This window comes from Triturus cristatus, chromosome 7, assembly GCF_964204655.1.
Source record: "Triturus cristatus chromosome 7, aTriCri1.1, whole genome shotgun sequence".
Classification (NCBI taxonomy): Eukaryota; Metazoa; Chordata; class Amphibia; order Caudata; family Salamandridae; genus Triturus; species Triturus cristatus.
In genome coordinates this window covers 683,073,432-683,217,610 of record NC_140590.1, presented here as the reverse complement: position 1 = coordinate 683,217,610, position 144,179 = coordinate 683,073,432, and positions in this window count along the sequence as shown.

The window sequence follows — 144,179 nt, the reverse complement described above, 5'->3', positions numbered from 1 at the left end:
TGGAACGCCTACATGTGGCGCAGGGCTTTACAACGTGACGCATCTCCCAGATGCGTCACGTTGTAAATACCCCGCACCATGGCGCAGGATTTGCGCCGCTGCTGCGTCACAAAAGTAACGCAACGGCGGCGCAAAAGTGGCGCAAGTGCAACATAAATCTGCCCCATATTCCTTTTGGGTAAAGCAAGCTACCCTTATCTTGTATTCTGGCCCAGACTATGAATTTTCTAAATGGAACCCGCATGCCTGTATCACTCGTGCATGGCACACTATCATCCTCAATACACACTCACATGTACAACCCATGAAATCTTGGTGTTCTGCGTTCCAGGTTCTTCATGAGCAGTGTGATTATAGATAAATAGGCCTGTAAGTGTGCATTCATGTCACACAAGTAAAAAGGATCTCACTATGATCCATCAAACAAGGTATGCTGTCTACGCCGTGCTCCCTGCATGAAACCTATGCCAGCGATGGTAGTCCACTGTCACTATCAGGGTATGCTTGGTGCGCCCCTACTAGTTCATGACAAGGTCCAGAACTTATCATCGTCAAAAACTCTGCCTAGGTCAATGTGCACATACAAGATTATTGTGTAGAGTAACCAAAAATCTAAAAACAGAATCACATGTACATGCAGTTTGGACATACAGGGCAAAAGACACGACAGTACATTCTGCTGGGAATTTTCTCTCCTAAAAGGCATATATATGTGTGTGTGTTTATATATATATATATATATATATATATATATATATATATATATATATATATATATATATATATATATTCGTCACCGAGGTGCCCCAGATTCAAGGACGCAAACTCCACGGGTGATGATTCTGCTGAACCTTTATTGAAAACCGGCACAAACATTCCCAATTCTTTTCAGTCCCTGACGCGTTTCATAGCCTGTCAGCAGCACGGATGATTTATAACTGAAATCGGACTGTATTCCTGAAGCCCACCGGAGGGTTCAAACACTGCACAATCAGAATTGAAGAAAATTACTTGGCAAATACACGGACCCCACTGATGGGAAAAATTTAACACTACAACTCCCAGCAGGCCACTCACCTGAGAGCGAATGCTAAAAGCGGAAATGAACGTTGAGTGTTTTCTTGTGTATGCCATCTTCCCCCTATGAAGAAGGAGCAGCCGCTCCGAAACGCGTCAGGGACTGAAAAGAATTGGGAATGTTTGTGCCGGTTTTCAATAAAGGTTCAGCAGAATCATCACCCGTGGAGTTTGCGTCCTTGAATCTGGGGCACCTCGGTGACGAATATATATATATATATATATATATATATATATATATATATATATATATATATATATATCCAAACTAACGTTGCCTGCTGTAAGGAGGCCCAACACAGGTGAGTTCAAAGTAAGCCTTCTTTAATAGTTGGAGAAAACAGTGTTCAAGCATCAAGCAGTGCCTCACAAGAAAATGTCCTGCCCAACGCGTTTCGTGATAATAATCACTTCCTCAGGGGCTGTGGGCAAATGCTGCGAAGAAGGAATCACGGTGATTTAAAAAGTATTTCTCCCGCCCTAGTAGGCGTGGCCAGCCCAGTGGCCTGCTGGTATTTGGAGTACAAACAGTGTTCATCCGAGTGGATAGCCGTGAAATACCTTCAGTCTGCGATGATTAAAATCCCCAGTGGGTCGTGGTTCACTACGAGTGCCTGTCATGTATGTGAGTTCCTCCAACGGCGACTCTCCCGTTCCAAAGCCACAGCACAGGTTGGTACCGCAGCGGAACTGCACAGGTGCAGCGGGGCACTCCTCGCGGCTCAGGCGGGGCCGCCACAAACATCCAAACTAACGTTGCCTGCTGTAAGGAGGCCCAACACAGGTGAGTTCAAAGTAAGCCTTCTCTAATAGTTGGAGAAAACAGTGTTCAAGCATCAAGCAGTGCCTCACAAGAAAATGTCCTGCCCAACGCGTTTCGTGATAATAATCACTTCCTCAGGGGCTGTGGGCAAATGCTGCGAAGAAGGAATCACGGTGATTTAAAAAGTATTTCTCCCGCCCTAGTAGGCGTGGCCAGCCCAGTGGCCTGCTGGTATTTGGAGTACAAACAGTGTTCATCCGAGTGGATAGCCGTGAAATACCTTCAGTCTGCGATGATTAAAATCCCCAGTGGGTCGTGGTTCACTACGAGTGCCTGTCATGTATGTGAGTTCCTCCAACGGCGACTCTCCCGTTCCAAAGCCACAGCACAGGTTGGTACCGCAGCGGAACTGCACAGGTGCAGCGGGGCACTCCTCGCGGCTCAGGCGGGGCCGCCACAAACATCCAAACTAACGTTGCCTGCTGTAAGGAGGCCCAACACAGGTGAGTTCAAAGTAAGCCTTCTCTAATAGTTGGAGAAAACAGTGTTCAAGCATCAAGCAGTGCCTCACAAGAAAATGTCCTGCCCAACGCATTTCGTGATAATAATCACTTCCTCAGGGGCTGTGGGCAAATGCTGCGAAGAAGGAATCACGGTGATTTAAAAAGTATTTCTCCCGCCCTAGTAGGCGTGGCCAGCCCAGTGGCCTGCTGGTATTTGGAGTACAAACAGTGTTCATCCGAGTGGATAGCCGTGAAATACCTTCAGTCTGCGATGATTAAAATCCCCAGTGGGTCGTGGTTCACTACGAGTGCCTGTCATGTATGTGAGTTCCTCCAACGGCGACTCTCCCGTTCCAAAGCCACAGCACAGGTTGGTACCGCAGCGGAACTGCACAGGTGCAGCGGGGCACTCCTCGCGGCTCAGGCGGGGCCGCCACAAACATCCAAACTAACGTTGCCTGCTGTAAGGAGGCCCAACACAGGTGAGTTCAAAGTAAGCCTTCTTTAATAGTTGGAGAAAACAGTGTTCAAGCATCAAGCAGTGCCTCACAAGAATATGTCCTGCCCAACGCGTTTCGTGATAATAATCACTTCCTCAGGGGCTGTGGGCAAATGCTGCGAAGAAGGAATCACGGTGATTTAAAAAGTATTTCTCCCGCCCTAGTAGGCGTGGCCAGCCCAGTGGCCTGCTGGTATTTGGAGTACAAACAGTGTTCATCCGAGTGGATAGCCGTGAAATACCTTCAGTCTGCGATGATTAAAATCCCCAGTGGGTCGTGGTTCACTACGAGTGCCTGTCATGTATGTGAGTTCCTCCAACGGCGACTCTCCCGTTCCAAAGCCACAGCACAGGTTGGTACCGCAGCGGAACTGCACAGGTGCAGCGGGGCACTCCTCGCGGCTCAGGCGGGGCCGCCACAAACATCCAAACTAACGTTGCCTGCTGTAAGGAGGCCCAACACAGGTGAGTTCAAAGTAAGCCTTCTTTAATAGTTGGAGAAAACAGTGTTCAAGCATCAAGCAGTGCCTCACAAGAAAATGTCCTGCCCAACGCGTTTCGTGATAATAATCACTTCCTCAGGGGCTGTGGGCAAATGCTGCGAAGAAGGAATCACGGTGATTTAAAAAGTATTTCTCCCGCCCTAGTAGGCGTGGCCAGCCCAGTGGCCTGCTGGTATTTGGAGTACAAACAGTGTTCATCCGAGTGGATAGCCGTGAAATACCTTCAGTCTGCGATGATTAAAATCCCCAGTGGGTCGTGGTTCACTACGAGTGCCTGTCATGTATGTGAGTTCCTCCAACGGCGACTCTCTCGTTCCAAAGCCACAGCACAGGTTGGTACCGCAGCGGAACTGCACAGGTGCAGCGGGGCACTCCTCGCGGCTCAGGCGGGGCCGCCACAAACATCCAAACTAACGTTGCCTGCTGTAAGGAGGCCCAACACAGGTGAGTTCAAAGTAAGCCTTCTTTAATAGTTGGAGAAAACAGTGTTCAAGCATCAAGCAGTGCCTCACAAGAAAATGTCCTGCCCAACGCGTTTCGTGATAATAATCACTTCCTCAGGGGCTGTGGGCAAATGCTGCGAAGAAGGAATCACGGTGATTTAAAAAGTATTTCTCCCGCCCTAGTAGGCGTGGCCAGCCCAGTGGCCTGCTGGTATTTGGAGTACAAACAGTGTTCATCCGAGTGGATAGCCGTGAAATACCTTCAGTCTGCGATGATTAAAATCCCCAGTGGGTCGTGGTTCACTACGAGTGCCTGTCATGTATGTGAGTTCCTCCAACGGCGACTCTCCCGTTCCAAAGCCACAGCACAGGTTGGTACCGCAGCGGAACTGCACAGGTGCAGCGGGGCACTCCTCGCGGCTCAGGCGGGGCCGCCACAAACATCCAAACTAACGTTGCCTGCTGTAAAGAGGCCCAACACAGGTGAGTTCAAAGTAAGCCTTCTTTAATAGTTGGAGAAAACAGTGTTCAAGCATCAAGCAGTGCCAAACAAGAAATTGTCCTGCCCAACGCGTTTCGTGATAATAATCACTTCCTCAGGGGCTGTGGGCAAATGCTGCGAAGAAGGAATCACGGTGATTTAAAAAGTATTTCTCCCGCCCTAGTAGGCGTGGCCAGCCCAGTGGCCTGCTGGTATTTGGAGTACAAACAGTGTTCATCCGAGTGGATAGCCGTGAAATACCTTCAGTCTGCGATGATTAAAATCCCCAGTGGGTCGTGGTTCACTACGAGTGCCTGTCATGTATGTGAGTTCCTCCAACGGCGACTCTCCCGTTCCAAAGCCACAGCACAGGTTGGTACTGCAGCGGAACTGCACAGGTGCAGCGGGGCACTCCTCGCGGCTCAGGCGGGGCCGCCACAAACATCCAAACTAACGTTGCCTGCTGTAAGGAGGCCCAACACAGGTGAGTTCAAAGTAAGCCTTCTCTAATAGTTGGAGAAAACAGTGTTCAAGCATCAAGCAGTGCCTCACAAGAAAATGTCCTGCCCAACGCGTTTCGTGATAATAATCACTTCCTCAGGGGCTGTGGGCAAATGCTGCGAAGAAGGAATCACGGTGATTTAAAAAGTATTTCTCCCGCCCTAGTAGGCGTGGCCAGCCCAGTGGCCTGCTGGTATTTGGAGTACAAACAGTGTTCATCCGAGTGGATAGCCGTGAAATACCTTCAGTCTGCGATGATTAAAATCCCCAGTGGGTCGTGGTTCACTACGAGTGCCTGTCATGTATGTGAGTTCCTCCAACGGCGACTCTCCCGTTCCAAAGCCACAGCACAGGTTGGTACCGCAGCGGAGCTGCACAGGTGCAGCGGGGCACTCCTCGCGGCTCAGGCGGGGCCGCCACAAACATCCAAACTAACGTTGCCTGCTGTAAGGAGGCCCAACACAGGTGAGTTCAAAGTAAGCCTTCTTTAATAGTTGGAGAAAACAGTGTTCAAGCATCAAGCAGTGCCTCACAAGAAAATGTCCTTCCCAACGCGTTTCGTGATAATAATCACTTCCTCAGGGGCTGTGGGCAAATGCTGCGAAGAAGGAATCACGGTGATTTAAAAAGTATTTCTCCTGCCCTAGTAGGCGTGGCCAGCCCAGTGGCCTGCTGGTATTTGGAGTACAAACAGTGTTCATCCGAGTGGATAGCCGTGAAATACCTTCAGTCTGCGATGATTAAAATCCCCAGTGGGTCGTGGTTCACTACGAGTGCCTGTCATGTATGTGAGTTCCTCCAACGGCGACTCTCCCGTTCCAAAGCCACAGCACAGGTTGGTACCACAGCGGAACTGCACAGGTGCAGCGGGGCACTCCTCGCGGCTCAGGCGGGGCCGCCACAAACATCCAAACTAACGTTGCCTGCTGTAAGGAGGCCCAACACAGGTGAGTTCAAAGTAAGCCTTCTTTAATAGTTGGAGAAAACAGTGTTCAAGCATCAAGCAGTGCCTCACAAGAAAATGTCCTGCCCAACGCGTTTCGTGATAATAATCACTTCCTCAGGGGCTGTGGGCAAATGCTGCGAAGAAGGAATCACGGTGATTTAAAAAGTATTTCTCCCGCCCTAGTAGGCGTGGCCAGCCCAGTGGCCTGCTGGTATTTGGAGTACAAACAGTGTTCATCCGAGTGGATAGCCGTGAAATACCTTCAGTCTGCGATGATTAAAATCCCCAGTGGGTCGTGGTTCACTACGAGTGCCTGTCATGTATGTGAGTTCCTCCAACGGCGACTCTCCCGTTCCAAAGCCACAGCACAGGTTGGTACCGCAGCGGAACTGCACAGGTGCAGCGGGGCACTCCTCGCGGCTCAGGCGGGGCCGCCACAAACATCCAAACTAACGTTGCCTGCTGTAAGGAGGCCCAACACAGGTGAGTTCAAAGTAAGCCTTCTCTAATAGTTGGAGAAAACAGTGTTCAAGCATCAAGCAGTGCCTCACAAGAAAATGTCCTGCCCAACGCGTTTCGTGATAATAATCACTTCCTCAGGGGCTGTGGGCAAATGCTGCGAAGAAGGAATCACGGTGATTTAAAAAGTATTTCTCCCGCCCTAGTAGGCGTGGCCAGCCCAGTGGCCTGCTGGTATTTGGAGTACAAACAGTGTTCATCCGAGTGGATAGCCGTGAAATACCTTCAGTCTGCGATGATTAAAATCCCCAGTGGGTCGTGGTTCACTACGAGTGCCTGTCATGTATGTGAGTTCCTCCAACGGCGACTCTCCCGTTCCAAAGCCACAGCACAGGTTGGTACCGCAGCGGAACTGCACAGGTGCAGCGGGGCACTCCTCGCGGCTCAGGCGGGGCCGCCACAAACATCCAAACTAACGTTGCCTGCTGTAAGGAGGCCCAACACAGGTGAGTTCAAAGTAAGCCTTCTTTAATAGTTGGAGAAAACAGTGTTCAAGCATCAAGCAGTGCCTCACAAGAAAATGTCCTGCCCAACGCGTTTCGTGATAATAATCACTTCCTCAGGGGCTGTGGGCAAATGCTGCGAAGAAGGAATCACGGTGATTTAAAAAGTATTTCTCCCGCCCTAGTAGGCGTGGCCAGCCCAGTGGCCTGCTGGTATTTGGAGTACAAACAGTGTTCATCCGAGTGGATAGCCGTGAAATACCTTCAGTCTGCGATGATTAAAATCCCCAGTGGGTCGTGGTTCACTACGAGTGCCTGTCATGTATGTGAGTTCCTCCAACGGCGACTCTCCCGTTCCAAAGCCACAGCACAGGTTGGTACCGCAGCGGAACTGCACAGGTGCAGCGGGGCACTCCTCGCGGCTCAGGCGGGGCCGCCACAAACATCCAAACTAACGTTGCCTGCTGTAAGGAGGCCCAACACAGGTGAGTTCAAAGTAAGCCTTCTTTAATAGTTGGAGAAAACAGTGTTCAAGCATCAAGCAGTGCCTCACAAGAAAATGTCCTGCCCAACGCGTTTCGTGATAATAATTACTTCCTCAGGGGCTGTGGGCAAATGCTGCGAAGAAGGAATCACGGTGATTTAAAAAGTATTTCTCCCGCCCTAGTAGGCGTGGCCAGCCCAGTGGCCTGCTGGTATTTGGAGTACAAACAGTGTTCATCCGAGTGGATAGCCGTGAAATACCTTCAGTCTGCGATGATTAAAATCCCCAGTGGGTCGTGGTTCACTACGAGTGCCTGTCATGTATGTGAGTTCCTCCAACGGCGACTCTCCCGTTCCAAAGCCACAGCACAGGTTGGTACCGCAGCGGAACTGCACAGGTGCAGCGGGGCACTCCTCGCGGCTCAGGCGGGGCCGCCACAAACATCCAAACTAAAGTTGCCTGCTGTAAGGAGGCCCAACACAGGTGAGTTCAAAGTAAGCCTTCTTTAATAGTTGGAGAAAACAGTGTTCAAGCATCAAGCAGTGCCTCACAAGAAAATGTCCTGCCCAACGCGTTTCGTGATAATAATCACTTCCTCAGGGGCTGTGAGCAAATGCTGCGAAGAAGGAATCACGGTGATTTAAAAAGTATTTCTCCCGCCCTAGTAGGCGTGGCCAGCCCAGTGGCCTGCTGGTATTTGGAGTACAAACAGTGTTCATCCGAGTGGATAGCCGTGAAATACCTTCAGTCTGCGATGATTAAAATCCCCAGTGGGTCGTGGTTCACTACGAGTGCCTGTCATGTATGTGAGTTCCTCCAACGGCGACTCTCCCGTTCCAAAGCCACAGCACAGGTTGGTACCGCAGCGGAACTGCACAGGTGCAGCGGGGCACTCCTCGCGGCTCAGGCGGGGCCGCCACAAACATCCAAACTAACGTTGCCTGCTGTAAGGAGGCCCAACACAGGTGAGTTCAAAGTAAGCCTTCTTTAATAGTTGGAGAAAACAGTGTTCAAGCATCAAGCAGTGCCTCACAAGAAAATGTCCTGCCCAACGCGTTTCGTGATAATAATCACTTCCTCAGGGGCTGTGGGCAAATGCTGCGAAGAAGGAATCACGGTGATTTAAAAAGTATTTCTCCCGCCCTAGTAGGCGTGGCCAGCCCAGTGGCCTGCTGGTATTTGGAGTACAAACAGTGTTCATCCGAGTGGATAGCCGTGAAATACCTTCAGTCTGCGATGATTAAAATCCCCAGTGGGTCGTGGTTCACTACGAGTGCCTGTCATGTATGTGAGTTCCTCCAACGGCGACTCTCCCGTTCCAAAGCCACAGCACAGGTTGGTACCGCAGCGGAACTGCACAGGTGCAGCGGGGCACTCCTCGCGGCTCAGGCGGGGCCGCCACAAACATCCAAACTAAAGTTGCCTGCTGTAAGGAGGCCCAACACAGGTGAGTTCAAAGTAAGCCTTCTTTAATAGTTGGAGAAAACAGTGTTCAAGCATCAAGCAGTGCCTCACAAGAAAATGTCCTGCCCAACGCGTTTCGTGATAATAATCACTTCCTCAGGGGCTGTGAGCAAATGCTGCGAAGAAGGAATAACGGTGATTTAAAAAGTATTTCTCCCGCCCTAGTAGGCGTGGCCAGCCCAGTGGCCTGCTGGTATTTGGAGTACAAACAGTGTTCATCCGAGTGGATAGCCGTGAAATACCTTCAGTCTGCGATGATTAAAATCCCCAGTGGGTCGTGGTTCACTACGAGTGCCTGTCATGTATGTGAGTTCCTCCAACGGCGACTCTCCCGTTCCAAAGCCACAGCACAGGTTGGTACCGCAGCGGAACTGCACAGGTGCAGCGGGGCACTCCTCGCGGCTCAGGCGGGGCCGCCACAAACATCCAAACTAACGTTGCCTGCTGTAAGGAGGCCCAACACAGGTGAGTTCAAAGTAAGCCTTCTTTAATAGTTGGAGAAAACAGTGTTCAAGCATCAAGCAGTGCCTCACAAGAAAATGTCCTGCCCAACGCGTTTCGTGATAATAATCACTTCCTCAGGGGCTGTGGGCAAATGCTGCGAAGAAGGAATCACGGTGATTTAAAAAGTATTTCTCCCGCCCTAGTAGGCGTGGCCAGCCCAGTGGCCTGCTGGTATTTGGAGTACAAACAGTGTTCATCCGAGTGGATAGCCGTGAAATACCTTCAGTCTGCGATGATTAAAATCCCCAGTGGGTCGTGGTTCACTACGAGTGCCTGTCATGTATGTGAGTTCCTCCAACGGCGACTCTCCCGTTCCAAAGCCACAGCACAGGTTGGTACCGCAGCGGAACTGCACAGGTGCAGCGGGGCACTCCTCGCGGCTCAGGCGGGGCCGCCACAAACATCCAAACTAAAGTTGCCTGCTGTAAGGAGGCCCAACACAGGTGAGTTCAAAGTAAGCCTTCTTTAATAGTTGGAGAAAACAGTGTTCAAGCATCAAGCAGTGCCTCACAAGAAAATGTCCTGCCCAACGCGTTTCGTGATAATAATCACTTCCTCAGGGGCTGTGAGCAAATGCTGCGAAGAAGGAATCACGGTGATTTAAAAAGTATTTCTCCCGCCCTAGTAGGCGTGGCCAGCCCAGTGGCCTGCTGGTATTTGGAGTACAAACAGTGTTCATCCGAGTGGATAGCCGTGAAATACCTTCAGTCTGCGATGATTAAAATCCCCAGTGGGTCGTGGTTCACTACGAGTGCCTGTCATGTATGTGAGTTCCTCCAACGGCGACTCTCCCGTTCCAAAGCCACAGCACAGGTTGGTACCGCAGCGGAACTGCACAGGTGCAGCGGGGCACTCCTCGCGGCTCAGGCGGGGCCGCCACAAACATCCAAACTAACGTTGCCTGCTGTAAGGAGGCCCAACACAGGTGAGTTCAAAGTAAGCCTTCTTTAATAGTTGGAGAAAACAGTGTTCAAGCATCAAGCAGTGCCTCACAAGAAAATGTCCTGCCCAACGCGTTTCGTGATAATAATCACTTCCTCAGGGGCTGTGGGCAAATGCTGCGAAGAAGGAATCACGGTGATTTAAAAAGTATTTCTCCCGCCCTAGTAGGCGTGGCCAGCCCAGTGGCCTGCTGGTATTTGGAGTACAAACAGTGTTCATCCGAGTGGATAGCCGTGAAATACCTTCAGTCTGCGATGATTAAAATCCCCAGTGGGTCGTGGTTCACTACGAGTGCCTGTCATGTATGTGAGTTCCTCCAACGGCGACTCTCCCGTTCCAAAGCCACAGCACAGGTTGGTACCGCAGCGGAACTGCACAGGTGCAGCGGGGCACTCCTCGCGGCTCAGGCGGGGCCGCCACAAACATCCAAACTAAAGTTGCCTGCTGTAAGGAGGCCCAACACAGGTGAGTTCAAAGTAAGCCTTCTTTAATAGTTGGAGAAAACAGTGTTCAAGCATCAAGCAGTGCCTCACAAGAAAATGTCCTGCCCAACGCGTTTCGTGATAATAATCACTTCCTCAGGGGCTGTGAGCAAATGCTGCGAAGAAGGAATCACGGTGATTTAAAAAGTATTGGGAATGTTTGTGCCGGTTTTCAATAAAGGTTCAGCAGAATCATCACCCGTGGAGTTTGCGTCCTTGAATCTGGGGCACCTCGGTGACGAATATATATATATATATATATATTCACTGAAAAAACCATAGGTTTCACACATGTTATAGTTAGCGGAAATTTTACTGATAAAAAACCAATGAAATTCCCCCATTATAGTTAGTGCAGGCAACTATAACTCACGCGACCGCAATCCTCTGCTGATGCTAATACTGTATTTAGACACTTATTTACCCATGTCTTCTTCCATACATTTGTAGCTATACATATATTACAAATATTTTTTTTTCATAAAGACACATATGTCTTCAGCAGAAGATTGCGGTCGCGTGAGTTATAGTTGCCTGCACTAACTATAACGGGGGAATTTCATTGGTTTTTTATCAGTAAAATTTCCTCTAACTATAACATCTGTGAAACCTATGTTTTTTTCAGTGAATTTGCAAGGTTTTTTAAATGCTAATTCCTAACTATAACGTGTGTGAAACCTATGGTTTTTTCAGTGAATTTGTACGTTTTTTTAAATGCTAAGTTACTTTACGCCATTCGTGGCGTGCGCGCCCACTTAACGCAGTTCGTTCCGTGCGCGCACGGTGCGCGAAGCGCACCGTGCGCGCACAGTGAGCACGCGGTGCGCTTCGCGCACCGCGCGCCCACTTTACGCAGTTAGTGCCGTGCACGCACGGTGGGCACGCGGTGCGCTACGCGCACCGCGTGCCCACGTTACGCTAGATGGGCCATGTACGCACGATGTGCTTCGCGCACCGTGCGCACATGGAGGACATATGATGCACTTCGTTTTTAAAGGTAATATTTTAATTTTTCGCAGTAGTTATAAGCCATGCACAAATGGTGCCCTTCGGGCACCATTTGCACACGGGGTGGAGAGAGTGTGGATAATTTTTTTTTAAAATATTTTATTTTTTAATATTTTCATTTTTTACTTAAGTGATAAGCCATGCACAATTGGTGACCTTCGGTCACCAATTGCACACGGGGTGGGGTTAGTGTGGATAATTTTTTTTTTTTATATATTTTTACCGTACGCGTACGGTAAGCGTAATCGGCGAAATTAGCGAAAACATAAAAATTCCGTTTTTGGCCTTGGGGGATCTTTGGGGACTCCCTCTACATGGCTATGTGTGTGGGAGCTGTCAAAACAGCCCCTTTAAATGTTTTTGTGCTTTGTTTGTTAATCATCTCTCTCAGTGCGAGAGAGAAAATGGTGGCCGCCGCTTCCTGGTTTCGGCCGATTCGAATGTTTACTAAGATCTAAGAGCCAATCATAATCGCGCTCGCGCACGCCACTGTACGCGTACGGTAAGCGTACCGTAAGCGCACCGTAAGCTGGCTCAGATATATATATTGATTTAAAGGCTATTTTCTCAGAATCTACTGAACAGATTTACACCAAACCTACAAAATGCACTTCCTTGACCTGAGGACTACCTCTCTGCCAAATTTCTAGTAATTCTGTTCAGCCGTTCGGGCTGTAGCCCTGTCTAAAGGTCCTATGGAAAAATGCATGGGAAAAACGCGTTTTGGGACCCCCCTTTTATCTCAGCCCCCGCTTGACGAATCCCCCCGAGACTTTCAGGGTAGGAGCGGAGCGTAGCGCCCCACCTATTTTGAAAAATTCGCGAGGATTCGTCGACCGGCGCCAAAGTTATTCAAAATAGAATGTTGCGGATTTCCTATGGAAACGTGGTCCTAACTATAACTACCTACTGGCGACCGCCAGTAGGTAATATATATATATATATATATATATATATATATATATATATATATATATATATATATATATATATATATATATATATATATATGTATATATATATTCACTTACAAAAACCATAGGTTTCACACATGTTATAGTTAGCTGGACATTTCACTCGTAAAAAACCAATGAAATTCCCCCGTTATAGTTAGTTCAGATAACTATAACTCGCACGCCCGCTCTCCACTGCTCATGACGTCACATATTACATCACTCATGACATGGTCAGTGGCATCACTCATGACATCACTGATGACATCATCCTTGTGATAGAGTGGCGGTCGCGCGAGTTATAGTTATCTGAACTAACTATAACGGGGGAATTTCATTGGTTTTTTACGAGTTTAATGTCCAGCTAACTATAACATGTGTGAAACCTATGGTTTTTTAAGTGAATTTGCAAGGTTTTTTAAATGCTAATTCCTAACTATAACGTGTGTGAAACCTATGGTTTTTTAAGTGAATTTGTACGTTTTTTTAAATGCTAAGTTATGTATTTATTACATTTTTTTTTCTTCAAGGTTTTTCACCGTGCGCGCACCGTGCGCGCACCGTGCGCTGCACGCACGGTGCACGAGCTTTTGGCGCACGGGGCCCTGCACGCGCCGTGCACGCCGTGCGCGCACCCTCGTGATTTTTTTCAAAAATAATAAAATGTTTTTTTCACCCTTGGCGGTCCTTCTGTGACCCCCTGATAAAGGCTAGGGGGTCAGGAACTCTCTTCCCTGCCCTCTTTTCACGTTTTCCACCTTTTTTCCACCTTTCCTTTTCAGTGCGACAGACAAAATGGCGGCCGACACTTCCTGATTTCGACCGATTCGAATGTTTACTGACATCTATCAACCAATCAGAATTTCGCTCGCGCACGGCACCGTGCGCGCACGGTGCGCGCATATAGATATTTATATGCTTTTAAATGCTATTTTCTCAGGAAATAATGAACAGATTGACAACAGACCTGCAAAAGGCACTTCCCTGACCTGAGGACTACCTCTCTGCCAAATTTCAAGTAATTCTGTTCAGCCGTTCGGGCTGTACCTTCGACTAAAGGTCCTATGGAAAAATGCATGGGGAAAACGTGTTTTGGGACCCCCCTTTTTTCTCGGCCCCCCCTTGACTAATCACCCCGAGACTTTCAGGGTAGGAGCTGAGCGGAGCGCCCCATTAGTTTTGAAAATTTCGCAAGGATTCGTCAACCGGCGCCAAAGTTATTCAAAATAGAATTTTGAGATTTCCTATGGAAACACGATCCTAACTATAACTATCTACTGGCGACTGCCAGTAGATTATATATAGATATATATATATATATATATATATATATATATATATATATATATATATATATATATATATATATATATATATCAAAAAGGAAAACCTATTTTTAAGAACCCAGCCTATGACTGTGTTTATTTCACTATTTGTTATTTTTGGAAATGTTCAATTGAAAAAAAAGAGAGAAGTTTCAGAATCACCAGATTTGTGCCTACAGTTTCCCGAAATAGCATGTAAACAATGGTGGGCACCCAATATGGAAACCACCGCAAAAAAAACAATGGATTCAGGATTACAGTGATAGTGTGTTGAGTTACTGTTAAGGGGCAGAAAATAATGGCGTTTCAAATGTGTTAAGCTAGCAGAGAAAAAAATCAGGCAGATAGTGGCAGGTGCTTGGATGTGGCAGGTGCCCCCTTGTTGAGGGATTATTTTTGCAAGTGCCCAGTAGGTTTTCAAGCGCAAACACTAGAGTTATACTCAATGACAGATGCTTTAGAATCAAATAGTTCTATTGTATATTCACAGCTGCATCACTGCCCATATATATGCAGTGCTTAATTGTAACAGGATAAGTGCTGGTGCACAAAGTTTTGCTCAGAAGCCCGCAACCAGTGCTAGCAAATGTTGAGGGTGATGAATACCAAGGCTGAATAGGCTTGTTTCCACCTCATGTGTCTTTAATCCTCCATCATACACTCCCTGCTTCTTTGTCTCATTCTTGCTGGTATCTGCTTCCTCTCTTTGTCACAATTTTTTTCTATCTTCTTCTTTACCCTTCTTTCCTCTTTTGTGTTTTTGTTTCTCTTTCTCTGGGTCAGAGTATGATGAGGAAAATAAGTGCCAGTTCCATAAATGACGTGCCTGTGAGCCCCAACTTAGCTGACCTTTGCATCAATGGAAAACTAGTCTTACCACCGCAAATGACTGTTCGCAGAAGCAAGTGAACTTACACCATGTAGCCCCTGTACCCTGCTCTTAGCCCTCTGCTCCCAGGCAAAATCTAAAGCTCCTTTTCCTCCACCTACCACCACACAAGTGCATTAGAAGGAGACGTTTCCCACTATGAATAATTTCTCTGCTGTACCCTGCACTCTTATCATCCCTTCAAAGAGCACCACCTGAAGCCATACCTTGCCTCCATCAAACCTTCATATCACCCCGTTCCCACAGAGACCATCAGTGGTGGTTGGCACAAATTGGATGTGGTGGGCGGGGAGGGGGGGTGTAAGGGGGTAAATAAAAATAAAATGTCACATACCTCCTCGCCGCGTCTTCCTCGTTGCATCTCTCCTCATCACTCCGCTCTGGAACAGGAAGCACCCAGGCTCCCCTGAGCCAATCACAATGTAGCAATGCAGCGTTGCGATTGGTCTGAGGGCTGTGGTTCGGCGCTCAGCCAAGGAATGGGAGCCTGGGTATGTTTTCTACTCAGGCTGTAATGTATCCTGGGTAGAGAACATCCTAAGTGTGCATGAATGTTTGGCTGGTCCGAGACGGTTGGCCAAACCACTCCTCCTCAGCTCTGTCAGTTGAGCAGCCCCGCCCCACCTGCAAAGCTGCACCAACAGGAAAAAATAAAATGGTAAGAACATTGAGTTACTAGCATTTACTTTTTCCTTACACTGCTGAAACGCAGTGGGGCAAAGCTCCTCCACCTTAGAGGAAAGGCCGCCCCTGCTAGCCTAGATAAAACAGAAGGCATTATGGAAGAAACAGCGGAATCAGCATGTCTATCTGCAACTGAGTTAGGAAACACACTGAATTGGTGGGTATAGTAAACAGACACATGCTGATGAGAAACATATGTGCGTACCTATCAACATATTTGAGTATTAGAAATAGGTGTGGATAGGAACCAACAAACTTCAGTTATAATGTATTGCCTGTGTATAGATTATGAGTATGAAGACTTAAATATGAACTAAGTGGGTGGGTATAGGACAAAAATTAGTTACAAAGAAATGCCTGTGACCGTATATAGTAAGGACATGGCATAAGCAATTATGTGGTGAGGAGTCAGTCATGTGCCACATTTGCCATTATTCTGACATGCACTTGTGGGTTGGCTCATTGTAATATGGGGTATTGACACATTAGATTATGAGTGAACATCTAATGGTATAGAGTATAGGAATCAGGCATTCCATATTATGGCTATAACGTCTCACACACATATCTGATGAAATTACTGAGAATGCACACTTGAGAAAGTCTGTCTAGGGCAGCACATTCAATCTGGCTTCTGCATTACATCAGATTCAAGGGCTGAAAAAGTAGGCATCTATCATGTGATAATCTGGAGGCCATAAATGGAAGTCTTATACAGTGGGAGGAGAGTTTAGGTTTTGAAAGTTGGAGTTCAGTAGTGTTACTCATGATTACCTTTTCAAAGAGATCAAAATTCTTATGACATGTAGCAAATTAGCCTCTTATACATGGTCACCCCAGATTTTTCAAAGTTTTTCTGGACCTTATGTTTGCTGACTTTAATCAGTGTGTGCACTTTACCATTGCTATGCTGTAGTTATGTATCTGTGATTCACTTCTAAAACAGATGCTGTGATCCAGCGTTTTCTGGGCCCACTTGCTTACCATTGCTCCTGTGGAGGACCTTTCTATCCGCCTGAGAGGTGATGAGAGTTAGCATCAACAGTCAATTACATTTCAGTTAACAGTGCAACCCATTTAGCTACATAATGAGGACAAGGAATTGAAAGAGAAGTTCCAAAAGGTTTCTTACAAGTTAATAATCAAATTCAAATAAAGAACACCCATCACCATGCTATAAAGATACAAAATGGCAACAGGGATCCCCAGATGCTGAAAGAAATTAAGACAAATTTATATCAGACAGGCAAGCAGTTCTGTAACTGCTATGCAGAACAACAACATTAAAATTTGATGCTCAGAGAATAATCTAAAGTTCTGTCTCCTATAGATTAAACTAGAATTCAGAATCCAGAGGATAGTTTGAAGAAAAGTAGTTCTAACAATCAAGGACACTTCATAAAGGAAGTCTGGTCAGGACAAAAGAAATCAAAATAGCAAGCGTTAGCATCTCAGAAGCTCGGTCAAGAGACTTCGATGGGTCAAGTGTTTAAGTGTCTGCTTGAGCTACACTTAAGCAAAAATTAGGAAAAGCATCGGGGTATGAAACCTCTTAAAGTCCATTAAGCTAGAAATGTCTCAAGGAAGGAGGGAATCGAGGAAAGGTGTCTGCAAAGGGGTCAGATCAGCATCAAGGAAGAGATCTCGAGGGAACCTGTGTAGAGGCAGGAAGGGGTCTGGTCTCTAGTCTAAGGGGAGCGGTATATTAGAATGGGTAAAGTCCATTTGGAGACATCCCCTCGATCACTCTATCAGGGGTTTATTGAAATCCATAAATCATCATGTTGCAGACTGCAACAACTCCAATTTGTCCCACACTGGACATGGCAATGACATCTTTCTCCCAAACACACATGGGTTGTAACTTTTGGACAATAGTTCATTCAGTTGTGTACCTTTCGTCAAGGCCCTTTTCTCAGGCTCTTGTTCCCCCTGTCTCTAGTATAGTAACATATCTATTCTAAACTAACAATGAATGTAAATACCTGCAAGAAATGTCAAGTTAGCAGAAAAAATTATATCAGCTTTATGCAGCATGGTGAAATACAGGCCTATTCATGTTAAGTTTAGTATTAACTTCAATGTTGCATATTTCATATGTATGTGCACCTTTAAACACAAATGAATACATGTTTCTGATGTATTAAGTTTCATATTACCTGTAATATCCACCAAATCATAATAATACTCAATAATAACTATGATTGAGAACTGCATTAAATCAAATATATAGAATATTATTGCACACATTGCATTAATTGATTGTCATTTCTAGCGAGGTTACATTCTACATATGTAAGGAAGTGTTTATTCATAGTGTTCAATTGTTACATGTTATTTATGTGAAGTAGCACACACATTAAGAAAGTCACATTTCATTTCTACAGTGAATATGTTTTCTACTAAGTGAGGATGGTTCTTTATTAATCATACTAAATCAAGTAAAACATTGTATAGGTAAGTTCTCTAATTCTACAGTGAAGGCACTTATTAATATATGACAAGTGCAACGTTTACATTTATTCACGAAACCTTACATGCATCGTGTGCTAAATGCACTTTCATACCATGTGTTTCTTAAGTGTCCGTGAAATTTGTTATGTGTAAAGGGTGGGCAATCTTTGCGCTGCACCAGCTGTTCATTGGAACTACCTATTTGGCCTATTTAGCTTCCCTAAAAGTCCACTGAAAATAATGCCTTAATTGGACCTATGGCATGGAAAATTAAATACAATATGTAGGCTGCAATGTTTATTACACCAGCAACATATGTGACAAAAATGTATATCTGCCAGGAACACCTTTGTGCTCTGGCTCGGCTGTAGCTTAAATGAGACTTGGCAGGGACAATATCTTTGTCATGTAGGAAAAGTCCTATAGAGTGTTTTGTAAGCCCACAGGACAGGATACCAATATAGTAAATTAAGCATATATAAAACAGCAGAAACTCAGCCTCAAACCATATATGAATCTCCCACTCCTCTGTGATGTCTGTCAGCCCAGTTTGATAACACCAGTAAAATATAAGTGTATTAATCAAGACATAACTGATGGGCTGTTCTTATAATAGCGAGGGCTTTGAAAAAGCCAAAGAACCTGCCTTCCGCATTCAATCATTTGAAATATCATGGCTCATTCAAGAGGAGGGTCAGTCTTGTTTCCTCTTAAGCACATGTGCAGTAAAGTGGCAGAAAGGTGACATGGCAGCACCACTCAAGAATCTGTTATGAAATAAATAAATAGACTGCAGGTCTGCATCTTTGAGGGCGCGGGGAATGAACTAATCCACCAGCTTCACACTGAAAGCCTGTTCCATTTCATTCAGCCATTTGTATCTATTGCATCTGTTGACAACCAGGATGAAATTACATTTTGTAACGTTGCTCTGTCGAATTCTGGTGCATTGTGCAGAGGGTTTGAGATTGACACAGTTTAAACTTTCACTAGCAGGGAAAAGATATGTGTTATAGCCAAAGCTGCCAACTTTGTAACTGGGGAACCAGGTTTGAGTCTCTGTGTTGGCTCAACACCCTATGATTTTGGGCACATCACATATTTTGCCAGATGAAGTAATCTTCATTGGCCTGTCGGAGGACTTAACATCCACCAGGCCGAGCCTTCTCTGCTTGGCAAATTTAGATATGACTGTGAAGCTGGCGGTCATTTCTAAAGCATTGACGGGAACCACTGTATAGTTTGGCTCCATCAACATGACAAAGCACTGCACCAAACTGTTTTCTTTTTTATTTTCAAAAAGAAAATCCTGAACCAGGATTTTCTTTTTGAAAATTAAACAGAAAATGCTCCCCTTACCATGGGAGTCCTCCCTTATGGCAAGAGGAGCATTCAGCAGTTTTTACAGCACCCTACTGCCAGGGTTTTACTGGAGGTGACAGGAAATTAGGTGGACGGAATTAGAGGTCTGCCTCCGAAGGCTCTTACTCTGCAGGTTCGTCGGAGGGGTTTAATCATGGTGGAGACGGGTAGGCTGACCATTATCTTGGTGGTACGTATACTCTGTCATTTTGAGATGCAGTGGACATACTGCCAAGATGTCTACACTAGGCCTCCCAAATCTCCCCATGCCTAACAAAAGTTAATCTGACCTTTTGTAATGTAGCTGGTGCTCATGTAAAGTGCTCCAATGCCAATCTCAAGTATAAAACAAAATAAACCTAGCAGGGCATTGGATCATGCTTAAGTAGGATTTTAGAGTATGAAAATAGAGATGGGTGAGACACTGAAGGCTCCACCCAGGCTGAATTCAGATGCCTGGCTCTGCCTCTACTCGACGTCCTCTTAGACCATTGTGCCCAATGTTAGGTGAGTTTTGATGTCGCTTCTGTCTGCCATCCATGTTCTAAACCCATACTTCAAAAATTAAAGATGAACATTAAAGAGATTGTAAGTATTAACCTTTGATGTAAAACAAGCTAGAGAAATATTTAACCCATGTAGAAGGTAAATTGCACAATGTGAAGTATGAAATCGGGATTAATCCCAGTTTACCCGCTTGACCGAATTGTGTGATCCTATTCAAATACTTATTTCACTGTACCTGCTTTTTCTTCATTATTCCATATAAGGGCAATTTGAATTACATTTGTTGTAGATGTTTGCTGTACCAATCTCATGTTTGATTTAATTGACTATAATTTTGTTCAATAAGTACAGAAATCTAGACCACATATAGGGTGTACATGACAACTGACTTGACTCTTGGTTCACTAATGTGATTGTCGTCGGGGGGACTATGAATTATTCTAAATCATGTTAAAACTATCACTTAACTAAATGCCTCTTAATGGAGTGATATCATTTGATGTAATAGGGTCAAATCTTCCGCATGTTGAATAAATAAAATTTTGAAGAGACTTTATCATATTTTTACAAGATGTTTGATGCATGATTTACATGACAAACAGTTTCAAGGCTGGTCTCATGCCTGAGCTTTTAGAACCAAGCCAGACCATTGGCTCAGTTCTGGCTTGGCTCTCCATACACATTTGTTGGCTTGTCGACCTCTATTGGAAATAAGAGATATACTACAATTAACCAAGACAACAATTGTAACCTGTGCCAGTCAACAAATTATATTTTTAATGCATTGTTGTCTATGTAATCGCTTGTTAGACCTGACATCTTTTGATGTGTTTTCCACTGACTTTTTCCCTTTTCGCCTCCTGCTTTGATTAAGTGCTGAACTTCATTTTTGCTGGCTTTGGGAATCTGTGTACTTTTTCACTGCTGATCAGGGCTAAAGTGCATGTGCTGTGGGCCTAAAATACAATGGCATTTAGTTTCTCCACGGTTGGCATATTTTATTTGCTGATAAGTCCCTAGTACAGTGCAATACATGTGACTAGGGCACTCAAATGCTAATAGTGGGCCTGCAGCGCTGATTGAATCACCCACATGAGTAGCCCTTCAAACCTGTCTCAGGCTTGCCACTACATAGACTGTGTGTGAAGTTCTAAACTGCCATTTCACCCTGGCAAGTTCATCTACTTGCCAGGCCCAAACCTTCCCTGTTATTACATATACATCACCAATACGAATGTCCCTAGGTAGCCCAGTGGGCAGGGTGCAGTGTATTTAAAAAGGTAGGACATTTACTTTGGAGTTTTACATGTCCTGGTAAAAGTGCTTAATTTGCAAAAGATTAAGTGCCAGGACCCTTCTTGGAAGGGTACTGCAACCTGCACCACCCATACCATGCCAGTGCTGCAATTGACAGTACCAAGATAACACCTAAGCATTGACATACTGCAAGTTTGATAATTCAGATGATTTCCGGCCACACAAATCAATAATAATGGCATGAGAGGCTGGTATTATTCGTTTCCAATGTATATTGACATAGTAAATATGGTTTCTGTGCTCATCTCAAAATTATAAAAGACAACGCCACCATGTGGTGGGCTGTCACTAGAGCTGGTGCTGACAATTCATTTATTTATCTGAAAAGTTTTATAAAGCGCGAACATGACCCATATAGGTATCAGAGCACTGTACAAAGGATTGTCCTAGGCATGAGGTAAAAGCATGAGTACAGTACAAAATGGAACATAAGAAGTACCTGCAAAATAACAAGGTCATAGGGGAGCACGGGGAAGGTGAAATATTAAAGGTGATCCAAGGTATCAGCCCACCTAGTGGGAGCTGTAAAGTTCCAGCAAAGCAGCACATCAAAAGGACACGTGATGAGAAACATAGCACACTTTGAACAAAAGGTATAAAAGACTGTTGAACAGGAGATGGAACTAGATTAAAGATGGCATTAGGGCTATTGCTGATGATGGTCCTTTAGGAGTAGCCATTTGACATGTTTTTTGAATGAGGGAGTCGGTGGGTTGGAACTGATCTCGAGAGGAAGAGCGTTCCAAATTCTTGGAGCAAGACTAGAGAAGGCCCGATTGTATGTTCTTTTCATATTGAATGTAGGAGGTTTCAATAGAAGTGTTTTAGAGCTTCTTAAGTTCCGACTCTCGCCAGATAGCTCAAGTATTTTTGCCAGTTAAACAAGGGTGTTGTAATTAATAGCTTTGTGTATCAGGCAAGCTATCTTGAAATGGATCCTTGCTTCAATGGATAGCAGTTAAGTTGAATTAGGTCAGGTGTGATATGTTTATGTTTTCTGGAGCCCGTGATGAGTCTGGCAGAAGTGTTCTGAGTGGCTCTTAGCGGTGCAAATCTAGCATTAGGTAGCCCAGCTTGGATCACCAAACCATTTTCCAAATGTGAGATAACTAGGGATTTGACTGCTGACTGGATGTCCCCAGGTGGCAAGAATGGCTTGATTTTCCTTAGAGTGTTGAGCTGATGATTGACTTCTCTAATAGTGGCACAGATGTGTTCTTGCATATTCAGGTATTTGTCCAGGGTAATACCTAAAGATCTAGCAGAGTCAACAACATGAGGGGTGTAGTTAAGTGCTGTAATTTGCTTGATCCAGTCTTGAGTAGGAGCCAAGTGGTTGCGTTGGGCAATCATAAGGAATTCTGTTTTGAGGGTATTTAACAACAGATGATTATGAGTTAGTCATTGTTGAGTTTTTAGGAGTGCACCATTTGGAGTTTTTATGTCATCTGGAGAGGAAATCTTAAAATACAGTTGAGTGTCATCAGCATACATATGGTATTGAATGTTAGAGCAGTTCAGAATATCGGAGAGAGGTTCCATGAAGAGGTTGAAAAGTGTGGACAAAAGTACCAAACCTTGAGGTACTCTAATAGTGTCCGGGGTACTAGCAGCAAGGGATTGGTTAACTTTGATTCTTTGGGTACGGTTATGTAAGAAAGAGGCAAACCTATTTAAAGACAGGGTCCAATAACCCCATCCTATATTGATGAAGAACAATCAAGTTTTCATGTTTGATGGTGTCAAATGCTGAGGACAAGTCAAGAAGGATCAGAAGACATGGAACATTTTCGTCAAGAGATCTCACTGTGTCATCAACAATGTGAGTTAGAGCTGTTTCTGTACTGTGCCCCGCTCTGGAACCCGACTGGTAGAGGTCAAAGAGCTGAAATTTCTTAATGTGATTGCAGTGCTGGGTATGAACGAATTTTTTGAGCAATTTAGCTAAAGTCAGGATGCTGGTGATTGGACGGAAATTGTTAGGATCTGCTAAGTTGGCATTAGTCTTCTTTGGGATGGGAGTGACTTGCCCCAGCTTGATGCAATCGGGACTCCTCCCCTGCAAGATAGATTCATGAGTGATCCAGGCCCAAAGTGGAAGAATGGCCGAATTGAGATCTTTGAGAAGCTTAGCAGGTAGAGGATCGCTGAAGAGATTGGAGGGTTTTAAAGATGCCAAAGAATGGAGTAACTCTGCATCATCTGGGAGCAGAAAAGAATTCCAAGAAGCATTGTTTTAGGAGTGCAAACTGTGGGGTAGGAAGGTGCACTCGCTGCCGGAGGATACCGAAGATGCAAGGGAGCTTAGAGACCCCAAGTTTGGTGTGGCACCTTGCAGTTCAAGTTCAATTTTTCTTGATTTTTCATAGAAGTGAGCTGAGATGTCCTCCTCACTGGGGCAGGAGATACTGAGTGCTGAGATAAGATTAGTAGAGTGGTTAACTCTGCATCATGTGGGAGCAGAAAAGAATTCCAAGAAGCATTGTTTTAGGAGTGCAAACTGTAGGGTAGGAAGGTGCACTCGCTGCCGGAGGATACCGAAGATGCAAGGGAGCTTAGAGACCCCAAGTTTGGTGTGGCACGTTGCAGTTCAAGTTCAAGTTTTCTTGACTTTTCATAGAAGTGAGCTGAGATGTCCTCCTCACTGGGGCAGGAGATCCTGAGTGCTGAGATAAGATTAGTAGAGTGGTTAACTTGTTGTATGATGATTTCAAACAAATTCTTGGGTCTGTTTTTAGCGCTGTCAAGCTGAGCCCTGAAATGATCTGTTTTAGCACTGCAAAGCTGTTTGTTGTATGCGCTTCTCATCATTTTGGGAGCCATTGAACCAGGGTTTGAATTGTTAAATCGGAATCCTTTTAGGTTGCTTTGGAGCAATAGAGTCGAAAATACTTGTCATAGAGTTGATGTAATGATCCGTAAGGCCATCCAGGATGGTCATGTTAGGGGTGGCTGAAGAAGATTCTTGCTAATGGTAGTTAGATTACTGGTGTTGAAGTCTCTCAGATTGCGAACCAGCTGTTTGGTTTTCAGCTGTAGTCCTAGTCCAAGATTTGAAAGGAAATTTGGTGATGATTCGACCTATCACAGGGTCTATTGTCATCAAGATGTATGATGTTGTCTCTAGCTATGATAAGGTCAAGGGTAGCCCCCTTGTTGTGGGTGGGTCCATTGCAGGCCTGGAAGATGTTGAGGTCGGAGAGTAAAGTCTTATAGGAGCATACTAAGGGATCATTTGTGTCGTTCCAGTGAAGGTTAAAATCCCCAAGGAAGATATGGCTAGGATGATGGTCCAAGCAAGAGGAAATGGACTCCATAGTTTGCTCTGTGAAGAGCAGATTATCACAAGGTGGAGCACACAAACAATCTTGCCATTGTTCCAGATTTCGGTGACTTGGTGCTCACAGGAGGGCATGATATCATTTTGAGCCTGTTTTAAAATGAGGCTGTAACGATCGGTGCAAGCAACCCCCCCCCCTCAGCCCTCAGGTTCAACAGGTCTATTGCATCTGATAATGTCATAATAGGGAGGGATTAAGATGTCGAGCATTGGGGAGTCATTGAGCCAAGTTTCCGTTAGGATCAGGAGGTCAAATTCTTGAATGATGAGTTCAGAGATATTTGTTGTGTGTTTCACTGCTCATCTGCAGTTGAGAAGCATCGATTTGATATGTGAGTTGGTAGTAACCACTTTTAGGAGAGACATAGTGATCTGAAGTAGGTTATCCCTATTCACAGATCTAAGGTTAACACTTGGTTCTCTACCAGGGTCAGAGGAGATAGTTGGGATCTTGATTAGTGAGTCAGACGAGACACACCAAGAGCCATTGTACGATAGAAGAAGTGGGAGCGTGTCATCATCTGACAACTGGGGCCTGGAATGGTGGTTAGGAAGAGGCCGAGTTATCCAGAGTGGGCTATGTGGGTTAGTGAAAGGAGCCATTCAGGAGCCTTTCATCCCCACAGTGTTTAACACTTGATCAGACCCAAAGGAGGGAGAGAGTTTGCAAAACGTTTCCATCTTCAAGGAGAAATGTAAGAGGATATGCAGGTTTTCCTTATCAGTAAGGAGATCCTGCTTGAGGTCAGCCTTTTCTCCTCAAAGAAAGGGAAGCTATCATAACCAGCGTCTGACCCAGAATAAGATAATGGATGGGGCCCCTTAGGAAGAGGGGAGTTGGATGGTATAAAATATCCCTCACAAAAGTTCAGTCATATTTTCTACTAAGGGGGGAGGATAAGCTTTGAGTTCATCATGACTCGGTGTAAGTGGTTGAAGAGAAAACCCTTGATGCGGATTGGTGCAGGGCAAGGTGAGTTTATCCTGTAAGATGGAGGAAAGAATAGGAGAGGAGAAAGGCAGATGAGGGTTAACAGGTGAGGTACTGGGGAAAGAAATTGGGTGCAGAGTAGGAGAAGCACTTGGATTGGTATTATGGGTGCTTTGAGTTAGATAATCTGGGATATCAGGGTTAGGTTTGTATGTGATACATTCATCATCCGTGTCGGAGATGTAACAGACCGGTTCATAGGGAGTGAAGGAGAGGTGGAGGGGGAGGAAACAAAGTGGGAGGGAACAGAAGGTTCAGTAGTTGTGGGGTGATTAATGTGATGTAGACTAGCAGGATTAGAGTTATTAAGTGTATTTTTAATCCCCATAAAGATTATGTCAAAGCATTTAAGATTCAGGTCGGAGGCTTGAATAAGGATATTACCATTATTGTTGAGAGATATGGCCAGATCAGCATTGTGGACTGGAGAAGGTAATATGATAGTTCAGAAACTATGGGGGGATTGCACAGAGGTTTGGACCAAAGCCTAGCAGTTAAGGCTCTTCTCCACTGGGTTTTTCTGGTCGTGTAGAAAATAAGGTCTGTAACAACCATACCCTTTGACGAGTAAAAATAGGTATCAGAGATGAGGGTTTCAGGACAACGTTTGAGAAGATTGTGTTTAAAGGTCTTTGCCGCTTTCTTCAAGAGGTTGGAGGGGTAGACAATCTTGAAAGCATTCAGGCCTACCTGTGCCAGGAAGTCAGAGGAGAGAGTAATAGGTTGAGCCAAGGGGAGGATAGCGAGCAGAATAAAAGGGGTGGGGAAAGATCATGGCTAGATATTGTTAAGGCCACCATAAGAGAATTGCAGAAAACCAATTTTAGGGGTGCACTATTCCATTCTTGGGTTCGAAGTTCGACAGAGCAATGCGCAAGGATGCACTTGCTAGTTGTTGAGATGAAACCAGAGGTTAATGAAATATTATTCTCCTAGATGAAAGCAGTGACTTATTGCAGCCAGACTATTCCAAGGTTGCCACTCCTAAGGTAGAGCAGGAAAGAAGTTCTACCTTTCTTTTTCTGCCTAAGCTATTTGGGCTTGAATCAGTAGTTATTTGTCTATTAATGAGATCAGCAGCTCTCATCACCAAAAACACTAGGAAGAAAATTACTAGGAAGTAGCGATCTCCAATGAGCCCAAAAGAGTTCAAAGAAATACAAACAACACACAGAGCAGTCGGGAACCCAAGTGCCAGGGCAGAAGACACCCAGATACAGAAATAAGCTCCTCCCTGAGCGCGGGCAAAAGCCAAGGCAGCAGTTGGTCAGCAAAGGTCAGGTGCCGGTGCCCAGCACCGGAAACCACCAGGAAAAATTAAGCACTGCCTGGTAGTGACAAACTGCTAAATTCATTTTTCACTACTGCAAGGCCTATCTACCCCATAGGTTAGCATTGGAGCTTCCTTGTAACACTTTACAAGTGTAACTTCCAATTGGGAACACAATAGGAAAAGTACGTTTCGTATCTCTGGACTCCCAATTTAAAAGCATATATTTTATTGAAGTTGTTTTTAAATTGCAGGTCTGTAAATGCCACTTTTAGAAAGTGAGCATTTTCTTATTTTAACCATTCTGTGCCTCTGCTTATCTTTGGAATACACGTCTGGGTTGGGTGACAACTGGGCTTTGTGCATTCCCTCTAAACAGTCACACACAAAGGGCGCTGCATATCATGATGGCCCATCACGAGGGCTGATGTGTCTTTTTGAGCTACAGTGAGAGGGAGGGGCTAACTCTTGCACCTCAATAGGGCTGTGCCTGTCCCCACACAAAGAGTTGCATACCTGCCTGTAGTGTGTCTGGGGGCAGAGAATTGCAGGGTCTTGCACACTACAAAGACCTTTCTTTGTAGTCTCCCTACTTCAAAGGCTAAAAGGTTTATGAGTACAAGACCTCCAACACATATACTAAGGACACATCTGGAACTGAGGACATTCTACCAGGAAGAAGAGCTGTTGTGTTGCAGGGAGAGACTGCTACTTTGCTGCTTGCTTTGCTGTATTGGCCTGCTGCTTCTTGCCTGGGAGTGAGTGGACTGGACTTGACTCTCTACATCCTGCATCTCTAAAGGTTCTCCAAGGGCTTGTTGGGTTTGCCTCCTGTTTATGAAGTCTCAGGGATTTCAAAGACTTCACCAGCCACTTGCTTCCAGCACCTGGGCTCCTCTGCTGTGAGTCCTGCTCTGCCAAGTGGTGCCAAATCCAATCCTGGTCCCTCAAAAGGGAGTGTTTGGTGCTGCAACCCAAGAAACCAACGCATCAACACCAAAGCGTTGTTCAGAACTGGTGCATTCCCTGTGATATCGATGAATCATCGCTGCCTGCACCACAGCTGTGGACATCGCTTGCCAACTGGGTGATGCAATGACCTTGACTTACAACACAGCCCCGACATTGCCAAAGTTGCACCCCCGAATCACAGCTTTTGTGTGACTCTAAGACACTGCATCATCGATGTCTGCAATGCACCATCCCCAACTCCGATGCATTCGCAGTCCTGCAAGACTTCACGCCAATGCATCACCTACAGACCAGCAGTTCAATGTCAACACCTTGGACTGATGAATGGAGCTCTTGATATCGCCACATCAACGACATTGTCCTGCTTTGGACCCAACACAACGCCTTCGCAACACCTTCGACAGCGATGCATCCCCTCCGTTTTTCAATTCATTGTACCCGAGCTTCGACACATTCAAGGTACTATCAGCAGGTCTGCACGATTCCTTTACCTGGCCCGTGCTCCACTAATGTCAGACTGAACTTTTGGATTTGCCATTGTCAAGCGTGACCAGATAGTCCCAGTAGGAGCTATTGATTTCTAAACACTGCATTTTGATTTAATCTTGCAAAGTACATACCTGGAATTTTGTATGTTTTTTTTGTCATTTTGGTCTTGTATTACTCAAATAAATATTGGGTATTTTTCTAAACTGGTGTTAAGTACTTTTGTGGGTTTTTTCACTGTGTTACTGTGTGTGTGTATCTGTGTGTGCACGGACAAATCATTTACACATTCCCTCTTTAGTTTAGCCTGACTGCTCTGTGTCAAGCTACCAGAGGAAGTGCTCAGATAAACTTTTAGTGTCTATTACACTTACCCTAACTAGGATTGTGTTTCCTCCTTGGACCGGGTATATACCTCTGCCAACCAGAAGCCGAATTTCCAAAGCCACTCAAATATTGTTCACCTGAAAATCAGCTGTTATGCATGAACTCTACAGGCACATTCATGAGCTGGCCACTAAAATGCAGTGGTAACATTGGCTCCGGTATTAAACTGTTTCCGGGTAGTATTACCAACCCGTTTACTACTCATATGCAGTTTGAAGCTGGCATGGGAAATAATTTTTGGTTCCCTGAATAACCACCGTCTTAACTGTGCTTTTCTGAAACCTTTTCCACTCCAAATGTTCACTTGCTTGTATCTGGCATGTAGATGGTATTATCAGGTGCAGTTTCTGCACTCAGTATATTAGAGGTGGGCGAGTCACTGAAAGCTCGAGCCAGACTTGAGCGTAAAGCCTGGCTCTGGTGCAGGCCGAGGTCTAATTGGAACATTGAGCCCATAATAAGCTGAGCTTTCACGTGGCTTCTGCCTGCCACCCTCAGTCTACCAGGATGTGGGGATAAAGTCAGAGCTGCTAACTTTGGAACTGGGGATCCAGGTTTGGGTCTCTGCATCGGCTCAACAACCTGTGAGTCTAGGCAAATCACACCAGGCCCAATTTACTGTTCAGCTGACGGGTTACTCTGTCACAAACATCACATTGAATATAATGCACTTGTAATACTGAGGATGCAACATCTGTCACATTTGTGACTAAGTAGCCGTTCACCCAAATTCTAACTCAGGCTTTTAATCTCCTCAGTGCCTAAAAAACAAGCATTGGCATAGCCAATAGGTCTCGCTTTTGGGACCTTATAAGTGTTTAGCCATGCAACAGTTGCATAACTAAATACTTATAAGGTCCCAAAAGCGAGACCTATTGGCTATGCCAAGCGGCCGCGAAAGTGAAAGTAATCGCGGTAAAGCGCGCGCCCGTGCACATGCACTGTAGCTCTAGGCTGGCCTGGTAGCACTTTTTGGAGCCCTCTCAATAAGTCTCGCCAGACCAGCGCATGCGCTGGGTCAGGCGAGACCTAAAAAGGATTACAAGTCAAACGCAAACTGCATAATGAAGAAGTTGGGCCAAGCGAAAATCTACAATTGCATGTGCGTAAAATGTGATTTCAGTTCACACAAGCCCAGGTGGGATGCATGAAGAGAAGCAGAAGAGCTCAATTCCAAATCTGAGGAAGGTGAAAGTGGGTGGACAGAAAAGGACAGGTGATGGATAACGAACGATGAAAAACGGAATCAGGGTCATATTTAACACCCGCTAATTACTACATCTATGCTACACTACTCTTCTATGCTAGAGGTAATTTATAGGTGCACAATTGGCACCAGCTATCAGCATTGGCATTGTAGTCTTAGTCTTAATGTTCTCATAGGGTAAAGAACCCACAACAAATCCCTAAAATCTTAGATTTTTGGAGCCCCTGACTCTCCATGCTTCTCTCTCATTCAACACCTTGCAGTCTCCCCAAGGCAAATCGGACTACTCTTTTCATCTATGTCTGCACAGCGCCAAGATACTCCTTCAGAGCGATAGTCACGCTTTAGAAATTCCAGATACAATACAACATGAATACTATCCTAAATGACATGCAGTATTGAATTTCGATGGTGGATTGTGACTTCGATTCCAATTCACAAATGTTTCCATGTGCACCTGGCATAAAATGACTAAGAAATTAGAAATGTATTTGATGTACAAGCATGACATGCCCAGGACACACTTCACTTATTAGACATTGTTAAAAAGATGTTATCAGTACAAAAACATCAACATCCCAGATACCATGCTCGTTGCACAAAACGTAGGAATGTAATATTGCCATTTTATTAATGTTTGGCTGTTTTCCTCTATCTTGGACAAAGAGCACTTTGAGAATCAAAGGAACCATTTGATACACTTCCATCAACTCAACGAACATACCTTCTGTGGGTTTTGCTTCTGTTGCTAGTGTTGACTGATCCTTTCTGCACTTCAATTCTGTATCTGCAGATAATTTTCAAATATTCTGCCTATTGACCTACTTTTTGCACTTATCCTTTTTAACCTGCGCAATGCAACAGTACAAAGCTGATCTATCCCGTTTTCAGCTTTGTAAATTTTGTACATGGACCAAATTAGCTTGTTTTCTAGGGGCAGAATATATAGGTTTGTGAATCAGACATGTGAAAGTAGTATAGTTCACAGAGTGAAGGCTGTCATGCAGGATTGGTCATAAAATAACAAGTTACTATGTCACCAACTGGCAAATCATTAATCTCTTCTTTCTGAAAACACTCCTCAGAAGTTGTAAAATAATTTTATTTTTGAAAAAGCACCCGCTTAAGCAAAGCCAAATGATCTTAGCTTACCCAATGCTTTTATTGATTATTGTTTTTTAATTATTGGAAGGTGAAAATAAAACTAAAATGATCACCAGTGTAGCCCGATGAACGTGTGGTTGCTGGCAAAATAGGACACATGGTGAGTGGGGTCTCAGGGAAATATATATTACCCGCCCACCAATGTCATTCATTACATAGGACCTAATTTGACAATTACACCAAGAGGACTCTAGTGTGGATGAGGAGACTAGAAATATAATGCAAGACTAACAGAGCATTATTTAAAGTTACATCCATCCCAGAAAGACCGCTCCCTCTGTTATTTTCCCAGCAACTACACATTCTCGGCTGTAATCTTGGAACGGATAAAAGCCATACAAGACAGCCAGTGTGTGTGTGTATGTGTCATCAAGCATGCATTATAACGCACCTGTTACCAAGCATGAATCATGACGCACCAGTGGCCATTTTGGTTGTTTTACTTTACCGTTCCAAATTTTTAAATACGCATTGGAAAAGACAATATGTTGGCAAACACTTTATAAAGAAAGAAAAGGTAATTTGGCTTTGCTAGCGCGTTATTCTTTTCTTGTAACTTCTGAGGAATAAAACTGTTGAAAGTTGTAGAAATAGTTATGTGGCAAGATTCAAACAAGACTCCACTAGACGAGTCTCCTGTAATCTCAAACAAAGGGTAAAAGAGGCTTTGTTAATGTCACCATAGTTTAGGATGTTGGTAACTGGCAGACCACAAGATATACATGTATAGATAGTTACATCCACAATACGGTTTGGGCTTATATCAGTGCCGACAGTCAAGCCGTTTAGCCCCTGCATAAAACCAGCTGCACAGACAGCTGAAAAGTGTTCTCTAATAGCCCTTTCCTGTATGTGTCTTTGTGCATGCCTAGTGTGTGTGTGATGACAATAGATCTAGCCAGCACAAAACCTTTAAAAGAAAGAGGGAGTGGGTGAGGGAGAAAAAAAACACACACCCATTGTTAAACTCTCACATTTTGATTGAAACCTTTGGTGTGTCTGCTTTTAGAAAAGAATACAAAGATTCTAAGCTAAAAAAAAAAATGGTCCGAGTAAATCTTAGACGGGGTACCAGGTACAGAGCACCATCGGACTATCAACAGCCCATCGAAGGCTAGCCGTCAATTTCTTGGTCATCTGTGGCTATCTGTTCTGGGATTACCTCTAGCCTCTAAAATCAACTCAAGTTAATTTAATACTCCACAACAAAACATGCATTCTGAACAATTAATTCCAGAATATGTCACTTTTCATGTCCCCAAGGCATTCACCTGAGCCCAGAGTTGTAAATATGTATTCTACTCGTGTATTTTGTTTTTTGGTAACGTAAAAGTATGTAAATCTCCTTATGTTACGTACTTGGTTCTATTGCAAAGCGCTCTGACACCATTGGGTATAATAAATAAATGACAATCAGTCACACCATTCTAACGTCAAGTAGCTTAAATTGGCTTCGCGTTGATGCAAAGGACACCTTTAAAACACGATGCCTAGTCTGACTGCAACTACGCTGTTTAATGAAGAGGCAGGAAGGGAAAGCGATGTCCTTCTGGCATTGTGAACTAATTCCAGCAATATATGCACAAAAACGAGGTAATAATTCACACAAATTGCATACTGGAGAGTGTGCCTGTTGTGAGGCTGCACTAATGCCTCCAAGTACACTAGTTCTGCCACCATCATAGGATTGAAAACTCTGGGGCCACATCCATCACCCCCAAAACCCCTCACGCATTAACGTAAACATGCTAGCCACGAAGAACAAGCCCGGCGGAGCGTGGCGCGCGTGCTTGGCGGGGGTGGGGGAGCGCATTCCAGGCGGGGGAGCGGACCCTTTGAAGTGCGATGCCAAACGGATTGCATGGCGGCACGATGCGCGTGATTGTGCGCGTGCTCGCCATGCAATCCGCTTTTCGGAGCACTTTTAAATGCCCCTTACTATAGTCTCGCTTCGCGATCGCTTACGTGATAGCAAGGCGAGACCTAAAAAATGAATGCCACCTTATGTAATGTAACTGGTGGTCACTCATGAAAGCACTTCAATACCTTCAGCTCAAATTTGCATTACATAAAAACTGTTGAAAAATGCAGAAAGAGGTCAAAACAAAGCATTAGCATATAAAGGACAGACAGATACCAATTTAGTGGCTGATTTGTACAAAGTCAATCTAGAAACCCTGGATAAAATGTCGCTTCTTCACTTAAATTGTGGGATCTTAGGTAAATATTTTATTTCAACGAAACTATATTTTCTTTAATAAGTATGTATGACAGCACTTTCAAACTTGTGAGTTCAGAATACCTGCTATACAAAATCTATTGAGTTTGGTTGAATAAAGTGTAATTTTGCTCTATAATATACTGGGCCACTGCAGGGTTCACATGGCAACCTTACCTCTCCAGAGTGGGGACGGAGGCAGGAATGGTTTTATGTTTATGTTTAAAAACTTTTAAAAAGTACTTTTCAGTGCAGTGCTATATTGTGACATATTGATGTCAAAGCTTCACACATCTTAAAGAAACACACTTTTTTTTAATTCATAGAAACCTTATCAAATTTTACGTGATAAGTCTTTATCATTTACATAGCACATATGTTCAGGGCTCGGGTCATACATGGGCTCTAAGAGCCAAGCTAAACCCTTGGCTCGACCCTGGCTGACTCACCCTGCTGATTTGTTGGCTCGCCCAAGTCTACAGAAAATGTTGAAATCACGCTGGGGGGGTGAAAAGACAATTAAATTCACCATTCTGCACAAGTCCTATTGAGGCCACATGAGAAACACGAAGATACAGGAGTCTGCCCAAACCGGCTGGAGTGCGGTGCGGTCCGTTTCCAAGCTCACTGGGCTCGGCGTTTTTACAATGCAATTAATCCTCCCTCAAATAAACGCACTTATTAAAATTCCATTACACCGACAGCTCAGGAATAAACTCTGCTACAAATGATCCAATTTCTTTTTAACTAGTCTGTTCACGGTAATTGATTTTGGCTTTTATGTCACTGACTGGCAAATGTTAGCGTCACCTCCGTAACTACTTAATTTAAAACAATTGCCCTGTTTCGCAGCCATTTACAGTGCGCGGGGACTGAAGTGTGCTGGCCGATTAACCTGCCACGCCGATTCCAGTTTAGTGCATTTCAATCTGCGCATGGTTAGGGAAATTAAGTAGTATAGCTTAACTCTTTGAGCGCCCAATTGTTTTACAAATTCATCTTGTTGATTTTAAATATATTTGTGTGCTGTGGCTTATAAAATGTGTGTGTGTGTCATTTTTTTCCCTTTATTACACATTGCACCGCGACCCTATCTAATGCATTGGTTTTCTTTATCTAGCAAATAACTTGGGTACACGTGGTTTATTGCGCTCTATAACATCGAAAACACATTTTTTTAACCTTAGTCTTCTATAGCTAAGATTGATATATGTCTCATAACTGCTTGCCAGTGCTTTCAGACAATACAAACATGCTGCAAGAATATATAACAAAAATTAGGAGAAATCATGAGCTACCAAACATTGTGACAACTAGAGAATACGCTTTCCAAGCTGCCGGGTTTGAGCATCCTCTTGTTTTGCTGCTCTCCATTCTAGCACACAGTGGGGCATATTAACAAGGGACGGCGATAAATATCGCAAAGCGCGCTTAGCGCTTGCATATTTATCGCCGGCTATCTCTGGAATTTATCGCCCGGTTTGCACGTTATTCACAACGCGCATCGCCGAGGCGATAAAAATTCCAGAGATAGTTGGGATATTGCCGTTTTCCATGGTGGAAAACGGCGATATCCTAGATGATAGGGCCTGTGGTCTTAGCCACAAAATCCACCCCCCATGTTAAGTATGCCTTAGTCAGGAATTTAGCAGACGTTAAATTCCTGCGTTAAGCAATAGCGGTCCGTGGAGGGAGTTCCGTGCGGCGGTGGGGCGGGGGGAAATGTAAACACCGGAATATGGATGAAAGAAGGTAAGTACACATTTAAATAAATAAAACAAATTCCTTTGCGCGCACTGCATCGCAAAATGCGATGCAGCGCGCGCAACAAAATTAGTTTTATTAATTTAAATGTGTACTTACCTCCGTTCATCCATACTCCGGTGTTTACATTTCCCCACCCTGCCCCTCCCCTGCCCTGCCTCACCGCCCCACGGAACTCCCTCCACGGACCGCTACTGGCGTTAAGGCATACTTAACGCGATTTTAAAAATCGCTACCCTCCCTTGTTAATATCGCGAAGCTGCCTTCGCGATATTTTCCCAAGGGAGTCTTGTCAGGCACGCCTCCTTTGCATCTCATTAGCGATGCGATCGGAGGCATGCTGCAAACGGGCGCTAAGTCAGCAAGACACGCGATAGCGTGTCTTTGCTGATAAGGCAATGAAATTATCACCGCTTTTCGCCCGAAAACGGATGCAAAAGCGGCGATAATTTCATATCGCCACCTTGTTAATATGCTCCAGTGTACTTTATATTCATGCCCTGGGTTTCATCTATATATTTCTGATTTATATGTTGTTCATCTGCAACAAGGGAATGAAAATAAAGTCTCAAAATTGTAAAGTAGGCCGCCCGGCTCTGATGTCATTTGTTAAGTCGAGTATGAAGGACTCCAAAGCAAGTTAGTGTTAGACAAGAAGCTTTTAATAGTTAATCTCCCAAACAACTAAAGCCAGCACGTGTTCACATATATTTGAAGTGTTGCTTCAGGAGGGCTAAAACGCACAAATAAATGGTTTCATATTGAAACAAGGGTCCAGGAAGAAGGTTCTGCTTAGAGACGTTAATGACATGGTTGGCAAAGGGCAAAAGTGTAATAACCTATGGGGGGGCATTCCAATTTGAGGTAGAGCTCCCAGTTTGATGGTGGTGTCCTTTGGTATGTTTGGCGCTTTGGCGAGGTTATACATAGAGTCTTATGAATTTTCGGAATGTTCAATTGGTATAAAATTGGCAGCCTTGAAATCTATCCTGCCAAGTGGTTCTTCCTACCCAAGCCTGGGTCCATCGAGCACTTTAATGGAAGTGTTTCATATTTTTCTATTCAACAAAAAGAAATGTCTTTGTAGAAAAGTAAGAACTTGTGTTGCCCTTTAGCGCTTGCTCAGCAACAAGGCAGCCGAGGGCACACGCAGGGGAACCCCAGTGCCGCTGCTTTGTAACAAAGCTCTTCCTCAGTTCCTTCGAGATCGCCTGAGCTGTGGCGGGGAGCTGAGATTTAAGGATGTGCGATTCCTCACCGGATAGACCCTCGCCCATTCTGTCAGCACCTCCTGAACAAGAATAGACCCTCTTTGTGTGATTTGGCTGGAACTCTGTTGCTCCTATCCTATTCTGTTTTGAATTAACATTGGTGTTCATTTCCGCCTCTTTCCTTTTGTAAAATGGATATGGGGTTCCGCTTCTGTTCTCCGGTTGCAGTGCACCATGGGACCCTGCTGGGATATGCAAATCATTTTGTCTTAGTTTGCTCCCGTGGTTTCCTTTCCTTAAATGCTTGGCTATAGGGGAATTCATACTGGGCTATTAGCAACTTGAAGACAAGAACGCAGCATGCACCGCCTGATTTTGCTTTATGCCGCTCAGTCTTTGCAGGTCATGACCTTACCACTGAAAGCACGTTCTGCCTTACAAATAGAGTTGTCCCTAGAAAGGTATACTGAAAGGTCATTTGACATGAATAAAAGGGGTTAAGTTCAATAATAGGCAAAAAAGATGATGGCATGTTTCTAGTATTAATGATTAATAACTACTATTCACAAACATACTGGCAATAACAGTTATATTTTTCCATTTCTGTTACATCAGAAATCTTTTCTCGGGTCATTCAAGGGTGAGACTGGATTTTCATGATTTTTTGGCGCCTCACTTAGCAACCAAATCCGGTGACTCTACACTCCTGTTGACAAGGACACTGGTTCAAGTCAAATATACATAAATGTGTGCACGGCTTGCCAATTGCTAAATGCTCTTCCGCTATAATGTGAGCATTCGGTGGCCATCAGGCATACAGTGATTGTGGCTCTGATTAGCCCCAGATCACAAGGACCCTGACTTCTCAATGCCTCTCATCGCTAGTCACCAGTCTCCTCAGTACTCGGTGACCATAAGAACAGAGAATCACCCGCCTTCAATAATTTGGGATGTTTGTCCCCAGCACTCAATATTTTATTACTCACTGATCCAGAACCTCATTAGTCCTATTTACTCTAATACCCTAAGAATGAGAAACACCCAGTGGCCATCAATCCTCAAAACAACATTCTTAAGAAGTGAGGAGTGAAGACAAAGAATGACCTTAAATCCACAAATGTTTCAGAGATCACCACAGTAATCCCAGATTGTTTTCTGACTCCTATGTTCAAAGGCTTTTAGCAATCAACTTCACTGAAGAAACATTTAATATTAGCTCACAATGATATGAAGTAGCTTCACGACAGAGAGGTCCATTGTTCAGTGGAACATACTTCCAGCCGTCCCCATTCTGCACTCAAAGTCTAATATCATTTGATGATGCAGCATCTCATCGCATCCATATTCTCCTCATTTGGCATTTGTTCAGGAATGAGTATGGCCAGAAAATGTAAAAGTACCCACAGACTACTGTCATAAATACTACTACTACTACTAATAATATAATAGTAATAGTAATCATTATTGTCATCACTTTCAATGCATTTTTGACCCCATGATGAATCAGGCATATAGGGAAGGGCCTTGTTACTCCCCGCACCTGGCCAACAACTGATTAGCGTCTTGCATTTGTACAGTACTCTTCCGCTTGCCCTTATATGACTCTAGGTGCTGATCTGATCAAGCATGCCACCTGCTTTGAAATTGAGGGCCTTATTTATGAGGCCTTGCAACAGTTTTGCACTGCTGTTGTGTCACTTTTTGTGACGCAACGGTGGAATAAAACTTGCGCCCTATTTACAAATTGATGTATCTAAGCCGATGAGTCACTTTGTAAACCCCTGTGCTAAATTATGCCTGCGTCAGTTATAATGTATGCAGGGGGGGGGCATTCCCATGCAAGTAAGCCTCCTAGAAGTGACGCAGTGAAATCTATGAGATTTCAGTGCGTCACTTCTAGGACGAAAATGCGTCAAAACCATATGCCTGCCTCATGGCAGGCGCAAGGTTGATGCAGTACTATATCCATAGCCCTCCCCTGCATTGCTGCAGTTGCGTCACGCTTCCGACACAACTCCAGCAATGCGGCATTTTTGCGCTGACAGATACGTCAGTAAAATTCACGTGACTGTCATTCTTTGCAACATGATGCGTCATACAGTAAATATGACGTAACCATCATGTCGCAAGGAGGGCGCAAAGAAAAGTGACGCATTGCTGTTTTCACGCAGCGATGCATCACTTTTCATAAATGAGGCCCGGAATCTGGCCTAACCACAAACTCCATGCACAGTAACTGCACAGCTAAGTTGGTCAAGCAGGATTCCTTCATGCATGTCCTTTCTATGAATCAGGAGCTGAAGGGCCGGAAGCTCCGCCTCTGGGCCGGAAGCTCCGCCTCCAGGCCGGAATTTCCGGCCCGAGTGCGGATGTAAAGTTAGTTGTCGGAAATCCATTCTGTGAATACCAAAAGTAGTAAGTGTATTCTGTGAATAACAAAAGTAGTAAGTGCATTCTGTGAATTCCAAAAGTAGTAAGTTTAGGATTTTGTCTTAAGTTAATTCTGTGAATCAGGCCCAGAATTTCCAAAAGTACTAATTTGAATATTCAAGACGCAGCTTGCTTTAAACTCTCTTAATTTTTGGAGGATCAGCAATGCCTCTACTGTGTCGATGAACAGCCCTTGTTTTTAATTGCAAACTGGTATAAAAAGAATCCAATTGCGTGTGGTCTGGCTGAAAATCAATCGATGATTCAACAGCAACTTAATTCAAAATGCATTTTAACAGGCAGACTTCAAGACAAATATTTCTGACTTTCATAGCTTCTACAGGAACAACATTCAACAGAATAATAAAAAGAAAAAAAAAACATAGGATATAGATCAGTTGTACGTCACTCTCTCTGTGAGAGATTTATGCACCAACACAAATTCAAATGTTAGAGAGTTTCACAAAGTGGGTGGAGAAATGTTGAGAACTGCAAGCGCATCTTATTAACGTTTGAGATTTGAACGTTTTCAAGAAGTAGTCAGAGACAAGTGACCCAAAAGCAGTGTCCACTTACAAACCAGCAAATTGCATGAAGAAAACTGCTCATTTACAGAAAAGGAGCTGTAACCTTTTCTAGATGATCAGGCTCAATTTTTCACCTTTTTTGACACTGTATTGGTTGGTTTTAGGACCGTGTGCATTTTACCAGTGGTGAACAGTAGCACTGTGCATGTACTTTCCCTCTAAATGATGTGATTTAAATACCAATTCTGGTATTTTACTGAACTCTGGTGGTCGTTTTCTATCAAGACAGTTAAATAGAGGCAGTTGAACAGAAAACAAAGTCCCTAAGCGGAAGCAGACAAGTCCTAGGGCTGATCTCTAGAGCCCACAAAGTACATACATATATAAGTATACACTAAAGTATATACACTAAAGTATATACAAGAGGTCTCGAATGCTCGACCTAAAAATAAAGCATACTGCATTTTAAAGTTACTGTGCATTTGTGTTAACATAAAACTTAAAAGCTATTTCATTTTGTAGGCCTGGCCTTTCCAGAATAGGCATAGGTGAGGTTAAAATCTTTATTTTCCACTTAGGTTTAGAAAAGTATTAGCAAATATTTCAAAGGTATCGCCAGCTTAGTTTTTAAAATCAGATTTTTGAAAATTTAAACAAAAAGATAACTTCTTACTTAAGGCTGCCTGAACCCGATTGGTCTTAAAACCAGTTCTACCAATCATCATCTTCCAGAATTGGAATACAAATCCTTGTCTGCCAGCCTTAAGAACTCTCTCAGACAACAATGACTTGCCTCAAGGTCTAGGAAAGGCCAATAAGTGTTACCTTGAGGAAATATGAATTTTATGATCAGTTATGTCCCCTATCGTAGACCCCAACGGCTCCATGTGCATGCTACAAGTACATGTATGTTCCCTCCAGTTCCAGTTATGAAGACGCAAATACATGTGCATCCACCGTCAACATGTCCTCTTTCAGATCCGCCATGAATGGGTCAGATATTCCATTCCTAAGTATGAAAGGCCACCGACTTTATGTGGTTCACTTTCCACATTTTACAGATTCAGGTGAGTAGGCCCTGAATTCTGCCATCAAGCCTTTTTCTGCCTTCTGCCTCTGAAAGCTCCAGTCCGAGCCCGCATCTGTACCCATGAACTTTGTCCTACTCCCTGCGCGGCTAACGGTGCCTGATCCGGCCGTTGCCTGCCAAAAACTGTATTTCACCTTCAAGATTATCTGCTCCGCTCCTCATCCGATGCATTCCTGTCTAGTAGTTTAGGTAAACATTCTTCCAGCTACCGAGCAAAGGGCCAGGCCTCACTGTCCTCATGCAAGTAATTCATAGCCCCTGTTACCATGGAAGATTCCTGCCCCCTCGCATCTCATGTAGACACTTAGACGCTTGTACACGCACTAACAGTCAGTATAGAATAGATTCCGTCCTAGAGACCTTTCCTTTTGGATAATACAGTTCTTTAAACATAAGATATTAGATATGATTTGGGATTAGGTTGACATGACCCCCCAGACTTCTGTCTCCACATGTAGAGCTAAATGTCAAGTTCCCTTCACCCTCTAGTTGCACGTCAATCACACGTCATGCGGCTGCGCGCGCATCTCTGCCAAATATTTCTGCTGACATTGCAGGATTCTCTTATGGATCCACCCACTTGTGACATCATGTTTAATGACGTTTCTAGTTACGCCTATATGTACGCCTTTTTTCATTACGTATGTGTATTATTATCTGTATTATCAGCTGTTACGCCTCCTGCATCTGTCTTAATGTAATGCTTTTCATATAAATATCTTTACTTGTCAATAATGTATTGCCTTCCCTTCCTGAACCCTCGTGGTGATGGAATTTGAAGCCTATGGTTCGAACTATAATTCCTTTGTAGAGGAATAAAGCCTTTCAGAACCTCTAATACCACGGATTCTGCCTCTTATTTTTACTGAGTTATTCTTACTAGACTTTACCGCATAAAAAATAGTACCGGTAATGAAATATTTACCACATAAATTGGCGCCCGAATAGGGACACTTTCTCATCTCACGCGCCGGAGGTGCGTTGCAGGCCCGGTCTCCTGCCACAGCTGAACGGACAAAAACGCGTACCTGCAGGATTTCCTGTATCTCCCTCCGGCCAAGCGGGGGCGACTGAGGCTGCGATCAACACCCAGACGAGGCGGTGAGAAGTGCGAAGTATCCCGACCAGAGCCTAGCTGAGAGAGCAAGATCCGAGGTATACAGAGGCCCACCAGGTTCCGAAGTTCCGAGTCCAGTCGAGTCGAGTCCAGTCCGGTCCAGTCCAGTTCAGTTCCGAGGCCTTCCGTTCCGTGCTACCCGGTGAGTACCGTTGCCGGGGAGGCATTTAGACGTGCACATAGGTTGTGCCGGTCAAGACGGGTTTGGGTACACAAATCCGGTCTGCACTGTTTCAGCAGTGTATCTGTACTGTTTAGCAGTATATCTAGTATGTCTTGCATATAATTCAGTATTATCTAGTGTTAGTATTATGTCAGTAACTAGTTTTCTATTAGTTATCATCGTTCGTTAACTGTTAAATGTTAAATGTTTTAATACGTTCTACATATTGTGGTGTGAATGATTGTTCATTATTGTGTTTATTGTATTAAGTGTGTTCAAGTAATAAGGTCTAAAAATGCCGCTCTTTTCAAAATTAAGACAGATCAAAACCAGAAAAGGGGTACTCGAAGAAGCTGTTCCCATTCCACCTAGGGACACTCCAGGGTACTTTATGTATCATAAGCATGGCCTAGATGCCGTGTTATTTCTTGATTTATGGGTGGACTACACCAAAGATTTACCAGAAAGTCAGAGATGGCCCGCAGCGGGGACCTGGGATGCAGATTGCATCATGAGAGTAGAAGAAGAATTATGGAAAAAGAAAGCCAGACAGTCACAGAAAGATGTCATTGAATTATGGCGTAAAGAATCATATAGACGTACAGAAAAAGCGCTCAGACAGGAAGAGAAAGGTAGGGAGAATTCGAATAAAGCCCGAGAAAATATATTAATTGAGGAAGGTACCCGAGTAAAAGCAGATCAAGTACATAGACAACGAAACACTCTTATGAATGGTATGTATCATCTTCTGGCCGAAGGGTTACCTCAGGCCACCCCGGAAATACCAAAAGACTTGACACCTCCATTACTCCCGATAAAAGCACATCCCAAAACAGCAAAAGATATTTTCCTTTCTTCCTATTTAGATGATGTAGCTCCTGAATATGCTAATGTTCCGCCACACACACCGCCCACCGATGGTGCTCAACGCCAAGATCATCCGTCTGTATCCCCGCAACAACAAACTCCTACGCACATTCCCACAGGTCCATCTGTTTCTACCGCTTTTCCTACATCGACAGTTTCTATCTTACATCCAACAAATCCTTTCGTGCCTAGCACCTCAGACGGTGCGACAGGAGGTACGACAGAAATTTTTGCCACGCCACCCCGAGGAAATAAATTATCCCTTAGAGATTTAGCATACGAACGTACACCCCAACTAGCAACTTCCGACATGTTTAAAGAGCATCTAGTGGATTGTAGATATGATCCTGTGCCCGGTAGACGGGACGGTATGCTGCTGTCATCACTACGTATACGACGAGCTTCAAGGTATTTAGCGACGCTACCAGGAATGGTGGCACATTTAGACAATATATATCACTTTGTCCAATCAGGGCGAGGCCCTGAAAGTATTGACGAAGCCATGGAATACCAGAAAGTGGATGTACAGAGACAACTGTTACGCTTCTTCATAAACTGTGTGATCAGAAACAGAGATAGGCCTGGGGTAGATCAGGAGGAAATGCAAGTACTTACCAGATGGGGCCAGAATATATCAGAAGGGAAACATGATAAACAGACATGTATAGTAGTTATGTGCCGTAAGATTCGCAAAGAAGTAGAACGAATACATACAGAAAGATTAGAGTCAGATCAACATGAATCAGAGGGAGAGGAGGACGAAATGCCTACAGGACAATTAGAAACGATGGCTTATGTAGGTAAAGGAAGATCTTTTAATAATACCAGATGCTTTAATGATCCGATACGTCCGATACGTCCAGAATGTAATAGACATTTTCAAGCCCCTATGTTAAATACAAGGTCTCCTGAACACCTATTCCAAGCCGCTGATAAATTACTCCGAGACCGAAGGGGGTACCATATGCTCGATTCCATGGATGAACAAGAATTAGCCAGGTCAGCAGTACAATGGGCTGACAGTCCCAGCAAATACAGTGATGATGCACTAGCACACACGTTTCTGAATCTTGCCCCAGACGAACAACGTTTAGCTGGTATATACATGATTCAACACCTCCTTATATTATATAAAAGCCAACACTCCGATCCTGGACCCCTACCTGACATATTGACAGAATTACTCACGAATAAATGGAGAGGTTCAGGTACTGATTTAATTAAAGAAATTCTAGAATTTCGAAACCAGTATATAGTTTTCGTATGCCCGGAACATGTTCCAGTTCCCACTATGGGAAGAAAAATGTATCACATAGATAGACAGAATCCGTTACGCGAAGTACACCCAATCAGAGGTGAAGATAATACCTTTAAACGCGTGTTTGTGTACACGCCTATAACTAAAATTGAATTATTAGAAATGAAGAAAGTAGTACCCAGCCATGACAAGGATCCAGCAGGTTTCCACCGTGAGATAAAAGACATGTTACTCATGGGAGAGTATACCTACCCCGACATTATGAAAATATTAAAAGTATTAATGCCTGCCGGTATTTACGAGAAACTCAAAGAAAAGGAATGGGAGGTGGGAGACCAAAAGATAGAATGGACAGCATTAGAAAACGAAGAAAAGGCCCGAGCTGCAGGATCAGGGCTTGGGGAAAAGACTACAGCACTACCAGGATTACTAGTGCAGGTACTGCCACGTTTATTAACTACGAAAAAGGAGGACTGGGGTGCAATCTCAGCCTGTAAACAAAAGCAAGATGAAGACACTAGTGATTTCTATTCCCGATTTGAAAAATGTTTTGGTATTAATAGTGGCATAAAAGCAAGTAGCGAGTCATACCCACATCTGTTTGTGACAAAATTAGTTGAAAATTCCCTACCACAAGTTAAGAATAGAGTATTGAAATTTGAGAGTACCTGGCAAGGTAACACCCCGTCACAGATGTTACAGATGTTACAATATCACCACAACAGAATTAGAGAAGAACAAGAACATGAACAAAGACGTATGAAAGACACGAAAATGAAAATGCTTGTGGCTCAGTCAGTTCCAGCTGATGGTCATAAAAAGGGTGATTCCGCAGGTCCGACGAAAGGGACATGCAACTATTGTAAACAACAAGGTCATTATATACACGATTGTCCAGTTCTGAAACATAATATCGCCACGGGTAGAACCCAGGAAAGACCACGTCCACCTAGACAGGATCAGAACCAATCACAAATCCCTCAGCACGCACAATCTAGGCCAGCTCCGCAACAGACAGCTCCGCAACAGGCCGTAGCAACACCACAAGCGCAGCCTATTGCTGCAACACAAGCAACGACACAACAGATGTACCAGTATGCACAAAATGACTATCCCGATTATCAGCGATACACATGAAATAGCCTAGAGAGGGAAGTTGGCTTACCCCTTATCGAGGTTCCTGTAGATCAAGAGGGACCTTATGTACATAGTGAACTATTAGGGGAAGACAGAAAGTTTTTACTTGATACAGGGGCAAGCAGAACAACTATACGACGCAGTGAAGTTCCAGGGGCACCCCTCTCAGGCTCACAGAATATTTCCCTTGGATTCTCAGGAAAGCCTATCATTAATGAAGTATCACAACCTCTTCCACTTACGGTTGGTCCATTGACACGAACCACAGATTTATTGCTTACTAAATCATGTCCAGAAAACTTGTTAGGTATAAAAACATTGAAAGCTCTAGGAGCTATAACATGTTGTTCTCCGGAAGGAGTACGATTATTTTTACGTGACTTCAAAGGTCACTACGTGTCCAGAGACATGGATCACCGGCTGCAGAATTTACCTACACATTTATGGGCGCAAGGCCCCACTGATGTTGGTTGCATGAACATTACACCATATCGAGTCACACTAAAAACAGGGGTAGTACTACCACGAATGCGACAATACAAGTTACCACCAGATGCTGTTGTGGCTTTACTGCAAATCATTGACGAGCTCATTGCACAAGGAGTGGTTGTGGAAACCGACTCCAATGTATGTAATTCCCCGATAATTCCGATTCTTAAAAGATCGGATCCAAAAGCACCACCAGTATATCGATTAGTTATTGATCTGCGCGAATTAAATAAATGTATTGTACCACAATACCCTGTGGTCCCAGATATCTCTTCATTATTAACAGCTATTGATTCAGAAGCAACGTTCTTTACTTTAATTGATCTCAAGAATGCCTTCTTTAGCGTCCCAATAGATCCGGAAAGTCAATATTTGTTCGGATTCGGTTTAAATGGCCGAAGTTTTAAATTCACACGCGCACCTCAAGGATTCACAGAAAGCCCCAGCATCTATAGCCAAGCACTGAAACGAGAACTTGACAGTATCCACATGCCAGTTAACACTGCCTTGCTTCAGTATGTCGATGATCTGCTGATCACCGCCCGAAGCGAACCTGAATGTGAAAAAGCGTCACTGACGGTTTTAAAATTTCTGGCCGACAAGGGGCACAAGGTATCCCCTTCTAAGCTGCAATTCTGTGTCCAGCAAGTTGTTTACCTTGGGCACTTGCTGTCCAAGGAGGGAAGACAGCTTACACCCGACCGCATCCAGTTAATTGCTAACATGCCACCACCCAAGACACAAAAGGAGGTGCGGGCTTTTATAGGTCTCACTTCATACTGTAGGCAGTGGATCCCTCAATATGCATTTCTAGCAAAACCACTCATTCAGTTGACAACACAGGAGGCAGCCACATCGACTGTCCTCCCTTGGACTCAAGAACATACACATGCCTTTGAAAGCTTAAAGAAAGCTTTATGCCAAGCACCTGTTTTAGCAACACCATGTTACAGTAAGCCTTTTACACTCTTTGTTACAGAACGCGAAGGTACTGCTTTGTCTGTACTCACTCAGGAACAAGCAGGATCACACAAACCATGTGCTTATTTTTCTAGTACATTAGATCTCGTAGCTCAGGCTCTTCCTGCGTGCCTGAAATCAGTGGCAGAAACAGCTTTAGCAATCAGACAAAGCGATGCCATAGTGTTAGGACATCAATTGACAGTACAAGTACCACACGCAGTAGAGGTTCTCTTGAACCGCACACAAACTCTACACTTGACTATAGCAAGACTCACCGGTTATGAATTAACATTGTTTCAGCCACACATAGAAATCAGACGCTGTAATACATTAAATCCTGCCACACTTTTGCCAGTAAACGGAACAGATCCATTAGCACATGATTGTATTGAAGTCATTACTATCACGACGAAACCCAGACAAGACTTGACAGATATCCCTTTATCAGATTCGGACCTAACATTGTATGTAGATGGTTCATGTATGAGAACAAGTACAGGAGAGTTAGTTGCCGCTTACGCAGTCACAACAGACACTGAAGTCATTGAAACAAATTGTATTAACACTTTGTCAGCTCAAGCAGCAGAGCTCATCGCTCTGACACAAGCCTGTATTCAAGCCAAAAATAAGAGAGTCAACATATACACAGATTCACGTTATGCATTCGGAGTCGTCCATGACTTCGGCGTACTGTGGCGAGAGAGAGGTTATTTAACTTCTCACGGTGCCCACATCCAACACGGACCCCTCATTCAAGCTCTATTAGACGCGATTCATCTACCTACTGCAATATCGATTATGAAATGCAAAGCCCATACAAAAGTTACCGATATCATTTCTCAGGGTAACGACCTAGCTGACAGAACAGCTAAACAGACTGCTCAGAATCAGACTCATACAACTGACACGACAAAGACAATAGTTCCGACACCAACACATTGCATGACAGTTAAGGATCCCGCCCTTGATGTAATTGACATACAGACACATGCTACACCAGAAGAAATAAAGAAATGGACTGAATTAGGAGGGATCCAAACGGATCAAGGATGGATGACGAAGGGAAAATCTATATGGTTTCTTCCCGACTCCATGGTTCAAGTCATCATTAACACAATACATAGTCCAGCGCACCTAGGAGAAAAAGCTATGCTAGACAGCATTCAACACATTTGGTTCAACAAGCACTTGCGAGCAGCAGCCAAACAGAAAGTACGTACCTGTATGATATGTTGTCAGTTTAATCCAGATAAAAGCATTCCCGTAGAGCAGGGTGGATTTCAACCTCCCGATCATGCTTTTGAAGTCCTCCAGATGGATTATATCCAGATGGAACGATGTCGAGGATTCAAATATGTTCTCGTAGTTGTTTGTGCTCTTTCCCGTTGGACAGAAGCCTACCCGGTTTCAGATTACACTGCCCCGACTACTGCCAAACAGCTAGTTCGAGAATTCTTCCCACGGTACGGTTTGCCACGTGTCGTGTACTCAGATAATGGCCAGCCATTCTCATCCGAACTAATGAAACACGTTTCACTTCTGTTAGGTTACCAATGGAAATTCCACTGTGTCCGACATCCCGAGGCAGCAGGTCTCGTGGAACGTCATAATCAAACCCTGAAAATTAGATTGTCCAAAATATGTAGAGAAAAAGGTGTCGATTGGATAGTAGCCTTACCAGTTGCGCTCTTTTACATGAGAATGGTAGCACATTCTCGAACAGGGCTATCCCCGTATGAGGTGATCTTCGGTAGACCACCAAATATGTGGGAGACGCCTATACCTCGTGAAATCACTGATGTTGACTGTAATATGCTCACAGATTACCTGGCTTCCTTGATGTCTGCACTACAATCTTGTCGTTCACAGGTAGCTGCAGCTTTTCCCGATAACACTGAGATAAAGCCCCATGACGTGGTTCCAGGTGACCTGGTTCTTGTAAGGAATTTCGACCGGAAGACCCAGCTGGAGCCCAGGTGGAAGTCGCCCAACTCGTCTTGCTGACAACAAGGACAGCCGTGAAGGTTGAGGGACGTAAAGGGTGGTTGCACTCGAGTCATATCAAGAAATTTTATGGACTACCGTCCGATGTGAACACTCAGCCCTGCATTCCCTCACAGACAGACTCAAAGCTCCCCTTGGTTGAAAGAACGGAGCATGAACTCTATAAACTGAAACTAAGGTCTAGCAAGTCAGACAATTTGATTGTTTAAGTCCTCTCCAAGGTGAATCGGTTGAATTTGTCTCTGACATGTATCCTCTAGACCGAAATAGAGAGAGAAACAGACAGATACAGCTTAGAAAACATGCGTACTGTAAATCACTTCGTAGTCATTGCATAGTGACATTATTAATTTTGTTTTTTCTAAGTCTTCTGATCATCATTTCTAGTGTATTGCTACATATGTATTACCCTATTTCTAAGCGTGCTTACAATGTTACTGCTGAACATTCTTTTAGCGAATTACCTCCGCATGAGTTGTCTTATAGATTTGCGCTGCGCAACAACACATTTATTAGTATGTTACATCATTCCCATCAGACCAGCAATGCTACCAATTGTTGGATATGTGGCCGACTCCCTCCCTATCAGAACTATAAGGGAGTTTTGCCTCTTTTTCCGTATCCGTTCACACACAATGGCTCCTGTGGAGCATGGTTTAGTTTGATTAATTCCCTAGATTCAAATTCCGTAGTTTATCAGGACAACTGGGTATGGGGAAACCTGAACCTAGTTTTGCTTAAAGTCTGCTACCCTAACAAGGAGGGACTTCCCAAAAGAACAGGAACTGATCTAGAAAATGAAGTATATGGATTAGGTAACTTTACACTTAACCTCATGATTCTGAATGTTGAATCCGAAGCTACACCAATCTTGCCCGCTATGTCAGTATTTCCAGTTAAAGGAGAATTATGTGTAAGAAAGAATGGTTCCATACACATGGGCCATAGTAAATGCACCACTGTAATAAAATTCAGTGATCAAGGCAAGTCTACATTTAGAGCTTCCCGTCATTCCTACTTCATATGTGGCCAGACTGCATATATACGTTTACCTCTAGATTGGGATGGTACCTGTTACATAGCATTCCTTCTGCCACCTGTTTTCCTAGCCCCTCCTGACTATCACAGAAATACCCATTTAGTACACAATAGACAGCAGAGAGATCTCCCGATTGTCGATTACACTGAAACGGCATGGGAGCAATACACAGATTTCAATAAAGGTTTCTTTCCCTATATAGGTACAGTCACTAATAGTAAGCTGATACGTAGATTAACTAGAACCCTTGAAGCAGTAGTGAATGAGACTACTTCCGCCCTAGGCAATTTAACAGAGGAGCAGTCTGCGATGCGGATTGTTGTGCTTCAAAATCGTCTTGTCCTTGACGTCATCCTGGCCGATAGGGGCGGAGCTTGTAGGGTCATCGGATCAAGTTGCTGTGTTTTCATACCAGAAAACTCGCCGTCAGTATATAAAGCCATAACTCGCCTTCATAAGATTATAAGCCAGATACACCAGAGTCCAGGCACCTGGACTTGGTCCGGTTGGTTCTGGAGCGTGTTGTCAGCCTGGGGATGGAGGATCCTATCCTTCCTAGGTATTGGCTTTCTCATACTATTCAGTTGCTGCTTATGTCTACAATGTGGGCCAGCGATTTGTGGTCTGTGTGCTACATCGTGTATCCCGCATCCAAGTTTTCGTTCAAGATCCCGGAAGAAGAAAGAAGAACAAATGATGCTATATGAACAGATTGATGGATTGATGAAGATCGATATCTCCTGAGGGTCCGTAGGGGACAAGGAGGGAATGAGGAAATATGAATTTTATGATCAGTTATGTCCCCTATCGTAGACCCCAACGGCTCCATGTGCATGCTACAAGTACATGTATGTTCCCTCCAGTTCCAGTTATGAAGACGCAAATACATGTGCGTCCACCGTCAACATGTCCTCTTTCAGATCCGCCATGAATGGGTCAGATATTCCATTCCTAAGTATGAAAGGCCACCGACTTTATGTGGTTCACTTTCCACATTTTACAGATTGAGTAGGCCCTGAATTCTGCCATCAAGCCTTTTTCTGCCTTCTGCCTCTGAAAGCTCCAGTCCGAGCCCGCATCTGTACCCATGAACTTTGTCCTACTCCCTGCGTGGCTAACGGTGCCTGATCCGGCCGTTGCCTGCCAAAAACTGTATTTCACCTTCAAGATTATCTGCTCCGCTCCTCATCCGATGCATTCCTGTCTAGTAGTTTAGGTAAACATTCTTCCAGCTACCGAGCAAAGGGCCAGGCCTCACTGTCCTCATGCAAGTAATTCATAGCCCCTGTTACCATGGAAGATTCCTGCCCCCTCGCATCTCATGTAGACACTTAGACGCTTGTACACGCACTAACAGTCAGTATAGAATAGATTCCGTCCTAGAGACCTTTCCTTTTGGATAATACAGTTCTTTAAACATAAGATATTAGATATGATTTGGGATTAGGTTGACATGACCCCCCAGACTTCTGTCTCCACATGTAGAGCTAAATGTCAAGTTCCCTTCACCCTCTAGTTGCACGTCAATCACACATCATGCGGCTGCGCGCGCATCTCTGCCAAATATTTCTGCTGACATTGCAGGATTCTCTTATGGATCCACCCACTTGTGACATCATGTTTAATGACGTTTCTAGTTACGCCTATATGTACGCCTTTTTTCATTACGTATGTGTATTATTATCTGTATTATCAGCTGTTACGCCTCCTGCATCTGTCTTAATGTAATGCTTTTCATATAAATATCTTTACTTGTCAATAATGTATTGCCTTCCCTTCCTGAACCCTCGTGGTGATGGAATTTGAAGCCTATGGTTCGAACTATAATTCCTTTGTAGAGGAATAAAGCCTTTCAGAACCTCTAATACCACGGATTCTGCCTCTTATTTTTACTGAGTTATTCTTACTAGACTTTACCGCATAAAAAATAGTACCGGTAATGAAATATTTACCACAACCTGCTGGCCACTTAGCAGTGATTAGCTATCTGGAAGTGAACAAGAACAGTTTGAAAAACAAAGGGCATCTTTAGCACTATCACTTTTGACTTGAAGATGGCTAGGGGGGCTTCTCCTATTCATCCCCAGGACCCTTCTAGATAACCCATCCCTAATCCCAGTAAGAGGTAAAACCAGTTCTGCCACCTATCACACTTCCAGAGTTCGAATATAAATCCATGGCTGGGAGAACGTCTAACCCTGACTCAGAGGACAATGGCTTTCTTCTGGGTCCAGGAAATATCAGTGGGTGTTATCTGCTGACCACTTTGCAGGGATTAGCTATATTGAACAGAACAGGTACAGTTGGCAGAACAAAAGTTAGTTTTAATACTACCTCTCTTCACTTGGAGATGCCAAGCAAGGCGTCTTCCATTTATTCCCACAACTCTTTTAGACAGTTAGGCTCCAGCCACTGGAGGGCTCCAGCCACTGGAGAAATGCAGGCTTTGATACTCCTGTGCAGTGAAGTCACCAAGAAGCTGAAGACAGGCTTGCTTGTTGACAGCTGTGCCGTGCCATCTCTAAAAATGGGCTATTGTATAATTTTATAGTAAGGCAAAGATTAAGTGCTTCTAAAAGAGGTGGGGACTGTGAAAAAATAATGTTAGGTTTGGGGGTAGAATTCCCCAAACTCTGGGTAGTTCACTAGATAAATCTGACATCTCCTTTACCACCTCCTCAGATCATTCATCTGAAGAAAAAGGCTCTGCTGGAGAAGAATCCTGACTTCTGGTTCCTACTAGAAGAAGACCTCATACAAAGAACCCTGAATCCTACAGGCATCCAGTGACTGGAACTGCTCCCGAAGAGTCACGTGGCTGGCCTCCTGTTTACCAGTTTCGGGGACACGAAAAGCAGAATTACTCCTGGCTCTAAAAGGGCACAGCTTAGTAAAGAGGACTAGACCCTACAGAAGACCTGACTGGAGAAAGACCTGATGCCCAGATGCCTGCCCTGACGAACCATGGGTTGCAGGGCTGATCAATATAAGCTTTCCCAGCAGTTGGAGACTTGGGGCATGATTTATATTTTGATAGTCAGACCATTCTCCCATCATGGGGATGAAGTAAATGACTCTGTTCCCATGGTGGAGGGATCACCCACCAAATGTATAAATGATCACCAAGCTGGCAGTCATCTGAATTGCATTGGCAGGAATTGCCATCATGGTGGTTCCTTTCAATGCATATCGCTATTTGGCACAAGTCTATGTAGGCATGATACAGCCCTGCAACAAACTGTTTTGTTTTTTAAAATAAAAAAATGTAATGCTCTGTAATGTGTACAGTTGGAATATTATTTGCATTTTACTCTCCTTCACTGCCAGGGTTTGCCTGGCAGTGACGAACAGTAAAAAAGTGGCTGTATGATCGCCATCCTGATGAGGTGAGCGGATGGACATATAGCCATTCGAGAGATTTAGCTATGGCAAAGATGGAATAGTCACTGCTGTAGCTAAACCTATGATCTGCCAACATATAAATCAGGCAGGCAGACCATTTTGTTGGCTGTATGTATACTTTGTTGCCATTGCGATGAAGTATACTTACCACCAACAGTATGGTATGTTATGCTATATTGATTTTTATAGCACACTAGTCAGCCGAAATGGTATCTTGCGGAACTCAAGAAGTGAGGAGGAGGCTCTGAGGTGTGAAGGGAGATTGTTCCATGTCTTGGGTGCAATGTAGGAGAATGAGCGACCTCCAGAATATGGGGAATATGCGCAAGTGACAGTGATGCAGAAGAAGGTGTCTGGTGGGCTGGTGAAAGTGTATGCGGCTGTTCAGGTATTCTGGTCCTGTGTTGTGTAGGGCTTTGTATGTGTGTCTGAAAAGTGAGAATTAGCGGCGCTTGTGAATGAAGAGCCGGTGAAGCTTCCCAAGGTATGTTGTGATGTTGGTGCGGTATGGGAGGTCGAGTGTGAGTCTTGCAGTGGTATGCTGGATGGTCTGGAGTCTGTGTAAGAGTTGTTTGGAGATTCAAGCATAAAAGGTATTTTTGTAGTCCAGCCTGCTGGTGATGAGTGCTTGTGTGACTTATTGATGAGTGCTTGTGTGACAGTCCATTTAGTTTTCTGAGGAAACCATTTAAGGATTTTTTACAGCACACGTAGGATGTGGAAGCTGGAGGTGCACACTGCATTGACTTGAGCTGTCATATTGAGCTTGTCGTTTAGGATGATCCCAAGATTTCTTTTTTTTATTTCTTTTTTTATTTTATTTTTTGTCCTCATTTGCCATTACCTCCGTCCACAAAAGAGACGCCAACCACCAAACATGTCTGCCTTGAAGTATTTTAGCGATCTGTCCTCCTTGATGACCTTTTCCGGGCAGAATTTATTTAATAGGCGGGAGACTAACCTCTTAAGTAGAAAACGAAGGAGCTCCAGTCAATGGTGTTCAACCTGACAGACCTGGGGAGGACTTCTGGCCATCAGTACCTGCTGCTTGCTGACCCGCGACAATCCCGCAAGTTTTCCGCTGCTGCATCCTGCTACCTGCTGACCCGCGACCTGCCCGCAAGCTGTCCGCTGCCCCTGCCGTTTTCCATCTCTGCAGGAGCAGCGAGGACTACAGCAACCAGGTGCCCTGGGGCAGGAGCCAATCAGCGAGACCGCGCCAGGTGGAGTACTTAAGGAAGCCAGACCTGCGGACGAGTGGGAGGACTTCTGGCCATCAGTACCTGCTGCTTGCTGACCCGCGACAATCCCGCAAGTTTTCCGCTGTTGCATCCTGCTACCTGCTGACCCGCGACCTGCCCGCAAGCTGTCCGCTGCCCCAGCCGTTTTCCATCTCTGCAGGAGCAGCGAGGACTACAGCAACCAGGTGCCCTGGGGCAGGAGCCAATCAGCGAGACCGCGCCAGATGGCGTACTTAAGGAAGCCAGACCTGCGGACGAGTGGGAGGACTTCTGGCCATCAGTACCTGCTGCTTGCTGACCCGCGACAATCCCGCAAGTTTTCCGCTGTTGCATCCTGCTACCTGCTGACCCGCGACCTGCCCGCAAGCTGTCCGCTGCCCCAGCCGTTTTCCATCTCTGCAGGAGCAGCGAGGACTACAGCAACCAGGTGCCCTGGGGCAGGAGCCAATCAGCGAGACCGCGCCAGGTGGCGTACTTAAGGAAGCCAGACCTGCGGACGAGTGGGAGGACTTCTTGCCATCAGTACCTGCTGCTTGCTGACCCGCGACAATCCCGCAAGTTTTCCGCTGCTGCATCCTGCTACCTGCTGACCCGCGACCTGCCCGCAAGCTGTCCGCTGCCCCTGCCGTTTTCCATCTCTGCAGGAGCAGCGAAGACTACAGCAACCAGGTGCCCTGGGGCAGGAGCCAATCAGCGAGACCGCGCCAGGTGGCGTACTTAAGGAAGCCAGACCTACCACCTCGCGGGACGCGCGCGAGCGGCGCCGGGCTGAGCCCGGGCAGAGGGCGGGCCATCTGTGGCCGTCCGGGGCAGGAGGAGGCAGGGCTGGGCCACCCCTCTTGCGCGCTACCTAGACCATCAAGGTACTGTGCCGTTTGTCTTATCCATCTTCCAACAAACAGTGTGACTGCCGCTTTCCATGCAGAGATAATCACTACCAAGGATTGAAATTATTACCTTGTCACTATACTGCTGTATTGGTTTATTCTATAATTATTGTTGGTATTGTTAACAACGTAAAATCCCATTTACTATCTGTGTATGGCCAAAAGGAAATCCATGGAGGGAGGTGGGGGCAGGTTTAACAAAAAGGGAAAAAAGGCCAAAAAAGCCACCCATGCGCCAGGCAATTGTGTGCTGGACAGGATCGAAGTTATTGTCGATGATTGTCAAGTCCTATTGGAGGAAACTAGGCCTTCATCTACTGTTGCGGGGGAACCAGCAGTAGATTCTTCTTTTAGCATCTGCAAGCGTAAGATTCCAAGTATGTTTAACAAAATTAGAAAAGCCCCATCTACAACACCTCCTCCCGCTATACCCAATGACCTCGAGCTCTGTCAAAAAGACAAGCAGGATATTTCGGATTCTATACTCAGTACTGAATCCCAATCCCTTATCACTCCACTTGAGCTCTCATGCTCTAATAGGTTTGCTATTTTGGAAGGCTTAGATGAGGAAATCCCTGCATGCCAAGATCCTGGTCCATTAGTCTCCAAAGCAGTTCAGACTCCCAGTCCCCAGGGAGTATCCCTGGAACAGAAAATTGACCAACTACTAAAAGAGATAGAACTGTTGAAAAATATAGTCATGGAACTGAGTAAGAGGGTCCCTTCAATTCCTATGCAGATGTCCATCCCAAGTAGCCCTGGTATTCCAATACCACTTGTACCCTCAATATCTGTTCAGCCTGGCCCTCTGCCAATCCCACACAGGGGGACCCACTTAGCTTGCAATACGACTGACCTTATTAGAAAGCCACCTTTGTCCCCTGTTAGTAGCAGTAAACCTTCGTATACGGACATTGTGAAATGTAAAAGAATCCATAATGAATTCCCTTCTATTCTAACTACATCTGAATCTGCTGGGCCCATAAGACCCAGCCACCAGGAGGCCCAGGTTCGTTTTAGAGGCAATACTGTATCGAATTCTATCTCAGGTGGCCCTTTGGCCAATCCAAACATAGCCTATATGGTTAAGGTACCTAGACTTACTACCATCCAATCCTACGAAAATGAGGACTCCATAAAGAATAAAGCCATACATTGGGTTAGGCATGTTAGGGGGTGTAGGTCAATAATCCATGATGATATCACTAAGGCTAGAAGAATCTCACTCCACAATAGCCAATTTGATTGTATTGAGCTTACATTTTCTAATACCATTCTGGCCGAAAACTTGGTCCTTTTGGAATACCGTACTTCAGCTCCAGACTATTCTCGTATTCAGATAAGGCGTACTCCACTCCGGGTTCTAAGAGGCCACGAGTCAGAGGGTAGAAATAGGGTTCTAAGCAACGATTCTAATTTGAATAGGGTAGACTGACTGGCCCGAGATTTATCCCTTGGTCATTCTGAGGAGTTGGAGTCTATCGCTGCCGATCATACCAACACACCACCTCAGAGCCCACCACCTCTTTCACTGTCCCCCTTGCCTTGCGAGATGCCCCTCTGCATCCAGGCAATTATAACTCCTGAAAATTCCATGCCATCTCTTAATTTTGTCTCATGGAACATTGCTGGGCTCCCCAAAAAACTCCTGATCCCAGATTGGCACGACTTCATCAGTACGTTTGACGTTTGTGTATTCCAGGAAACATGGAGCACAATCCCTCTACACAAATCAGGGTATACTACTTATTACCTACCGGCTTCAAGCTCAGGGAAAGGCCGCCCATCGGGTGGACTACTTGTGTGGGTAAATATTAAGAACAACTGGTTGGTAGAGACCCACAATAGTGTTTCCCCCGATCTTTTACATTTGACTATAAAAGGTTCACACGGCGGTCCCACCCTAGAACTATTCAACATCTATGCTAGAGGTACTGTGGGAGGACAGCCCTCCCAGACAGTCTCCGCCCTGGATCACGAATTAACTCTCATCGATCCCCACTCTAGTATTATCATTTGTGGTGACTTCAATTGCACATTTGAACCCCTAGCCCTGGAAGATCTATTGGGGACCAGCGAGTCTGATCTCAATTGGGGCATTCCGCCCCTTGAGCTTACTCCAATTAAGAAATGGTCACAAAGGGCAATTCAATTGAATGCCCTCACCCAAGAGTTTAATTTACGAGCAGTGAACGGTAGATCCAAATCTGACAAGGGCGGTGCCTTTACATTTAATAGGCTAACCACCCCATCTCGCATTGACTATATCCTTGTTGATATCTATTTATGGGGGAACATTGTGGACATGGTCGTCAAAAATACTATAAATAGCGACCATAACCCACTGTGCTTACAAATTAAAGATGTTTGGGTGATCCCGCATCATGAGAACAATCGACTTCCTTTGATGGCAACCAAAGAAGTATTATTGGCAGGATGCAATAGATGCCTCAAATGGCATGGGACCTCACAACACGAGGGGAAGCTCGCATCAATTAAAGAATTATTAGCCAGAAAACACACCGAGCTCTGTGAAGCCAGCAATATAATGGATGATCCCCAACTCATACCCTCTCTCTATCATGATACTATCAATAAGATAGGGGAATTTTTCATTCTGGGTGAGAATTCTCGCTGCAAGGTGGACCCCGTGCAAGGCTCTAACCCATGGTATTCCAAAGATTGTAGAAGGAACAGAGTGACCTTGTCAAAAGCCCTAAGGAAACAAGATAGCAATTTAATCAAAAGGGCGAGACGCGACTATTCCAGATCCTTGATAGTCGCCAAACGAAATTGGGAGGAAATGTACTGGCAGGAACTAAAAGAGGCAGCATTAAATCGAAACTCAACGGTTTTTTGGGACCTCCTTAATAGAGGCAAACGGGCCAAAATGGCAAGTATCCCAAACCATATAATGGAGCTTCAATGGTTTAACCATTTCTCTGCTATATATGCGGGAGATACTGTCTCTGCAGTCCCTGTGGCGGATGATTCGCCCCCTGCCGTAAAATTCCCAGCTGAGACTAACTTTGGGACCCAAGAAGTCATCCTGGCTATCAAAAGTATTGCGCCTGGTAAGGCGGCAGGCCCAGATGGCCTACCAGGTGATCTTCTTCTACACGATCCAATCCCCTGGGCTTCTTTTATTTCTGTTGTCATGAACGCTATAGCTAAGGGTTCTATAGTACCTGAGTCATGGAAAGCTGCAGTGGTGATTCCCATTTATAAAAAGGGCAATAGGGAGGACCCTGCCAACTATAGACCTATTAGTCTAATTGACGTGATACAGAAAGTGGTTGGCAGGGTTCTCCTTATGAGATTGAGGTGTTGGATTGAGAATAGGAATGTTTTATCGCATTTTCAAGCAGGTTTTAGACAAAAGGTAGGAACTATGGATCAAGTTTTTAGATTTTTTATGATATACTGGAAAGCGGTAATTTTAGGCAAAGGTACTTTATATTTAGCTTTTAAAGACTTAAAGTCTGCTTTCGATTTAATTCCCCGTCAAAGACTGTGGCAGGTTTTATTCAAATTAGGTGTCCCTCAAGAGATCCTTGCCTTTTTAAAGCTTCTCCATGAGAACAACCATGCTAACGTTAGATGGGGTGCTCAGGGCCAGCTCACAGGGAGTGTCGCGGTGAACAGGGGGGTTCGCCAGGGCTGTGTTTTAGCCCCCACCCTGGTCTCTTTATATATCAACGGGGTGGTGGATCTCCTCAGAGAGGTCTCAGGTGATGCTCCAGTCCTGGCTGGCGAAAAAGTTCCCACTCTCCTGTTCGCCGACGAAACTCTCCTGATTTCCAAAACCCCGGCTGGCCTACAAATTTTTTTAAATAGGTTTGATTCCTTTTGCAAGTCCCATGGTCTCATCATAAACACAGAGAAAACCAAATTAATGGTTATTAATCCTCCGAGACGTTTTAGATATGCCTTTAGTCTGGATGGCACACCGCTAGACATCGTGGATTCCTTCGACTATCTAGGCATACGCATTGTAAAAGGGATGAAGTGGAGCTCGCACCTGACCAAGATGCTCCTATGCCACAAGAGGGTATCTGGTGCCATTATTAGAGAACAACATCTCTCTACTAGCCGACCAGTGGCACTGGCCCTTGTGGTATATGAAGCACAGGCACTATCTAGCACTATGTATGGGGCAGAAATTTTGGGCTATGAAAATATCCATGACCTGGTCATGTCCGAGAACAAATTTATGAGGAATCTTATTTCTGTTCCCACTTCATCACCACTAAAACCCTTGTTTTATGATTTAGGCAGACACTCCATTCAGGACATTGCTCGCCTCCGACCTGTACTATTCTGGACAAGACTCCGACGGACACCTGAACTTTCCAAATATGCTGCAGGCTTAAGTGAACTTATATTAGCTTACACTGGGAGGAGGTTAAAATGGATCTCCCATGTTAAACAAACGCTGAGAACCATCGGTTATGATGACTGCTGGGAATCCCAGATACCCCCTTTGAAACAGGATCTTAAGAAGGCTTATTGGAGCTGGGTCAATGCAAGAGAGCTGAACAATGTAAAAATGGGGAAGTTGAGCGAAGCATTTTTTTAGCATAAGCCCCTTTGTAAATTGGAACCCTATCTTGACTTTATTCAAACTCCACTTGATAGATCTCTGTACGTGCGCTTCAGATTGGGGTCCTTTCCTCTTAACTGTGTTACTGCTGGCTGGAAGGGTTTCTCCACTATATCTGCTGGTTGCCCGAGTTGTACAGCACCCAGAGAGTCTATTCCTCACTTTTTATTTGCCTGTTTCCACTACAGAAGAGCAAGAGCCAAGTGGCTGAGGCCGATCTGCAGAATGCTCGGTAGTCGTGACTACCGCATTGTGCTACGCATTCTACAAACAGATACCTCGTCCCTCACTATTGTCTGTGGCATTGCCAAGTATCTGGGTTGTGCTTGGCTATTGCGGAAGAAAAAACTCGCCCTTCATATGCACTAAATTACCTATGTGGTCTGTTTTTATTACTTGATATTTATCCACTATATGAACTTTGGGTCTTCAGCTTCTTGTACCTTCCACATATTGTTTATATCTACTTTTATAGTCCTTTTAGATTTACCCATGACTGATCAATTCCTTTATTGTCTACCTGATCTTTTTTATATTACTGTATGTTGTGCTTTTATGATATTTTTTATCGAATAAAGCTTTACCTACCTTGACCTGGAAATACGTACGGGAGAGACCACTTCCCAAGGTCTTCTGGAGACTAGTTGGCATAATCATAGGACTCGGGGAAAAAAAACAAAAAAACCCGGTCGTCCTATCTCCAGTTTATTAACAGATCCCAAAAGGACAGATTTCTTTTACAACACGATCTGGCCAAGTCAGTCTTTGAGGTTTCATACAATGATGTTAACCAAGCTGCGTGTGATGGAGCTTTGGCTTCCACCCAAAATTTACATATTTGTCGTCTTGCCAAAATAATGGAGTAGAAAAGAAAAGACTTTGCCTGTCCGTTTACGTTTTCCTCCAATCCAAAAATTATTAGCGGAAGAGTAATGTTCAATTATATACTTAAAATCGAATCCAAGGTGTCCTTTACTTCTTCCCAAAACAGCCTAATGGCAGGACAATCCATAAACATGTGTGTGTCTGTAGCTGCCATCAGATTACACTTATTACATTTCTTCCCTGAAAGAAACTTGGAAAGCCTTAGGGGTGAAAGGTAGGCCCGATACAAAGTAAACAAATGATTGCGTCTTAACCAAGCTGGTTTAACTGTTTTATAAAGAAAAGAAAAGGATCTCATCCATAAGTCCTCTCACTGAAGGCCCAACTCATTTCCCCATAACTTGTCTGGCAAGGCAAAGTCCCCATCCGCCTCCTCCACCATACACCAATACCAGATTGCCACTTCTTTACCCCCTTCTTGCTTTTCTACCAGTTGTTGTTCGAACTGGCTATATTTCCCCGATTGAGGTCCTTTCCTATTTACTACTCGTGCCCAACTGTCCAACTGTATGTATTTAAACCTGGAGAAGGCCTTACCCACCTTTTCCCTCAGCACCTCCCAATCTTGTACCCTTTCATCCACCAATACCTCTCCCCATCTTAGGATCCCAGCGTCTTTTAACGGGATTGCTAAGCTGTCTTGCATACAAGGTGGGAGCCCAGGGGAATCCCACACCGGGGCAAAGTTGGAGTAATAGTGTAACCTGACTTTTTTTTTATCTGAACCCAATTTAATATGGCTGACTGCAAGGACTTTAATCTGACTTTTTTGAAGTATTTCATGTCTCCAAACTTGAAAAGAAATCCATCCGGTGGGATATCCACTCCCCCTAACATAGCCCTAAACATAACCCCCAAAGATGATATTGCGGGAGTTTTAAGAAGCATCCTGGAATAGGTCAGCTGAAATGCCCAGGAATAATATATCCCAAGATTTCTTGCGCGGAGTCCCATATAGAAGTCTTGTTGCCAAAGACCAGTACGTCCATCTTGTCGGAGTTGAGCTGCAGGCAGTTGGTTCACATCCAGTCTGCTACAATGGTCATGCATTTGGTGAAGTTGGTTTTGGAGGTGGTTATTTTGGTCATCAGAGAAAGGATGAGTTGGGTGTCATCGGCGTTGGAGATGATGGTGATGTCTTGAGATCAGATGATGTTGGTGAGAGGTATCGTGAATATGTTGAAAAGGGTGGCTAAGGCTAAGTGACGATCCCTGTGGGACTCCACATATTAATTTCTTGGTTTCTGATGTGAAGGGTGGCAGCTTGACCCTTTGAGTTCTTCTCATGATGAAGGAAAAAATCCATCTAAGAGCAGATCCTTGTATGCCAATCTTGTGGAGTCTTCTAAAAAGAGTGTTATGGGAGACAGTGTGGAAGGCAGCAGAGAGGTCGAGCAGGATAAGGGCAGCTGTTTCTCTCAGTACAGGATGATTCAAATATTATTGGTGTCCGCGATGAGTGTTGTTTTCCCTGCTGTGGTTCCTTGCGAATCCTGATTAAGTGTTATCTAGAAGAAGGTGAAGTTCGAGGTGGGTTGTGAGATGCTTGTTGATGGCCTTCTCAATTACTTTGGTTGGATAGGGAAGAAGGGAGATGGATCGGAAGTTGCTCAGTTGATTCGGGTCGACTATGGGCTTCTTGAGGAGGGCGTTGATTTCTATAAGTTTCCAGTCTTCTGTGAAAGTGTAAGACATGATGGAGGTGTTGATGATGTGGGTGAGGGTGGTCATGATTGGTGATTTTTCCAGGTTGTAGATGTGATGGAGGCATTGGTCCATAGGGCCCCCGAGTAAATGGTTAACATGATTGCCGCTGTGTCTTTTCTGGTGAGTGTTGTCCATTTGGTCAGGTGGCCTTCTTGGTTGGAGGTGGCTAGGTTAGCAACAAGTTCTCTGGGTTGCGTTGGTGTGTGAGGTTGCTGTAGATTTTTGTGATATAAATCAGACCCTCAGACTGAAAGTAAAACTATTCACCATGACTACATGCTTGGTGTATCCGACCTCCACTCCTTTGTGGTCAGTCTGAAATTGTACCTAGCCGTAGTCCAACAGACGTGGATAGTACTTGCCCTTTGCCTTAAAATTTAAAAAACTCATATCTCCAGTTACCCTTTACATATTTTGATGACTTGGTGTCTTTTTGCTCATTAAATATTGCTCTATTTGTCTATGGTGGTTTAGAAATGTTATTTTGTTGTGAGCTTAACTTTGAAATTATTAGCACTGCTTGAACTAAGCCTGCAGTTCTCTGGGGATTGCCTGTTTGTTACTTGTGCCAAAGCTACCAGGGTTTGAGCCCACATTCTCTCAGAACAGTGTTTTCATCTTACAAAAATGGGTTAATTGAGTTGTTGAGTTGACGGGACAGCCCCTCTCCAAACGTACTGAACCCATTTCGGACAAGACCAAATTATGCTTCAATTTTGCCTGGTCATAAAGTAATAATTTCTTCAAACTAGGCATACTTTATTTTTTGCAGTTTTATACAGTGTCAACTCGACCCGAAGGTATTGGAGTGGTTTATATGAGCACCGGGTACATTACACAAGAGCACATTAGTTTTTTTTAGGAATGGGCGAGTAAGTGATTTTCCCACAATCACACGATGTTGAGCCCACACAGAGACTTGAATCGGGTTACCCAGTTCCAAAGTCAGCAGCTCTGGCTGTTATGTCACAAGCTGTCATCGAGTTTGGAATCTTAGTGGTGCAAATTGAGGTAGTTTGCTTTAAAAAATCCAACTAGAGTTACAACCCATCCATTGATCTTGTGTTATCTTTTAGGAACTAGGTCAATTCAAACATTTCCTTATGATATTAGGCCTTACAAATGTTTCATCCTTGAGACTTACAACCTTCAGCTTAGACAAAATGCCCATTTTTTTTTAGATTAATAAACACTTGTAGATGCATTTTATGTCATTTGTAATTTACATGTTGTGAAAATCATAATTTGTGTCTGCCACCACCAAATACTTATTTTAGACACAGTTCCCAAAACACAGGAATTTCCTGCTGTGGGCAATTCCTGCCTTTAAAGTGAATATCTAACTAGCATGGAATTTACAAAGCACTTCTCTTGGGAATATAAGACAGTCAGTGATTCCCCAGATCAGTTTTGGAATTCTTCTTAAATACCACATTTCTCCATGGCTAGCCGTGTAAGAATGTGAAAATGCTACAAGTGTACAATTATGTATTTTAAAAGACTAGACAGAAGTGCATTTGTACTAGCAAGCTTTTTTCCCTTGAATCCAACCAATTTTTAATGTGTGTAGGATGCCCTTTGTGACAATATGTCAAGCTGCAGTAAACAAATAGCATTTTAGTGGTGCATTTTGTGACCAGCTTTATAGAAAGTTGAGCCTGAAGTAACATACACCCTAAATAACATTTGATTGTGGTTGTGCCCAGGGTGTCTCTGCATTCAGATTAAAATAATTATGTTCATGCAAATGAGTAGTCATTGCAACGTTCAGTTTTTTTTGTTCTCCTGCATAATGGTTGCATAAAACTTTTGGAACATTGAGCTGTTCAATTATTTGGCATTTAACAATGCTCTTGTTTTCAATTAAATGCTGCTACAAACGCCAGAAATCAATGCACACACAAAGTAATTAGGGACCTATTTACAAGGTGGTTTGCATCGTTCTTGCACCATGCAACATCATGCAAGAGTGATGCAAACCTTAAATCACTTTGCATGGCCATGAGTGGCTCCATAAATCTGGAAGGCAATGCAGCACAAATCACTGCGTTGCCTTACACTGCTCTTGGAAGGCATTCCATGGGCATTGCGTAGGTGTTCCCTTGAAACTCCCATGGTTTTTGATGCATTCCCAGATTAACCTAAACTGGTGAAACTGGGAATGCACCAAAAAGATATGCCTTCTTAGGAGAGGCATAACAAGGAGAAATATCTTTATTTCTCCTGGTTACTTCCTCTTGCTATTTATGCGTGTAGGAAGCTGGCTCTGTATATAGTGTACTAAAGTGAAGTACACTGTGCAGAGAGCCCAGTGAATCCCCAAAGTGTATACAGAGGTAAAAACACATAATTCCAATGCACTGTTTGTGGTAGTGTGGTCAGCCGTTAGGCTTATCAGAGGGTAGTGCTAAGCATTTTTTGTACTCACAGAAGCTATAAATGAGACACACACACAAGAATGAATCCGAGACCAATTCATAAAAATAATATTGATTTTTATGTAATTTGTGAGAACAAAAACACTGCTCTAAGGTGAGTACTTTCAGAGTTACAATTTTTGAAAGTTTGTAAAATATATCACTTTTGGGAGCAATTACGCACCATTGGAAACCATGGGGAAAAAGCAAAAAATGCATATAAAATAATGTAATGCATTAACGAAGTACATCTTTTCTTTTTAGGTTGATATCAGGACCAGGTTCAAAATTCCATTAGGTAAAGTTCGGGAACATCCCGGAATGGCTGGGAACAAAATGCTGAGTCTCTTGGGAGATGGTGCACAAAGACGAAGGGGGTCACTTGAAAGTACACTGCACGAGAGGACTTACAGGTACGTGCAATGGGACTCCTTTGAGGGAGGAGGTTGCACAGGCTTAGGGACCATGGGAGCACAGGTGTTTATTTGGTGCCAGGGCTAGTGGGGCCTGTTGCAGAGCAAACAGGTCAGCCGGGTGTCATGTGTCTTGAGGTTCTCGCAGTCAGAAGCAGGCAACTTGGAGAGATGATCTAGGGATAGCTGGGCCACTCAGGAAGTGAGACTCAGAGGTCTCGACGTCTCTCGACCACTCGGGAAGTGAGTCTTGGGTGTCTCGACGTCCCTCAATAGGTGCTTGCTTCTGGTTTTATTGGAGTTTGGAGTAGATTCTTTTTCTATGTGTTTGCTGTTGGGGGTCTGGTGTACTGGGTATTGGTACACCATAGCATTGGTGGGTCCTGGTGTCTCCAAACCTGGTGAGGAGACAGATCTGACCTTCCAGAGCTGCTGTATCTTTGCTTGCTTTGGTGCTGCATCGAAGTCATCAGGGACCAGGAAGTCACCAACCCGGACCTCATGGGATTGGTGCCTGCGGTGGTCAGGGGAGTGATACTTTCACTCCAAGGGAGCTTCTCTGTGATTTCTTGAATGCTGGAAGCGCTCCATGGTTCTTGGAGTCCTTTCAGGTTCAGGGCAACACAGAAGTTAGCAAATGTTGAATCCTTGAGGCAGCAGACAGGGTTTGACACATTTTCCTTCTGCAGCAGGGCTTCAGTTCTCGTCCAGCACGTCTTCTTTGTCCTGGTCTCTTGTCCATTCAATCTGATGTTCAGATCTTGGGTTGCCACCTAAATACTGAACTTATGGGTGTTGCAAGGGGAAACATGTAGAAGCCAATGGGGTACCTACCATTAGGGTGTCTACACCCTTTAATGACCACTTCCTGTGAGAAGGGGCACTACCCTAGCCCTGATAGGTTGGCTCTCCATCATCCTAAGATGGTTGAATTTCAGGAGAGGGTTTCACATCATCTGCCCATCTCTAGGGGTGGTGTAGGCTAAGTGGGGACCCTCCTCCTAATCTACCTAATTTACCTGCCTTCTTTCCCTCTAGGAATGGAACAGGAAAGAGGGCTTGGCTTCCCCCACTATCTAGAGGTTCCTGTGTTGGATTTCAAAGGCAGCATTGCCTTTAAAGCTTCCCGCCCAGGAAAGCCATCCTGTCCTGGAGGAGGTGTGATGCACCTCTGCCCAGAACAGACTTTGTCTCTGTCTTCTGAGAGATCTGGCTCTCACCCCATGAGGTCAGAAAAGTGTCTGGGGGTGGCAGACTGGCAAAAACAATTCAGAGACCACACCAGTGCTTGGTAGGTTTTCAGGGGACACTCCAAAAGGGTCTCCTGTGTGAATGTATTAATAAATTCAACACTGGCATCAGTGAGGATTTATTAAGACAAGATGTTTGGTACCAAACATCTTAGAAATCAGCGAAGCCATCATGGAGCTAGGAAACTCGTTTTGACAAGTATCCAGCCCATGTACACCTTATGGCTTCCCTGTGCACTTACAATATCTCAAAATAGACTGGACATTGTAGGAACATATCTGCTGATGTGGATATGCGCTAACTTAGGATATGGTGCACCCTGCCTTAGGGCTAAAGGCCTGCAGAAGCGGTGACTTACCTCTATCTTATGCAGTGTACTGGTGGCATGGCACAGGGCTGTGTGCCATGTCAACTCTTCAGATTTCTCTGCACCAAGGCACGCAGCCTCTAGTGGCAGAGTGCATAGCCTTGATGAGGGTCCCTGTAGCGGCGCAACCAGTGCTACCGCCTCAATGGACCCTCTTCAGTACCCATGCCCTAGGTACCAGGTGTGCCATTTACTAGGGACTTACAGGGTAACTGAAGTTGTCAACTGTGGTATAGTGTTTGGGCAAGAGATCTGGCAATGGAAACCTGGTTAGGAGGGAACCAGTGCACTTACAGTTCAATATCAGTTCAGGCAAAGAATGGGGGTGAACCATGCAAAAAGAGGCATTTTCCTACAGTGCTGCATTCTGCAGTCCACATAGAAAGAGGAACATGGCTCTCAGGATTGTTTATGCACAAGAAGGTGCTCTGTAATGCACAAAAGCAATCCTGCATTCAACACTGGAACCTTGCAAAATGGTACAAGGGTACCTACGTTGGCGCTAGGCTGCCAAAGGGCACCAACAGAGAGGAAAAGACAGCAATGTGCCGTATTGCCTTAAATACTGCGCATTCCTGCCCTTTCACAGTCACACAGAGCAGCAAGTAATTGATTTGCTGTGCTGCACTGCGTGACTATTTCATAAATTGGCCCCCTAGTATCTACCACGTGCTAATCTAGAATACTTCATTTGTATTGTGCTAATGACCATAAAAATGGATAACCAGAAATTATAAATGTTTTTAAAGTGAAGGAAACATAGACCCCTCCCCCCCCCCCCACCGCAAACATTATTTATCACACATCACCTATCAGTTAGACTCCAACTCCCTCTCTGCCTTATGGCAACATGATATTGTACTGCTTATTAAGGAGTCGTGTAATACCCCTGCTTACCTGATGCGAACCAGTGTTTTCGTTACATGCCTTTCTCTCTCAGCCTCTTCCTTTTCAGGGAAAACGCATATATTCTGCTTCCCATTGTGTTGCTATGGAACAGATTGAGGACTTTTTTAGAAATGTTTGATCCGTTTGAGCTAGAAACATTTTTTTGTTAAAATCTGTAGATTATGTAACATATGGTGAATTATGTGGCAAATGTGGCACTTCTATAAATATACAGAAAACGCTGCAAAATCACATAATTTCAATGGCCCTGGTCATACTATTCATTTGTTTCAGGCTCACCTAAAATTAACTTAAAGGTTAAATACTTACTTAGAATAAGTTTCTTTCGTTTAAAATGCAACCCCCGTGTAAACCCCATGCTACAAAATCCGCAAATCGTGGTGGTTTCATCTGAAACATTAGCACACGTTAATTACACAGCCCCATTTGTGGGGTATCGAACGCCTAGCAAGGTAATTCTGTAGGAAAACTTCCATCTGGTAACAGCGGCTTCTGGTAGTGTAAAGTAGCTACGAAATAGAAAGTTCCCGTTTAGCTCAAGCAACATAGGAAACAAAAGGCATTTGACAATTTGCTCATTCAAAAAATAAAACATTACTCAACTTGCTTTACATGAGTTAAGCAAGAGGTGCTGACATTTAAAAGCGCCCACCACAGGCTTCTGAGCACCTGCACTAATTATTTTACAAATTAACCACTGTTTAATATAGCGTTATGAGTAGACTAAAAGGTCTGACTGAGCAGGGTTGATACAAGTATCAGGGCATTGCTGTGATGTTCAAGAATACCTGAAATTGTTGGAAGTCAGAATGTTGCTGTGTTAAGAATAAGAAGGCATATACACTGGCTGGTGCTGTCACGTGAGTCTCATTGAATAGACCCTGCCTGACCTCGATCTGGCCTTACACTGGTAGCCAATTGCTCCCTTGGTAAAACGTGCTGTGAATCCATAGGTAACTATACAAATGTCTGTTTGTTCGTACCAATAGAAGTACTTCCTGGCATTGGATTGCCACTATGACACCTCAGATATAAAGGCACAAGATGTGCACACTGAGGTAGCCACAGCTCAATTAAATGTGTGGGACAGGCTGATGTACGCCCTATGAATGCAGACACTGTAATGCAAATTCCATACACTTGGCATTGCCGACCGAACCACTGCGATGCACATATCCAACTTCAATGCATTGTATACGGAAGAAACTTATTTTAAGTAATTATTCATTCTTTAAGGTCATTTTAGGCGAGCCTGAAACAAATGTATAGTATAACCAGGGCCATTGGAATTATACGATGTTGGGGCGTCTTCTGCATATTTATGGAAGTGCTACATTTGCCACATAATTCTTCATCGTCTACATAATGTACAGATTTTTTAAAAAAATGTTTCAAGCTCAAATAAATCAAAAATGTCTAAAAACGTGTAGTCTTTTCCAAAGGTAAACTGGTCACCTTCCTGTTGCTTATTGCTATGTTTGGGTGTGAAACTGGCACTAATGAGGTAATCATGATACCAGACATTGTTAAAAATTGCAAAATAATAAAACAGAGCTATGACAAAATGTGCTGCCATATACTGCCCACGTGTCCTCCCCAGCCGCATTATTCCAGTGGCCCTGGTTACTATTAGGCCTGGGCAAAAATTTCGTTCCGTTCGCGGAAATTGCGATAATTTGACATTTTTGCGTTCCGCGGAGAGCGCGAAAATGTCAAAAATTCCGGTTTCCGCAGCTTGGCGATAATTTGTTTCTTGCTCGCGCTGTAAAATAATACATTCTCGCGCGCGCGCGATCGCCTTACCTGAATCCCTGCGTTCGCCGACAAGTTTTCTTGATCCGGTCGCGTTCTCCATGAGATGTTGTATTGTTTTTAGCCATTTGCGCTGTCTCGCGACAGTTCGCGCCCGCAGTGACGTCATGCGTCGCGCGATCACGTCTTTCTTCTCGCGATCATGCACCGCGAGAACAACTCAAAACAAGATGGCCGTGCCCGCAAGCAACCACATGGGTAAGTTGGCGACCCGCAACCATGCAGAAAATCTCGCGAACATGCCGGAAAAAAACTTCCGCATCTTCGCGATATTTCTGCTTGTTTGCGATAATTTTAAACATTCTCGCGATAATTTGCGAAGGTTAATTCCGCAAATTCCGCCCACCCCTAGTTACTATGCACTCCCTCCCCCCCCCCCCTTCTATCATAAAACCTACAGTGCACAGCACAGTTTTCCTGTGTGATTCCAGTGAAGCGCCCAACGCTGTCTTCACAACAGGAGCTAGATGGAAAGATTTTCCGCAGTGCCCCGCACAACCAGTGCTGCAGCCCCAGGAGACCCTCGTTCAAAAAGAAACAAATCTATGCACTTTCATGGCAGCAGCAGCTAAACAAGACACAAATTGTGCCCGGGTGCTTGCGAGGTTCCCGTGACTGAGTCATTGTAGTGACCGAGAAAGGGACCCTGGCATTGCCAGTTACCGCACTTTGCTCTTTTTTTGCAAAAATAGCCAACATTACAGAAATAGAAGCCTATCTGAAATCCCGGAATAGGGCTGCGATCCCACTAATGCAATGTTCCCAGTTGTTACAGGACGTGAGACCTTTGACGGGTGTGCAAACAGGCTCCCAGAGACCTGCAGGAGCAGTTTGGAAAACAACCTTAGGTAGAGGGGCCTCCTTTCCTGCGGTTACTCCATGAAAGCTTGGCACCATAGTGTTATATTTAGGCTGCACTGGCGTTACTGAGTACATATCTGTAAATACACAGGTTCCGACTTCAGAGACAAAATAATAAGAAAGCGAGCCCTGCCAACCACAGAGGGTCAAACTCAAAGGGGCGGAAGGACACAGATCCTGCTAATAGCTTGCTATGAAAAGTACAGTGTTTGAGGAAGAGAGGCCCTCGCAGAGAAGGTGGGCTGCAAGGTGAGATGCATTCCAAAGTACCCACCAATTTGACTTGCCTTAAAAAAACAAAAAATATCATAAGCTGGAACATTTAGCAAAAATAGACATTCACCAATGTCGCCGCGGAATAAGTGATTACTTTAGTGTGCCAACAGGTTGTACTAGAGTATTTTAGCCAAAGGTAGTCTTTTTAATTTTTGGTGCATTTTCATCAGTGTTTTGGAAGGTGCTGGGATAAGAAGCAACAAACTGAAAAGTATAGATTTACGGCCATTTTTAGGTCTCGCCTACGCAGCGCGCATAGGCAAAATGACCTTTTGCGATCGCTTCGGCTTTTCAGCCAAAAACATGCATGCGGTCCATTGCCTTCAATGGCAACGCGTGCACGACTGGAGATTCACTTGCGGGAGCGAGCGGCTGGCACCATATGTTATCAATTATCGCGGCGCCAGCCGCTCGCTCCCGCAAGTGAATCGTGCAGGCCCCCTCCTCTCTCCTCCCTCCCCCTGCTGCCGCCCGTGCTTGTGCTTATTAGAACTGCTAGTGCTGAGCACCGGCAAGACCCTGCCCACTTAAAGCCCTGCTAAGGGTTTAATTAACTGTGCACTTAATAAAAATAAACTTGAACTATACTTATTCACTCCAGGTGTTTTCTTACCATTCTGTTTTATGATGGGTAAACGGGACTTGTCCCAGAACGCTAGGTAAAACGATGCTCTGGATACGAGAAGTAACACGCTTGTAGATTTATAAATATTATGAGCTCTAACATTCAAATATACGACTAAACAAACACCAAACATAATCAAGAATTTAGAAGAAGACATTATCGGAAGCAGCAGAACGGAAAAGAAAAAAAAAAGCTCTTGCACGCTGCATACTGTGACGGTCATCTTGAGACGGGAGAGCCATGCTTCACTTCTTACTAATCCAATGAATACTATTGGTAAACAGCTACCAACACAATAACGGGGACAATCAATTTAACCAAGTTTGTTTATGTAGAAAATCATAGTGTGGGTGATTGTTTACATTGGGGCAATCTAGTATTATTCGTTTCGATAGATGCGGTGATCGCGCACTGTTGAATTCGAAGATGTCCGTGGTTATAAAGTTGCTACTATTCCAGTATAGCTTCCAGCGTTAGTTGGGACAGGCACAAGGTCCTAAACCACACCGTGTCACAGAGCCAGGCGCGCCTCGCCCATATCCATGGAAACGCAGACGCAAAGGAATAAAACAACAGCAGTGCCTGCATGGCTGCATATTTTTCAATTTAGCACTATCCAATGACGTAAAATGTTTCTCTTAATCAAGGGTGCTTGGGCTGGCGTCTGGTGCATTTCAGCTTCTGTGTTGGGAAAGTTTTGTCTGAGTTGCCACCGTGGTACGCACCGCTGGACAGCACTGCAGCCCTGTTTGTGAAGAAGAGAAGGTACAGGTCATTGTTTTGTGTTTTGTAGACTTAATCTAGTGGTGGAGTCAGTGGTGAGATGTTGGGTGGATGTGATACCGAAGATTCTCAACGACCGCAAGTAATTTTCTGATCACCAATGGCTGTCTTTGCACTTTTCATGCAATTGCCTCTTATATCCAGAGTGCACATATCCACCAGACAATTCGAGCACTGTGTGCCCGTTTGACAGCCCTTGCGCTTCACATCCTTAGATTGGCCAGATTTGTATTCAAGAAATACTTCGAGGTGACTATGTATATAAAATGAAAAAAAGGAAACATTATCCACAGATCCACATGACTAGAAAAGTAGACGCAATACTTACCACCCTGTTTAAAAACTACTTTTGGAATTGACCTGCCGCAAAGTGGAGGGATGGGATGATGGTCATGGGGTAAGGGTGGTTTGTGTTTAGAGCAAGTGTGGTCAAATGCCTAATTTCTGAGTTCGTATTTATAAAAAACAATGTATTTGATCTGATCCAGCATAAGCGGTATAAATAATTTTAGGTTTAACTTTCAAATTACTACTTACTTATTTGCCCCTCTAACTGTACTGGGCCCCCTACAACTAGACGGATCACAGCATTATCCTTACCACAGTGGCAAATGCATATGGCAACATTTAAAAAAACAAGCATTGGCATAGCCAATAGGTCTCGCCTTTGGGACCTTATAAGTGTTTAGCCATGCAACAGTTGATGTTGTTGCACCAAGGATATTGTACTGCATACCGAAATACTTATAATGTCCCAAAGGCGAGACCTATTGGCTTTGCCAATGCTTGTTATGATGTGTTATAGAATCGGTAATCATTTGTAAACTGGTAACCTTTAAAAAAACAGGGCTTTAGAATGTACGAAAGCCATTGGCAGATAATTTTGAAGTGATGCAAATGAAGAGCGAATCAGATTTTTGAGACAATAAATAGCGAATCACAAATAAGGAATTGTTAATTGCAAATCATTATCTGTATGATAAATACTGGGAAAATGGTGAATAGTCGCAAAAACTTCATTTTGAACATGCAAATTACCACCAACTCATACCAGCTTGTAGACCAAACTGAGAAAGAGACATATGCAAAGTACAGGCTAAGTAGCGCTACTATCCTCAAGCTCATAGCTAATTTAAAGGCTCAGCTTGAGAGAAACGCCTTGTACAGGAATTCCATCCCCACCCATGAGCAGGTTTTATGTAGCTTGTACCTTTTAGCCTCACGGTGTTATTGCTACAGCTGGTGGTGTGTCACGGAGTGGTTTATCTTGCATTTCTAGATACTATGATAATGCACATTCAGACTTAACTATTTTTCCCAGAAATCCACAGGAATTACATAACATCAAAAATTGATTTTATACTATTGCCCTTTTTAGGTCTTGCCTAGGCTGGGCATGTGCTGTCTCTTCAACACATGCTCTATCTTCTCTGTGGGATTATAGCCCGCCCATCGCTTTTGATTAGCTTGTTGACACGTGCTTTCCAAAAGCTTTCATGTATGTGGCTAATCTCAGTTTTTTGTCTCTCCTTTTAGTGTCTAGCTCACGTCCACAGAGCAGTAGCCAATTACTTGTATCCTTTTGCTTGTCCCATTGTAGCAACTGATAAAGGAACCTTTTTTTATTTCTCCAAGTGCAGTTCACATGAGCGCGCGCTCTGTGATTTCACTTGCTCCGAGCATTTATGTAAACAGGGCTGTAATTATTATCTCGTCGCATTTGCTGTTCATGCAAATGTCCCTATATCAATCTTCGTGCTCCGCATCGTCTTTAACTCTGCTCCCTTTAATTTCCTCAGCAGCCGTAGTCGGAAAAGCAGTAGCCGCTCCTCGAGGGAGTGCTGCGGGGCATTGGGGCGGGGCAGGGGCAGGGTGGGGGGTATTAAACTCCGGCATACGACCGAACGGAGGTAAGTAAATAAATAAATGAAATTAATTACATTGCGTGCGCTGCATCGCTATTTGGCGTTGCAGCGTGCACAGTGTAATTAGTTTTATTAACTAATTTATTTATTTACTTACCTCCATTCGGCCGTATGCCGGAGTTTACTACACCCCAGCCTGCTCCTCCCCCACCCCACCGCCCGCAGCACTCCCTTGAGGAGCCGCTACTGCGGAAAAGACAAGCTGTGCTCTGATTAGAGCCGCTGCTTCAGGGTGCTCTGCTGCTCAGTGAGTGCAGGTACGCTCTCTCCTAGATCCGACTCACCGCCCTGGTTGCAAACAGGAGTTTTTGGGTGCTTCACTGTAAAGCACACTCCCAGGTCCCACTCTTCTAAGTACAAAGATTTTGAATGTTATGCTCAATGAAACAGACCCGATGCATGTGTGTTAATTTACACCTCCAAAGGCTTCAGTTACAGGCTGAGTTCTGCTCCTGGCTTCTTCACTTCATCAAAATGTGTAGTCCGAGCAGTATTATATAGTGCCAACACCACCCAAAGGAATTGGAGCAATTTATATTAGCACCAGTTACTTTTTTGTGCAGTTTTAAATAGCACCAACACCACCCAAATGTATTGAAGCGCTTTACATTAACACCAGTTACTTTTCATGAGGAACCCATAAACTTAGGCACATCACTTAATCTCCCTATGAAGCCCACATTTGCTGTTTGGTTGCACTCCATCTCCCGCAATCGCTGCTTATCCACGCTGAACTTCGTTGCACAGATGCCCTCTTCCCCATTATCCCCTCCTCCCCTCACTCTGCTTTTCACATTTGTTTTTTTGTGTGCAGCTTTATGTAGCGCCTACTCCACCTGAAGGTATTGGAGTGCTTTACATTAGCACCCGTTACTTTGTTTGGTGCAGTTTTATATTGGGCCAAACACCACCCGAGGGTATTAGAACACTTTACATTATCATCAGTTATTTTTGTGTGCAGTTTTAAATAGTGCCAACACCACCCGATTGTATTGGGGTGCTTTACATTAGCACCAGTTATTTTACACAAGGACACATTCACTATTGTAGGCACAGCAAGATTAAGCCATCTGCCCAATATCAAGGATATTAAGCCAACACTGAAACTCCGATCCGGTTCCCAGCTCCTTAGTCATCAGCTCTGGCCCTTATGCCACATCCACTCCCGAAAGGACGCCATATCATCTCCCTAACCTTAGCAATATTTGCATTTGTTTTGCACACATTTAGTTGAAAGTGCATGAGCACAATGAGTTATTGGCACTAAAGAGACAATTCCACATTCGAGAATGGTTTTCTGTTTTTGCTTTAAAGAGTTACAGTACATTTCACAAGTGCACACCATCATCATCAATTAATCAACAAAGCATTCAAGGCTATTTTATTATCAAAACACATACAATCTACACTTACAATACACCCACACTACTGTAAATCAAAGAAAAAAGACTCTCACAAAGGCGAGACCTATTGTCTTGGCCAATACTTGTAACTCATGTAATTGGATGTATTGATGATATGTGTATGCCTTTCTCCCTACCATCTGACACTGAGTATTTCTTCAGAAATAAAAAAAACACTTATTCCCTAAACATCCAAGTGGGGTATGATACAAAACATGTAATCACAGATTGTGTGGCACAATTTCCAGGGCGCACCCACAACTCTTTCATTTATCACCATAGTGGCATTTACACAATACTACAAAGACGAGATTTCAATGACGGATATGTATTGGGTAACTATACATTGAGTCATGTTTAAAATAACTTACATGTGACTTGATTCCTGTCTCTCAATCTGTTGTGTTTGTTTGTAGGTGGTGGTACATATCCCCTGTGTTCATGGATTATGAAACTTTATCTTTTCCCCTCAACACCAAATGAGCATCAATACAATGTTGCACACTGAAGAACAAGAGGTGTCATAGAATGAAGTTTTGGACTACTAAAAGTTGTTTCAGATGTTTACATAAGAGTGGTGGTGCCCATATAACCTAAACCCAGCTGCCATATTGAAGCAACATGTGCTAATCTGCACACTACAGCTACAAGAAAAGGATTAAACGTTATGTCAGCTTCAGAGTCTGATAAGGAGGATGAACAGATCACACCACCTCATTCACACGAGGAATCAGGAGCTGCACAACAGCGAGTAAGATGTGCTAACATTGCTAATCATTATTTCTCACAGCAAGGGTGTTAAATAAGTATTTTTAAGGCAATAAATAGAAAGATGCTTTGTCATTTTGAAACCATAATATACCTTTATTTGTAGGTGTTTTATAATGTGTGCTTGTTTAGCATTATATTGCAAGGGTTATTATTAATCAAGTCATAAAGATATTTGATTTGATCTAAGGTGAGGTAATGTATTAATGACACTGTAAATCTCTTTTAACACGTTTGTATGTTAAATACAAAAAAGGCAATATTTGGCAATTACATAAAAAAAGTGTACAATATTTTGAGCATTGCTTTTGCCTCTGCCAAATGTTTTTGTTCCAACATTCTCTCCAGACCCACTGCGACTCCTTCTTCAACGCAGCTTCATACTGTCTGTGGCTGAAATGCTGCTGACACTGGATTGATTCTCACTTTCACCAACTCCAACTTGACTGCCACTAGCAATTTGAGTGGTTTGCATTGTTTCTACTGCATTAGTCACTTGAATGAGTCCTCTAACATCTGTATTGTAGTGCCCCATTTTGATTTGTAAGCTCGCAGTGCACAGTGATAAGGTGGTTGTGACTTCTGCAGGAAAATTGATAGCACCAGTTAATGAGTTCTGGCACTCCCTACGTCATTCATCAATGTTCTACCGGTGTAATTCCATACAAAAGCTGATTGCATCAGTCAAATTATCAAATTTATCATTCATGCTAATCTGATTTGAAGCAAGAACATCAAAAACGGTGTGTAATCCTGTTTTAATGTTTTTATTCAGTAGTACCAGTTTTTGATTGAGAAATCTTATTTGCTTTTGTTGCAGGCACTGGATCTTCAGCATAGTGGTTTCAAATATAAGTTCATTTACTACAGTTGGCTGGGATTATATATGTGAAGCATGACCACTGCAAACTCAAAATGTTTCCTGCAGTTGTCTTGGCCACACTGACAGTTCCTGTGTTACATTCAGTGTGATGTGCTCACCACCTTGATCAACTGCATCTGTAAGCTGTGTAACTGCAGGACTCACATTTGGTCTTTGGACTGTCCTGGTGCAACGATCATTGCATTCGTCTACATGAATATGTACATCTTCATAGCACTTCCCTTCTGAACGTTCACTTCCTTGATTAGGGATGCCTGTTTAAAAGTGGATTGACAATTGCTTAGTGATTTATACTTAACTGTAGTTGCTTTAGATTTGTTATGTTTTAAGTGAAAGAAATTTAGAATGCAATTTCCTTTAAATTTGTTTTACTACATCCTCCATAAATCACTTTGAAAGTACATTGAAAACAATCTACTATTGTGCATACTATTTTGAATGCTATACTTACTGGGATTGACTACATCTTTAATGGTTGTCCAAAGGTACATTTATCTCACTTAAATATGTTGTAAACCATGTTTTGCATTACAATGTAATATTGAACTTATATCAAGAGGTTCTTGGATGACATGTTTGGTTTTTAGGGATCCTCAGGAACAGCGCCACCCAGAATCCCACTTTTCTAGCAGCATTATCACTGGTAAAATATATTAACCCAGATGAACAGGGATCGAGACCTGAAAGAAGGGTTTTTAGGCAATTATTGTTAAGATGAATGAGATACACATCAAACGTAGCCAACATTGTATCATAACTTGAGCACCGGGTAACATAGCGGTAACAAATTGCTAGATAAGTGTATTGTTAAGGTAAGCACAGACCATTCAAATTGCTGTACCCTCAGTGCATTGTCACTATACAGGATCGTCACCTTTTGTGAAGCTAAGGCTTAACATAAATAAACACAAACAATCACTTTCTCATATGTCACACTTGGCAACAAAACACAGTCGCTGTTAACAACACAGCACCATACCCACTGACATCAAACTGTAATGGAAAATGAACACCCTCTCAAGTGTAAGCTGACATTTTGATTATGAAAATTATTGAAGTCTGCACCCTTGAACACTTAACATGCTGGGAGAGCAGGGAGTATTTAATGTCCAAGCTAGCGTTATACAAAAGTCACAAACACCATCAGATACCGCCAGTGTATTTCCCGCAGTGCAGGAATCTCTGCACTCCGGAGCAGAGACCCGACACCTCCCATGAATCCTGGAAGTCCCCTGGGGTGTCGTCGTCAGCAGACTGTGAATGTGCATGAGAAACGCACACACCCACACAACTCAAAAGGCCCCAAATACCGCACTGGTGACCAGAAGGAAGCTGGTGAGTCCAGTGCAGTCTCTCACAGGCTTGAGTCTGCCTGGACTCAGACTTCTCACATACCGCAGGAACAAAAACCACGAATAGCAGGGACGGGTTCTATGATTCTTCAGCCCCTTATAATTTTGTTGACCAATGGGAACAAAGATTACATTCTTCCCCTGCTACACATGTCTTGCAATGCAGGGAACACATGGAGGCCACCTTGAAGTGGAATGAGCCCTATCAATCAATTAGGGGAATTGTAAGCGCGCTACTCACCCTTGAGGGTCTCAAGGTGCTGAGGGGTGGGGGTCCGCAGATCTGTTTAGCCGAAGAGCCAGGTCTTGAAGGTCTTCCTGAAGGTGTTCTGATGTCTGATGTCTGCCGGTAGCTCGTTCCAGGTCTTGGCTGCAATGTGAGAGATGGATCTTCTGCCTGCTCTGGCTCTGAGGATGTGTGGGGTTTCGGCCAGTGTGAGGTTGAAAGATCGGAGGCTTCTTTTGGGTACGTGGAAGTTGATTCTGTCATTGAGGTATTTGGGTCCTTTGTTGTGTAGGCATTTGTAGGCATGAGTGAGGATTTTGAAAGTGACTCTTTTCTCCACGGGGAGTCAGTGGTGTCTTCGTAGGTGTTGACTGATGTGTTCATGTTGGGGGATGCCGAGGACGAGTCTGGCGGCGGTGTTCTTTGTTGTCTGTAGTTTGCGGAGTAGTGACTTGTTGAAGCCGGCGAAGAGTGCATTTCCATGGTCCAATCTGCTGGTGATGAGTGTTTGGGTGACTGTCTTCCTTGACTCAGGGGGGATCCACTTGAAGGTCTTGCGGAGGATGTTGAAGCAGCTGGAGGTGACGGCGTTGACCTGTCGGTTCATGTGAGTGATGAGTCGAGTACGATGCAAAGGTTCTGTTCTTGGCGTGGTCTGAGGGGGTAGGTGGGCTTCCGAGGGCGGTCTGCCACCAGGTGCTGTCCCGGGCAGAAGGGGTGGTACCGAGGACAAGGACTTCTGTCTTCTCGGTATTGAGCTTCAGGCAGCTGTTGGTCATCCAGAATGAGATGTCTTGCATTCCTTTCTGTAAGTTGAGTTTGGCAGTCGTGGGGTCTTTGGTGAGGGAGAGGATGAGCTGAGTGTCGTCGGCGTAGGATTCGATGTTGAGGCCGTGTTGTCGGACGATGGCTGCGCGGGGGGCCATGCAGATGTTGAAGAGGGTGGTGCTCAGGGATGAATCTTGTGGGACTCCGCAGGTGGTTTTCGTGGGGTCGGAGAGGAAGGGTGGGAGTCTGATCCTTTGGCTTCTTCCAGTCAGGAATGATCGGATCCAGTCCAGGGCTGTTCCTTGTATGCCTGCGTCGAGTAGTCTGGCGACTAGTGTGCGGTGGGAGATAGTGTCGAAGGCCCTTGATAGGTCGAGTAGGCTGAGGGCTGCGGAGTGACCTTGGTCCAGGAGGGTACTGATGTCATCTGTGGCGGCGAGTAGGGCGGTCTCTGTGCTGTAGTTGCTTCGGAATCCGGATTGGGATGGTTTGAGGATGGCGTTCTCTTCACTGAATCGTGTGTCGTACTTTAGAATTTGGGACCGCGTAGGAGGCAGGGCCCTACCCCTGTCTATCCCGGTATTAGTGAACCGCGAATGGTTAATGCGGTATGTACAAGTGCTTTGTGTATCGTTTTAGCTATGAATGCACTGTGTATACGTTATTATACATCACTACGTGGGTTCCATCTTAGAGCGGTGGCCATCTTATGGTTGCCCTCACATAGGCTACATAGCATGAAGCAAATACGGGCCTTTTAGAGCACATGTGCTTTCCTTTGACTTTTCTATGACCTGGGCACCTTGGCTCTGCTGCCCCAGGTCAGTCCGGTCTCACGAGTTCCCCGTCCTCTGGCCACCTGTGATTAGCATCAGGGCTTGACACACCATAAAGCCTTTACATTAAACACGAGCCTCCAGCTAATCTCTTTCTCACCTGACTGTTCCTTCTTTATGGCTTGTTTTCCAAACAGGAGAGGCTCATGTTTATTGGGGCCTATCGATATCTGATGTGGGATCTGAACCTTGCTGGGTAAATAATTGCGGGCTGGCTTAACTGGAATGTGGGATGGTCATCATGACTCTGCCTTTTCGTTTGTAATGTATACATCTAAATGACCATGCCATAAAACTAGGAATGTATGCCTGAAGCAGGATATTTTGTATTTAAGGAGAAGCCCGTTTCTGTGATTTTTAGCAGTCTCCTGAGAACATACACGCTGTTGTACTTCTAGGATACCTGTAATTGGTCTGCAGCCAATAAACTGATCATTGACTTCACCCAGAAGACTCTGTGTTTCTGTAGGTCTGAAACAGGAAGAACCCGAAGTCATAGGGTGTGTTCCCCTGCACCGCTGGGCTTAAAATTCCCGGTACTTCAGTTGGCGCCCAACATGGGGCGATTTCAGCGGTACCGGTCCAAGCCAGAGGTTCGTGAGGAGCTTCGTGTGGAAATTCTGGAGGAAGGCCGCCACTTCATCGACCCCTGCATGTGGACGTGGTCCGAAAGTCTTTTCTGCGAGGTTCTCCGCGACCCGACGGCTACGAAGGACTGCTGCCCTGATTAATCGCCCTGTTTTGGACCCTTGACGATTTTGGTAGAGCGAAACAATCGAGAGAGTCTTCTGGTGACGCCATTGATCATCGATATTCAGTTAAGTATAAGTGGAGCGTCTCCCAATTTGTTTTTTATCCTTCGGGATAATTTTGATTTATTTGGAGTTTGCAAACCCCAAAGCCAGAGGACTCGTGTATTCACGAGAATATCGTAATCGATAATCCTTTGAAGTTGGGAACTAGACTAGTGAGCGAAGATGCCTGGTGCTAGTGTATTTGGTAATTGGTTTTGTTTGAGTTGTAGAAGGGATTTCCAGTTAGAGGATTCATGTCCGGTTCCTCCAATTGGAACTCCAACTTATGAGCTTTATGTAAAACATGGCGTGGGCCCCATTGCATATAATGAAATATGGATCCGATACACCAGAAAGGACGGTGTTTTAAAATGGCCCCAAAATGGTAGTTTCGATACAGATATCTTAGATAATGTGGAGGTTAAATTGTTTAAAAAGAAAGCCCGGCCGGCGATGTTTGATTCTTTCCGCCTATGGCGAAAGGAAGCCAAACAGAAGGAAATTAAGCTAGCGAAAAGAAATAAGAGAGAGAGAGGTATGTCAGTGATGCAAGCAGCTGTGCAATTTAAAGATAATGAGGAGGAACAAATGAATGAGCAATTGCACAGACAGCGCAAACTAGGGATCGATAAATGTTACCCTGTTTTGTCACCCCTTGTGCAAGATGAGACAAAAGAGAAAGAGAAAGATTCCCTAATGTCCCATTTGCTAAGTTCGCCACCCCCATATGCGCAAAACGCCACCGAACCTCCACAGCTTGTAAATGCACAGCCTCCAGTAAATATGCCGCAAGCCTTCCCACAGGCGCCAGCTCCTCCTCAGCCGGCTCCTATCCCTGCAGTGCAGCCCTCTCAAGGGCCGCCAGTTTTGCTACCTGTTGCCCCTGCGCTTCCTGCGACTTTGCCTAGCACGCCAGCGGCCTCCTCTGGCGCTCCTTCTTGCACTACCCCGGTACCTGTATCTGAATCCGTTTTTCTTCCCTCTGTCTATCCCCCTGTTTTCGCCTCAACCTCTCCTTCAGCACGACAACGACTAGCTAATGTAGTTACTAGTCTAATGTCGCCTCTCTTTGGGTCATCTAGTGCGACTCCTGACTTACAGCGTAAGCAATTGCGCAGTCAGCTGCCTGATCCTGAAGAGAAAAAGACATTAGATCATATGGCGCGTAGGTGGATTATTTTTTCATCACTCTATGATGTGGAATCAGTTGTTGACGTTTTTCACCAATGGGATGCCCCGAAACAGAGGTATGTGTTCGAGAAAATGTGTGAAATCCTCTGTGAGGAATTGGATGATCATGGTAGAGATCCAAGCCCGCAGGAGTTGTGTCGAGTGAGATTCGATTTTGGAAAAGGTACGATTGTGGGCCCCGATGTCAATAGAGCAGTTGCGATCTTATTATCCTTGAGGAATGATGATTGTCAACAGTCGTTGTTTGAACAAGATTTCCCTGTGGGGAGAAAGGGAAAAGCGCGACAAAACCCTATGAGAGAAGTCCCTCCGGTATGGAAGGAAGCTGTTGCGGCTGATGCCGCTCATGGTATTGCTGCTATGCCAGCACATTTTCAGCGTGTTTGGGTGCATGTCCCTTGGAAGCGATCTGAAGTAATAGCGCTTAAACAGACATTGCCTGATCCCCGTAAAAACCCTGCAGGATATTATAAGGAGTTATCACAAACTGCAGGATCATGTATCATGAATCTAGCTGACATTGGTATGTTGTTTGGAAATGTTGTTCCACAGCCTTTGTGGGGGTCAATTCGCAATGTAGATCACGATGCAGAACTAGGTGCTACATGGGCTAATATTATTGCCGCAGACACTAGACAAATTGGTGGTGCAAAACCTGAGCCTTTGGTAGCAGAACTCCCTGGTCGAATTATTACCTACATGAAAAGTATAATGCCTGCGATGCGCGTAAATTGGGATAAACTATCCGCATGTAAGCAGAAGAAAGATGAGACAGTGTCCGTTTTCTTTACCAGGTTTGAAGAAACGTTTATCGACCACAGTGGTCAAGACATGAGCACTGAAGGTGGCCAACGGTTATTTGTTGATAAATTTGTGCAGAATCTACTTCCCGAGTTGTGTAAAAAATTAAAAGACTCAGAAAGTTCTTGGGCTGTTTCCTCTTCAGCGCAAATACTGGCTACTGCACAGTATTATGAGAATAGAGACAAAGATGAGAAGGATAGAACAGATAAGAAAACGAAAGAACTAAAAACAAAGGTCCTCTTGCAGCAGGCTTATCCACCACGTGGAGGACAGAATAATTATAGGCAAACACAAGGTATCTATCAGCAGCCCCAACAATTTCAGAATAATCAGCAAATGAATGGGTATTATCAACCACGAATCCCTGTAGGTCCCAACCAATGTTCATATTGCAAAGAGGAAGGTCATTTTAAATATAGTTGCCCTAAATTAATGCAGCGTAACAGTAATGCGTATGGCGCAAGAGGTAGAGGTGGTCAGCAAACTCCTAGAGGCAGAGGGCGTGGAAATGTTCCCCAGAACGCGCATCCTCTTTCGCCTCAAAATACAATAAATAGCTTTGGTCAGCAAGCCAACGCGACTGGTAATACAGCTCAGTACTACAATAATGATTATTATGCAGAAGACGACAATGTAGAAGATGATGATTACTAGGACCGCCGTAGACAGAGAGAGGGAGTTGTTTCAGTGCCAGTGGATCAGAGCGGACCTTATGTTAAAGTAACTACAGCAAATGTAACGGAGCCCTTTCTGCTGGATACTGGTGCTGCAAAGAGTTCAATCATGCATTCAAAACTCCCTGGCGCGCCTTTGTCTGGCGAAATAAATGTCTCAGTAGGTTTTTCTGGCGCCCCAGTTAGGAACCCGATTTCTAGTCCTATGTCACTTTCTGTTGGACCTTGTGAGCTAAAAGCACCCCTCATCCTAACAACAGGTTGTGGTGAAAATTTGCTAGGCTTAGATTTGCTAAAAAGATTGCATGCAACGCTATATTGTTCTCCCTCAGGAGTACAACTTACATTAGGCAAGAAAGTGATTTCCCCAATGTATTTGTCTAAAAATGCAATGCCACCTGAATTATCATCCCTGCCGGATGTCCTTTGGGCTACTGGTCCCAATGATGTGGGTCTTTTGGAAATACCGCCATATGTGGTCACTTTAAAAGCCAATGTCAGATTGCCACGTATTCCCCAGTACAAGATCTCCAATGAAGGTCAGAAAGCATTGTTAGCAATTGTCAGTGATTTGATTAAAAAGGGTGTATTGAAGAGACAAGAGGCAACGTTTGCAATAGTCATGTTTTACCTGTCTTAAAAAGAACGGACCCTTCACAACCACCTGTTTACAGATTTGTGATTGATCTTAGAGAGGTTAATAAGATTGTTGTGCCACAGTTTCCAGTTGTCCCTGATATAACTGCCTTGTTAACTATGATTCCAGCCTCCGCTGCATGGTTCTCAGTGATCGATCTAAAGAATGCTTTCTTTAGCATCCCAATTGCAGAGGAGAGCAGAGACATTTTTGGCGTTAGTTTAGGAGGTCGAAGCTTCCGCTTTAAACGCGCTCCCCAGGGCTACTGTGAGAGTCCATCAATATACAGTTAGGCTTTAAAAGCACAGCTTGATGCACTTGTTTTACCTAGTGGCGCTATCCTTATTCAGTACGTCGACGATTTACTAATCGCCGCGGATACTGAAAAGATTTGCAAAAACGCTACCTTGTCATTGTTGCGTCATTTGTCTGCCTTTCATCACAAAGTGTCTCTCTCAAAGCTGCAATATTGTCGACAAGAAGTGACCTACTTAGGTCATCTCTTATCGAAGGAGGGAAGGAAACTGACCCCAGAAAGAATTCAAGCCATTGCACAGTTGAGTGTGCCAAGAACACAGAGAGAAGTGCGTGCTTTCTTGGGCATTACTTCATACTGTAGGCATTTGATTCCTAATTTTTCCTTGTTGGCAAAACCTTTGTTAGCATTAACATGTAAAGACACACCGAATCCTATCCCATGGTCTGAAGAGTGTCAGAAAAGTTTTTGGGAATTGCGCAATGCATTATGTTCAGCTCCTGTCTTGGGTACCCCTGACTACAGCAAGCCTTTTACATTGTATGTTCATGAGAAAGATGGTTGCGCATTATCAGTGTTAACACAGCCTTTTGGCGATAGACCGCGTCGATGCGCGTATTTTTCGTCAACCTTGGACCCGGTAGCGAGGGCATTGCCAAGTTGTCTGAGATCCACAGCCGCCGCAGCTATGTCTATTCGACAGTCTGCTGGCCTAGTAATGGATAATACATTGATTGTCATGGTTCCACATGCTGTGGACACATTGTTAAACAGGACCAAGACACAACACTTAACTAGTGCGCGATTATCTGGTTATGAGCTGACACTGTTAGCAAACCATATACACATAAAGAGATGCAACACGTTGAATCCAGCTACACTATTACCAATTCCAGCAGACCTAGATGAGATTGAGCAACATGATTGTCTGTTCAGAACAGAAGAAGAGACGAAAGGGACAGTATATCTTAAAGATACTCCCCTGACTGAGTGTGATGGTACTTTATGGGTGGATGGTTCGTGTTTCAAGCTTCCAAATGGTGATACGACTGCTGCATATGCTATCACGACTTTGCACACGATTGTGGAAACTGCGCGTGTGCCACAAAATTCGGCTCAAGCAGCAGAATTGATTGCCCTTACGAGAGCATGCGTACTGTCTGAAGGAATGAGAGTGAACATATATACGGATAGCCAGTACGCCTTTGGCGTGGCTCATAGTTTTGGGCGATTATGGAAAGAACGTGGGTTCCTGACTTCGCATGGAGCTAAGATTCAGAATGGCAAGTTGGTGAATGATCTCCTTGAGTCACTGACCCTACCGTTACAAGTTGCGATTATGAAATGCAGTGCGCACAAGAAAATCACGGATGATGTTGGTCGTGGTAATGCGTTTGCTGATGAAGTCGCAAAAGAAACAGCAAAAGATGTAAAGACTCGAATGTATGTTGCAGGCCCTGCCAGATGGGTTGGTGATGTTGGAATGTGTGAAAACACAATAGAGAGTGTAAAGTCCCTTCAAGCTGAAGCCACAGAGAAAGAGTTGAGCAAGTGGAGAGAAAGTATGGGTAAGTTGGATGAGAATGGTTGTTGGATTGATTTGTCAGAACATAGGCGATGGTTGTTACCTGATGCATATGTGCTTCCAGTGGTTACTATGGCACATGGAATGGCACATATCAGTACGAAAGGAATGCTGGAATTCCCAAGTGTGCAGAGAATGTGGTCAAGAATTGTATGGTATGCTTGAAGTACAACCCTGGTAGGGGAACCCCAACTCCAGCTGGTCATTTTGCGCCTCCATCATATCCATTTGAAGTTTTGCAGCTAGATTTTATCCACATGGAAAGGTGCAACAACCTGAAATATGTATTGGTGGTTGTTTGCGCTTTCTCAAAATGGATAGAGGCCTATCCACTAAAAGACAACACTGCTCTAACCGCAGCCAAAGCCCTTGTGAAGGAATTTTTCCCTAGGTTTGGAATGCCAAGAATGGTGTGGAGTGATAATGGGAGTGAGTTTGTGGGCCAAGTGATGAAGAATGTGTGTGAGGGAGTAGGGATAAAGCAGAAATTCCACGCTGCAAATCACCCCCAATCAGCTGGATTAGTAGAGCGCTACAATGGCGCTCTAAAACTCAAGCTGGCCAAAATCCAAGCGAGCTCAGGTCTTAAATGGCCTGACGCTCTGCCTCTAGCACTCCTGTCCACCAGAATGACCGTGCATTCACGAGTGGGACTTAGTCCCTACGAGGTCGTTTTTGGCCGCCCGGCTAATGTATGGGGTGTGCCAAGACCGACAAAATTCAGTGAAATCGAACATCCAGTACTGCTTGATTACTTGCATGAATTGACGGCTAAATTACATGTTTTACACCAACAGGTGCACGATACTCTTCCCCAGGCCTCTGAGGCTCCAGGACACCCTATCGACCCTGGCGCGTGGGTCCTGGTAAAAAAATTTCAGCGCAAGAGCAACGATAAGCCTCGTTGGATCGGCCCTCATCTCGTGCTTCTATCTACAAGATCAGCTGTTCGAGTAAAGGGGAAGAAGAACTGGATCCACGGCGCCCACGTGAAAAGGATCCCTTTGCCTCTGCCGTATGACCAGTGGGTCCAGGAGGGTATCGCAGACTCTGAAACAGACACTGTACCTCGTTTTGTGCCGTTCAGTGATGCACGCATAAAAGGCACAACTTCAGCACAGGAAAGTGACGATATTTTGCAAGAAGCTGTGCCACCGTCAATTCGATTGGACACCACAGAGCCTGAACTCTTGTTTCAAGATCAAACAGTACCTGGCCGTCTCCACTATAATCTAAGACCAAGGCCTATGGACAAATAAATATTCTTTTTCCTTACCCTTTTTATTTTTTGATCACCAGAGCTCTCCCATCTGAAGGACTTTCTTGATTTTTGTTTTTCGAACCACCATCCGGGTTCAGCCGCAGGGTCGCGGTGCCAAGACTTTGGGGTACAGGCCGAAGACGTTAGGTCGACGGTTCTGGTTGGTCTAGGGCGGTCCCTGGACTGACAGGCGTACTCCTTAGCAGAAGATACTCACCCGCCGCGAGCGGCACGATTAGAGGATGGAGTTTTTCAAGATGGAGAGACCCGCTGAGGAAATGAACTTTAAAGCAAGAATGTGTAAAATAATGAAGAGCAAACGTTTTGTATTTTTATGCCTGTTTGTATTATGTAGTATGGTAGTGTTTACTGTAGGATTTGTATTCTTCTCCTCTCAAGAGCCCATTGCACCCACTGTACAGCCTATACCTCCTCCTACTGTCTCCTCACACTCTTTCCACCCTCTGCCTGAACATGAACAAGCTAGACGGTCTGAATTTGTAAACAACTCGTTTATTCAGCTCCTGCACCAGCACCAACTAGTCATGAATACAACCAATTGTTGGGTGTGTGGTTTAATGCCACATACCACTAATAAGGGTATTCCCTATCTAGTGCTGCCGTTTAGTTACAATGGATCGTCATGGGCATTCCAGACCATGTTTCTCTTTGCATTAGATGCGTACTCCCCGCGACAACCGCGTTCCATCAGACCTAGCACCAATAACAAAGCTTTAATGAAAGGAGTTGCCGATATGAGCAGAGATATCGACGCATACAAATCTATTCCCAAAGAAGAATTGAGAGCTTATGTAGGGTGGAACGCGACGGGGTATAGTATTAGTCTGGGTGAAAGACAGCGAAAAATCTCATCCCCAATCTGGGTCGTACCCCACATAGGTCGGTTCTGTTTGCAAGGTAATGGTCAGAATCCTAGAGCTCAACTGGGAAGAAGTGACTGTACTGAGACGTACACTTTTCCGTCTCAGTTTTCCCCTGCGTTTTTGGCTGCCAAGGGTACATATTTTATCTGCAATGACCGAGCATATACATGGTTGCCCCCTGATTTCTCGGGCACATGTTATATTGCAAATCTGCTACCGCCAACATTTACTGCCGCCTCTGACTATCACAAGACCAGAGTTGTGAGAGGCGTAATTAGTAAGGAGGATACTGCCGGTCAGGAAGCGGGAGATTTCTTTTTGGGTTTCCTGCCGTTTTGGGGACCTATGGTTAATAGTAGGAACCTGAGACAGCTGACTCGTGTGGTTGAATCCACTGTTAATGTTACGGCTGGTGCCCTTGGTAATTTGATAGCTGAGCTCCAAGCGGATCGCCTCATGACTTTGCAGAACCGCATGGTTCTAGACGTCATACTTGCAGACCGCGGTGGGGTATGTAAGGTTATCCAATCTAGTTGTTGCATTTTCATACCAGACAACGCTCCAACAGTTTATCAAGCCATCTCCAAACTACATAAAATATCTGAGTCTATACACGTGGATAAAGGAGATTGGTCACTGGTGGGGTGGTTCTGGGAACTGATATCTGCCTGGGGTTGGAAAGTTCTGATGGTCATTGGAATGATCTTAGCCATCCTTTTCCTGTTCTGTCTGTGCATACAGTGTGCTCCTGCGATATGTGGCCTCTGTGCTACATTATGCGTAAGGAAACCTGTATCGAGGTATCGAGGGACGAGCTAAGTAATAGGATGATGCTACAGCAACATCTCCATGACTTCGTGAATATTGACCTAGACTCGGATTGAAATGAATATAGTTATTGCCTATGTAAGGGCAAAAGGAGGGTCTGTCGTACTTTAGAATTTGGGACCGCGTAGGAAGCAGGGCCCTACCCCTGTCTATCCCGGTATTAGTGAACCGCGAATGGTTAATGCAGTATGTACAAGTGCTTTGTGTAACGTTTTAGCTATGAATGCACTGTGTATACGTTATTATACATCACTACGTGGGTTCCATCTTAGAGCGGTGGCCATCTTATGGTTGCCCTCACATAGGCTACATAGCATGAAGCAAATACGGGCCTTTTAGAGCACATGTGCTTTCCTTTGACTTTTCTGTGACCTGGGCAGCTTGGCTCCGCTGCCCCAGGTCAGTCCGGTCTCACGAGTTCCCCGTCCTCTGGCCACCTGTGATTAGCATCAGGGCTTGACACACCATAAAGCCTTTACATTAAACACGAGCCTCCAGCTAATCTCTTTCTCACCTGACTGTTCCTGCTTTATGGCTTGTTTTCCAAACAGGAGATGCTCATGTTTATTGGGGCCTATCGATATCTGATGTGGGATCTGAGCCTTGCTGGGTAAATAATTGCGGGATGGCTTAACTGGAATGTGGGATGGTCATCATGACTCTGCCTTTTCGTTTGTAATGTATACATCTAAAGGACCATGCCATAAAACTAGGAATGTATGCCTGAAGCAGGATATTTTGTATTTAAGGAGAAGCCCGTTTCTGTGATTTTTAGCAGTCTCCTGAGAACATACACGCTGTTGTACTTCTAGGATACCTGTAATTGGTCTGCAGCCAATAAACTGATCTTTGACTTCACCCAGAAGACTCTGTGTTTCTGTAGGTCTGAAACAGGAAGAACCCGAAGTCATAGGGTGTGTTTCCCTGCACCGCTGGGCTTAAAATTCCCGGTACTTCACGTGTCAGTTTCCTGTTGACAGTTTTTTCTACAGCTTTGGCTGCGAAGGGGAGGAGCGAGATGGGCCGATAGTTCTTGAGGTCGGTGGGGTCACATGTGAGCTTCTTGAACAGAGGTCTGACTTCTGCGCGCTTCCAGTCGTCTGGGAAGTTGCCTGTTTTGAAGGTGGTGTTGATGGTGTGTTGTAGTTTGGGTGCGATGGCAGCCGTGGCTCTGTGGTTGATGTGAGGGGGCAGGGGTCGGTGGGGGCCCCGAGTGGATGCTTTTCATGGTCGAGGCAGTGTCTATGGCCATGATCGGTGTCCAGTTGGAGATCGTGGGCTGGCTGGTGTTTCTGGGGGGTGGAGGGCCATCCGTGGCACATAATGAATGGTCGATGAAGTTGTCGTAGAGGTTTTTGATCTTGGGGTGGAAATAGGTTCCAAGCTTGTCGCAGAGGTCTTGGGATGGGGTGATGTCTGTGGCTTTGCTGCTTGGGTTGGTGAATTCTTGAATGACACTGAAAAATTCCTTGGAGTTGGCCAGGATTTTGTTGTGGATGAAGTTCCTCTTGGTGGCTCTAAACTGGTTGTGGTAGTCAGTCATGGCGTCCTTGTAGGTGATGTGGTTGTCGGTTGTCTTGGTGTTTCTCCAGTTCTCCTCCAGGCATCTGCTGGTGCGTCTGGCTTCTTGGAGAGAGGTGGTGAACCAGGCGGCTTTCCTGTTAAGGAGACCCCAATCTTAAAAAAACCAACAGAGAACCCCTCTGACCCTAACAAATTCAGACCAGTAACAAATATTCCCATGCTAGCCAAATTCCTGGAAAAATGCATACAACAACAATTGAGCCAACATATCTCTGAATTCAATCTGTTAAATGATTTTCAATCAGGATTTAGACCTAACCATGGTACTGAGACAGCGATTCTGCACATCGTGGATGACGCACTACTTGCCCTTGACAGCAATGAAACGTGTCTCCTAAACCTGCTCGATCTTTCTTACGCATTCGACGCAGTTAACCATACCAAAATACTTGATCGCTTGAAAAATAGGATGGGTTTAGAGGGTACAGTCCCAAAATGGTTTAGATCGTTCTTAGAGAGTAGAACGCAAAAATTCACAATCAACCAAACATTATCAGCTTCCTCCAGAAATATGATAGGAGTTCCTCAGGGCTCAACACTATCCCCGGCACTATTCAACCTGTACGTAGAGCCACTCACAGAAACCTTACAACGAGCAAACAGCTCCTTCCACATGTACGCAGATGACACACAGCTTTACATCAAGATTACATCAACAGAAGAGATAGATATCATGAACCAAGCACTAAAGAGGACCATCCATTGGCTAACCAGCAATCACTTGAAGCTTAACCCCCATAAAACGGAATTCCACTGATTTCCCCACAGAAAAGCGCCACAAACATCCTAGAGTGGAGCAATCTGATCACGGCACTAAACTGCTCACCGAGGACTGTTGACTCTACCAAATCCCTGAGGATCATACTAGACAAAAACCTGAATATGCTTTCTCATATTAACACAATGGCAAAAAATGCCCGGTCCACTTAAGCTACCTTAGAAAACTGAAACCCTTCTTAAATAAGTCAGACCTTAAAACAGCAGTCCAGGCACTGGTAATATCAAGGATTGAGTACGGTTGCACAACCCTAGCTGGTCTCCCCAAGATTTCAACAGCCCCGTTGAAAGCCTGTCTCAATGCAGCCACAAGACTTATAACCGGCTCCAGGAAATTCGATCACATCACCCCTCATCTGAAAGCTCTTAATTGGTTGCCTTACAAAGCGAGAATACAACTAAAAATGGCATGTATCACCCACAAAGCGATACACTACAAAACACCAGTGTACCTAGCCCTGAAAATCACACTATCAGGAGGATGCCGTGTCTCCTGGAGCCATGGAGAGCTATTACTAAAACCGGCTAGATTCTGCAAGAAAAGAACTTATGACCGAGCATTCTCTGGCGCAGCGGCCAGAATTTGGAACTCTCCCCCCCCCCCCAACATTAGAAGAATTTCGTCAATCTCTGCTTTCAAAAATGAAGCCAAGTCTTTTTACATGAGTATATATCTCCCATAATCGCAGCAGACTCCCCACTTTCATTGTTCCACCACGATTATACACATGCTACCTCTAATCGAACATTAACGACTTTGGGGTATTGTATGTATGTTTATGAAGCGCTAATGTTTTTCTCAAAATCATTGTACAACTACTAATGACTGTTTATTGTTATGCAAATGTGAAGCGCTCTGATACCCCACTCAGGGTCATGTTCGGGCTATAGAAAACACCAAATAAATAAATAAATAAGTGTGGAGTTCTCTGGCTGCGTCATTTGCGTTGAATACCCAGGTACCCAGCCCTATGAAATTTTCTTCCAGAAATGCCACCATTTTCGACCGAGTCAAATGATATTTACCACATAGGGGGTTATAAGTCTGCTCCCTCTGTTTCACCTAAGCAGTCATATTGAATGTTGGATTGGTACTGACACAGCAACGCATGACCCTGGAATGCCTGAAGGTCAACCCATGGACAGATTCTAGCTCCAGTGTTGTTTATACTAGTTACATGATTGTAGTTGGTGGGGGAAACACGTTAGCGAGGTCCTACTCCAGCTACTCTAGTCTCACTTAGCTTGCCACAGTCTTCTTTGTACATGATCTGAGATCATACCATCTTTTTTGCATCTCCTCAATAGATCTCTGCGTCACTCCTACAGAATAAATCTTTTCTGGCATTACCTTCCATATTTTGTTTCTCAGATTCAGGCACTGTCAGAGATGACTTACCAAACGGTTTGTTGTGGTGCCCAACACACGCCTCTGTTAATAGTTCTAGTTCCTTTTCTGAGAACTTTAATTTCCTTTTTCTGCCCTCCGCATCCTTGCTGTTGTAGTTCATGACATTTTAGGTTCAGACAGGGTGGATGGCAACCACACAGAGTGATTTATCTCCGATACTGTTAGGAGTCTTCAGCAGCAATACTATCCAGTTTTAAACAGAGCACTACTTCCTGGTTCACATCTTATCACTCTATGCCAAATGCGATGTTCGCAATTTGCATGTCTATTCACCATATAGGGAATCAGAAATCGCAATTTCTTAATTACCAAATAAATTAAAAATAGCTACATTTTGAGCATGTTGTTTCGTACATAATGAATGGAGTTTATCAAATTGCGATTTGCACCCATTCACAATTTGGTACTCGCTATTCGTCGCTTTGTACATATGACCCTAAGAACCGTATTTTTCTCAAGCATTCATTAGTCTAACGTTGCTTTAAAGGGGTCCTTTGGGTAGTAATAAAGGCCCTTACAAAGCTTGCCGGATGGGGTACTCCATCACAAATGTGGTAAATATCTTGTCTGCTCTAATACTAATGCAATCGCATATATTGCACTTGTAATATTGTGGACATTTCTGACTGAATATCCTGTCTGCCAAACTCTGAATAAGGTTCAAAGTCTTATAAGTGCAGATAATACAAACCACTACATTACATTTTAAATGCTCACTTTGTCTTTGTCCGGACTAAGCGTTCTGGATGGATGATATGTGACTCCTACATCTTGAAAATGTCATTGTCTTATTTAAAATTAAGTTACACAAATATGTGATTAATTTTCTCTGTATATTATATGTGTGTGATGGAAAACACACTGACACCCTACTTGGGATGAGTAGCACTAGAAAAGAAATTACATAACATAAATGAGTAAATGCTAATTAAATCGTCAGTAGTATAATTACTCTTACTGGCAGATACTGACATTCTTACAGTGCATGTATGTCTCTTACATACATGAGTTGAACAAAGTCAAAAACCTTTGTCCGACTCACAGTTTCTCTTAAGCACTTGTGAAGTGCTAGGCCGAGTGCCTTTTTTCCCCTCAATTGCATTGGCATCCAGATTTTAGTCTCCATGTAGCTCCCAGCCTAGATAAGTCTCACACAAAAGCAGATGGCAATTTAAGTGATGTAATCCAACATTATGCCATACATTTTTACCTCTAGGATGCTTCTCCTTTGAACAGAAATGTGGTTACACTGTTCTTTTTTTATTGCATTGGATTCTCTCATGGATTGTGACTCTGGCAAAAATGGTATACAGGTATATTCATCATTTGTTTCTTCAGGTATTCCTTTTGCTTACTTATTATTTATGTGGATAGTGAGCTTATAATAGCCATTTCCTTCATTATCTGGATCTAATTATTTTATTGCAGTCGTGCTTTTGGCGCATGCATAATATGGCTCAGCCTCCCTGCTTTCTGGTTTCTAGTTTCTCCTATTGACCTTACTCTAAAATGGTCCAAATGGAACAAAAGTTTTGGAAATTACCTTAAAGTTTGTGGCCCCAATCTTACTCCTGAGAAGAAAGCACCCTCTGCTTCTTCAATGTTCAAGGTGAGAATGTATTTGAGATTCTTCCAAATGTAATGGATGATGAAGATGATACTGTCTCTTTTAGTTTGAAAGAGTATGAGTTGTCATCAAGAAGTTAGATGAACACCATTTACCCAAAGTTTCAATGATCCACTGAAGGTACAAATTCGGTATTCGTATGGATAGACATGATGAAACTGTTGAGGAGCATGTCACTGCACTTCGTAAACTTGGATCTTCATGTAAATATGGTGACAGCATTGAGCAAAGATACAGGGTCAATTTATGTTACAATGTAAATATGAGAAGGACTCAGGCATAAAGATGTTCCTAAAAACTTCCTCCAGCATTTAGGCCCTTTCCGACTGACATCATCGGTTTCAATTCAGATCACCGTATTATGAATACAGCGGTTGGAATTGAAACAGGCTGGTTATTCCAGCACGATTCTGATAGGCTCAAGGTGTCTGTCTGCCAGTCGGAGCCAGCACATAATCCCTTAAGGATGGCGTTTCCGCCATTGGGATTACGATGTTGGTTTCCCACAGGCTTTTTATGTCGGCTTTCTGACATGAAAAGCCTGTCGAAAGCAACTTTGGGGACCTCTATCAGGGCCCCCTTCCCTCAGTAGCCTCCAGTTGAGGGCCTGGGGGGCGTCATAGGAACCCGGCTGTTAATCCCTGCACTGCATGGCAAGTACCGTGAGGTGCCTGCCACGCGGTGCAGGGTTTAACAAAAACTCCCATTCCCCTATGGGAGCTTGTGGTGCGGCCGATTTACGACTACACCATGTGCAGTTGCATCGTAATTGCGGAGTCAGCACCGCCAACATATAGTCAGTCGGTTCTGCATCTGCGGCAATGTCGGTCGGAGGCAACTCCGACCGACATCATAATCAGGCCCTAAGTGTTCCATATTAAACAACTGTGACTCAGGGCTACATTAAAGAGCATCCATCTTGAATGTGGTCAAGCTCTGCTCCCTCAAGGTTATCCTTCTAGATCTTCATATGAATTCACCAGCTGCCTGTGTCAATTGTTGCAGAGTGCCAGGAAGTAACACCAGAAGGCTGATAGAGAAGAAATTCTAAATCGCACAGCCATATGATAGCATTGATCTAGTGGGATTGCAAAATGTGAAAGCTTTGCAATGTCTTATCAGTGCTTATGCTTATATTTCTTCTACTTTCTCCAACATTGAGTAGTATTTAAAGTGTGCTTTAGTTATAAGTATAGTTTATCTGATTTGAACTCTTGATGAAGAATATGGAGAGATGCATAGAGTGACAATCAAACTCCCAACCATCAGTAATTGATATAGGTGGAAAATAGATTACATTTGTTTTTTGATACAGATTTAAATAACAGGTGTAAATAGAAAAAATAATGAGGTCAATAATATACAATCATTGGTGAATGCATTAGGATTCGCCTATGTGATTAGTAATAAGCTGTTTTTTGTTGTAAATTGTAGCTTGCTGAGTAGTTGCACAATATTAGTTACAGAAAGTTTGCTAAAGTGTTGTGACTGTTTATGTACAAAAAGGCATTATATTGTGCTTTTACTATTAGTGTAGTGCCTGTAAGTAGTAGCAACATTTTGAAAAATGTAATGAAAGAGGAAAATAATAGAAGTAATTGATGCAATATCAATATTATGTATTTAGAGGAGTTCTGACAACTTTAGGACCTGGTGCCACTGAACCTGCTGCACCAGTCAAATCATGCCCCTAGTGCCTGCAAGATAACTGGATTTGTCACTGCCTGTTTAGTAGTAACATTTAACAATATTCTGCGTTTAGTGGGGTCCCTAGAGCTTTTTGCCCCAGTGCCACTGCACCTGCTGCACCATTCTACACCTGCCTCTTTTAACTACAAGACAACTGCAATTGTGTCTGCATGTATAGTTTTAAAATATAGCAATAATAGGTGTTTAGAGGAGTTCTGACAACTTTTGGGCCCGGTGCTACTGTACCTGCTTCACCATTAAAATCATGACCCTGTTGTCTGCAAGGTAACTGCACTTGTGGTTGCCTGTTTCGGAATAAAATATAGCGATATTAGGTGTTTAGCGGGGTGCCTGAAGCTTTTGGTCCTGGTGCCACTGCACATATTGAAATCATGAACATAGGGCTTGCTACTGCACCTGCTGCACCATTCAAATCATGACCCTTTTGTCTGCAAGATAACTGCACTTGTGACTGTCTGTTTAGTAGTAACATATAACAATATTAGGTGTTTTGTGGGGTGCCTATAGCTTTTGGTCCTGGTGCTACTGCGCCTGCTGCACCATTCAAATCCTGACCCTATTTCTTTCTATATAAATGCACTTGTGGCTGTCTTGTTTAGTAGTAGACTTTAGCAATAATCTGGGTTTAGTGAAATCCCTAGAGCTTTTATCCCTAAAGCCACTGCACAATTCAAATTAAGTCCCTTTTAGCTGCAAAGTAACTGCAATTGTGACTGCCTGTTTAGTAGTCAAATATATCAAAATTATATGTTTAGAGGAGCTATGACAACTTTTGGTTCTGGTGCTACTGCACCTGCTTCGCTATTCTAATCATTGCTGGATAACTTCACTTATGACTGCCTGTTTAGTTGTAAAATAGTTCTGACAACTTTTGTACCCGGTGTCACTGCACCTGTTGCACAATTCAAATAATTATCCTGTTGCCTGCAAGATAACTGCACTTGTGACTGCCTGTTTAGTAGTAAAATATAGCAATATTTGGTGCTTAGTGGGGTTATGACAACTTTTGGTCCCGGTGCCACTGAACCTCATGCACCATACAAATCATGACTCTGTTGTCTTCAAGGTAACACACTTGTGACTGCCTGTTTAGTTTAAAATGTTCAATAATCTGGGTTTAGTGGGGCCCCTAGAGCTTTTTGCCCCAGTAAAATATAGCATATCTCTTGTACATTAACTTTATATTTAACTAGCAATGTTTATTACAACATTTAAATTTTTATCATAATGACCCAATAGATCACGTTGAAAAAAATCAATCTGATAATGCCTACAATGTGCAAAGAAAGGTACTGGGGCATGAATTGGAAATGCCACAAACATTCTAAGGCTAAAGCATCTACTTTACACAACTAAGTGATACAAACCAAGCATTCCAGCATTCTTTAGAAGCTATCTGCCTTTTCTATGGGAAGAGAACTTATCTTGCAGTTAATGCGGCTTAAACACTGGGTACAGCTTTAGTAGAAGTACTGTAAATGTGTGCAGCCAGGGAAAGTTAACAAAAATAATGTTCACAGAAAAGCGAATTAACACGGCAATTTGGCATTGGGAACTGATATATTAAATACAAGAGATTTCACAAGCATAGCACAGGCGCTGTGCAGGTGAAACCTAAAAAGGACTTCCACAAAATGTAATCATGTTTTATAAAATTACCATAATGGGACACAGAGAGTGCATTGTGCATACCTAGTGAAAGTGACTTGGGTAACATTCTGATAATGTATAAAATATTCATGAAATCATCAACTCTTCTACATCAAAACTGGTTAATTGTCATTATTGGGTACATAGTTGGCTTAAAGTGAGAACACAGGTCTGTGGGCAAATAAATCTATATTGAAATATGGCGCACATTTATTGTTGAGTGGGCAGGCCTCCAAACCTCTGGCTTGGATAAAGCCATGCCCCCCACCTATTTGACTTTCTGTATTATCCGTCTATACTATGACATGGCCATAGCTTTTATGTACTATATTTGAGAAAAGTGCTTCTGTGATAGGGAGGTTGGCACTTTCATTAAGAATGTAGTGACAGGCGGAAACTTTTTTTAGGGTGGCTCGCTCAGCAATTCTGTTTGTTTCACAAAAACAAACCCTCTAAATTGGACATTTGATCTATGAGATAAAAAACAAAAGTCAAGATGCACAGGCAGTTTTCACCCTGGCTGTACTGTAAGGGAAATTGTTTTCTTTTATCCTCCTAGGTTTACCATGCTTCAGTTGATGATCCTGGGCAGAACAAATTAGGGCATATCAGCAAGGGCCGGCGATAATTATCGCTCAGTGCTCTTAGCGTGAGGATAATTATCGCCAGCCAACTCTGAATTTTATCGCGGAGATAGCGTGCTATTAGCAACACTTATCTCCAAAGCGATAAAATTCAGAGCGCAAGCTGCCAATTGTGAGATTATCGCTGGAAATACAGCGATAATCCCACAAGGTTTGGCGATAGCTTGCTGATAGGGATAGACATACTTAGCAATGATATCCACCTTACATAGGATATAATGGCTAAGTCAGAAAAATACCAGACGTAAAAAATCAGCGTTAACCGCGGTTAGCGCTGCTTTTTTTTTTATCTCTAACAGGCTTAGCGACATTTCTCCTATTATTTTACTCTGGAATGCCCCCTTTGCATCTCAATAGAGATGCAAGGGGAAGCGTAGAGTAAAAGGGTGTTAACATGCAAATTTGCGTGTTAGCATCCTGTTGCTGATAGGGCGCTAGTTTTATCTCTGCTTTTTTGGCTTTTCAAGCCAAAAAAGCAGAGATAAAGCCCTTGTTGATATGCCCTAGATTTGGAAAGCCCGTCCTTAATATGTTGGACCTCCTCTTTTTCAACAACCCTCACTGAGGTGCCAGATGGGCTGCAGTCTGGAGGCTTCCAACAATGGATTCAGCTGACACCATCAGAAACCTGGCAGTTCCCACTCCTCTAACAGAGACTTCAGAACTGCAGGTTGTATGACAAGGGAGCTCTGACACAGGGCCGGCTTAAGGGCAGTGCTACAGGTGCGGCCGCACTAGGCGCTGACCTCTGGAGAGGGCGCTGACCTCAGGGGGGCGCTGTGTTTAGCAATAACTTATGATTGGAGAGATGAGGGGCACTTTTGCCTGGTGGTGTTGAGAGAATCTGGGGAGGTGGTCATGGGGTGTGGGGGCGCCCAACATGATTGTTGCACTGGCACCACCACCCCTAAAGCCGGACCTGCTCTGACAAATAACAATGGACTCCCTGCTCTGCCAAATCCTAAATAAAACCCTATTCCTCTTTCGGAAAGGAGCATACCATTTTTAAAAAAGAACTTTGTAAATAATGCAGACGTGGGATTTTTGAGCTGACCCTTTCTCAATTAGGCAGGTTCAGTTAATATATATGGATGAAAACCATATGTTCCACATATGTTGAGTTGAGTTCCTTAAAGAGATGTCCCAGCTCAATTGCCTGTTCGCCAGTGCACCTTCACTTAGCATGTCTTGATATTAATCCGTTCTATCTAAATATGCTCGGCGAAATAAAAATCTCGTTCAGGATATTCGACGCCTGCGAAACAAATCAACATATTAGTGTTGTGTGCTTCACCGAAGACAAAAAATATCCGCCTTTCCAGTGTCTCCTCTCGACATTTACCTCAATCAGAGTATCTTAATGGAATGGGATTATCATTACAGCAACAATGGATTTCACATTTGATACACAAGCCTGGCCCACCCACTCTTGCTGAATCCTATATAATTAGATCAAAGCAGGCGATTCTCTCACTGATAACAGGGCGCCTTCTATTCCTTCTCTTCACAGCCATGAGACCACCCACTTCTGTGTTTATGCTGAGAACCCTACACATTGAAATATGTGCACTTTGTCAGTTTTTTAATTAATATAAAATCACTCTAGAGTTGGTATTTTCTACAAATACCAGGGGGGAATGGAGAGTGTATTATGGTTACAACACTCCCCGCCTGCCACAGTAGCCAGTTTCTGTTTCTGTTGGGGAGACGCATGTGAATTACTGGAGCAAGCCTCACTTCAGAGCAAATTGTAGGTCGTTTGAAAAGATGTCACGACATGCCATGTTAAAGTTGGTGGGGACAGCAACTGTTAAAAGAGTGCTAGCCCCACCTCAGGCCTGGAGGTCACTAAGGGTAAAATACTCAGAACTAGAGGCAGACAGAGAGACACAAATCAAATGTTTAGAGGGAAAAGAGAGGAGTATCTATGGTCGTGTTTGAGGTTTCCGCATCTGCGCCTTAACATAAAAATATAAAATAAGGGTGCAATATACTTTATTTATACACTGAATAGTTTGATATTCTGGAGGACACTAAGTTTCCCTTCGAGATGGGATTTAAAGATAGAAAAGAAGTGCTTGACTCATACAGTTCAACAATTGGTGTGCAATCGGAAGTCAGCTGAAAGAAGGCGTTGCAGAATGGAAAGGTCATTTAATCGGTACTAATCAGAAGTCTACATTTGTAGGGTGGTTAACTTTCACCTAGAGCAGAGGTCTTCAAACTTTTTTACTCTGAGCCCCCCCTAAGCAAAATGTTTTGAGGTCGGGCCCCTCTCCAAAACTTTATGGCAAGGATTGGGGGAGCGGAAGGGACATGGCTGCATGCAGGGAGCGGGGCTTATGAGATAGTGGAGTGGTGTGGCTCACTCGTTAGAGGCAGCAGACCCGGAAGCAGAGGACGGCCTGGGACCAGGGTTCAATTCCCGACGTGGCAGGGTCATGGAACAGGGCCAGCGGACTCGATAATTCTCGCTTTGGTGCCTACTCTAACCAGGGATCACACTCGGCAACTCTGGGCATTAGCTTGCCTCATCTCCACAACAGCCCCCCACATTCGCTGGGGATGCCTGGTTTTACCTTGGAGATACCCTGGAGGGACCATCTCACAGGGATAGCCAGGACGGGTTCCCCAGCAGTCTACAGCGCCACGACACCTCAGGGCAGCAGTGCGCTTTACAAGACACATACATTTACATGATTTCAGGAATACTTTTTAGGTCTCGCCTGGCGAAAGCAGCGTATGCGCTACTCTCCGCCATGGAGAGGACCTTTTGTAATCGATTCAGCCAAAGCTGAATGAACGCGCATCCAGATGGACAAACATAGCTGCTCGGCCGCCTGCAAAGCTAAACATGCACGCGTAGGGACAAATAAATGCACGCGCATGTGGACAGCCCGACGCCATCTTTGTGCACACGCGCGCGCATTTTTTTGTCCCTACGCTCGCATGGTGGCGTGCTTTTGCTTTCGCATTCACAGACAGCGCCGAGGAAGCTGGCGCGAAGCTTCCCGTGAGCATTGTTTTTAGGGTCGCCTTCACAGTGCATGTGGACAACTTCACTCTGCCCCATCCTCCCCCAGACACAAGCTCATCAGTGTTGGGTATGTTTGTGATACGAACGTTACTCTGCCCCATCCTCCCCCAGAATGAAGTTCATCTGTGTTGGGTATGTTTGTGATATGAACGTCACTCTGCCCCATCCTCCCCCAGAATGGTACTGTGCACACTGATGCGATCACAACAAAGCCACGGTGCTTGGAAGCAGAGAGACGTGCGAGTGTCTGTGTGTTCAGGGAATGCAATCTGTAGATATCCAGCCTTACTATGGGCCTTGAAATGAGATGCACACAGTATACACCGCTTTCGAGTTAACTGAGCAATCACTAAACATTCTTGTGATTTTTTTCATCATTCTACGGCTGTCATACCATTTTTTACATCTCGTTCCAGGAGTCCATCTACATAATTTTCTTCTACGCTCCCCGACCAGTATCAATGTCTTACACCCAAACTATTTGCAATTCCCCGTCACTGCAAGGCTGCAGTATTACTCCTCATGGCTTTTCTTGTGCCTAATTCCAAGTTCTCTCAAGTGGAATGCGGAGTAATGTGAAATATATGTCTTTATAATTAATACAATAGCATGTAGTCTTCCACTCAGAAGGCTTGGTTGTGTTTGTTAATCCAGTTGCAGGTACTGTAAATGCCTGGTGATGGCTGACAAGACACCTTCAAGATGGGCTGCTATACACCGTGGGGATGCATGCTGTGCTTGGCCATCGGTATGTTTGAGAAGGGAGAGAGTAACAGGTGCAAAGACTTCAAATTGTAACAGTATCTGCACATTACAGTGCTTAACATGTTCCTTTACTATAGCATTCTTCTTCCACTGTTTCTTTTCCACTGTTAAAATATCTGATACAAATGTTAGTTTTGAACCTAGAATTTCCTGACTGCATGCTCTGGCTTGGCGCAATGGATCTCTGTCAAGACTGGTGCCCACTAAGGTGACAGCATGAACTCAAGTGACATCACTGATGAGTAGCGGTTGTTTTTTTTGCTTCTTTTCTATCAGTATGGGCTTTAATGAAGAAGCGAGATGCCGTAGGTGGCTGATTGTTTGCATTTATCTTGGTGATACAAGTGTTTTGGCATGCTGTGTTCACTAAACTAAATAAAATGATAGACTTTAGGATTGAGCCAAGCCACTTTGTAGCTTTTCTTGGGTAAGTGGAAGAGATACTGGCACCTGTCAGGAAATGTACTGTACTAGCACGTTTAGTGGCTACACAGCAATGAGATGGGGTAGGGGTCCTCTCCCGATGAACGATGGCTGGGTGTGTGATCTTCCCTACTGTAATACTTCATCGGATAACTTCAGAATGCTTATGTCATCAAGATCTAGCTCTAGGACCATTGGGATGCCGCTGTGTCATAAATGACACAGCGGGCTTTGGATGATGCTAAGTCGGAGTTGACGATGACAATTTGCAATTAACTAAGTATTCAGGTACGGACTGCAGTTCCCTTTTAGATGGCATGTGAAGCTATACTGCTGTGCAGTATTTCCATAAGGATTTTCTGTCATGCATTATTTAGATTATATATATATGTCATATTGTATGCACCGTTTGTGTTGTTCATATGCATTCTGTAACTTTACTGTCCCTCTCTTTCCTTCATTTGTTTTCTTTTTCCTTGTCTAAATAAAGTTTACTACTAAAATAAAATAGCATGGTATGCTACCTCCAGCATCGTGTGTTCTCATTGAATCACCTCCTTGTAATAACAGGAGGAATTTGTGTGTGAAAAATACAGGAATCATGTGCAATTTACACACACCACAGGATCGAAATGTGGTGCAAACACTGTGCTCGATTGCACCATTACTGGCATCTCAGAATGATCTAGATCTTATTGTGTAACAGCTTTGTAATAATTCTTTCTGTGTTCATTGCTGAAAATGAGATGGATCCATCTGGATCCCTGATCAGGCAGTTATTACTGAGCTAGATCTGGAATCCAAGCCGACCTTAGTGAAAAGTGCTGACTTTGCCCAGGTGCAATTTCCTGACACCACGACACAATGAACTGCTCCCACACTTTTCTTTTTTTGTGTTCAGGGCAGCAACCTGCAAAGCCGAGATGGTCTCTTGGTTTAATTTCCAACAGGCCTCAACACAAATGCCTCACATCGAGGGCCACCAATGCCCCTTTTGTTCAAGTCTAAAAATGGCCGAGGGAAAACTAGACCTTAACACCTTGATGCCAGTGCTATAGAGTAAGCAAAGACACTGAGCTTGTCACTTGTGCTTAAGAGATAAACTGTCCTTAGGGACAAGGTTTTTGAATCTTTAAAGCTCTGAATGTTTGAAAGATGAATGCGCTGTAAGAAGGTCAGGTATATCTGTTTACAGAATTATTTGCACTAATGGCCATTTATACAGCACTCACTAATAAGACTTTATTAGTACACAAAGGAATCATTTTAGCAACTTCAGAATTTAAAAAATATTGTGAAAAAAACAGCAACGTTTTGTACTCATGCCCTGCAGTCTGCATGCAGCTCTTTGATGCAGACACATAACCCACTGAGCTACATTACAGGGATGTTAATGGGTGAACGGCAGATAAAAGAATGATCTCTGTGGCACAATAGTATTTTGTCCTTGTTGCCAATCTCTCGTGCAGAATTTGTAATAAATAAATGCATAAGTTGAGGTCAGACTCTGTTCCTCATGAGTTCTCCACTCGCGACTCCTCTTTTCTGCTACCACCCCTTAACCTCTAGTTTATGGGATCCGGTAGTAAATTATTCAGTTTCCAGCATTGTCTATGTTGGAACGCCTGAACATGCCCTAGGCAGTTTTTGTGTTTTTTCAACTCATCACTTCTCTTAAATCAAATTACTCATAAAGTGCTCCCTTGGTACTTTCTAAACCATCATTATATTCCAGTCGGACTGGAATATAGAAGGAATTACTCATTTCGGTATTCGCAGAAGTTAGGAGTCCTAACTTTACTACTCCTAAACTGAGAAAAATCCTAACTTTAAGACTTTTGGTATTCACAGAAGGCATTTAAGAGTCCTAAAGTTAGGAGTCCTAACTTCTGTGAATACCGAAATGAGTAAGTACCTTCTGTGAATATCAAAATGAGTAAGTGCCTTCTGTGAATACCAAAATGGTAGTAAGTTTAGGATTTTGTCTTAAGTTAGTTCTGTGAATCGGACCCAATATGCTGAAACTTTGAGACCAAATGTAGGTTTGTGTATGCTTACTAACCATAAGTTTAATTGCAGTTTACTTCAGATTTGTCTAGGGGATACCTTGTTACACTTTAAGAGTTATAATTATTAATTGTCAGCAAGGCACAAGGGGGTCATTTCCAGGAACAGTATAAAAGGCTCCTCATTCTTTACGTTGCAGTTGTTCTTCAGACAGGGCCCACTGCCCAGGTTATCAACCATGACCGTCCAAATTAATGATTACTTTGGCAAGAATCAAACGATAAGGTGACCACTGGCTTGGTAGTATAACAGAAGTAGATGTTCGTTGGAGAGGGAGGTACTACCTTGGACCCAATGATGTGTTCATGTTGAAAGTAGAGGCATGGAAGGGGGATTTTACAAGATTTCAATCTTAAAATAGGATGAGAAGTTTATTAGGGCATTGAATGTGAGTGGGGTAAACTGTGTGCTTCCAACCAAAGATATAACCTTTTTGCAAAATGTTGGAATACATAGTATTGTTGTGGAAAGTTAGTTAAAGGCATTAATGGAGTAGTGAACTGACGTAGAATGTGGACATATTTAAAATAGAGACATTTTCCAATTGCAGTGGTCATTAAGAAGACACATGTTGTGGCAGAGCAGCATGATAAACTAGGTAAGAGATTAGCTGGCACTTGCTGGTTCTTATTGTTCATTTTTTCCTCCAGGGTAATACTATTGTGTATGTCACTGCAGTGCCACTAGCAACAAATGATGCTTTCAAGGGCACTAATGATAGATATGTTGGGGTTGCAAGAATTTTCCATGATAGAATAATGGTGTTATATGCGCACCTAATACAGACACTGCAGACTTCTTGAGGTGTTGTTCACTGACACAGAGCTTGGTGTTGACCAAAGGCCGCTCCCTGATTTTGTTCCACAAGCCACCTGCCATTCTGACTCGCCTGGCCAGTCCCGGGACTCCATAACCTAGCACCAAGCTGTGGTGGAGAGTTATGTTACCAGCGCTGCCATGTCATGACCATTCCTGAGCTCTTGAGGGCTGCTGCTGACTGGCTAGGGCCTGCTCGGAGAGCAACCACCTGGGAGCCGCCCTGAGCCTCATCTGTCCGGTCCTCGTGCCGGACTCATGCCAGTCGTGTTGTGGTCACCCAGGCAATCAGCGGACTGCAAAAAAACTTACAGTTGCCCCACCTCCCTCCCTGGAACACCGAATGGAACTGGCTCGCTTGCCTTGGTCTACACCCTCACAACTCTCAAATCAGTGCTGCAACTCCGCCTTCCAATTGGGGTGAACATGGGGGGGGGGGCTGCTGGAAGCTGCCCTCCACTGCCACATGGCTTTTGCACTGAGAACCAGAGGCCCTCCCTGGCCATATAAGGGCCGGAATTGAATTGGATTCTGCTGAAGAGGAAGAGGCCTTGCAAAGTACAGGGAGCAACAGTGGGCAGCTCTCCTTTCATCTGCCATAGTAGCCCTCTCTGGCCCAGCTTTCTCCCTGAAGGGAAAGGGTACCACTTTTCGTCCTCTGTGGGGGGCAATAAACTGCTCTTTCAATTCTTCTGCCGCGCAAAAACCCAAGTCATTTCATCATCCTCCTCTAGTGGAAGCGACTGGAGATGGAGATTGGCTTCACCCTTGGCTTGGGAGACTCTACAACACCAAAGGCTTTCAGCAGCCCGTCTTCATCCAGCCCTGCCCATGCCCCGGATCTCAGCTTCAGTAGGGTGCAACCAACACTCTGGCCTCCCAACTGGACATTACTAGACATTACTGCTGCCTGAGTTCTGCAGGACTTGCCTCCTGACCTGGCCCAATCTGCAGTTAACACTAGTATGGACCGGTGGTGTTCAAGGGTTCTCTGCGCCTTCTTGCGACCAAATCTCTTTTCAGCAACCACTGCTTCTTGCACTGGCTGTCTATTGGTGACCCCCTGATGGAGAGAGTTCTGTGCCTTAATCTGGCCCTAGAAACCTACGTTGGTCTTTAAAAGATGCTGGATCTGGACGGTGGCCTCTGGGCTATTGCACCTGGGGGTTGTTGTACTTCTCCATTTTTCACACTTTATCCGTGTCTCTCCTTATTTCACTAGAACACTACACTTTATCGTCTACACCAGCCGGTACTGATGCCGTGCATCCCTGACCCTAATGGGGTGAGTTTTTATGATGATTGCTCTGCTTAGCTGCCCTATTTTCTTGTTTTCAACATACTGTATCATTTAAGTGACAGGTACCGACATCACGCATGCAACCAGTCACTTATGTTTAGCATGCGTGAACTGCATCATGATCACTGTGTGATGCACTTGTTTCCATCTCAGAACCAGAATACCGTGACATGTATCTTTAATGTTGTTATTCTGTTTTTACTTTGCAGGTTGTGTTTTTAGATCTACAGGTACCACTTTTTTGGGTGCCAAAAAGTGTAGGTAGATCCTATTTGGTCTTGACGAATTGCCATCTAATAGATTAATGAGCAAGAAACATGTTGACCTTCTGACAAACGCATAAACTTCACATCCTTAGAGTGGAGATACGTGCTTTGTTTTACTTTTAACTAGGGGAGGGGCCACGTTCATTAAAATTTTCTTGAGTGGACCATCTCCCTTTTTTTACTCCTCTTCCCTACACATCACTATCACCTACACTGATTTAGGGCCCTCACACACACTTCATCCACCAGCATATGAAATAAAGATCTCCGTCAAGAAAGCCCCATCTCGGGTGCCGATCGGGTATTGCAGCGCCGACCCGATAAGGAGCAGACCCGATGATGAAGCAAGACACCTAGCTGGCTGGGTGTGTGAGGGTCTTTTTCCAAGAGGAGAAGTCTCTTCTCCCCACTCCTGTGACTCCACACTCACGTGTAGAGCCCATTACAAAACACACTATTGCCTGCTTTTACATTAGGAACTGCATACCACTTTTGTAGAGGCCTGATAAGTAGCTATTGCCAGAGGTTCCACCTGGTCTTCCTGGAGTAAGAGGTGGCTGAAGCCATATCGAAGTTCTAAACCTGCAAGTCCCCAGGACTACAAGAGTTTTACAAAACCAGAAAGGCTCTCCTCACGCCCCACTTCACTGGTGCCTTCAATAAGGCAGTAGAAAATAACTCCCTAGGTTTTATATCTAATAAGGAAGTCATCACACTTCTTCCCAAGGATAACAAAGACCCCTGGATTGTGCTTGCTTCCGCCCGATATCCCTCCTCAATGTGATCTCCAAACCATGGCTGAACTCTACGCACTCTGGGGAGGGTGATCCCCCAGCTCATCCACACATCACAGATGCATTTTATACTGGGCCGTAGCTCTCACAATCACTATAGGACGTTAGCACACCTAATATTGAGTATGAGACATAATCAATCGAAGACATTAGCGTTCTCACCGGATGCTGAAAAGGCGTTCAACCTTGTTCAATGGCTGTACCGCTCTCAAGTCATGTCTCATTTAGGACTGGAGAAGGATTTAATTGGGCAGGTTCCCCTCTGGTACGATTCCCCCATATCTGAGGAGTCCTGTGGAGGGTAGCTCTTAGACTCTTTCGGATTGGCACACTCGTCAGGGATGCCCCCTATCGCTGGTTTTTCTATTCACTATCAAGCCTTTATCTGCAGCCATTTATAAGACATGGGAGGTGGAAGGGACCACCATGGACATCAAAGAGATCAAGGTCTCCAGGCCAAGGGGGAAATGTCCGTCTCTTACCTGTAGGACAAGGTTGAGTGAAGAAATCAATGGAGTGGACTGTGAAGTAATAACTAGAAATCCTAAGTTTAAATGTATTTGGTGCAAGTGAATTCATAGAACATACATGACTCTTAAAATTATGAATAAGGTACACTCTGGGAAACAGAGCTTTATGCCCTATGCACACAGACATTGTCACATATCTACATAAGCAGTGGGCTTGCACCAAGATACAGCCATTTTGGTGGGATCAGGGCTTTTTTGGCAAGGTCGGTGCTTGTCAGACCTGGTTGGTTGACTGTCACCCCAACCCACGTTTGTTGGGTGAGGCATTTGAAAATCCAACAGAATTCCCCTTTGCTCATAGGCTCTTGTACATTAAATAAATATCTCAGAGGTAGCTCGATATAAGTATTGTTAAATGACTGAATATAGGCATTGCTGGTAAGGGCTTGATACACATGCCTGCACAGCAATTATAAGTATACACCTTTGGCATTTCATAAATATATCAAATGTTGTTGCACAGATTCTGCTGGTAAAGCAGAACTATGTATTAGGATGACAGGACATAAGAATGTAGTCTAAGTCTCTCTACAAATTAAGTACCTGTCAGTCCAATCCTGGCTAGCTCACAATGCCTCGCCTGAACTCCTAACCTTCCCAGAATAACAGGTGATTTTGGCAATGTAGGGAAGTGCCCCATTTGACATGGTTATCTTCCACTGGTGTGACATTGACTGAAAGTGTACTGGGTTCCTAGTAACCAGGTCCCCAGTACCAGTGTTCATTCCCTAAACTGTACCATTGTACCAAAAATTGCACCCCTTTAGGATCCCTGTAAGTCCCTAGTAAAGGGTATCTCTGGAACCTAGGACCTTGGAATTAAAGATGGTCCCTGAATTCTGCAGCCTAAATTGTACCACTCTAAGAAGCCCCTCACCAAGCTCATGGAAACTGCCATTGCAGCCTGTTTGTCTTGATGCAGAGAAAAATGAAGAGTCAACATGGCACACACCCTTGTGTGCCATGCCAGCAAAGCACTGCATGTGGTATAGGTAAATCATCCCTACAGCAGGCCTTACAGCCCTACGGCAGGGTGCACTATACTCCATGTGTGGGCATATCTGTGTGAGTGAATGTGTCCCCATGATATCTAAGCAGAACCTTAGATATTACATGTGCACAGTGGATACATGAAGAGTACATGGGCTGGACACGCGTGATTACGAGTTCCCAGCTACATGATGTCTTCACTGTACCCCAAGGTGTTTGGTACCAAAAACCTCCTCTTGATAAACCCACACTAATGCCAGTGGTGGATTTATTAAGCAATGCACCTAGAGGTCACCTAAGAAGTACCCCTTTAAAACCTACCAACTACTAGTGTGTTGACTGAATGGTCTCGACCAGCCAGCCACCATAGAAATGTTTCTGACCTCCTGAGGTGAGAGCCTTCACTCTCAGGGGCCAGGAACAGAGCTTGCTCTGGGCGGAAGTGCTCACACCTCCTCCACATAGGAAGTGTATTCTAAGTGGGAAGTTTCAAATGGCCTGTTGTCTTTATTATGTGGCCCACACCCATGTCCTGCACCCACTTTTGGCAGCAAGACAGGCTGAAAAATGTGTAAGATTAAGAGTAGTCCTGGGTGGAGCTTGCAGAGTTTCGCTCTGCCAAATCCCTCTTAGTTACTGAAACACTCCGAGGGCGTAGTAAAGTGCACTCTGCTCGGCTGCTGCTGAAGTCATGACTGGGGCACAATCGACGGTCAAACAGGACTAACTGAAGTTGCTCTGCTTTAAAACGTGAACAACTTTAGTGTCAAGAGAGCACTTTTTAAATCTCAAATTAATTTATTTCTGAGGAACACACTTAAAAGATTATACATTTCCCCTGGCCGGGGGGGGGGGCAGGAAGCTCTAGAAACAGGTGGCAAGAACTCCACCTTCAGCCGGCAGGAGTTGAAGAGAAAATCGTCACAAAGTCCCTTGCTGGAGCTGCCCTGGGCTCACTTGTGTTGATTAAAAGCAGCCTGTGCAATCCGGAAGACGACTGTTTCTACTCTCACTTCCAAGCCGAGGTTGCTGCTCGTGCAGTGCCAGGGCATGTGCCCGGTCAAGAAAGTGCTCATTAAACGGCCCACTCTTACCATGACTGTGAGAAAGGAGTCTTCAGGCCTTGGAGGCAAGGCTGCATCATCCAATCAGTGGTAACTTTCTAACAAAATATGCCAATGGCAATTACTGATCCAGGAGAGTGCATCAAGAACCTGATGCTCGCATAGCCCCTATGGGGCCATTCCTACTGCTGAAAACAGAGCGCCAGAGCCCCGAGATACGCAGAGCCAATGTAGGGGCTATATCCGAAACTGGAAGAGGTCATGACAAACTGCAGGCCGCAAGGACTCAGGGGCATGTATAATTTGTTTATCGCAAGCTATCTCTGGAATTTATCGCCCTGGTACCGCGTTATTAACAACGCATTTCTCCAGGGTGATAAAAATTCCAGAGATAGCGAGGTTATCGCCCTTTTGCAGGGAACATCGCTGGTTTTCCAGCGATGTTCCCTGCAAAACGGCAATAGCCTTGCTGATACAACCCACAGGGTCGTATCAGCATAATCCACCCCAATGTTGGGGATAGGTAAGTCTGCATCTAGCAGACGTTAGTTTTTGGAGAAAACAGCTGTTTTCACCAAAAACTAACGTCTGCTAAAATGCTGGGGCAGCCTTGTAAATATTGCGATGTGAACATCGGCGATATTTGAAAGGTTTTCCATCCGGGGTACGCCCAGTGATGCCCACTTTGCATCTCATTAGAGATGCAAAGGGAGGCGTTGGGAAAAAGGGTGCTAACATGCATAATCGCATGTTACCACCCTCTTGTAAATATCTCGATAAAGCCCTTGTAAATATGCCCCTCAGTCTTTGTCACATTACTGAAATCAAACACACCAAAAGCACCTTGCTCTAATGACTGTCAGACACACTCAACTGCATAACAAGATATATACAGACAAGCTGAAGGGCACCATTTGCAAACACACACACACACACGCAGAAAGAAGCATATGAAACTGTCATATTTGAACGTATACCACATCTGAAGTAAACATAATAACTTCTCTTTACCCAAATCTCTGGACATTTGCACATCAGTTCATCCCTCAACACTTCCATGCTCAAGAAGAAGAATGAGGTGGCGCTGGTGCTTTAAGTAATTCATAAAATTGAGGTTGTTTATACTTGTTTTATATCAAGGCTCTCAGTAAATGAAGTCGAATTAGAGCGAGCAATTTCTAACAAATAGTGTCCGACAAAGGCTTGCTGAGAATGTCATATTCAGGGGGCACTGAGGGGAGACACTGTGTTCTCCTAATTTGTCCAGCTTTGAAATCTGTACCATAGTCAGTGCCTGTCCTCATTACCATGCGCCATCATCCACCTCAGCTTCTAAGCATTGTGCCCCCATTGTGGAACGCCTCATTATGAATTCAGATTTTAGAGCGCCAAGAGGTAAGGTCCATGCATCGGTCGCTGGTTGCTAAGAGTTCATAAATAAAAATGCAAAAAAATAATACCAATAAATTAATTAAAATTCAAAATTCACCACTCAGGATCCTGGCAGCCTTCTAAGAGGTGCACACAGCTAAGAGAAGAGATGTCAACATTGTGTCCAGCTCCATGCTGGCATAGTGTGCCTGCGCCCCTCTTGCAAATCTCTGGAGCAAGAACCAGACTAGGTGTGAAGGAAGAGCCAGACATCCACCCAGCACTGCACCCTAGGGGACACTGGGTTGGAGGAGGGTGCCAGTCTCGGGCAGACTGGAGCCCAGGCGCAGGCCGGGTCAGCAAATAGCTGTCAAAGATATTTTTCATCCAGCATAGACAGGAGCAAGAGGAGGAGGTGGGGGACACTGGGCTGACATACTGTAGTGAAGGTAGCCACATACATTGCTATGAGAACTGTCTGTTGTTCACCTCCCTGGACGTGCACTGTGACCTTGGTCAGAACATGGTGTGCAAAACACTTTGAGCAGGCAGACAATGTATGTTTTTTAATCCAGGTTGATCGGCCACTCTCTAGTCATAATATGCACACAGCTGCAAATACCTGAATGTCGAGAGCCTTTAATATTACAGTTTGCATGCGTTTGAAACACCTTCTGGAGAAGACATTTCCAGGCGCAGAGCAAAGCTGATCCTGTGATGTGATCCTCATAAAGCTGATCTTTACGGTATGGGGTTCCCCATTCAAGCCTAAGAGACCTTCTACTAGTCTAATAATATTGTTTTACTAGTGAAAGGAAGGTGGCTGTATGCCACTGTCATTTATACTATGATTTCACCTTTCATTTTCTATGGTAGTGTAACAATGCTGATGGTTTTAATTATAATCATTTGTCTGCTTATGTTAGCCAAAGTACTTCATCTTAGGACACGTAGTTTATAAAATAAACCTTTTAAACGTTACTGTGTCTCTGATTACTTTGTTGTGGATTGATATATGTATAATAGCGAACAGGTATTTTCCGATTCCCACCATTCCTGAGAATACTCTTAGTCGCTTGTTCTGGGTTGTCTATACATTGGGACCTCCGTGATGATACGGATAACAAATGGGACACTGATGCTGGTCGGATAGGGGTTTTGGGTGCTGAGGTGGGTTTTTGGTACACCACATTTCACTGAGGTCCTGGTTTCCTGCGCATAGTTCTGTGCATAAGCAGAATCTCTGCAACAATACCCTACTTCCTCTTCTGAGTTACTGGGCTGCACTGAGCACATAGCAGCGGCACTGGGTGCATCCCCACGATGCACACTCCCGCTGCCGCACCCAGGTGCACCAGATTGGTCTATATTAATTAATGCTTGGCTGGGGAGAACAAACTCTAGCTGCAGAGTGCAGAGTGCAGAGCTACCAGAGCAGGGGGGAGGGGAACAGAGCTGGCTAGCCAGGATAGTGGGCAAACGAGCCAGGCGGTGCCAGTCTCCTGGTAGTATCATTCCTTGTGTCGGCCTTCCACCAGATCATTGAGTGACCTACCCACTTTTTCGGTGGTTTTTGCACAATTGCTCTGTTTGGCGTCTCGCAACTTCTCCACACCTAGCGCGCCCAGAGGCAGCAGTTGCCACTCGAGATTTGATTTAAAGTGCTTGAACTCTGTTGAGAGTCAGGCCAGCTGCTGGTAACACTCTCTACCCAAGGCTGTCTCATCCGCATCTCTGAGGCTGCGGAGCCAGAGCACCTGCACCCCGGCAGCCTGTTTATCAAGTGTGCCTCGAGCTCCTCAGTCCTCACCATTCCCAGTTGTGTCCCACTGTCCGTGTGCCTCAGCTCATCATGCTCTGGGTCTGGGAAGCGCAGAAGATAGCAGAATTACCTCCAGGGCACAGAGCACCTCCTACACCCAGGGAGCTTTCATTGTTTGTGAGATATATACCAGGGAAGAGCAGTAAATTTCAGAGCCACCACACACCCACTTAATAATTCTACATCATAACAAACAGCTGAAAGCGTGCCGTAAATGAACCACAAAAGCAGTTCTGATGGTGATCCATTATGGTGGCCAGATGACTTGTCTCGCAAGCAAAACCAAGTATTGAGGCATGAATTTAAGATCCATATGTGCAAATATCACTGGCAAACATCTGAGAAATGAAATTAAAGTCCTCATCTTCGATGCAACCTCTAGTTCCGGTAAACTCTGCTCCGTCAGTGGCCAGCGGAGTTTTGCCTTAAACTCCGTGCTCCAAACGGAGTGCAGAGTGTCAAAACTCTGTGAACTCCACTGGCAGAGCGGAGTTTACTGTACAGCACTAATTAGGAGGTGTGCATACATTCAGCCACAACTACCCCTAGAGCGGGCCAGTTGATGCGGACACCACTTTTAGATTCGTCTTTCTTGTCTTAGATGAAATTAGCATTCTAGGGTCAGGGCTTTGCCCACTTCCCACAGGAAGTGGTCATACAGAGGGTGTCAACACCATTGGCCATTACCTGTCACTTCCCTTAAAAAACCCTAAATTGAGTATTTAGGTGGCACCCCCTGAACCAAAGAACTCAGATTTTATGGATCAAGAGAAGAAGGATGAAGAAGAGTCACTCCCTGGCAAGAACTGCAGCAGAACTGTGGACTTTTGGCACAAAACCCTGCCTGTCCTTAGACCTCACTCAACAATTGCAACAACAAGACTTGTCCTGCAACATACTAAAGCATTGGGTAACCTGCCAGGACTTCAAAAATTGCCTAGAGTCTCCCTTGGAGTAGGGGAGCTACTTCCTTGCAGATCGCAGGCACCAAAAGCAGAGTCCAGCCCCACACCTTGTAGCTCCCCTGCCCAACCGATGCCGCAGATGATAAGGAGAAGTGTTCATGCTCTGAAAGGGGATCTCTGACTCCCAACAGAGTGTGAAGACAACTGGACCAATTAGAGCTGTGCATCACCAACCCTCGGGGTACCACACGCCCTGCATCAAAAACTAACAGTGCGAGTCCAGTCCAGATTCCTCCTGAACAAGGACCAAGGAGCCATTGAGGGATGTCAGCATCACTGAGACCCACTTTGTGAGTGGCCAAGCTCCCTTAATTTTACCTCTGACAGCTGTTTGTCTCTGACCACGAGGAGCATCTTTGCACACCCAGCCCAGCTGACATAACAACTCTGCACCCGAGCTGCCCGGCCCAGGTCCCAACGATTCTGCTGTGCCCCCTTGCTCCAAGACCCCTTCAGACCCAAGAACCAATTTGGTAGCTCTTAGACTTGTCCCCAAGTCCCCCTGTGTAGCATGATTTTGTGTGCCCCCTTCTCTATAGTGCACCAGCTACCAGCTTCAACAGCACCTGCTCCTGGTAGAACCCGGGCAGTTTCCAAAGAACTGTTGGTAGTACTTTGCACCTTGACCCACTACATCTCAAACCCTGAAGGTGAACCCCCAAAACCACTGAAAATGTAGGGGTCTAGAGGTTCAAAGATCTTCACGGCTCCTGAACAGTGAAGTGGGCCTTTTGATTGGGTATTAAGGGACACAACCTCCCTTTTGTAAATACTACTAACCAAAGAGTATCCCTTCTGGAGTTCAAGGACCTCCACAAAGAAGAAGAATCTGTTATGTGCCACTCCTAGCACCACTCCTACTGGAGTGGGGAAGGGGGAAAAAAAACCATCCTGAGACCTAAAAAAACCACTCCCTCCTGAAAACCACTCCCTCCCACCGAGCCCAAAAAACCTCCCTGCCTCCTAAGCCCTAAACACTACTTGGCCCTCCCTTAAGCCCTAAAAACTACCTCAACCCCCCCTGAGCCCTAAGAACTTCCCTGACCCCCCAGTCCTGAAAACAACCCCACCCCCAAGCCCTTAAAAGTAATCCCAGACCCTTACAAAATATCCAGTCTCCCTCAAAACCCAGGCCCCACCCCTCCTCTGATCCTTCCTGCTACTTCCGTTTCAAGCAGCTAGACCATGCAGTGCCTTAACCATGCATATGTGTGGTTAAGGCATATGCATGGTTAAGTCCAGAGTTGTAGTACTTCCATTGTTGGGACATGCGTGCCTCTGCCCACTTTGTTCTGACCATTTCCCCCTCCATGGCATCGCCAAGTCACAAAACTATCCTTTGTTCTGCCTACTGTTTCTGTCCACACCCAGATAGTTAATCCTTGCTAAGTGGTCAGCAGTGAACACTCATTGGGCTTTCCTGGGCCCAGAAGCAAGCCAATGTCCTCTGAGCCAGAGTTGTTTAATTTCCAGCCAAAGATGTATTTTCCAGCTCCGGAAGTGTGATAAGTGGCATAACTGGTTTACTCTAATACTGTGATGGAGTCAAGTTTCTAGGTGGGTCCTGGGATTGAATATTAGAAACCTTCCATGACATCTCCAAGTCAAAAGAGGTAGTGATAAAGGTGCTCTTTGTTCTGCCAGCTGTTCCTACATAGCAAAATCCTGCTAAGAGTTTAACAGTTAACACCAATTGGCCTTTCCTGGGCCCAGACGCAAGCCATTCACCTCTGAGTTAGAGGTCTGAAATCCTCCAGAAAAGGATGTTTATTCTAGCTATAGAGGTGTGAGACTTAGCTTAACTAGCTTTAAGCCAGTTCTGGCTCATGCAGCCCAAATTACATTCTTACAAAGTAACTTTTCTGCTTATATTATCAAAAATCTGATTTCACCATTAAGCCAGATTTTAACTTTGAAGATTTCTTTTAGCCATTTCCTAAGTGCAGGTAGAATAAGGTGGATAAAGTCAGGTTAGGACTTCAAAGTGAAATAGTTTGGTTTTTCTTTTCTCTGTGAGGGCATACTATTCCCAATATGTAGTGTGCCATGTTTTTATATGTAAGCCCCTTTTTGGGGTGACTCACGAACATACAAAAATAGTCTTTTCCTACATAGCAAAGGCATTTTTCCCTGTCACGTGTCACTGTAGAGCAGTGGTCTTCAATCTATTCTGTAACAAGAGCTACTTCTGTTCAATGAAAATCATGCCGTGCTACAAATAGTATTTGTGCTGTGATAGTGACCACACAAGACAAGATAGTGCCCACCATATGCAAGATTACCAGCAGTGATCAACTCATTTCATTAGACAGGTCTTCCAGCAATAATGTAAAAAATGATTTGTTAATTTCAAATGCCTCATCATGGGTAATAGATAACTCAATGTCGCTGACAACAATGTTTTGATTTTAATAGTAAGTATGTTCAATGCACATGATTTAGCACTCAAATATCAGCTTTAAATATATTTGGAAATTGATCCATTCTTCTCGAAATGTCAGCTAATGAGTTCTGAAAAAACCCACATTTTAGTATTGAATACAAATACTCAATTTTATTATGCATATATTAATTTAGCCAAGCAAAAGCTTCTAATTTAGTAGAGTGAGCTTAGAGGGAGCTGGAGAGCCACCAAAAGCTCATAAACTACTCATTGTGGAAGCCTGCTATAGTGCATTTGAACTGCAGCCTCGCCAGAGCATAGTGTTGCTCCTGGCAGAAACATATTTTTGTCATACATATGAATGGTGTCATTACAGTCCACATATCATATTTAATTTTCCATACTATAGGTGCACTTAAAGCACCATTTACAATGAACTAATAGGGAAGTTAAAAAGGTCAAAAAAGGAGTTCCAAAGTAGAGCACTTGATTTAGAGGGAAAGCACTAGCACTTTACTGCTGTATAAAAATGGACAGATTCCTACCAGTAGTAAAACTAGGGGGCCTATTAGGATGGCGGCCAGACTTTCGTCCGCCTGCCACCCTGGCGGTGCTGGGACCGGCCGCCAGTGGTGTGGCGGTCCCGCACCGGCAATTAGTAGGCCACCGCCACAGTGGCGGTGGCATCCCGCATACATTGCATTGTGGCGGGCGGTGCTGGAAGCAGCAACTGCCACAGTGCAATATATGCATGTCGCACATTTGCATGCAGAACGTGGCAGGCACCGTGTGGTGCCTGCCACCCTGTGCATGCAAATGCAGGGGGCTACCATAGGTACCCCCATGTGCACCCCCACCTCCCCAACACCCTGGGGGCCTGCAACAGGCCCCAAACTGAGACGACCGCATGCCTTTCCATAAAAGGCTGCTTCCCGCTTTCATTGTAATATGGATGGCGGTGTCTAGCAGACACCGCCACCATATGCAACCCTTTTACGTCAGTTGACTTGTCGACCGGGCGGAAAAGCGGCGGACAGTCTACCCGTCCGCCGCAGTAGCCCGGCCATCATGATATGGCGGGGGGAAATTGGAGGCGGGCGGGGAATAATGTCGGGCGGATCGCCACCGCCAAGGGGGCGGTGGCGATCCGCCCAACATACTAATAGACACCTAGGTATAGAAAAAAGCAGAATATTTGGGGTGACCATGGAGGAAAGACGAATTTGTTACAATACCCAAAAAATTGACATGCAACTGAATTTAGGATGTTTAAATGTAAAATCCATTGTGAGCTGTATTAGAAGTAACAGAGATATTTTGCATAAACAAGTCATTAAAGCTCAAACAGCAAATATTTGATATGGAGAGTTAGCAGACAGCAAAATAAGGTGAAATTCAAGGTTTACAAAGGGCGTTTGGAAATTGTCGACAATTTACCCTAGTGGGGACTGACAACTGGTAATGTAGAATTTGATGACAATATACCTCATGCACAATTGGGAAATCTGAACATGCAGCTAGAGGAATTTATATGTTTGTCTTCAGCATGGGTCAGCATACATTGTCCATCCTGAAAAAAGCTGTGGAATCAATATTTGCAAGCATGGTGGCTTATGGCACTAAGATATAAGCACTACAGAAGAAAGCAAATGATGTTGCCTGATTTGAAGGAAGAATCTGAAAACTATTTCTGGAAGTTTCCAGCACTGCTGATAAAAACACAAAGCAACTCTGCAGCAACTGTAAAGAATTAAAGTTGTGGAAAAGCCCCCAGTGGTTTCCAGGTTGAATAGGGGATGGAGAAAATAAAATAAACTGGTAGATCAATGTTGAGATGCCTTTTTTAGACCAGGGGGCATATTTATAAGCACCTAATGCCACCGAAGAGCCACTTTTTTTTACACTCCCGTGGCGTTGCACTACTCCCCATATTTACAAGGTGGTGCTACGCCACTTGATGTCTCTGCTTTCCACAGCAGTCCGCTGCGGCAAAGTGTCGGGCAATAGGTGTTGCAGTAGGCTTTTCACTGCAACACCCTTTGCTTTTTGGTCCTGCCCCAGATTTGAAAGGCTGGGGCAGCGCCAAAAACTAAGACCAGGTAATACCTGCTCCCAGGATGGAGATGCGAGCAGAAATTAATAATTTCTCTTTGTTTTTTGTTCTTTCTATGGACCTTATTATGCGTTTTGGCAGTCCTTGAGCAGGCGGCATGCCACTGCCCGCCAGATTACAAGTAATGGGTGGGCAGCGTGGCAGTCCCGTGATGGTATTGTTTAACGGCTCATTGAGTGCCTTAAACAGCACAGCCACAGGACCACCAGCACACGTTCCTGAACGGGAAGGAATGCACTCTATCCAAACAGGAACTGGTGTTGTCAAACTATGGGGGGCACAACATATAGCTCTTGCATGCACCCTCGAGCACAGAAGCACGAGGGGGCCCTGTAGGGCACCCTTTGTTGTTTCACTGCCACTTGCCATGAAGAGGGTGGCAGTGAGGCAACTCAAAAATGTTCTGTGGTGCCAATGTGGCACTGCTAGCATATTTTGGCCTGGAATCATTACCAGACTGCCGCAGAATCCTTGATAAGCGACGGCAGCAGAGGTTCAGTGGCAGTCTGACCACCACACTTATTATAATTCTGCAGGCGGTCCCGCAGTGTGACGGTGGTCGCACCACCATGACTACGGCGGTCCCAGGCACCGCCGTAGTCATAATAAGGCCCTATGTGTATTCTGCAGCACATATAGAAAGAGCAAATTGTCATTATTGATTGTTTAGAGTCAGGAGTGTCCCTTCCTGCACATAAACAGCCACCCCTGCAGTGCAGGCACCCTTGCAACATGGCGTAATTGTGCCTGCGCTAGGCATTTTTTTAGCTCGAGTGCTAGGGGAAACACAGTAGTGCACCACTTTTTTTAAATACAGCACATCCCTACGTTTTGAAAATGTCAGAGCTCAGCGTTGCCAAATTTGGTATAACACAGCACTCTGACATTTTCTTGTAAATATCCCCCCAGGTTTCTCTAAAGCATGGGGAGAAGTCATGGGATCACAATTTTTAAGCAGTTGTCCGACTGGAATGTACGAAAGACATGGATGAGGCAACAGAAGCAAGGATTTTAACAATTCTCAAAAGGATACTTATGAATGACGGATAAAGAAAAAACTCAGGGTGACCATACAAACTTCTGAGCTTTAGCCTTAAATTATATCCAGATGCTTACAAATAACAATTACAGGAAACATTAACTGGCGAAAAGAAAGGAGAATGAGAGCACGCTACAATATTAAGTAGAAATAAGTCTAGGTTAAATTCAATAAATGTAACTACTTTAGACATGCAAAAAAGACCCCGCAATATTCAATGGCACTCTGCAGAAGCACTTGAAAATCAGTAAAATCAGGCTGAAGGTCATGGCTCCTGGTTCAGGAAATCTGAATCGGAGGAAAATGCTATTGTAGCTTTTAGCTGATTAGCAGTCTGAATTAAGATCCAGAATTGGGAACGACCACCAAGAGACTGGCCAAATGTATGAATAAAAAGCCCCTGTGGTGCATGATGTAAAGGAGTGCCAAGGCCTAATCTGCGCTAGGTACACCCTCATTGACCTAATGTGGTGAACACTAGGACCAAGCGATCTATAGTTGAAATGTGCTCCCCCAGAAGAGGCAGGACCCCACACCTGGACTGTGGACAGAATTGCAACATTTCAATGAGTTAACCAAAGTTATAAGGTGCCATTATTCAAGAGGTATCCATGCTCTAAACACTGGAACTGAATATGGAGACAATTTATGGATCTATCATAGAAAAGGTAAGCTTTGAGACCCTTCCTAAATTTTAGCAAACTAGTCACAACTCTCAACTCTATTGAAAGCTTATTTCACAATTTTATCCCAAAATTCTAAACTATTTTACCTTCTTTTGAACCTTTTAGAGTTGAGACGAATACATATTCAGCAACCTTATGATGAGCCACACACTGAACGGCAACGTTCACCTGCCTAACTGCCCAAGTGCCCAGATGTAAGAAAATAAATTCGAACAATTCTTCTGCAGTTCACGGAACATCCTTTATGCCTGGATCTGCTTGAATCCTGAACTACTAGTGTAGTCAGAGTGTGGCACTGTTGGCTGCCCATTTATTCCTACATAGAACTAATGTTTAAGGCCCTCTTGAAACTCTTCTAGACAACCCTGTTGCTGATTTAGATTGTCTGGATGGAAGTCCCTCACCAGCTCAAGAAGACCCGTGAACCAATTAGTGCCTTGAAGCCTGCAGTGGCACTGACCATTACACCAGTGGTGTGATGCTGGTGAAATGACCGCAATGGCTCCCATTGTTTGCAAAGAACTACTGTGCTCTCAGACCCCTCACTAAAGGTAGATATACATTTCCTGAGAGACAGAATGCAACATATGAATTTAAGTCATACTGTCACAGTCTGGTGAGGAAGATACCCTAACTGCACAGACAAACTATGAGATTCCTAATTAGTGTCAGGTGCCATAGTATTTTCTAGAATGGCAGATACAAAAATGAGGTGATAATTATTGGGCCACTACACAAACTCCAGAAGTTATTGGCATGAGAAGTATAGTGTCTGATCATTGACTAACACGCAAACAAATGTAAAATTCACTGACAAAGAAACAAAAGACAGAATTGACAATCTTCCTATAAGGCATTACAACTCAAAATATGAATCCCACAAAACATGATCTTCAAATATAGAGACATTAAATCACAAGTGTGTCTGGAAATAGATTATAAAAGGGGAGTTTGAGACTTCCAGGTTGTCAAATTGTAGTTGTACATCAGCGTGGAGAAGCTCAGCGTAAGTTCTGTCTGTTGTGACCAGGACTAAGGACCATGGGCCTTATTATGAGTCTGGCGGTCCACAGACTCATGGAGACACGGTGGTGGTGGTCTTCCATCCACGCAATTATGACCAGTGCGATCAGGCAGCCCTGGGACAAGAGCAACCCCCAGTCATCACAGATGCTTGGTGGTGGTGCGGCAGTCTTGAGGCCTCAATATGCTTGGCAGGCTGCTGTGCCCCCACCAACCATATTACAAGTTTCTTCACTGCCACAATTTTCATGAGGTGCTCTCGCCATTAAAAATGTGGTGGTGAGAAAATAAAGGATGAGGGCCCTACAGGGCCCCCTGGTGCCTCTACGCCATGGGTGCATGCAGGGGGGCACATGGAGGGCCCCCATGTCTGCATGCAGCCCCATGTTCCTGCATGGAACTAAATGCACAACATTGTGCATTTCGGTCTGTGCAGAAACATGCTTTGACGTTCCCATTGCAGAGCCTATTTTAAAGGTACCACCAAAGAACTTCCTGCAAGAGACTTAAAAAGTCTTAATCAGTGCGGCGGTCTGTTTTGGCTTTGGCCATGTAGGAGCAGAAGGCAGTGTGACAGCGCCGCTCCCACACGTCAAAGTCATAATAAGGCACTATGAGTCTGCTAGGCTCCCAGGCTGCTCCTCACCATCTGGACACCAGGGGGTGGCTGAGGTGTTCCCGTGAACTCTGACCCACCACTCTGCGAGAGCAGGTAGGACTGACACACAGACCCCTGGGCCCTGGAGGAACTTGCTCGGAATTAATGCACTTCATCACAGGGACACAGGAATCTTGCCAAAGAGCCCTCATTGAACTACTGAGACTTGGACACATTAGCAGGGCCTAGCTTGGATGTTGCTACATGTAAATGGGGAGCAATCATCAACCATAAATCAGGATGTGGACTGGAACGCTGACCCAGGTATGGCTTGTGGGCTTGTCTCAAGAAGGTTGTGTATATTGCTTGCAGTGTGTTGTATTGTACTTTGTGTTAGTTGATAAATACTTCGTTTTACATAAGAACAAGTATTTGTATGGACAGTCATTTATTGGGGTATCTGGATGTATTTTGAGTTGTGAGTCTGTGCTCGCCTTACACCTACCTCCTCTCCAAGAAGCCTTGAGCTGTTTGACCTGCGCTACCACTGAGATCCAAGTGCTGAGTATTTACTTGACCCAGTTGCACGAAGCCCATAATATGCCAGGACCTGGGACATCAGGAGTAAAAGGCCTCAACCACCACTGTTGTGGCCAGGCTATTCCTTCTTGCCCAGTGGCCTTCTGAAATAGGTTCTGACAAGAACAATTTGCTAAATGTTAATATTCAGGGGATACCTAGCTTAGACGATCTGAAACATAAGCGTGAAAAAAATATATACTTTTAGACAGTGCATGTAGCTCACTATATAGGCGATGATTAGATCATGGCTTAGACTAGTTGATGGTTGAGTCAGATGGTATTCAACTGACATTCGACTAGATTCATGTTTTACAAACACTACATACATATGTACCAATGTGACAAAACCAGGTCATCCCTAACTCAGAGAGGTGGCAATTTGTCCACTTCCATCTATACTGGCAGCACAGAGTTTTATCAGATAAAAAAGAACAAATCGTTATAGTGAGGAGAAATTAAGTTTCAAACCATTAGCATGTTGAAACAGCTTAATTTGTGTTGGTCCAACTATATAGCCCTGATAGGAGTCTTTATACACATGCAGCATTCTATAAATGTATGCAATAGTTTGTAGAAGCGAGAAGTATGTTTAAAGAATTCAGCTATCACCTAACCTTTCCATATGTGGATATGTATTTAAAGAGACATACGTGTGCATTCATTTAATCTTTCATCACTTATATAAGATTCAGGTGTATGCTTCTTTAATGCCTTCATCTAAGCTGTTGGTTAGGTATAAGTGGGTTATAATATATGGGATACATCATCCCTGGCAGTACATTGTAAGGGTATTGAAACTCACTGAGGAGTTCTGAGACTATATAGAGTAATGAGGCTATAGGGCATGGCTCAGTGACATTAAGATTTATTAAAATACATGGACCCACTATCACCCTTCGCAGAAATCACTTAAATCCTTGGGTGGTGCCATTTCATATGGAAGAGATAGTTTGAACAATAAAATTAGAATCTGTAATGCAAAATTTAAAGTAGATATGAAGAAATGAACTGTTTGTTATAAAAGGATATTAGAATCATTTCAATAAAAGTCACAATTAAATAAACGTAATTGCTCAGAATGCGTGGAAACATGCAAAGTCTATATTTTCTACAGTTACCGAAAAGATGGAGAAAAATAAATACGTTGCCATAAATATCTTCCTTCTGCTTATTACTGTTCATCTAGATTAACAGAGGATAAGAATGAAAACCAAGTATTATTTTCGTATTTGAAGTATAGATTTAATAAGTTATTATCGTAGAGCAGCAACACACATTCTTAGCACAGGAGACTAGGGATTCGCATGTATTATATTCCCTATAATGCAAAATCAAACTAAATATGTGATTACAGATGTTGATTCCATTGGATTTAATTGTCATGCCTACATAATAATGTAAGCTGTATGCTTGGCGCTACATAAGCAGGTATCCACATGTTGAACACTTGTATGCCATGCACAACAGACTAAACGCTACCTTGAAGTGCTCCAATCAACCATACAAGCCTAGGGGCACGAAGTTATGCCTGCGAGTTGGTGTACTGGTACAATTACAGACTGTTTACACTCCGAGGCGGCATCTAATACTCTTCAACTGTGTGTGCTGTACGTAACCCATCACCTAAAATGTATTCTAAGTATCTAACAAGGCATGCGACTGTTTCCTTTCCCTGAGAAGCTCGTAAAACAGTGGGTTTTAATTTGGCCAGGATACGACTGCGGGTGAGAGGAGTGGGAGGGTACCAAAAACATGGCCGCCACCCTCACCCAGACGAGCGCCTCACCTGATGCCTTTCTACAGAATCTTTTGGAAGCACAGCAGACTTAACACTTTGGGCTGGAGCGAGGCCAGGAGACAGAACAGAGGATTCCCTTGCAGAAGGTCTGCAAGCGGTAGGCAAGCCATAAACAGTTCTGTGAATGTGTCAAAACGGGCCGATTTTATGTTCCCTAATAGAAGGTCAGCTTATTTGTCCTGGGATTTAAAGGCAGAAAAAGTGAATGTCAAGGGATGATGGAGGGTCAGCTGCAAAGCGAGCGTCAGTACCAGGCTGGATGGAAACACCCCATTCTTGCAGAGGGGTGGGAGGCTCTGAATGCGCCGTGGTTTGTCTTGGCTTCGTTCTGGAAATAACAGCAAAACCTCAGCTGTTATATTACTGGAACTGCAAACTGGGGTGAGTTACTGTAATCGACTGCCCAGGGAAACATTAATAAGGGAATCAGGCAAAGCGTTGACTTGAGCAGGTTCCAGCGCCATTAGTGAGACGGCGAGAGCGGTGTTTAAGAAATAGACTACCGCCACAGCATATTAACTGTGGCCAGCTGTTTCCATCGGCACCCCCCCCCCCTCCCCCATGTAAGGAACGGTCTTAGGTGATGCTCTTCTGGGTGCACATCTGTCCTCAACAGTTCTATGCTGAGTCAAACTAGCGCATGCCGAGAGAGGGGGATTACTGAACAGGCCAATGCCTCTAAAAAGTCAGTGGGGTGAGGTAGAGTGTGCCCCATGCCTCGTGATCAGGTTACCAACGTAAGCCAGCGGGGTTGGGATAAAGTCAGACACAAGTCGCATATCCAGTGAGCAGTTTAATCACTACTGGAGGCCAGTGGGGCTGGGGTAGAGTCAGCCATATGTCACCTATACTTCTAATGGAAGCCAGTGGGGCTGGGTAAAGGTCAGCTGCATGTGTTATGTTCAGAAAGTGGTTAAGCACTAATAAATCATTAATCAATACTGGTTAAATTAATGAGCCATGAGATACCTAGAAGGTCAAGGGATATCATAAAATATTTAGACTCCTTCAAAGTAATGATTGAACAACGTGTGACATGAATGTGTGCAGTGACGTAGGAAAAAGAGCCAATTACCGGCTCGTCTGTAAAACACGACCCAAAGCCATCTTTATCTGCCGCCTTTAAGGTAGTCTCTGTCCTCTTTCTCACCATGCTCCAGGTTTCAGTACACTCTGCCCACCAAATGGTTCTCTAAAAATTCACTTACAGGTACTGTATGAATGAGGGTGTAACTCAGGGATAAACCCCAGGGCACTGGGGACACCTTTATAACTAATTAGGGGACTGGGGGTTGAATAGTTAATTAACCTATTCGGTTCTAAAATATTTTAAAGAAAATAATTAGGTTTTAGAACACCAAATTGAGATATTTGGAGGCAATGTGTGTTCCTTATAAAACTGTCTTAAGAATGTAATATATACATTATCTGCGATGATCAAGTTTGAATGCTTGCTAGGCCGTTTCCGCCTCCTATCCTTGGGAAGGACAGTAATTTGTCTACCATTAGTGAGTAGCACTTTCATTTCAAAGTCTACTAGAAGACACATTTATTTTACATATTAGTATCGTACCTGGCTCTTGAATATTACAGTGTCATGTCTGATGTTATTAAACAATCCCGAATGTTCTATCGTAAAACTTTTTGCATTTTGGGACTTCTTGTTTCTCAATATAAATAAAAGTAAAAAAATATCAGCATGATTATAGTCTGGTTCGCTCCGATGTCTGCCGTTTTGAATTGTCCTGTTTATTCTGTACTGAGTTGGCGTGGACAATACGCAAGGTGGCTGTCCAGCCCCGGACATTTGTACCCCATGTGGATGTTTAAGGGGGTGGTTGGGAAACATTGGAGGAGGGAGCCTGGTCCCCCCTGTTGGGGGTCTGGGGTGCCCTCTACCACGACAGATGCTCCTTGTTCATGGCAGTATCGTGGAGGGGGGAGGAGGGTTGGGGGGTGTACGGGGTTTTTCTGGTTACATTAGGTTTATTTCTTACACATGCGCAGACACACAACCCATTTCTCATTAAGCCTGATGTCAGGGATGAGTTTACAAGTCATAAATGGCTGCTCCGGCGAGTGATTCCCCACTGTGTGATTTGACCGTGGTATCATGGAATGTTAGGGGGCTGCTCAAGAAAATTAAATGGGGGGCCATCTTTCGACAGATATATATATGGAGCCAACATCCTTCTCCTACAGGAGACTCATCTACTGGGTAACAAGGTTCCCTGCTTGGCCCGGTTTGGATTTCACTTGATATACCATGCTGGATTTACGCGGGGATCTCGGGGGACAGCTATTCTCATCCACCGCCTGGTTCCGTTTATCCATATGAGACATTGGGTGGATCCCGGGGGTAGGTATATTCTGTTGTCCGCTACAATTCACGGGGAACACATTAACATTGGGAGCATCTACGCGCCCCCACTGCCCTGGGGACCACTTTTGTTGACAACATCACCCATCTATGGGGTGAGCTTCCGAATGGTGTAACCCTGTTGGGAGGGGATTGGAATGATGTTATGTCGCCACTCAATAGAAGGAGCTGGTCTGATCCTGGCACTTCCACAGCTGTATCTAAACTGTCGCTACTGGCCGGCACACTGGGGTGGTCGGATATATGGCGTGAATATCACCCCGCTGAGATAGGCTACATATAAATGTCCGCAGTTCATGGGTCTTTGTCCTAGCTAGATAATATGTTTACGCCTCGTAGATACATCCGCAGATTCTCCCAGGTCTCCCATCTCCCCAGGGGGTTGTCGGACCACTCTCCTTGTCACGGTCAAATTTCTCTTACATTACCATAAGCCTCCCTTCAGGTGGCGAATGTGTCCATGGCACCTTCGGAACCCGGAATATCAAGAGTCACTTGCCGCAGCTATCCAGCAGTACCTGGAAATTAACGCAGACTCGGCCTCCTCCAAAGAAACTCTCTGGGAAGCTTTAAAATCCACGATCCAGGGGGTGGACATTAGCTACCGTGCAAATGAGAAACGCAAGTACTCCGCCCAACGTGTTGAGATGGAGGCCCAGCATATATCCCTAGAGACACAATTATTGCATAATCCCAGTCCCTCCCTTCAGCGTAAGTTACTCCTTACACAACAGCAGATACAGTAACATCTCATGGATGAAGCAAAGGAGATCTAGTTGGCATCGCAACACCGGATATATCAGTGGGGGGACAAATTGAGTAAAATGTTACACAGACTGTGACAAACCAAGCGGTCCCCTGCACTGTTTCAACCATTCGAGGGACAGAAGGCGTCTTACATACCTCTCCAGTAGAGATAGCCACAGAATTTGCACGCTACTTCTCTACACTATATGCACGGCGGGAGCAGATCTTGGAGGCCCTCATTGCAGAGTTCCTTAGAGATATTACCCCCCCCGCCGCTCGCCGATCAGATAAGAGACCAACTTGATGCCCCCATTACAGTCTATTAATTACCGACAGCACTAGCTGCGATGTGCCCGGTGTGGGCCCCTGGTCCCAATGGGTTTCCCATGGAGTTCCTCCGATCACATATGCAAATACTGGGTCCACATTTGCTGTCGGCACTACAGGAGGCCCTTGAATGGCAAATATTGCCACAGGATTGGCAACAGGCTGAGATTGTCCTTTTCCTAAAGCCCGGCCGCCCCATCCTCATACTGCCCCATCTCCTTAATTAATTTTGAGCCTAAACTGTTGGGCAAGGTTTTAGCGGATCATCTTCGGACCTGTATACAAGATTTGGTCCATGTGGATCAATCTGGCTTTATGCCACACCAAGCCACCCGCCACAACATCTGCCGGGTCCATAATGCCATGGCTCTAGCCCCAGAGCTGGGATGTCCAGCAGCCATACTCCTCGCCGATATCGATAAGGCATTTGATTCTCTCAGTTGGGAACATTTATTCCAACTCCTGGAGGCGGTTAATTTTGGACCGCGCTTCCTCGCATACACTCACCTACTTTACATGTAACAAAATGCTTCAGTGCTTATCGCGAGTCTTCGCTCGGCCCCCTTCCCCATCAGTCGCAGCACGAGACAGGGCTGCCCCCTGTCCCCTTCTTATTTGCCCTGGTGGTAGAGCTTCTGGCGTTGTGGGTACGCCGGGATCTAGTCCTGTGGGGATTTGAATGGTTGCGGTTGCAACCCGATGGCATTGTGTTATATGCGGACGATGTCCTGCTCTTTATGATGGACCCCTGGATCTCGGGACCATGGAGCCTGCAGATCCTCCTGGTTTTCGGCAAGACCACTGGGCTCCATACTAATCCCTCTACGTCTGTGTTGTTTCCAGTATGTGGTCACCAGGGTAGAGGTACATGAGCGGCCCAGCTAACACACGCAACGGAGGCATTTCAATACTTGGGCATCTTTATGTCTCCTTGTCCAAAGACCTCATGGGTGCGTAACATTAATCCACTTCTTACCAGCCTCCGAGATGAGATGTTGATATGGTCATCTCTTCCCCTCTCGCTATATGGGCGCTCAGCGATTTTTAAGATGGTCTCCCTCTCCAGAGAACTATATCGCCTGCATGTCTTCCCTCACCACATATTGCGATCTTGTTTTGCGCAATTAAATGCCGTACACAACAAATTCCTGTGGGGCGGGGGGGGCAGTCCGGGTGGTGCAACAAACCTGCGGATGTGTACTCTTACTATGCGGCCTCCCATCTATTAGTCATTAATGAATGGTGGTATAATATACCAATGGAACCGGCGTTCGCACTGGAGCATGCAGCGATGGCGGGTGTTCCCCTTTTTCAGTTGCTCTACAGTGCACAGAGCCTTGATTTCCTACCTCCGGCCAGCTGAACAACGGTTCGGCTCTGGAGGTATACCGTCAGGCAGATGGGGTGGCGCGGGCGCTTGACCGAGGCATCTCCATTATGGCATGGCACCCACCTGCGCCAAGTGGCGGCCTTGCTGGGATTCCATAAGTGGGACCTGGTGGGCATATCCACACTTGGGGATGTAATGAGGTGCACTACCTTAAAGTCCGTTCAACAACTACAGGAAGAATTCCAGCTGCATAAAACGCAATTTTACAAATACCTTCAGTTGCGTCATGTTCTCACCCCAGGCTTCTCACCCTGGACAGTCTTCCAGAGTTTCACCCTCTCAAGGGCCGCCTCCTCATGAGAAATTTGGGAGCCCATAAAATCCATCAGATCTATCAGACGTTGACAACTCATGCCACCACGACATTGCGCAAGCCTAGAGGGGCATGGCAAGAAGATATACCAGACCTAATCGATGACGACTGGGCCGAGGCTATAGCTAGTCCCTGGGGCGCGGCTGTGTCCTCTAGATACCATCTCATCCAATTCAAATACATCCATTGAGTTTAATATACGTGACTCTGTCTTTGGAACATGGGGGCTATTCCACCCCCCCCCCCCAGTGCTTACATTGTGAAAAATATGAGGGAACGTTTATGCACACAGTCTGGAGTTGTACGGCTATACAGCCCTTTTGGCGTAAAGTCTCGGCTTGTCTAGGAGAGGTGTTGTCCTGGGATCTCCCACATGACCCTAGATTATTCTTACTCAACAGTACTTATGGTATAGGGGGAAATATATATAAACAACATCTACTTTTTTTGGCCCTCACTATCGCTAAGCGCGATATTGCTCAGCTGTGGAAAGGGACCTCCCCCCCAACAATAGGGAAATGGCGAAAAGAACTGGACAGATGCATGAGTGCGGAGATTGCGGTTTTTCAGGCACGCAGCTGCCCCCAGAAACATAGGAAAATATGGTCCCAATGGGCTACATATCGGGGTATCGATCTTCCCCCTCGTCCCTCCCAGACCCCTTGATGAATAAGTTCCCTCATACGTCCTCGGCCATGACACACTGTACACTACATGCGCACTGTTACTTACATTGGTTCTTAAACACGCACCTCAACTACAAGGGGAATGGAACTGTCTGTGCAAATGTTTTGTTGTTATATAGACAGTTGGTAGTCGATATGGTTTATACGCTTGGTACTTTGGCATTATCCTGCCTTCAACATGTATATGTTGGGCTGCAGCCCAGATGGTGTCTTAAAATATGTTTAAAAAATATATATATCCGTATGAGATTAAAAAATACTAATATGCTATGCGCTGATTTTTTGTTTTCCAAGCCAGGTCTGTACAACTAGGTCAGACATGAATTGGGCCGCAATTATCATATTGCTTTCTCATTGCGCTAAATTTATACGCTGCACAAAAAGAGCCCGAGTAGCCATTATAAATATTTTGTACACTTTCCCTCTCTAATTCTTTGTTTCAAAAGGCTGCAGTATTCACAAGTCCTCCACTGTGCTGAGCATTTTTGGCGATCTCAGGGATGTATCTTACAAAGTTTAGTTGGTGATTGTGATCCATCAGAAATGTTACCTTTCTCACCAACCCCATACACTACCAGGATATCAAACTCTAAACATCATGCTACAAAAATATCTCAGCTAGAACACATTGTGAAAGTAAATATATAAAGAAAGTGTATATTTACTATGCTTAACTCTGCATACATGCATTCGGACAATGGCTGTATCGTCAAGGTACATATATGTGGAGTTAAGAATCGTAAATCTGTACTTAGCAATATGCACTTACCTTGACAATATTTTGGTGGCAGTTATTCTTCCACTGCTCACTTTAAAGAAACAACATTTCTTTTTGGTTATTCATTCCATTACAGTGCATGTGTTTTCCTGCTCTTTCTCAACCAATCAATCAATCAATCAAACAATCAATCAATTAATCAATCAATCAAGTAGTACTTGTAAAGCATGGCTAATCACCCCTGGGGCCATCCAGGTGCTGTGCTGCCGGTGCCAGTCGAAGAGCCTGATCTTTTGTCCCTTTCTGAAGTGGGTCAGGGAGGGTGTGGTGCAGAGGTGGATGTGGAGGGTATTCCATGCTCTGGTGGGGAGGTGGGAAAAGAAGCATCCTCAAGATCAGCAGCAACAGGTGCATGATATCTGTGTGAGGGCAAGGTGTGTAGAGCGCAGGTTTCTGGTTGGTTGGTGGAAGGTCAGGCGGTGATTCATATAGAATGGTCTTTGGTTGGGAGGGCTTTGTAGGTGTGGATCAGCAGCTTGAAGTGGCATCTCTTCTGGACGGGGAGCCAGTGGAGGTTTTTGAGGTGCTGGGTGATGTGGGTCCTTTTTGGGAAGTTGAGGAATAGTTTTTCTGCTGCGTTCTGGATCATCTGGAGTCTTTGCATGAGTTCGATGGTGGTGCCTTTATAGAGTGCATTGTCATAGTCAAGTCGGCTGATGATGAGATCTTGTGTCACTGTTTTCCTTGTGCTGAAGGAGAGCCATCTGAAGACCTTACGGTGCATGCGGTTCATGGACCAGAAGCAGGCTGAGGAGATGGTGTTTCATGGAGAGTTTGCTGTCCAGGATGATGCCCAGGTTGCGGTCATGGTCCTTTGGCGTGGGGGGTGGTCGAAGCTCCTTCAACCGTCAGGAGTAATTTCGGATTTTGGTGTATCTGCTGAAGATCAGGACTTCTGTTTTGTCCATGTTGAGTATCAGGCAGTTGTCTGTCATCCATGCCGTAACGTTATTCATACAGTGGTGGAAGTTGATCTTTGTCGAGGTGGGGTCTGAAGAGAGCGAGAGGATGAGCTGGGTGTCATCTGCATAAGAAATGATGCTGATGTCGTGTGAACTGGCGATAGCTGTGAGAGGAGTCATGTTGATGTTGAAAAAGGATGGACTGAGGGATGATCCTAGGGGTACACATCAGATGGTGTGCTTGGGTTGCGAGGTGAAGGGAGGCAGGCGGACTCTCTGGATGCATCTGGTGAGAAAGTATGCCATACATCTGAGTGCATCGTCTGTGATTCTGATCTGGCATAGTTGGTTGATGAGTGTGTCATGGGAGATGGTGTCGAAGGCTGCAGAGCGACCTAAGAAGATGAGAGAGGCTAATTCTCCTTGTCAAGTAGGGTGTGGATTCATCTATGCAGCAATCAGGACTGTTTTGGTGATGTGGTTGGATCTGAAGCCTAATTAAGAAGGGTCCAGCGGGTTGTTTTTTTCCAGGTGCTCAGTGAGTTGGTTGTTGATGGACTTTTCCAGGACTTTGGCAGAGAACAGGAGAAGTGAGATGGGATGGTAGTTCTGGAGATTGCTGGGGTCTGTCAAAGGTTTTTGAGTGGGTGTCTGACCTTGGCATATTTCCATGCATAGGGAAAGGTAGCTGTGGAAATGGAGGTGTTGAGGATGGTGGTGAGCTGGTGGCTGATCTCATCTTTACAGAGGCTGAAGATTTGATGGGGGCATGTGTGTTGCCGAATGGATGGAGATCATCAGCATGGTTGTGATTGGCGTACTGAGTTATTGCCATGTGGTAAACAGATGGTTCGTGCTTGTGGTCGATGAGTTGATGAGCAGGTCAGAGGATTGGGGTTTGAAGCTTCTGTAGATGATTGCTATCTTGTTGTCTAAGTGGTCGGCAAGGGCGTCACAAAGTTCCTGTGAGGGGGAGGGGAAGTTTTCTGTTTGTGAAGAGCAGGTGAACTCTCTGATGATGATGAAGAGTTTCTTGGATTGGTTGGTGCTGGTCTTGATCCAGTGCGTCACGGCCTCCTTCTTCATGGCTTTGAGCTGGCGGTGGTAGTTGTTGAGGGCTGATTTGTAGGTGGTATGCTCAGAGTGGTTTCTGCTGCTGCACCATTTTCTCTCCATTTGTCTGCACCTGCGCTTCGATATGCTGAGTTCCGGCGTGTACCAGCTGGCTCATTTGGTGGTCCTGTGTGTTCTGGCTGGTTTGGTAGGAGCGACTTGGTTGGCTGCGCAGGTGTCTCCCTTGTGTACTTCTTTCCTGCCAAATACTCACCCCTTGAGATCCCTGTTACTCTTTCTACAGTGTGCTGCTCACTCTCTCGCTCTCTCTCTCTCTCTCATGGACTTTACCAGGGACGGCTGGTTTAAAGGGGCGAAGTGGGCATTGCCTCCTAAAAATAAACAAAAAAACACTGAGTTTCTATTGAAAGGCTTCATAGTGCTTTGTTTCAGGCAGTAAGTAACCTGAAGCTCTTTTTTTTATTTACTAGCTGGATAAGTGCGCACAGCTGTTCATGTGGCGGCTGGGCGAGAGATTATTTGCCCTGGAGGCACAAGGCAGTGTTGTGTTATCAGGGTGGTGGGCGCAGCATTTTTAATGCCATTGTATTTGCTTGATTCTGGGCGTTAAAGACCTGTGACCTTGGGCGGGGTACACAAAACACCAGAGACAAAGGAGGCAGGGCGCACTAGGTTTCAGCAAACATATGAGCCCCTCCCCGACCGCATATCCTGGTATGCTTTTGCTTCAGAGGACGAGCTGGAGGAGGGACCCACGGTGTATTTCGCAGTTGATACACCAGAGGGAAGAAGTAACGCGTTAAGCAAGGTATGGTTTTTGCTCGGTTCTCTATGGCTTTGCAGCGTGGGCTCTTTTTTCTGGTGTGATTTAAAGTTCCCTTTTAAGGCAGAGAAACACCAGGAATGCTGTTTGTGCTACTGTGCCATGCCTGTTCATGGCCCTGTGTTTAACACCTCTAGCACACCTAAGAAGTCACATATGAAACCAAGAACACAGCGGCAGGCAGCTTTGAAATTAAAATGCTGCCTTGAATGGTCTGACTTTGTGTTGCATCGCTTCTCATGTCTTTGATTCTCGTTTCTAAAGGTGCGTATCGGTGCTTGAGCACCAAGTCAGCACTTGGAGGGAGTGGCAGTGTACCATTACATACAATTCAGGGATTACAATATTTTGTGCTAGTGATTAGGCCTGGGTGGTTTGCAGAGTTTTCTGCACTCCGCCCTTCGCAGAGCTAGCGGTGTGCAGAAAACTTCGCTCATCGTAGCAGAAGATTTTTTCCTGCTCACGCTTGCCAACGGTAAGTTGGTGAGCCTGAGCGAATTTCTACCCGAGTGGAAGGAAGATCAACGCAAACAGTAGTTCGCACTGCACTCCGCAGCTTGCGGAACTCTGTAGGGTATTTTTATCACTCTGCGAACTCCGCCCAGGCCTATAGTGATAAGAGAGTTTGATATGATGAAGTTTGGGGTTGATTGATTTTAAGGTAGTTTGTCTCAAATTGGGAATTTCTGGCTGAACACAGACGCTGGGTTTAAATATTGTTATTGTTGCAGTGGCCAATTGCCATTTGTGACACCTTCAGCTAGTCCTGGCTTTTTGAATAACAAAGTTTTGTATGCTGAGAATTTATGTTCATGCTGTCAATTTGAAAATTAAAGTCCCACAATTCAACGTGGGCTTGGCCAGAAAGCCAGGACTGGCAGAATGTGTCACACATGATATGGGCTCATTTAGCAGCTGTCAGTGCCTGCACAGATAATGTCTGTGTAGTGCTTAAATGCACTGTAACCAGTTGGACTATGATTTATAAATTGTTAAGCTGTGCAACTTAAGTTGCTGATTGGTTGGTTTAACAATTCTCTACCCTACAAATAGTAGGAAAATTGCAGGGGATGCATGGCTTCGCATTGTGATTGTATGCCCGTACGCTCCTTTTACCTTTTAACTTGTGTATTATAAACACGATTGGGAATTTAAAATGCAGATGTGAAAGTTTCACTGGGGGTTAGGAAGTAAGAAGTCTTGGGTTGAGTGGTTCTTCAGTTGCTGTGTCTCCAAGACATATTTGTGCCAAAATATCTGCACCATAAAGACATTTTTCAAATGTATTAATTGGATTATGTCTGCCCCTCTGGAAAGTGATGTTCATTATGTTGCATTTAGCACACCACACACTGACCTGGAACAACCCCGTGGAAGACATGCAGTATTTGCAGACCCTTACCTTGAGTGTGGAAAGTGACACCATAAGTCCCAGACGCAAAACACACCAGACAGGATTGACTGAAATGTCTCATGTGACATGGGGCATCATGACAGATATCAAATGGCTTGGAAGTAGAGGCAACCAACTCAAAATAAATTCTAGATCTCCCTCACCCACTCCAAGTGAAGTAGGGAAAACCTTTATCCTTTCAAATGGTGTTGACATAGGCTTGTTACCTGTTCAAGAGAGTGAATGCACTCTAGTGCTTTATATTTTTGATGTATTTATTTAACGTGTGCTAGTGTAGCATTCCAGTCCGACAAATCACAATAACTTGCATTTCCTCAGTTGATTTCATTTGTAAAGGTATATTAATAAATAAGAAAATCTGTGTGGTACTTAGCATTGTTATCTCAACGTCTGTTAAGAAGCTCCGTGGTTTTACTGAAAAAGCAGCTACCTACATCATTATCATATAAAATCTCTTTATTGATGTCATAACTACACTTTCACAATTGCTTCAGTTCCCTTCTTGTTTTCTCAAACTTGCCTAAAAATGCACCATTTGCCCACTTTTTTTCAAACTTTTCTAAGGGGGAGGGACCCCACCGAAACCCCTTATGACAGTCGGGCTCGCTTGCTATGCTGGCTTGCTACAGGCCACTCATCCAGACCTTTTACACGTCACCACTTTCAAATGTCACCAGCCGCCACTGGACTTTACCCCATCCAAAGCCCTCTTCAATTCATGTTGTTTTTTCCCTTGGTTCAAGTTAATCTTTCCCTAGTGTACTGCTTGTTTTCTCGCTTGTGTGCTTCTCTCCTGCCTAACTACCCCACCTCATGCTGTATGTTCTCCCCATTGTATACTTGTTCCCGACCCCCTCCTGTTGCTCTCTCCTGCATGTGCTGCTCTTCCACTCCTCCTCGCATCCATTCCCTGAATAGCTCCTCATGTGCACCCTCAACCCCATGGTCTTTTTAATTTTTATTTTGCACTTTAATTTTTTTTATTTACTGATCCAAGTAGCATCCACCATCTTGTATTTGTAAATTTAAAAAAAAGGGAAAATGGTGCCCATATTATTTTGTATGCGCATGCAAGCATGATGGTGCATGTGCACCTACAGAATGAGGCAACCATCAGTAGACATGACTTGAAACATTTCTTATTATTATTATTATTAATTTGCAGATTGTGTGTCACACCTCTTCTTGTCATATAACAAACAGCATAGCAAAGCCATGGATCCAAAGGACAATATGACAACTATGTTTCTAATAATGGATGAATACTGATGTCAAATAGCATGCCAGTCGCTTCCACTCTCAAAGGGTAGAGACAAGTGCATCCACAGAGCAGTGCTATATATATTACAACATTCATTTGCTCATACTTTAATTCAAACGCATTCATTCATTGATTAATGAAATCCATTGTCTTTAAATCCAACCTTCATAAATGTTGCTCATTTTGTATGCAATTTAGGATATTTTTCTGTTCATGTCGCAGCTCCGAACAAGAAATAAGGATTTGGAATCTAAACAAATATAGTAAATGTGTTTGAAACTGAAAAACAAACAAATGAGGTCATTTTACTATACTTGGACTCTCAGACATATCGAGGTTGGTAATATCGACCTACAAAAATATCACATCCATTTCTTTACCTACAACTATATTGTCAAGATAAATACATAATTGCTATTCTCACCTCCACAACTGTTTACCTAGAATTACCTTCCAATGTATTGATTAGGTGATATTTTAATCAGGCAATATATTGCTCTCTCTCACACGTTTTGAGCACTGAACTCTAAACGCTCCACCTGCCTCATCGGATTGCAGGTGCTCACATTATCAATGCAACTGTAAGTCATGTGCTTATTGTAGCTACCTCAAGAGTGTGTAACTTTATCTGCAAATTACCTCACACATTCTGGCCAGTTGTTTATGTTTAGACAATGGCTGATGACAGCTGATTTGCCAGAAACTGGTCCCAGGATGCTTGTTTCCGGTCCAGGGAAGACATGGCTTGGCAGTTCAGGCTGGACTGAGGCACAGGTTCAGACTGATTTGCATATGGCCATGTCTGAACTGGGGTGGCAGAGTGAGCTAAAGAATGATGATGGATTAAACCCAGATCAGTTGACTGGGGGTGAGTGTTTGCAATGTTCAACACTCCGTCCATCATTCCCTTTGGTTTTGCTATGTTTAGACAATGTCACATTCTACTTCTAGCTGTCTCTCACATATATATTGAACTCTCACATTCTATTCCACTGTCACATTCTCATTGCAGCACTCATCATTTTTTTTTTGTAAAACCGTTTTTATTGCAGAACAATAATAGCAGCAGCATACATTATTACTTTGCCTGCATCGCTGATAACAATGCCATATATCCTGTGGCCATTCAGACAGCCGTACACAGCTCATGAGCCCACATCCCGGAGGCCGGGCAGCGATGTTCAGGGATCATCATACTGAACTGTAGTTTAAGCTTTACTTTTGCCGCTAACACGGTAGGGTGACTACGTTCCGCTTTAGAGTTTTCCCCCCCTCCCCGTCCCCCGCCCCCAACACTGCCCCTCCCCCATCCCATTCCCCGTTCCCCTCCCTCCCTCCCCACCTCCCGTGCTCACGCCCGCAACTGCGACTGTTCCCGGCTCTCACTTGTAAACTGGGTACAATTCAGAAGTACATAACTATTCACTTCGTTTGTGTGGATGGATTGCTCCGGGGGGCCCCTTCGGGCTCGGACGGCGTCCCGTCCTCCTCCAGCATACTATTTCGCAGGGCTTGCACTAATCCCTCCCATGCCGCGGCCGCCTCTAGCGCCCTGTCATCAGCCTTGCGGGTCGCTAATTGGTATCGAAGCGTGCTTTCACTTGCCGCCCATTTCTGCAGCTCCTTGGCCCACCTCCCGTGCGTGGGGCCCGCTTTTGACTTCCAGAGTCTCGTCACCTCCCTTTTAGCTAATAGGAGGCCCATGTCAATAAATCTACTTGTATTTTTGTTCTTGGGCGTGTGAGGAAACCAGTGGAGGACACAAACCGCCTTGGTGTATTGTAAGTCCCTGTCCGTCACCTCGGTCAGCGTTTCACCAACCGCCCTCCAGTAGTCTTGTAGGTGAGGGCAGTCCCACAGCATATGCCCCAGCTCCGCTCCCACCATTCCACATCTAGGGCACGCCGCATCTGCCACCCCAAAATACTTCCCAAGGTTACTTGGTGTAAGGTAGGCCCTGTGGAGAATATAGAAGTGTATCAGCTGGAAGCGCGCGTTCCTGGTACTTTTCCGAGCTCGCCGCACCAGCCCCGCCCACGTAGCGTCAGGGATCTCAGTCTGCACTTCCAGCTCCCATTTCGCCTTTAGTGCCGTTAGCGGCCGCAGAGTCTCACGCAACATTCTGGAGTACAGACAAGTCTGCAGCACTCATCATTACAGTGATCCCAGTAGTGTTTTGTAATATATCTGTACTGGGAATGTATGTTTAGATTATCATCAAAGTCAATATTTTTTATAATGGTTAAATATCAAACACCCTTTACCCTGATCAACAGCGCTATTCAGACAACTTATCAAGAGCCCATCACCACATGTGCATTTGTGTCTCCACTAGCCAATGGGACTGTTAATTGAACAGTGCCGATCACGATCCTGTAAAAACCGGGTACGAACCGTCGGACGGAGCATATTCTCCGTCCGACGCGTACCCGGTCGTACAAAATTACAAACATGGAATTACGATTCGCACGGGAGCACCATTTCCGTACGAATCGTAAAAAACCCCGACCGAACAAAATAAACATACAAATGCGAACCGGGAAAGCGCCGACCTGACGTCGGGACGCACGCAGCCTGCCATTCACGAACCAGGAATTACGATTCGCACCGACGTCATCCCGCACGGTGAATATTTTCCGGCTGCCAAAAACTGCCGAGAAATCAGGACGACGCGAACAAGGACTACCAGTACGCGACGGACAGACAGGACGACGCGAACAAGGAGGACCAGTACGCGACGGACAGACAGGACGACGCGAACAAGGAGGACCAGTACGCGACAGGACGACGCGAACAAGGAGGACCAGTACGCGACGGACAGACAGGACGATGCGAACAAGGAGGACCAGTACGCGACAGGACGACGCGAACAAGGAGGACCAGTACGCGACGGACAGACATGGACCCGAACCTACGAGTCATCCCGGCCCTCATAGCAGTCGACCTCCTCTACAGGTTCCGACGCAGACGCCGCAGAAGGTCAGAACAACTAAGGGAGGGGGGAATGTGGGGTGGGGTGGGGGTGGCAGGACCAGGGCAGGCCACAAACCCCCCACCAAAGTCACACAGCACACATGCCCTGGACATACCTGACTCCCATGCCCTGGTCACTACGAGGGGGTGGGGGCGTGTCCAGATAAGCCAGCGACCGCCACAACGGAAGTCCGTCACGACGCGAACAGGCAACACAACCAGACAGGTACGTCCCGTACCCACGCCTGAAGAGCGTGGGTACGAGTCGAACCACGCCCACACCCACGTCACTCCAACAATGGCGGGACGGCTCGTACCCACGTGGCAAAGGCCTGGGTACGGCCCGCACAAGCATCACATAGCGTGGGGACGAAAATGTACGGACCCTACCCCCACCTGTATGCATGGAGCGTACCCCCACCCCAACAGTGTAAGTACGACCCGTACCCACACCCGCGTACGTATAGAGCGTACCCCCACCCCAACAGCGTAAGTATGACCCGTACCCACACCCGCGTACGTATGGAGCGTACCCCCACCCCAACAGCGTAAGTACGACCCGTACCCACACCCGCGTACGTATGGAGCGTACCCCCACCCCAACGGCGTAAGTACGACCCGTACCCACACCCGCGTACGTATGGAGCGTACCCCACCCCAACAGTGTAAGTACGACCCGTACCCACACCCGTGTACGTATGGAGCGTACCCCCACCCCAACAGTGTAAGTACGACCCGTACCCACACCCGCGTACGTATGGAGCGTACCCCCACCCCAACAGTGTAAGTACGACCCGTACCCACACCCACGTACGTATGGAGCGTACCCCCACCCCAACAGTGTAAGTACGACCCGTACCCACACCCGCGTACGTATGGAGCGTACCCCCACCCCAACAGTGTAAGTACGACCCGTACCCACACCCGCGTACGTATGGAGCGTACCCCCACCCCAACAGTGTAAGTACGACCTGTACCCACACCCGCGTACGTATGGAGCGTACCCCCACCCCAACAGTGTAAGTAAGACACGTACCCTCACCTCGAATGCATGGAGCGTAGCCCCACCACAACAGTGTAAGTACGACACGTACCCCCACCTCGAATGCATGGAGCGTACCCACATCCGTGTATGTCATGAGCGTACATATTGTGAAATTGGAGAGGTGGGTGCAGAGTCCTCCCAGCAGTGCCCAGACACAGGAGGGGTGTGTGCAGAGTCCTCCCAGCAGTGCCCTGAGACAGGAGGGGTGGGGGCCTATCACTCCCAGCAGTGCCCTGAGACAGGAGGGGTGGGTGCAGAGTCCTCCCAGCAGTGCCCTGAGACAGGAGGGGTGGGTGCAGAGTCCTCCCAGCAGTGCCCTGAGACAGGAGGGGTGGGGGCCTATCACTCCCAGCAGTGCCCTGAGACAGGAGGGGTGGGTGCCTATCACTCCCAGCAGTGCCCTGAGACAGGAGGGGTGGGTGCAGAGTCCTCCCAGCAGTGCCCTGAGACAGGAGGGGTGGGTGCAGAGTCCTCCCAGCAGTGCCCTGAGACAGGAGGGGTGGGTGCCTATCACTCCCAGCAGTGCCCTGAGACAGGAGGGGTGGGTGCCTATCATTCCCAGCCGTGCCCTGAGACAGGAGGGGTGGGTGCCTATCACTCCCAGCAGTGCCCTGAGACAGGAGGGGTGGGTGCAGAGTCATCCCAGCAGTGCCCTGAGACAGGAGGGGTGGGTGCCTATTACTCCCAGCAGTGCCCTGAGACAGGAGGGGTGGGTGCCTATCACTCCCAGCAGTGCCCAGACACAGGAGGGGTGGGTGCAGAGTCCTCCCAGCAGTGCCCAGAGACAGGAGGGGTGTGTGCCTATCACTCCCAGCAGTGCCCAGAGACAGGAGGGGTGTGTGCAGAGTCCTCCCAGCAGTGCCCTGAGACAGGAGGGGTGGGTGCAGAGTCCTCCCAGCAGTGCCCTGAGACAGGAGGGGTGGGGGCCAATCACTCCCAGCAGTGCCCTGAGACAGGAGGGGTGGGGGCCTATCACTCCCAGCAGTGCCCTGAGACAGGAGGGGTGGGTGCAGAGTCCTCCCAGCAGTGCCGTGAGACAGGAGGGGTGGGGGCCTATCACTCCCAGCAGTGCCCTGAGACAGGAGGGGTGGGTGCAGAGTCCTCCCAGCAGTGCCCTGAGACAGGAGGGTGGGTGCAGAGTCCTCCCAGCAGTGCCCTGAGACAGGAGGGGTGGGGGCCTATCACTCCCAGCAGTGCCCTGAGACAGGAGGGGTGGGTGCCTATCACTCCCAGCAGTGCCCTGAGACAGGAGGGGTGGGTGCAGAGTCCTCCCAGCAGTGCCCTGAGACAGGAGGGGTGGGGGCCAATCACTCCCAGCAGTGCCCTGAGACAGGAGGGGTGGGTGCAGAGTCCTCCCAGCAGTGCCCTGAGACAGGAGGGGTGGATGCAGAGTCCTCCCAGCAGTGCCCTGAGACAGGAGGGGTGGGTGCCTATCACTCCCAGCAGTGCCCATGGAACGCAAAGGGTGGAGTAGTCACAGATACCATGCCCACAAATGTCAGTCAGGTGCACAAAGACCCTGCAGTACATGTACCACATTTGTTCGAGGCTGGGAGTATACGCATGCATAGCGCAGAAAAGAAAACATGTACACATGAAGTCATGTCAATAGGCCACATACACAAGTACAATGACTACCAAGGATGCCACGAATGACGCAGGTGGAGACATCGCTCAGCATGCATGTGCAAAGGTGAAGGACTATGTCACACACCCAGCTAATGGACACACAGCTCTGTGCCTAAGTCAGGGGACACCCTGCAGGGAAGAAGTCAGGGTACACAGAGGAAGGAATACACCTTGGGACAATTGCAACATGCAGCAACTGCATACATGAATGGAGAAAGGTAGCTAACACGGTGTGATGGCACACAGATCCCAGGGTCCCCCCTATGAACAGCACACTACTACATTTCCCACACACCCAACACATGACCAACACCCACAACCATGTAGCAGCCCCACCAACAGCAAGGCCAGCAATGCAGGAGTGTTCCAAGGGCAAAAATAAATAGCTTTATTCAGCATGATAAAAAAACTAGTATGACGTGAGTCCAATGTCAACAAAGGCCATAGGGCACTCCAGGAGTCCCAACTGGATGGGGGACACAGTGGGATGCGTGTCCCCTAGCTTGCCTGCACAGTCACAATCCGTCATCTTCCACAGGGGTCAGGGCAGCATGTGGGGGGGAAGAAACAGGCACCGCAGGGATGGAGGACTCCACCACAGGGGGTGGGGCAGGGCCAAAGGCGGAGGCCAGGATTTCGCTGCACACCTTAGCAAGGTCCTCCAGGGACTCCCCTGCACCCGAAGGAACCACAGGCCCCAAGGAGGGGGGGGGTCAGAGGGATGGGTCGCAGCGCCACTGTGGGAGGGTGTGGACAGGGGGGGGGGATCAAGCACCATGACTGGGGACCTCCTTGACCGCTTGCGGGGTGGTGTCACTGTGGGGCTCAGGGACAGAGCGGCCATGAAGGAGTCTTTGGGGGAGATGTGGCCAGGAGAGCTGAGGGGAGGGGATTTGGAGGGAGTGGATTGGGTGGAATGCGGACTCCCACTCTGGCTGCGTGTCACACGTTTGCCCCCCGACCCAGTGGGTGTGCCTACTGCACCCTGTGTGTGCGTGTCAGGAGGTGTGCGGCGGACCTTCCCTGCTGGTGTGGTGCCTGTGTCTGTTGTGGTGGTTGCATGCTTACGTCTGGGTGTATGTTGGACAGGCATGGGAGTGGGAAGTGTGGAAGGAGCAGGGGTAGGGGGTGGGACGTAGCGCTGCAGGAGACCCACTGCTGCAGTCAGTGTGGAGTCTATGGACCTCAGCAAGTTGCGTTGGTCAGCCTGCGATGAATGAATGCCCTCCAAGTATGCCTCCATGTTGTTGAGGACCTGGCTGTGGCCATGGAGGACATTAAGGATCGCAGTCTGACCAATCTGCAACTGCCGCTGGATGTCCACAGACTCAGCATTGGCGGCAGCAGTGGAGACAGGGGCAGGGGGTGCCATGCCTGGCAGGAAGGAGACATGTGGTGACCGGGCACGTTGGGAAGGGACACGAGCACGTGGGCGGCGGCTGATGCCAATGGAGCGGGCGGTGCCAGATGTAGGGCTGCTGTCAGATGGTGGTGCAGCCACCGCCCACTCGGAGTGATCATCCTCGGACCCGTCCGCTTCATAGTCTGTTGTGCCAGTCGACAGGTCCCCGGGGTCACTCTCCACCGCCTCTGTCCCACTCGAAGTGCCAGCCCCGATGTCACCGCTGGCACTGGTGCTCGGTCCCTCTGCGCCGTCTGTGTCCATGTCTCCCACCGTGTCCCCCAACGATGCTGTGGGCAGGGTGAAGAGACAGAAAGTAATCATACACCTGTATACATATGTCACATGAGTACAATCTATGTAGGTTACAGTGCATAGCCTGAAACAAAGGATGAGTTACAACTACAAAACAAGGTACATACGTAGGGCCTGCAAGACACAGTTGTGTGACCCACCATGGCATGGAAAAACTATGGAGAGCATGACACAATAGCAAATGAGATGACATGGCATTCTGACTGAGGAGCAAGGCCCTGGGG